The sequence below is a fragment of the Coregonus clupeaformis genome, chromosome 29 (genome assembly GCF_020615455.1).
Source record: "Coregonus clupeaformis isolate EN_2021a chromosome 29, ASM2061545v1, whole genome shotgun sequence".
NCBI classification, from domain to species: Eukaryota; Metazoa; Chordata; class Actinopteri; order Salmoniformes; family Salmonidae; genus Coregonus; species Coregonus clupeaformis.
Window position 1 is genome coordinate 52,228,643 of NC_059220.1, and position 135,608 is coordinate 52,364,250.

General features: G+C 42.4%; 1 protein-coding gene, 2 non-coding genes and 1 pseudogene across 5 annotated transcripts; all 4 read left to right on the forward strand.

The window, feature by feature from the left end:
- The first annotated feature begins 10,014 nt into the window (after window positions 1–10,014).
- eprs1 (glutamyl-prolyl-tRNA synthetase 1) lies at window positions 10,015–96,192 on the forward strand. 3 transcript variants are annotated; one of them, XM_041855651.2, is made up of 35 exons: window positions 10,016–10,186; window positions 11,885–11,969; window positions 12,759–12,858; window positions 13,923–14,082; window positions 14,593–14,738; window positions 14,963–15,063; window positions 15,149–15,275; window positions 17,167–17,359; window positions 20,357–20,528; window positions 34,877–35,110; window positions 35,371–35,455; window positions 37,941–38,000; window positions 46,337–46,357; window positions 57,568–57,678; window positions 63,946–64,082; window positions 64,451–64,658; window positions 64,952–65,064; window positions 69,119–69,230; window positions 69,624–69,986; window positions 81,154–81,378; window positions 81,595–81,819; window positions 82,037–82,264; window positions 82,563–82,816; window positions 84,768–84,819; window positions 89,047–89,256; window positions 89,600–89,672; window positions 90,023–90,102; window positions 90,356–90,457; window positions 92,097–92,252; window positions 93,138–93,335; window positions 93,503–93,676; window positions 94,215–94,375; window positions 94,570–94,648; window positions 94,767–94,831; window positions 95,344–96,192. In XM_041855651.2, the coding sequence occupies exons 1-35, from the start codon at window positions 10,144–10,146 to the stop codon at window positions 95,492–95,494; spliced, it is 5,004 nt and encodes a 1,667-aa protein (XP_041711585.2). In that variant the 5' UTR covers window positions 10,016–10,143; the 3' UTR covers window positions 95,495–96,192. The 3 variants fall into 3 exon arrangements, with proteins under 3 accessions (XP_041711588.2, XP_041711585.2, XP_041711587.2); XM_041855654.2 differs by lacking the exon at window positions 81,154–81,378 and having other exon boundaries at window positions 10,015–10,186; XM_041855653.2 differs by lacking the exon at window positions 46,337–46,357.
- LOC121545238 lies at window positions 91,837–91,953 on the forward strand (annotated as a pseudogene).
- LOC121545236 lies at window positions 92,643–92,780 on the forward strand. Its single transcript, XR_005996232.1, has one exon. It is a non-coding gene; the product is annotated as a small nucleolar RNA SNORA5 (small nucleolar RNA).
- LOC121545237 lies at window positions 93,893–94,028 on the forward strand. Its single transcript, XR_005996233.1, has one exon. It is a non-coding gene; the product is annotated as a small nucleolar RNA SNORA5 (small nucleolar RNA).
- Window positions 96,193–135,608: the final 39,416 nt, after the last annotated feature.

The following is a 135,608-nucleotide window of genomic DNA, read 5'->3' on the forward strand; positions in this document are numbered from 1 at the left end:
CCATCCGGTGCCTGGACATCCTGTGCAAGTGTGATAACATCCTGTGCCAGTGTGATCTGAGCGCAGGCGTCCAGTTGTAGAGACTACAGCAGATCGAGCCTGTGGACAGACAGGTCAGTAAATCGTCAAATGTGATACAATATTATGTACAACAATTAATTTGAAGATATCTGCAATGTATGTTTGTCATGTTTGAGTATGGTTATCATGACTTAAGATTGAGTGTTGACGGAAAACTTGTCACATTGTCCAAGGTGGGTTTGTGTTATGATAAACAATGCATTTTCTGTCCAGATAAAGGTGGTGATACAGCATTGAAAAAGACCCACCACCGACCAAATGTTTCTTTGTTTTCCAGTCCAACAGGAGTGCATCCCTCAGGTCATCTGGTGCCTGGACATCCTGTGCCAGTGTGATCCGGTTGTGGAGACTACAGCACATCGAGCCTGTGGACGGACAGGTAAATAACTCAGCACATATGATACAAAATTGTGTAAAACATTGAATTTGTAGATACATCGAAACTTTGACTTTATGTCCCCTTTTCCCAATGTTTAGACATGAGGCATGACATGAGGAACATGAGGAACGCCACCCACAGCAAGGAGATCTGCTGGAAGTGATGTAATCTCTCTCTCTCACTCTGGGGCTAAGATAATTTAAACATCACAGATATAAATTCCCACTGTGCCCATGATAAAATGCAATGTAAATTGCATTGTACTATTGAATGAAACTGAGGAGATGCACTCAGACCAGCCTTTGTGATTGAATTTACTTTAACTACATTATTTTAGTTGGCTGCTTTGAGCAAAACTTGAATGCAATGTAACCTGTTCTATGAGCCTATTGTTTGTGTATGATCTTTATTCATTGTTCACTTGTTTTTCAATAATACCAGGTACAGGCAGGGATCACTGGGGCCTTCAGGAAGTAAGACACAGTGGGTACAAAATAATTTGAACATCACAGATATAAATTCCCACTGTGCCCATGATAAAGTAAGGATGGTCTTCACAGGGGCTGTAAGACCCTCCTTGATATAGAAATCCTTCGACTTCACTGCCTCTTCAATGATAAGGTCCCTTGAACCATAGGGACACTTGACCTCCACCACTGCTGTGGTGCCCACCAGACCATCAGGTGAGGCACCCAGACCCCGTGACCCAAAGCCCTGATTCCTGCACATCCATCCCTGTAGCCATTTTGAATGCCTTGATGCCCTCCTCTTCATTATCTGTGACCCACTTTACAGACAACACCCCATCCAATGACTGTGATCTGAGGACCTTTTTAGCAGCAACGGAGTAATGCGCTTGGCCCTAACCACTGCTCCAAAATTGCTGGCCGTCAACCTCCCTCTCCTCATGTGTGCCAGTTGGGGTTGGTGCACTGCCCAATTGATCCACCAACAGCGCCATGCCAGCCAGGATGTTTCATGCCCCAGGTGCTCTTGTTTTTTAACAATGTCGGGTACAGACAAGGATGACAGGAAGGGTAGCAGTTGTTCTGGCTCACGTTCAAGGAGCCATGCCATTCCACGGAACCTGCTCCAGACACAAGATCCTTCTCTGTGGGCTCTCGGGACAGAGGGTTGTAGTCTTCAACCAGGTACAGGTCATCCACTAACTGCACCTGGTTGGGCATGGCTGGCTTCCTCCACTCGCATTCCACATCCGTACGGCTGATATTGTGAACTACCAAAATAGGCTGCATGGCTTCACTTTTGAGATCCACTGAGGCATTTGCATGTGGTAAAAAGAATCCCCTGGTCACCTATAGAGACCTGCCAAGAGGAAGGATGTTAAGTGCCACAAGGCGTTCAATGCATGACTTTGAACACCTTGAAATCCATTCGCTGTAAGAAATATGCTATATAAATAAAGTTTGATTTGACTTATGACATTACAGCTGTAGAATATTTAATAAACTGTAATTTTCATGAGGACAAGTGCAGTTTTTCCATAAACTTTTTCATTGATAACTTGGGATTTTATCACTTGACATATCAATCATATAGTGGGAAGGATCCTATAAATCAAGACTGTGAATGCATGTACCACTCCGAATAAATAGATACTCTGCCTTTGAAGATTTGTCTCTGGTCATGCAACTACAATACAGGCTGGATGTCTAAACAAAGTCAATTCTGGATGTCAATAGATTTTGTTTCATTCTCATCAATGACAACATTCTAGAACTGAGTTATCACTCATCGAAGTCTGGTATCCGGGGTAATATGGTCAATGGTTATATAATGATTAAGTGGCTCTTTCCTTGTAGAATGTTGACAGCTGTAAATAACACATTGTATTTCTAAGATACTCAAACTTAACTTAATAGCTACACTCACCGACACAGGATAAACTTTCTCCCTCATGCTGGCCCTGACCAAACCAGTAAGTTGACCCTCACTATAGCTGCACTTCTCCACATGACCAGACTTATAGTGGTCTTCTCCCCTTTTAATGGTAATGTACTCATCCTTGAGGTCTGAAATAGACACCAACGTCGACATACTGTACAAACAATTACCTAGGCTAAGTAATACAAAATAAAAAAGGTATCTACTGCTCTGCTAACTAGCTAGCTAAAGTGTAGTCAGTGACTAGCTAAGACAGAGAAAGTAAATCGAAGCGAATATATTGATAAAACTTCCCTTGCCCGAGAGAGAATTACACGGTTATCAAAACGTCACACCAAGGTAAGTCTACACCAAACACACACTTAATTTTAAGTGTTTCTAAAATTCACGATGTGAAAAATGAATGGCGGAAAAACGATTGGAACCATTTCTGTGTTTTTATGGGTATTATGACGCATCCACTGTGGCGTACAATATGACGATACTAGTGCTTATTTCAAAGAGTGCTCCATAAGCCAAGCATCAGTGGGCAGAGCTAGGCATGTTGCACTGGGACACGTTTTAATATGGTGAAAAACCTCTAAATTTACAATGGACCCGCCGTGGTTCTGTGTAGCCTAGTTATGATAATATATTTGAGACCAGTGTATTGCAGTTAATTTAGTCTTTGACTTAATAAGTAAAATATATTTGAGTAGTAAACAGGGAAACAACAACGAGTCCCAGACAGTTTCGCAATAGAACATACCAGAAGGGGGCATCGTTTACTAGGCTACCTAAATTATTGGGATCATATGGTTATCACCAGTGTTTGGAATACATTGAGCTCGTTGACAAAACAGACCATGGGACGGATGCCTTTTCCCACGGAACTAAAATATTATATTGGAGACAGGGTTATATCAGTGAATGTAATCTATTAGTTTACTGTTATAGTATTTCAAAATAGAGGCCATATAACAGCCAGGGAAACAAATTGTTCTCACTTTATGATAGAACATTCTGATTTTTCTGCCTGACTGTGGCACTCTTTACCTGAAATGTTAAGATTTTCTTGTGATCACAACAAAACTACTTATTTTGCTCAAATAGAGATATAATTAAATTGTGTTTTCTTTGAAAAGATGGGCCTGGCTAAGAATAGAACATTCCGTTTTCTGCCTGAGTCCCAAAGGGCACCCTAATGGATCCAGAGCTCTATATGTTAATTATGGATTTTACTACTGCTTACTACTTACTACTGCAACAACTTGTGTCAATTATTTGCGCTTGTATAGAATACCCTTTTTTTAAATCTTTTTTTTTTACTAATGACTCAAAGGTGTGTGACCATTAACATTGGCTGCATATCCATGATCCTTCTCCCAAAGTGTAGACTTGCACATTTGTCTCATCTCAGGGATTTAACAATGGTGTAAAGTAGCTCAAGCCAATGCTTACACCTATCCAATGCTTGGATATCCATGAGGAGAGGGATGGACAATTGGTATGCAGCCATTGATTTCAAGTGGCTTCATCAACAGATGGAATGTGACCCAAATGGCACCGTATTCCCTATACATAGTGCACACATTTTGACCAGGGACAATAGTGTCTGTTAAAAAGTAGTGCATTATACAGGGAAAAGTTATCGGGAATATGGTGCCCCATAACTGATAACTGACTAAATCAAATGCTTTAAATATTGAAAAAAATCTGGCTACAGACAAAAACAACATAACACAATTTGAAGTCATATGGGGCAGAGTCTTCCAAGCACTAGAAACAACATTAGGTGTGGATAAGGTGGGAACATGTGGGTCTGAGCAAATGTGATGTCATTAATGTTTGTGGAAATGTATGTAAATGTTAAGTTGTCTATTGCTTTTGTCTATGTATGTTTTTGTTTATTGTTTAAAAAAATTGTTAAAAAAGAAAAAAGGAGTAACTGATAACTGACTAAATACCTCAGCCTTAGGAAACCATTGGGCAAAGAAGTCACACCAGTTTGCACAAATCTTTATTTGACTTGCTGTAATACAGAGATACAGACCGTATAAAAGCATACATTCACTGAAAATGAAACCATAGTCTTCCTTTATTCCCCATTTCAATAAGGAAAGAGCAATATCAGTATTAATGGCAAGCAGGCTCAGACAATATCCATAATGACTATAGAGAAAGTACTAAAACTTCAAGACCCTATGGTCAAATGGGTTTTCATAAAGACGTCATGGTAAGTAATGGAATCCAAGTTTCTGTGTGTGTGAGGAGTCAGTGACTTGAGGGAGAGAAAGAGGACAGGTGGGGATGGGCCAGGCACATCCAGGTGTCAGGCCAGGGTGTCCTCAGTCACGGTCCAAGAGCCTCAGGTCCTCCGGAACGGGAGACAGAGAAAGATGAAGGTTAGTGAGAGCTTCTCTAAGACCATAGTACACCACATTCACTGGGTGTAGAGAATAATCAATAGTGTTGCTGTGGACACTGGATAATCTGACTAACACACACACACACACACACCTGTTTGACCTCACTGTAATATTGTTACTTTTCTGAGTGAATTCAGATAGTGTTCAATGTCCTGTGTTTGTGTTAACCATGGCAGTCAACATGTTAAAATAAAGAGATGTGCAGAAAGATAATCCAGCCAGATCACCTGTGATACAAGTCAGTATTTGACATCATCCATGTCTGAGGACGTCGGGAGATGACATGGAAACCGGCCACTAGGGCCAACAGTGAGTGCTGTTAAGTTCAAGTAGGTTTTGGTTTTACGATGGGGATGGCATATGGGCATAAGCATCTACCTCAGGTTTCAAATTCAAATCCAGCGTTAGAATGTTGTTTTTGAGATTTTTCTTTTAAGCCTATCCCAAACTTTAACCCTTACCTAAACCATTCATTAATGCCTAACCTTAAGATTTCAGAGTTAATGCCTAAACTTAAGCCTAACCTTTAAAATTCTGAGTTAATGCCTAAACTTAACCTTAAACACTCAACTTCGAAATTGGATGTTTGAGAAACATGGATGAAAGTCTAATTCTGAATCGAGACTGTGAGAGCTAGTTGGAGCAATCAGCCTCTGTGTCTGTGGATCCTCTCCCCTAAATGTATTTTTCATGTCAGCCAGGCCCATCTTTTCAAGGAAACACAATTTATTTCAATCTCTAGTTGAGTAAAATAAGGAGTCTATTGCTTCAGTCCTAGTTTTGTTTTCACTTCTTGTTACCTTTGAAATAACCAACAACCATGGAAAACCACAAGGAGAATAAGGTGAGGAAACAGTCCATGTCAGCCAGGCCCATATTTTTAAAGAAACACCATTTATTTCAATGTCTAGTTGAGTAAAATCAGTACACTGAACAAAAATATAAATGCAACATATAAGGAAATCAGTCATTTTAAATGAATTCATTAGGCCGTAATCTATGGATTTCACATGACTGGGAATACATATATGCATCTGTTGGTCACAGATACCTTTAAAAAAAAGGTAGAGGCATGGATCAGAAAACCAGTCAGTATCTGGTGTGACCACAATTTGTCGCATGCAGCGTCACATCTCCTTCGCATAGAGTTGATCAGGCTGTTGATTGTGGCCTGTGGAATGTTGTCCCACTCCTCTTCAATGGCTGTGCGAAGTTGCTGAATATTGGCGGGAACTGGAACACGCTGTCATACACGTCAATCCAGAGCATCCCAAATATGCTCTATGGGTGACATGTCTGGTGAGTATGCAGGCCATGGAAGAACTGGGACATTTTCAGCTTCCACGAATTGTGTACAGATCCTTGCAACATGGGGTTGTGCATTATCACGCTGAAACATGATGTGATGGCAACGGATGAATGGCACGACAATGGGCCTCAGGATCTCGTCATGGTAAACAACATTCGGAGAGTACGACCCTGCCTTACACAGGAAGCGGCACAGGTCCTAATCCAGGCACTTGTCATCTCCCGTCTGGATTACTGCAACTCGCTGTTGGCTGGGCTCCCTGCCTGTGCCATTAAACCCCTACAACTCATCCAGAATGCCGCAGCCCGTCTGGTGTTCAACCTTCCCAAGTTATCTCACGTCACCCCGCTCCTCCGCACACTCCACTGGCTTCCAGTTGAAGCTTGCATCTGCTACAAGACCATGGTGCTTTCCTACGGAGCTGTGAGGGGAATGGCACCTCCGTACCTTCAGGCTCTGATCAGTCCCTACACCCAAACGAGGGCATTGCGTTCATCCACCTCTGGCCTGCTGGCCCCCCTACCTCTGTGGAAGCACAGTTCCCGCTCAGCCCAGTCAAAACTGTTCGCTGCTCTGGCACCCCAATGGTGGAACAAGCTCCCTCACGACGCCAGGACAGCGGAGTCACTCACCACCTTCCGGAGACACTTGAAACCCCACCTCTTTAAGGAATACCTGGGATAGGATAAAGTAATCCTTCTACCCCCCCCTTAGCCCCCCCCCCAAAAAAAAAAACATATTGTAAAGTGGTTATCCCACTGGCTATAAGGTGAATGCACCAATTTGTAAGTCGCTCTGGATAAGAGCGTCTGCTAAATGACGTAAATGTAAATGGTATCTCTGTGCATTGATATTGCCATCGATAAAATGCAGTTTGTTCGTAGCTTATGCCTGCCCATACCATAACCCCACCACCACCATGGGGCACTCTGTTCACAACGTTGTCATCAGAAAACTGCTCGCCCACAGGATGCCATAAACGCTGTCTGCCATCTGCCCGGTATAGTTATAACTGGGATTCATCCGTGAAGAGCACACTTCTCCAGCGTGCCAGTGGCTATCGAAGCCCACTGAAGTCGGTTACGACGCCAAACTGCAGTCAGGTCAAGACCCTGGTGAGGAGGACAAGCACACAGTTGAGCTTCCACAAGACAGTTTTTGACAGTTTGTGCAGAAATTCTTCGGTTGTGCGAACCCACAGTTTCATCAGCTGTCCGGGTGGTTGGTCTCAGACGATCCCGCATGTGAAGAAGCCGGATGTGGAGGTCCTGGGCTGGCGTGGTTACACATGGTCTGCGGTTGTGAGGCCAGTTGGATGTACTGTGTAATGATCATGCTGTTTAATCAGCTTATTGATATGCCACACCTGTCAGGTGAATGGATTATCTTGGCAAAGGAGAAATGCTCACTAACAGGGATGTAAGCACATTTGTGCTAAACATTTGAGAGAAATACGCTTTTTGTGCGTGTGGAACATTTCTGGGATCTTTTATTTCAGCTCATAAAACATGGGACCAACACATTACATGTTGAGTTCATAGTTGTGTTCAGTATAGTTTTGTTCTTACACAAGATAATACAGAAAATTGCGGTAAACATTGCCACACAGGCAGAAAACGGAATGTTCTATTCTCTTGCCAGGCCCATCTTTTCAAAGAAAACACAATATAATCTATCTTTATTTGAGCAAAATAAGTTGTTTTGTTGTGATCACAAGAAAATCCTAACTATTCAGATAAAGAGCACCACAATCAGGCAGAAAAATCTGAACATTCTATCATGAAGTGAGAACCAGATGATCCCAATAATTTGGGTAGCCTAGTAAACGATGCCCCCTTCTGGTATGTTCTATTGCGAAACTGTCTGGGACTCCTTGTTTCCCTGTTTACTACTGAAATATATTTTACTTATTAAGTCAAAGAGGTAATTAACTGCAATACACTGGTCTCAAATATATTAGCATAACTAGGCTACACAGTAGTTGACTCAAAGAGAGAGAAAGACAATAGTTGTACGGTTTGAACAAATGAATTTCTTCAAAAATGAAGGAGAAGCAAGTGTATGAGAGAGAGAGAGAGAGAGAGAGAGAGAGAGAGAGAGAGAGAGAGAGAGAGAGAGAGAGAGAGAGAGAGAGAGATATTTCATCGTATTTTTTCAATTTCACTTAATCAGCTAGCGACTGCACCTGGCTAGTTTAGTCTACAAAAACACCCGCCTCAAACAGAGAGGGTTGCTATGTTAGCTAGCTGGCTATGGCTATCCAACACTGGAACTCTTCTAAGTCAATGTAAGCTTCTGATTTTATTAATTTATTGCCACCGGGGCCTGCTGGTGTAACTGCTAAACTGCTTGCTGTGCACTATACTGCATGATTGTAGTGGGTTTAGTAACACGGTAGTTCTAGTAGCGATGTTGACTATGACGTTAGCTAATATGGTGACAACAATGTTGGTTGTGTGTAGCGGTTAGCGATTATGGTAGGAAGGTTTGGTTTGGAAAGGTTTTTTCGCCTGGTCACAGACAACTTGTGTTGTGCAATAATATCCACAAGCGAAGGGAAAAGGTGACAGGAAGAGAGCGAGTAGATGCAAGAAGAAATTATACAACGAGCAAAGTGATCATGTTGTTTGTATGTGGCTGCTATGAAAGTGAACTGTGTTTAGGGGGTGATCAGGAGTGTATTCATTCCGCCAATTCGGTTGAAAAACGTTGCTTAAACAGAACGAAACTGGGCTAAACATACATTTACGTCATTTAGCAGACGCTCTTATCCAGAGCGACTTACAGTTAGTGAATAGATCTTTTTTTTATACTGGCCCCCCGTGGGAATCAAACCCACAACCCTGGCGTTGCAAACGCCATGCTCTATCAACTGAGCTACATCCCTGCCGGCCATTCCCTCCCCTACCCTGGACGACTTGTGCGCCGCCCATGAGTCTCCCGGTCGCGGCCGGCTGCGACAGAGCCTGGATTCGAACCAGGATCTCTAGTGGCACAGTTAACACTGCGATGCAGTGCCTTAGACCACTGCGCCACTCAGGAGACCTAAATGTATCCAATAGAAACTCTCGTTTGCAACTGTTGGACTAATGATTACACCCTAGATCAGCTAGATGCAGGCAAGAGTGTGCAAGGCAGTTTGAATATGTCACCGTCTGTCACCGACTCACCTTGATTACTCACATTTTTCTCTTGACCTGTGCACCTACAGTATGTTGTAAACTTGCATTTGTAGGCTAGGTTGTAGCAACCTCATGATGGGTATAGGGAAAATGTTAGTATTATGTAGTAGTCTAAATCTATCGATGTTACATTGAACTGGGTGAATGGAATATGAATGACAGCCATCCAATATGCTGTTATAGAAATAAGGCAATGCTCATAAAAAAAGTAATCGTCCTCCCTCATCTTAAACGGCACCGACCGCCACTGAGAGAGTATAGCCGGCTGCATAGATTCCCTTTGGACAGTAAGATGCTTTCAATGGTATGCTATTCCCGTGTGTTTTGTCAATAATTAGGCCTATTTGAGCAATAAATATAAATATGAATCATCACGCTTTATCACTAGCCTTGTTTTCTTTGATGAAAATACGAAGATAAATAAAATGTGCGTAAAAATCTGGATATTCTTGTTGCTTGAAATGATACTGTCACAGATTCTGTTTGTTACTGTTTTATTGTATGCAAATTAAATATGACATGTCATTTGAATATCTTTACAAACTGATATGAGCTTTACCCAGTTATTGGCTTTACCACACAATTCATGTTTTTGCTATTCATTCACTAATAAAATAAATGTGGTGATTTATTTATTCTGCTTCCAATTTTCTTTCTCAGTTTTCTTTCATTCCTAGGTCATGAAATAGCCATGATTTAAGGTAGTGGAACGTTTCTTCTCTATACCAATTTCAAGGGGATTCCTAAAGCCGTTGCATATAATCAAAGAAGCTAGCTGCTGCGTGGCTTTTGCTTGAAGAGAGTGCTGTTCGCGAGCAGACTTTGGGAAGGTTTTGGAACTCTGCGATAACTTTCACGATCAGAAAGGGAGGAGAAAGCATGGCTTTAAACCTTACCATCAACAGCAGAAACCCTCCTTTAGGTATGCGTGGTAGTATTGTTTTCTAGCTAAAGCTAAAACAGATGGATAAGAATATGTGGCTAAAAGGAAGCTAACTTGCTAGCTTACGTTTGCATGTGCCGTCAGTTTATTACAGAAGGCTAGCTAGCCTGGTTTCTGTCGTCGTGGCACAAAGAAGCTATCGCCAAGATGAATAAAATATCTATTTAATGTAGCTAATAGATCATAGCTAGTTAGTTACTTATTTTAAGTTCTCATTGCATGATGTAACGATATTTGTTGTAAATGTCAGCGGAATAAACCACAACAATACAGCTGATTATGTAGCTACCTAGACGGGAAGTAGTAGCTAGCTATCTGGCTAATTATAACGTTTGCTAAATTTATCTTGCAAGGTCACATAGCTACCTACCTGGTTGCATCATCTCTTTAGTCATTTCCACTCATGATTCAAATATGATTCTGTATTTTTCTATTGAGAGTTGTTATCATGGCTTTGCAATCAATGTGCAATGTATACCCCTGACCTCAACAACAGCACCATCCTGTGTGTCAGTCCGGTGTAACTGGCTGATGCAAGCGACATGAAAGAGACTAAAGGCAGCAGCGCTACGCTCCGAACCTTCTGTCTGCATAGAGTATAAATTAGCATTAAGCTAGTTAGACTGTCTTTAAACTGGTTCATGCATTCGAATAATTATGTTCTATAGCACTAAGAAGTTGCATGCGTGTACAATGTCTTCAGAAAGTAGTCATACCCCTTCACGTATTTCAGATTTTGTTGTTACAGCCTGTATTCAAAATGGATTAAATATTTGTATTCTCAACCATCTACACACAATACCCCATAATGACAAAGTGAAAACATGTAATTAGACATTTTAGCAAATGTATTAAAAATGAAATACTGAAATCTCATTTACATAATTATTCACACCCCTGAGTCAATACTTTGTAAAAGTACCTTTGGCAGCGATTACAGCCTTGAGTCTTTCTGGGTAAGTCTCTTAAAAGCTCTGCACACATGGATTGTGCAACATCTGCCCATTATTCTTTTCAAAATGGTTGTTGATCATTGCTAGATTACAATTTTCAGGTCTTGCCATATATTTTCAAAAGGATTTAAGTAAATACTAACTCGGCCACTCAGGAATATTCACTGTCTTCTTGGTGAGCAACATTATGGGGCATTGTGTGTACGCCAGTGACAAATCTCAATTTATTCATTTTAAATTCAGGCAGTAACACAAATGTAGAAAAAGTCAAGGCTGTGTGAATACTTTCTGAAGGCACTGTATTTATAATTGGCCTGTTGATATAACATTATTTACAGCTCACAGCTTTTGAGGACACAAAAATAACCGCTCAAGGGCACAATGCTCAAGGGATTTTCACCTATTCGGCTCAGGGATTTGAACCAGAAACCCTTCTCCCAACACTCTTAACCGCTAGGTTACCTGCCACCCACCCTACATTAATATGGCATTAGGGCTAGTTGCTTTAAATATATTTGAAAGTCGAGAGACATTTGTCAATGTTGACTTTGGGTGTCATGTCTTATGTACAACAACGTGAGAACATAAATTTGTGTGTGTTTAGTCTCTGGAGTGTTACACATACACACAACCTTTCTATTTAGGGCTCTCTGTCAAGGAATGCATTGCATGCTGTGACAGGTGTGGTCATTCAATGCCAATTACATTGATTTCTCTCCTGCAGGGGCGCTGTTGACAGCAGAGCATGTGAAGGGCAGCGTGAACGTGTCTGTGGAGGAGGGCAAAGACAACAAGCTCTGCATCTCACAGTGAGTACACAACAACAGCCACAACATCTAGAAATGGCTGTTTCTTAATGTTATCGTGATTATTTTTGGGGGGGAAATAGTTCCCGAAGCTGCTGTGCATGTGTGGATCACGTTCTGTGCATGTTTGTTTACTTCTATTTTACGCACACATTTCTGTGGTCTCCTTCCCTTCACATTTCTCACTGTCAATCAGGAATGATAATTCTTCAAGTTTTACCGGTGAAACGTCCATTCAGTTTCATGGGGATTTGCATTTAGTTCTTCTTGAGCTATGCAGTGTTTCAAAGTAGCCTACAGTGTTGTTTTGAATGATGTACAGTGAGCAAATTTTAAAGCAGACGGTGTTAACAAACTGTGGCATAGCCTACCTGTGTATTTTGCCTAGTGGCATGTCCTGTTGAGTTATGGCCACATGAGAGAGAAACGCGGTGGTGTTTTTCTCTTACAGTAACGCTATGCTGTTATATTTGGTTTTGTTATGTAGAATACTATCATTATGTGGTCTTGCAGACATTGATTTGGCTTTGACCTAACTTTATTAAACAAGCACCATTCGCCAGAGTAGGCTGTTCTGAGTGGAGCAGAGACTGCGTAAAGTAGAGAAAAAACACATGCGCAGAACGTGATCCGCACAAGCTTCAGGATCTTTTAGTTTAGGGAAAAAAAGTTCAGAGAATTGTTCAGTCTGCAGCCACTCTGTATACGTTTTTTTTATAAGGCTCTGACTTTGCAACAATCAAACGTATTATCTGGCTGACAGTGGTGTTTCTCCCCCTCTCGCTCCCTTAGGTCAGTGCAGTTCAGCGATTTGAACTCCATCACGCGCTATCTTGCCCGCGTGGCTCCCAGTCTGGGTCTGTACGGCTCCAACATGCTGGAACAAACTGAGGTGAGACTAGCACTGACCCCAAAACTTGGGCATACCCAAAATTTACCCAGCATTATTAGCTTGAGCTCGCAGTTTATGGCTACTGAACGGAAAACCTGGAGGGCAGAAGTAGTCCGGAGGCTGCATTCAATTCACTCAGCCATTCAACTGCTATTTAATCAATCTAAGGGACATAACACTCCAAAATCACAATTTGTCAGCTGTTTTCAGTCCTCAAATTGCACACAGTCGCATGGTACACAGTCCGAAATGCCATGGATATAGTTAAAGTGCATTCGGAAAGTATTCAGACCCTTTCCCCACATTTTGTTACGTTACAGCCATATTCTAAAATTGATTAAATTAAAAAAAATCCTCATCAATCTACACACAATACCCCATAATGACAAAGCAAAAACAGGTTTTTAGAAATCTTTGCAAATCTATTAAAAATAACAACAGAAATACCTTATTTACATAAGTATTCAGACCCTTTGCTATGAGACTTGAAATTGAGCTCAGGTGTATCCTGTTTCCATTTGACATCCTTGAGATTTTTCTACAACTTCATTGGAGTCCACCTGTGGTAAATTAAGTTAATTAGACATTATTTGGAAATGCACACACCTGTTTATATAAGGTCCCACAGTTGAGAGTGCATGTCAGAGCAAAAACCAAGCCATGAGGTCGAAGGAATTGTCCGTAGAGCTCCGAGACAGGATTGTGTCGAGGTACAGATCTGGGGAAGGGTACCAAAAAATGTCTGCAGCATTGAAGGTCCCTAAGAACACAGTGGCCTCCATCATTCTTAAATGGAAGACGTTTGGAACCGCCAAGACTCTAACTAAAAAAATCTAAAAACCGGCTTTTGCTTTGTCATTATGGGGTATGATGAGGGATAAAAACAATTTAATCAATTTTAGAAAAAGGCTGTAACGTAACAAAATGTAGAAAAAGTCAAGGGGTCTGAATACTTTCCAAATGCACTGTACATTATTTTCAGTCACAATGCAACTATATCTATGCCCTCCCCCATTCTTCTTCTGTCCTTCACTGCTTGTGTGCCTCCCTATTTTTCTTCCCAGGTGGACCACTGGCTGGAGTTCAGTGCACAACGCGTGTGTGGCCAGTCTGGCTTTGCCGCCGCGGCCCTGGGGGAACTGGACAAGGCCCTGGAGCTGCGCACCTTTCTCGTGGGCCACAGCTTGACTCTGGCCGACATCTGTGTGTGGGCCGTGCTCAAAGGTCAGTGTTTCCCCCACCATATCTTAGGCCAGGGGAACTCGACTCTTACCCTACGAGGTCCGGAGCCTGCTGGTTTTCTGTTCTACCTAATAATTAATTGCACACACCTGGTGTCCCAAGTCTAACCCTGATTTAGAGGGGAACAATGAAGTGGAGCTGGCTTCGAGGTCCAGAATTGAGTTTGAGGGTCTTAGGTAGTTTAGGCCTCCCCACCTAGCTTTGTTGGGCTTCTGTTGGTTTCAATTTAATGTGTTGGCGTTTACTGCCCTGTATGCTACTTTGTATGCCTTTGCTTGTATGCCCCGTCATTCAAATCAATCTTGGGGAAAACTTGGCTCTTGTCATGTTCAGCTGATAGTCTTTTAATACTAAACATGAAGATGGATGGGGTAGATGGAGCCATGTTGCCTAGGCTTCTAGTCATGTAACTCAGGTTCAAACCGAGTCCCTCACACATTCTACTGCCCATCAGGACATCTCTCTCTCCATCTCTCTCGTGTGTGTGAACAGGTAGCAGTGAGTGGCAGTCAATGCAGACGCAAGCTGGGGCCTTGTCCCATGTGGCTCGCTGGTTCTCCTTCCTGGGCTCCCAGGTGCCCTTCACTGCCGTGGGCAACAAGTACGCCAACAGCAAGGCCCCCCCACGTAATTCCAATGTAAGTAACACAACTGCCAATGGTCAACTCGCTGAATGTCTCCTCCTTCCATTGAAAATGAAAGATTTCTGGTTGTTTTGTGGCCCAAGTAGTGAGCAATGTGAATACACTGTTAAGAGCAGAGTCCTAATTTGAGATCTTCACACTTAACACAAATGTTCACTTAAATCAAGCATTCCAATATCCCCCTGACTGTATCCTCCTCTCTGTGTCCCTGTTCTCAGTCTGAGGAGAAGGAGAAGAAGCAGGACGTGGGGAAGTTTGTGGAGCTTCCAGGAGCCGAGATGGGCAAGGTGGTGGTCCGCTTCCCCCCTGAGGCCAGCGGGTAAGGGGCAACTTCCCACAACAACAGTGATGTGTTCATTAGGAAAAACATACAGAAAACTTTTGTACATGTCTCTTTTTCTTAGGTACCTGCACATTGGCCATGCCAAGGCTGCCCTACTCAACCAGCACTACCAGGTGACCTTCAAGGGCAAGCTCATCATGCGCTTTGACGACACCAACCCTGAGAAGGAGAAGGAGGACTTTGAGAAGGTATCCCCCCACCCCAATCTTCTGAATTCATGTATAAACAATCCTGTGTGAAAACCGAGAATAGGCTACATTAAAGACAATAAGACATTTTAGGAGAGAGAATGCATTTACAGTGGGGAGAACAAGTATTTGATACACTGCCGATTTTGCAGGTTTTCCTACTTACAAAGCATGTAGAGGTCTGTCATTTTTATCATAGGTACACTTCAACTGTGAGAGACGGAATCTAAAACAAAAATCCAGAAAATCACATTGTATGATTTTTAAGTAATTCATTTGCATTTTATTGCATGACATAAGTATTTGATACATCAGAAAAGCAGAACTTAATATTTGGTACAGAAACCTTTGTTTGCAATTACAGAGATCATACGTTTCCTGTAGGTCTTGACCAGGTTTGCACACACTGCAGCAGGGATTTTGGCCCACTCCTCCATACAGACCTTCTCCAGATCCTTCAGGTTTCGGGGCTGTCGCTGGGCAATACGGACTTTCAGCTCCTGCCAAAGATTTTCTATTGGGTTCAGGTCTGGAGACTGGCTAGGCCACTCCAGGACCTTGAGATGCTTCTTACGGAGCCACTCCTTAGTTGCCCTGGCTGTGTGTTTCGGGTCGTTGTCATGCTGGAAGACCCAGCCACGACCCATCTTCAATGCTCTTACTGAGGGAAGGAGGTTATTGGCCAAGATCTCGCGATACATGGCCCCATCCATCCTCCCCTCAATACGGTGCAGTCGTCCTGTCCCCTTTGCAGAACAGATCCCCAAAGAATGATGTTTCCACCTCCATGCTTCACGGTTGGGATGGTGTTCTTGGGGTTGTACTCATCCTCCTTCTTCCTCCAAACACGGCGAGTGGAGTTTAGACCAAAAAGCTATATTTTTGTCTCAACAGACCACATGGCCTTCTCCCATTCCTCCTCTGGATCATCCAGATGGTCATTGGCAAACTTCAGACAGGCCTGGACATGCGCTGGCTTGAGCAGGGGGACCTTGCGTGCGCTGCAGGATTTTAATCCATGACGGCGTAGTGTGTTACTAATGGTTTTCTTTGAGACTGTGGTCCCAGCTCTCTTCAGGTCATTGACCAGGTCTTGCCGTGTAGTTTTGGGCTGATCCCTCACCTTCCTCATGATCATTGATGCCCCACGAGGTGAGATCTTGCGTGGAGCCCCAGACCGAGGGTGATTGACCGTCATCTTGAACTTCTTCCATTTTCTAATAATTGCGCCTACAGTTGTTGCCTTTTCACCAAGCTGCTTGCCTATTGTCCTGTAGCCCATCCCAGCCTTGTGCAGGTCTACAATTTTATCCCTGATGTCATTACACAGCTCTCTGGTCTTGGCCATTGTGGAGAGGTTGGAGTCTGTTTGATTGAGTGTGTGGACAGGTGTCTTTTATACAGGTAACGAGTTCAAACAGGTGCAGTTAATACAGGTAATGAGTGGAGAACAGGAGGGCTACTTAAAGAAAAACTAACAGGTCTGTGAGAGACCCGGAATTCTTACTGGTTGGTAAGTGATCAAATACTTATGTCATGCAATAAAATGCAAATGAATTACTTAAAAATCATACAATGTGATTTTCTGGATTTTTGTTTTAGATTCCGTCTCTCACAGTTTAAGTGTACCTATGATAAAAATGACAGACCTCTACATGCTTTGTAAGTAGGAAAACCTGCAAAATCGGCAGTGTATCAAATACTTGTTCTCCCCACTGTATGTATTACTATTGCCTGGAGGCATTATGTAAAAGCTGAATTACTTGATACTTGTAAAAAAGGGAAATGATCGAATATCTGACCTACTAAAACAACCACAAGTATAAAGTGGTAAGGATGAAACCACTGAAAAGGGATCTAGCCTAATCATTTTCCTTTGTGTCTGTCTCAGGTGATCCTGGAGGACGTGGCCATGCTGCAGATCAAGCCAGACCAGTTCACCTACACCAGCGACCACTTTCCCCGCATCCAGGGCATGGCGGAGCAGCTGCTGAGGGATGGCAAGGCCTACATCGACGACACACCCCCAGAGCAGATGAAGGCAGAAAGGGAGCAGCGCACAGAGTCACGCCACCGCAGCAACTGTAAGGGCAATATGAGTGGTGTAATAGCTGACTACCAACTTGACCCCTTGTCCGTAGCCACTGCGTTAGATCTGAAACTGATTTTCTCTGAAATTTCAGAGGCAGTGGCGGTCGGTGCCGTTTAAGATGAGGGAGGACGATTATTTTTTTCCATGAGCATGGCCTTATTTCTATTACAGCATATTGGATGACTGTCATTCATATTCCATTCACCCAGCTCAATGTAACATCGATAGGTTTAGGCTTCTACATGATACTTGAATTTGCCCTATACTCATCATGAGGTGGCTACAACCTAGCCTATGAATGAAAGTTTACAACGTAGGTGCACACATGTCGAGATAAATATTTGAGGTGCCAGACAGTGACACATGGACAGACAGCAACACATTCAATACCGCCTTGCAACTAGCTCGTCTAGGGTGTAATCATTAGTCCAACAGATGCAAATTTGTTTTATTGGACAAATTCTGGTATGTTTATCCCCGTTTTGTTCCGTTTGCTTCCGTTTAAGAAATATTTTTTCAACAGAATCTGTGGCATGAATACAAACAACCCTGATCACACATTAACACAGTTCACTTTCATAGCAGCCACATTGCATTCCTTCTCGCATCTACGTGCTCTCCTCCTCTCACCTTTTCCCTTCGCTTGTGGACTTCAATGCACAACACATCAGCTGTATGTGACCAGGCTTAAAAAACTTTCCAAGCCAAACCATATCATAACTGCTACACACAGCCTAGATCATTGTCACCATATTAGCTAAAGTAACGTCATAGTCAACATAGCTAATAGAACTAACGCTTTAGGAAACCTGCTACAATCATTGTATAGTCAGTAAGCAGTTTAGCAGTCACACCGGTGAAAGTGAAAAAAATACTAAATATATATCTCTGCTTCTCCTTCATTTTTGAAGAAATGTATTTAACTGTTCAACTATTGTCTTTCTCTGAGTCAACTACTCACCACATTTTATGCACTGCAGTGCTAGCTAGCTGTAGCTTATGCTTTAAGTACTAGATTAATTATCTGATTCTTTGATTGGGTGGACAACATGTCAGTTCATGCTGCAAGAGCTCTGATGGGTTGGAGGACATTCTCTAGAAGTTGTCATAATTACTGTGTAAGTCTATGGAAGGGGGTGTGAACAATGAGCCTCGTAGGATTTGTATTGAAGTCAATGTACCCAGAGGAGGATTGAAGTTAGCTGTCCTCCAGCTACACCATGGTGCTGCCCTACAGAGTGCTGTTACAGAGTGCTGTTGAGACCTTCATTGAAATACAATATATTTAGCATAGTTTTATCTAAAAAGGATAACTTTTTACAAGTTTCACTTTTTTTATTTTTATGAAATTCACTGAGGAGGATAGTCCTCCCCTTCCTCCTCTGAGGAGCCTCCACTGTTCAGAGGGTATGTGGAAGTTTTTACCACGTGACTTGCTCCATCATTTAGTCGCATTGACCCCAACATACATTTTGAGCTCTGTACGTTTTTGAAAAGAGATTCTAAGCTAGCTCAGTAGAGCTAGTTATAACGGAGGTGTCCCTGATCAGATGTTACATTTTAGTCATTAAGCAGCCGCTCTTAAGCGTAAATCATAGTCCACAGACGCTGAGACGCGATAGTCCGGTTTCCCATTATGACATAGCTACGGGGCTCTGAGACCACCATCCCCACAATTACCAACCAACGCCCTCCGGTACTCGTCCTCTATTAATTTGAATGTTGACAGTTGGAGAAATAGCTTGAGCTGCACTCAGAATTCGAAAAGTATGAAAGCCAACGGTCCAATATTCTACAACACTGCTGGGTGTACACGTTTTGTATTATTATAAACCCTTTCCAGAGAGACTTACAGGAGCAATTAGGGTTAAGTGCCTTGCTCAATGGCACATCGGCAGATTTTTCACCTAGTCGGCTCGGGGATTCTAACTAACGACCTTTCGTTTACTAGCCCAATGCTTTTAACTGCTAGGCTGCCTGCCACTCAAAAGATGTTCAGAGAAAATCTCCCCTGAAGTTTGTCAGTTTTCAGCACAGCGCTGTTTGCATTCTGCACGTTGCAATGCAAGTCCTACTTTAGAAGACGTCTATTATTTGGCATAACTTGTAGCTTGCTTACTGTTAAATGAGCAGCCTAACGGGATAATGTGCTAGCTAGCTAGTTGATACGTCTACGAGTTGGTGTGTGTCCTAGTAAGCTAAACCGCTATAGTGCCTTCAGAAAGTATTCATACCCCTTTACTTATTCCACATTTTGTGTCACCATCCTAAATTCAAAATGGATAAAATTTTGACAAAGTAAAAACATGTTTTTAGAATTGTTAGCAAATGTATTGAATATGAAATACAGATCTCATTTACATAAGTATTCACACCCCTGAGACAATACTTTGTAGAAGCACCTTTGGCGGCGATTACAGCTTTGAGTAGTCTTGGGTATGTCTGTCTAAATGGTATAGTTTCTGCTCTGACGTCCAATGTCAACTGTGGGACCTTTATCACAGGAGGCTGCTGAGGGGAGGACAGCTCATATTAATGGCTGGGATAGAGTGAATGGAATGGTATCAAACACATGCAAACCATGTATTTGAGTTCGATACCATTCCATTAATTGGCTAGCTTGTCAGTTGACTCTTAGCTAGCAAGTACTTATTTTGAAAGTTGGATTTCATCAGCAGAGGCTTTAAAATTGTACACGTTGATATTCAAATGAATTGGGTTGGTTAGAAAATGTGGTGTTCTAGTGAATTCTGTTTAAATCCAAAAACAGACCATAACAATATTTTTGACTGTGCTAATAATGCTAATTAGCTTGCAAGACAAGCGACTGATGTTGATAGAGAACCTCGCATATTGCTTGAACTTGTCTAGGGTCAATTTGGAATTCAGTAAATAATGACTGTGATATTCAAAACCGCTCGCAGTCTTCACTCCTCTTTCTCTCTTTCTCCCACCCCTCTCCCCCTCCATTTCTCCACCCCTCCCCCAGCGGTGGAGCAGAACCTAAAGATGTGGGAGGAGATGAAGATGGGCACGGAGTACGGCCAGACCTGCTGCATGCGGGCCAAGATTGACATGGCCTCCAACAACGGCTGCATGCGCGACCCCACCTTCTACCGCTGCAAGAACACCCCCCACCCCCGCACTGGCACCACGTACAGGTAGGGGGACACGGCATGCTACCGAAAAATTTAGCAATTTATTAAATGAATCCTCTTTTTACATTTTTCTGATATTTTATTTAACCTTTATATAAGCAGGGAGTCATGCTGAGACCATGGTTTATTTTGCAGATGGACCCTGCATGAACACATCAATAAACACCAATTACACTATACATATCTACAGTGCATTCAGAAAGTATTCAGAGCCCTTGACCTTTTCCTTATTTTGTTACATTACAGCCTTATTCTGAAACGGATAAAAAAAAAAATATCCTCATCATTCTACACAATACCCCATAATGACAAAGTGAAAACAGGTTTTAATAAATTTGTGAAAATGTATTTAAAAAAACAAACAGATACCTTATTTACATAAGTATTCAGACCCTTTGCTATGAGACTTCGAAATTGAGCTCAAGTGCATCCTGTTTCCATTGATCATCAGTGAGATGTTTTCTACAACTTGATTGGAGTCCACCTGTAGTAAATTCAATTGATTGGACATGATTTGGAAAGGCACACACCTGTCTACATAAGGTCCCACAGTTGACAGTGCATGTCAGAGCAAAAACCAAGCCATAAGGTCGAAGGAATTGTCCGTAGAGCTCTGAGACAGGATTGTGTAGAGGCACAGATCTGGGGAATGGTACCAAAAAATGTCTTCAGAATTAAAGGTCCCCAAGAACACAGTGGCCTCCATCATTCTTAAATGGAAGAAGTTTGGAGCCATCAAGATTCTTCCTAGAGCTGGCCGCCCGGCCAAACTGAGCAATCGGGGGTGTAGGTCCTTGGTCAGGGAGGTGACCAAGAACCCGATGGTCACTCTGACAGAGCTCCATAGTCCCTCTGTGGAGATGGGATAACCTTACAGAAGGACAACCATCTCTGCAGCACTCCACCAGTCAGGCCTTTATGGAAGAGTGGCCAGACAGAAGCCACTCCTCAGTAAAAGGCACATGACATCCCGCTTGGAGTTTGCCAAAAGGCACCTAAAGGACTCAGACCATGCGAAACAAGATTCTCTGGTCTGATGAACCCAAGATTGAACTCTTTGGCCTGAATGCCAAGTGTCACGTCTGGAGGAAACCTGGCACATTGTGATATATACGTTTTTTTTTTTTTTTTAATTTGGAAAAATGTCAACCTCTTTTTTTGCTTTGTCGTTATGGGTTATTGTGTGTAGATTGATGAGGGGGGAAAACTATTTAATCCATTGTAGAATAAGGCTGTAATGTAACAAAATGTGGAAAAAGTCAAGGGATCTGAATACTTTAATTACACAATACATGAAAAGCAAACACAAAAAGCAAAACACAATCATACGAAACAAACACATTCTTCAGTAAAAAGGCCTTCTAACATCCACATGAATGGCCCTAGAGCAGGGTTTCCGTTTGCTGGTAATTGCCGGCTTTTGGCCTGTTAATTTTAAAGGCCTAAAAATACAATTGTTGCTGGCCAAATGTTCCAACATCTAGTGGAAAGCCTTCCCAGAAGAGTGGAGGCTGTTATAGCAGCGAAGGGGGGACCGACTCAATATTAATGCCCATGATTTTGGAATTAGATGTTCGACAAGCAGGTGTCCACATACTGTCGGCCATGTGTACCTTGCTTGAATATCCGACCATGGAAACGTGGATATAATTATTTTATAAAGATTCCATAGGCGGTGGGTGAGTTTAAAGTTTGGGGAAGCATACAATTTATCCTACCAGTTATGATTTTCATATGCAGTTTTTTGTGGAACAGTTTAATTTCAATAATAACGTTTTCATTTCTCAAAATCATTGTCACGTGGTTAATCATAAATATCTTAATTAAAATGATACAAATATACAAGTTTCAATTCAACTAATTCTAGAGCACCAGCCTCTGCCATACGGACACATTGATACACCGTTAAATAGCCTAAATGAACGCATGGAACTCAGTGGCCAATGCAGCTGTTTTCCTTGTCAACTAAGTACAAATACGTAAAGCAGACAAATAAAAACAGTAGAAAACAATACTGATAAAATTATAGTTCTTTCAATCACATTTATCTCTCTACTCAGCCTGTCTGCCTCCCTTTCTATCTCTCTTGACTTGAGCTATTACTAGTGGAGTGCTACATTGTATCAAATCAATCAACTGAATCCAGCCTGAACCTGTCTCTAGCAAACTTACTACAGTGGGGAAAAAAAGTATTTAGTCAGCCACCAATTGTGCAAGTTCTCCCACTTAAAAAGATGAGAGAGGCCTGTAATTTTCATCATAGGTACACGTCAACTATGACAGACAAATTGAGAAAAAAAAATCCAGAAATTCACATTGTAGGATTTTTAATGAATTTATTTGCAAATTATGGTGGAAAATAAGTATTTGGTCACCTACAAACAAGAAAGATTTCTGGCTCTCACAGACCTGTAACTTCTTCTTTAAGAGGCTCCTCTGTCCTCCACTCGTTACCTGTATTAATGGCACCTGTTTGAACTTGTTATCAGTATAAAAGACACCTGTCCACAACCTCAAACAGTCACACTCCAAACTCCACTATGGCCAAGACCAAAGAGCTGTCAAAGGACACCAGAAACAAAATTGTAGACCTGCACCAGTCTGGGAAGACTGAATCTGCAATAGGTAAGCAGCTTGGTTTGAAGAAATCAACTGTGGGAGCAATTATTAGGAAATGGAAGACACACAAGACCACTGATAATCTCCCTCGATCTGAGGCTCCACGCAAGTTCTCACCCCGTGGGGTCAAAATGATCACAAGAACGGTGTGCAAAAATCCCAGAACCACACGGGGGGACCTAGTGAATGACCTGCAGAGAGCTGGGACCAAAGTAACAAAGTCTACCATCAGTAACACACTACGCCGCCAGGGACTCAAATCCTGCAGTGTCCCCCTGCTTAAGCCAGTACATGTCCAGGCCCGTCTGAAGTTTGCTAGAGTGCGTTTGGATGATCCAGAAGAGGATTGGGAGAATGTTATATGGTCAGATGAAACCAAAATATAAGTTTTTGGTAAAAACTCAACTCGTCGTGTTTGGAGGACAAAGAATGCTGAGTTGCATCCAAAGAACACCATACCTACTGTGAAGCATGGGGGTGGAAACATCATGCTTTGGGGCTGTTTTTCTGCAAAGGGACCAGGACGACTGATCCGTGTAAAGGAAAGAATGAATGGGGCCATGTATCGTGAGATTTTGAGTGAAAACCTCCTTCCATCAGCAAGGGCATTGAAGATGAAACGTGGCTGGGTCTTTCAGCATGACAATGATCCCAAACACACCGCCCGGGCAACGAAGGAGTGGCTTCGTAAGAAGCATTTCAAGGTCCTGGAGTGGCCTAGCCAGTCTCCAGATCTCAACCCCATAGAAAACCTTTGGAGGGAGTTGAAAGTCCGTGTTGCCCAGCGACAGTCCCAAAACATCACTGCTCTAGAGGAGATCTGCATGGAGGAATGGGCCAAAATACCAGCAACAGTGTGTGAAAACCTTGTGAAGACTTACAGAAAACGTTTGACCTGTGTCATTGCCAACAAAGGGTATATAACAAAGTATTGAGAAACTTTTGTTTATGACCAAATACTTATTTTCCACCATCATTTGCAAATAAATTCATAAAAAATCCTACAATGTGATTTTCTGGATTTTTTCTTCTCATTTTGTCTGTCGTAGTTGACGTGTACCTATGATGAAAATTACAGGCCTCTCTCATCTTTTTAAGTGGGAGAACTTGCACAATTGGTGGATGACTAAATACTTTTTTTCCCCACTGTACATTCTATCAACTAGCCTATTCGAGTTTCCCACGCCAGTGAGCTCGGGACAGACAGCTGTTTTTGCGCAAGGGAAAGGTATGTTGATGTTTGATATTTTGGGATCATCAGATGTTTTGCTCTTTCACACCAAGGCTGGTTTATTTCGAGGGGGAGATTGTTGGAAAGATTTTTCAAATAAGCCTAATAGTTCCGCACAGAAGGCCATCATTCACAATGGATGTACAAAAAACTGACTGTTGACTTACTGTGTGAGGTGAAGAAAAAATTACAGAGAAGCTCTGCTTATTAGTGGTGGATGTGGTGAGTTAAGACAATCAGAAATCAATCATCCCCAAATGGGCACTTTCCTACATTTGCGCGCAGCAATCCAGGTAGGCTAGGCTACTTCTATGCGTGCTCCCTTAACATTAACAAGACAGAAACCATACGCATGCTCACCCCAAACAAAAGACAATAAAAAAATTAACAACTCATAAATAATGGTTATGGAAAAAAAGCTAAACTTGTTTCTCACAAGTGTAGCAGGTTGTGAACTTTGCAAACAACATTTCCACTCCCAGAATGGGAACGTAAATAACTGACTGTAGGCCTAATTACTAATACATTAACAGAAATTAATGTGACCAAATGACGGGGATTAACGGTACATTTACTACTGGTGACATATTTAATGGGGAATTGATCAAAATAAACAATCGAAGGGCAAACAATTCACACAATGAAACAATGAATGTGCAACAATTTGCGGGAGACAGCGGAGTGCATTCTGGAGAGAGATGCCCATAGGCTATCTTCGCCACACACCACTCCCCTTCTTGTCTCAACATTTAAAATTATACCCAAGACACATCTTCACACATTTTAGATGCTTTTTATTGACAGGCGCAACTCAATAATCAGCTAGGCCTTTTGCCAAGCGTGCTGCTTATAAGACTTATGCCATTTCTCTCCTGTTCTATTGGTTTTCATATCCACTTTATTTCGTTGTCCAGAAGCCAAAGGCATAATACTAGTCATATTATCAACCCATCCTAGTTGTTGCATCTTTAGATTCACCCTTTAAGTTTGAGATTTTAATCTCTGCAATATACCGCACGCATCAAGTGTGCTGTTTAGAATGGTGTTTTCCCGCGAGTATCATTTTGGCAAATGTTTGAAAATCACTTTTTATTGGCTGCTTCATTACAGGAGTTGCATGTTCTGTTAAGAGTACATTACCATAATCTAATCTAAATGTGATTTATGTCATTCTGAGCACAGTGGTAGATGCCCTAATGGTTACGCACCCAATGCATATGGGTCTGGTAAATGTCTCAAATGGCCGGTAAATTCAAATCTTCTCGGTCACGTTGTCCGGCGACACATTTTCAGAACAGAAACTCTTTCCTAGAGGCACCAACTTTAAGGACTTTTGGAGATCATTCCACATGAGGCGCAAAAAAAAAGATTGAAGGGATCTCCAGGGTTATCCGACCCTGAGTCCGGGTCTGTTGACTTATACGCCTGAAGGTTAACAATGAGGTAAGGTATGGCGGAGGTTTATGCAAGAAGGCTTTATAGACACAAAGAGCACAATGCATCAAGACTTTCAGGGCCAGTCTACCAGCCTCTTCTGCTATTTAACGAAAGACAGGACCTGTTCCAGTAGAATAAGCCTTTTTTTGTTCATAACTAACTCATCAACATGCTTTTTGAAAGACAGCTTTTCATAAATTCACATGCCCAGATATTTATAAGCGTGGACACGATCAATGAGGGCACCATCCAAAGTACGTATGGATAAATAATCGGCTACATTTCTACGTGATTTGGAAAATAACACATACTTAGTTTTACCTGTATTAAGTACCAAATTCGTTCAACAAGGGCTTTCTGCAAAGCAAAAAAGGCAGATTGTAGCTCAGAGAGAGCCTTGTCAGCAGATAATAGCATACACAAGTGTCATCTGCATACAGGTGTATGTAAAAGAAAATCTGTGCAGATAGACCAATATTGTTTACACTACCGTTCAAAAGTTTGGGGTCACTTAAATGTCTTTGTTTTTGAAATGCTATTTTTTTGGTCCATTTTAAAATAACATCAAATTGATCAGAAATACAGTGTAGACATTGTTAATGTTGTAAATGGCTATTGTAGCTGGAAACGGCAGATTTTTAATGGAATATCTACATAGGCGTACAGAGGCCCATTATCAGCAACCATCAGTCCTGTGTTCCAATGGCACGTTGTTTGCTAATCCAAGTGTATCATTTTAAAAGGCTAATTGATCATTAGAAAACATTTTTGCAATTGTTAGCACAGCTGAAAACTGTTGTGCTGATTTAAAGAAGCTTTCTTGAGACTAGTTGAGTATCTGGAGCATCAGCAATTGTGGGTTCGATTACAGGCTCAAAATGGCCAGAAACAAAACCTTCTTCTGAAACTCGTCAGTCTATTCTTGTTCTGAGAAATGAAGGCTATTCTATGCAAGAAATTGCCAAGAAACTGAAGATCTCGTACAACGCTGTGTACTACTCCCTTCACAGAACAGCGCAAACTGGCTCTAACCAGAATAGAAAGAGGAGTGGGAGGCCCCGGTGTGCAAGAGGACAAATACATTAGTGTGTAGTTTGAGAGATAATAGTACCCGCAAAACACCAGTCTCAACTTCAACAGTGAAGAGGCGACTCCGGGATGCTTACCTTCTAGGCAGAGTTGCAAAGAAAAAGCCATATCTCAGACTGGCCAATGAAAAGAAAAGATTAAGATGGGCAAAAGAAAATAGACACTGGACAGAGGAAGATTGGAAAAAAGTGTTATGGACAGACGAATCGAAGTTTGAGGTGTTCGGATCACAAAGAAGAACATTTGTGAGACGCAGACCAAATAAAAATATGCTGGAGGAGTGCTTGATGCCATCTGTCAAGTATGGTGGAGGCAATGTGATGGTCTGTGGGTCCTTTGGTGGTGGTAAAGTGGGAGATTTGTACAGGGTAAAAGGGATCTTGAAGAAGGAAGGCTATCACTCCATTTTGCAACGCCATGCCATACCCTGTGGACGGCGCTTGATTGGAGCTAATTTCCTCCTACAGCAGGACAATGACGCAAAGCATAGCTCCAAACTATGCAATAACTATTTAGAGAAGAAGCAGTCAGTGGGTATTCTGTCTATAATGGAGTGGCCAGCACAGTCACCAAATCTCAACCCTATTGAGCTGTTTTGGGAGCAGCTTGACCTTAAGAAGTGCCCATCAAGCCAGTCCAACTTGTGGGAGGTGCTTCAGGAAGCATGGGGTGAAATGTCTTCAGATTACCTCAACAAAATTGACAACTAGAATGCCAAAGGTCTGCAAGGCTGTAATTGCTGCAAATGGAGGATTCTTTGACGAAAGCAACGTTTAAAGGACACTTATTATTTCTATAAAAAAATCATTATTTCTAACCTTGTCAATGACTACATTTCCTATGCATATTGCTATATTTCCTATTCAAACTCATTTCATGTATGTTTTCATGGAAAACAAAAGGAATTGTCTAAGTGACCCCAAACTTTTGAACGTTAGTGTATATAGACAGTACAAACTACAGGACCTAAAATCGACCCATGTGGGACACCCTTAGTAATATCAAGGAAACCTGATTTAACACCATCAGAAGAAATGCATTGTGTCCTGTCTGACAGGTAGTTTTCAAACCAAATGCAGGCTTCCTAACGGCTGCCTGTCTACGAATTAATAATGAATGGTCAACAGTGGCGAAAGCCTTCAACAGGTCTATAAAAAGGGTAGTACAATGCTGCCGTTAGTCCATGCAATTTACAATGTCATCTGTAAGCTGAGTGTTGATTTAAAGATTCAAAAATGTTCGCTAGGCAAGACAGTTTTGAGATTGGGAGATAATAATTAATGTCAGAGGGGTCACAACCTTGGTGGTGGGGACGGAGCACATGGGCAGCCGTCCAGATCCTAGGAATAGCACCCAAGATAATTTTCAGGTAAAAGATGTGTCAATGATTCCACAATTAGGGGAGCAGAAAGCTGCAGCAAGAAAGGATTAAGCAAATCAGCCCCTGAGGATTTTTGTTTTAGCAGGGCGTCTAGCACATAAGTAGAGTTGTTAAAATGAAAACAAAGATTCACTAGAAGTTGATTGATCTTCCATCATGCTAACTAGAGGCTGGGAGAGGGAAGAGCAATCGATTGACTGACCAGGTTCAATTAAACCACAATTTATTTCAAATAAAAGGCCTGCAGAAACTACATGTTGATTTAACCCTTTCCTGCTCAGTGTAATGTTTCGCTTTTTACTGGACCATGACCTCGGTGTGCATAAATTTGAATGATTTGCTGGTGTCAAACCTTATATGAAAACATGATACGTACTTAGAAACAGCTCTTTCAAATGATATGACTCACAATAGCACCACATCAAATTGTCATCAGTCAAGAAAAAACACCTGTGAAAATGTGTATCTTATACTGCCATTTACAAAACGTTCTAATGATGATAGAGAGAAACTTGGAGCATATTGAGGCTTCCTTATTTTGTAAGGATTGATAATCTGAAATCAGAATAGAAATACCTTTTACTCTAAATTGGTTAGACGTTTCAGTGACGATGGTATTTTTCTCTTTTGATGGAATGTTCTGTGATCAGACACTATCTGGATATTAAACAAATATCTGCACCAAAACAATTTAAATATAGCATTTCGTCTCACATTATGATAAGACAAACAAGTGATATCATATTAATAAAACAATAACTTTATTTAAAGAATAATCTTAGGTGAATACATTCTTATACAAACCTGAAAACGAAGACATTTGAAATCGCTATCATAACCGTAACATTATACAATATTAATTAAATGTCAAAGATTTTACTAAGCCACAGTATATATACAGTGCATTCGGAAAGTATTCAGGCCTTATTCTAAAATTGATGAAATTGTTTTTATCCCTCGTCAAGCTACACACAATACCCAATAATGACAAAGCAAAAACTGTTTTTTAGAATTTTTAGCAAATAAATTAAAAACATTTACATAAGTATTCAGACCCTTTACTCAGTACTTTATTAAAGCACCTTTGGCAGCGAGTACAGCCTCAAGTCTTCTTGGGTATGACGCTACAAGCTTGGCACACCTGTATTTGGGGAGTTTCTCCCATTCTTCTCTGAAGATCCGCTCAAGCTCTGTCAGGTTGGACGGGGATTGTCGCTGCACAGCTATTTTCAGGTCTCTCCAGAGATGTTCAATCGGGTTCTGTCTGGGCCACTCAAAGACATTCAGAGACTTGTCCCGAAGCCACTCCTGCATTGTCTTGGCTGTGTGATTAGGGTTGTTGTCCTGTTGGAAGGTGAACCTTCACCCCAGTCTGAGGTCCTGAAGACTCTGGAGCAGGTTTTCATCAAGGATCTCTCTGTACTTTGCGCCGTTCATCTTTCCTTCGATCCTGACTAGTCTCCCAGTCCCTGCTGCTGAAAAACATCCCCACAGCATGATGCTGCTGCCACCACCATGCTTCACCGTAGGGATGGTGCCAGGTTTCCTCCAGACGTGACGCTTGGCATTCAGGCCAAAGAGTTCAATCTTGGTTTCATCAGACCAGAGAATCTTGTTTCTCATGGTCTAACAGTCCATTAGGTGGCTTTTGGCAAACTCCAAGCGGGCTGTCATGTGCCTTTTTAATGAGGAGTGGCTTCCGTCTGGCCACTCTACCATAAAGGCCTGATTGGTGGAGTGCCTCAGATGGTTGTCCTTCTGGAAGTTTCTCCCATCTCCACAGAGGCACTCTGGAGCTCTGTCAGAGTGACCATTGGGTTCTTGGTCACCACCCTGACCAAGGCCCTTCTCCACGATTGCTTAGTTTGGCTGGGCGGCCAGCTCTAGGAAGAGTCTTGGTGGTTCCAAACTTCTTCCATTTAAGCATGATGGAGGCCACTGTGTTCTTGGGGACCTTCAATGCTGCAGACATTTGTTGGTATCCTTCCCCAGATCTGTGCCTCGACACAATCCTGTCTCGGAGCTCTACGGACAATTCCTTTAACCTCATGGCTTGGTTTTTGCTCTGACATGCACAGTCAACTGAGGAACCTTATATAGACAGGTGTGTGCCTTTCCAAATCTTGTCCAATAATTGAATTTACCGCAGGTGGACTCCAATCAAGTTGTAGAGGCATCTCAAGGATGATCAATGGAAACAGGATGCACCTGCTATATGGACACTTAATCGCTATGGTGCTTTTTAATGGTAGATTTACAAACATACACTGTTCAAATACTAAAGTGAACACTAAAATAACACATCCTAGATCTGAATGAATGAAATAATCTTATTAAATACTTTTTTCTTTACATAGTTGAATGTGCTGACAACAAAATCACACACAAATTATCAATGGAAATCAAATGTATCAACCCATGGCGGTCTGGATTTGGAGTCACCCTCAAAATTAAAGTGGAAAACCACACTACAGGCTGATCCAACTTTGATGTAATGTCCTTAAAACAAGTCAAAATGAGGCTCAGTAGTGTGTGTGGCCTCCACGTGCCTGTATGACCTCCCTACAACGCCTGGGCATGCTCCTGATGAGGTGGCGGATGGTCTCCTGAGGGATCTCCTCCCAGACCTGGACTAAAGCATCCGCGTTGGTGGATGGAGCGAGACATGATGTCCCAGATGTGCTCAATTGGATTCAGGTCTGGGGAACGGGCGGGCCAGTCCATAGCATCAATGCCTTCCTCTTGCAGGAACTGCTGACACACTCCAGCCACATGAGGTCTAGCATTGTCTTACATTAGGAGGAACCCAGGGCCAACCGCACCAGCATATGGTCTCACAAGGGGTCTGAGGATCTCATTTCGGTACCTAATGGCATTCAGGCTACCTCTGGCGAGCACATGGAGGGCTGTGCGGCCCCCCCAAAGAAATGCCACCCCACACCACACCACACCACACCATGAGATGACCCACCGCCAAACCGGTCATGCTGGAGGATGTTGCAGGCAGCAGAACGTTCTCCACGGCGTCTCCAGACTCTGTCACGTCTGTCACATGTGCTCAGTGTGAACCTGCTTTCATCTGTGAAGAGCACAGGGCGCCAGTGGCGAATTTGCCAATCTTGGTGTTCTCTGGCAAATGCCAAACGTCCTGCACGGTGTTGGGCTGTAAGCACAACCCCCACCTGTGGACGTCGGGCCCTCATACCACCCTCATGGAGTCTGTTTATGACCGTTTGAGCAGACACATGCACATTTATGGCCTGCTGGAGGTCATTTTGCAGGGCTCTGGCAGTGCTCCTCCTGCTCCTCCTTGCACAAAGGCAGAGGTAGCAGTCCTGCTGCTGGGTTGTTGCCCTCCTACGGCCTCCTCCACGTCTCCTGATGTACTGGCCTGTCTCCTGGTAGCGCCTCCATGCTCTGGACACTACGCTGACAGACACAGCAAACCTTCTTGCCACAGCTCGCATTGATGTGCATCCTGGATGAGCTGCACTACCTGAGCCACTTGTGTGGGTTGTAGACTCCGTCTCATGCTACCACTAGAGTGAAAGCACCGCCAGCATTCAAAAGTGACCAAAACATCAGCCAGGAAGCATAGGAACTGAGAAATGGTCTGTGGTCACCACCTGCAAAACCAGTCCTTTATTGGGGGATGTCTTGCTAATTGCCTATAATGTCCACCTGTTGTCTATTCCATTTGCACAACAGCATGTGAAATTTATTGTCAATCAGTGTTGCTTCCTAAGTGGACAGTTTGATTTCACAGAAGTGTGATTGACTTGGAGTTACATTGTGTTGTTTAAGTGTTCCCTTTAAAAAAATTTGAGCAGTGTATTTTCATAATTGGGTGACACATTTACCTTTAGCTATACAGAATATCTCACCACCATCTCCTCCTCTCTGTCCTTTATTCCTTTCTCCAGCGCTCAGAGAGAGGGGCTGTCAACAGTTTAGTGAAATATGTTTTGTTTGCGAAAACAGCTACCCAGATTTAACTTTGGTTTCCAAATTAAGCACTGGGTAGCTGCAGAAACAGGGTTGGAGATCCCAGGGCATACAGAGTTTGGGTGCAATGTCACCTGTTGCGCAACGAGAGCATGCTCCTCAAACAGTGGTTGATGCGTGGAGTGGAATAAGCATTCTTATATTTATTTCTCAGCTGCTCATATTCAGCACATGGTCTGCTATACAACTGAAGTAGCCTAACAGGCATCATTGGAAAAACGTCCTGGCGGGTAAGCGTGCGGCCTCCATTTGCTATTCGAGTGCATACAGATGACATGTTGTTTTTCCCCTGCCCCATTTCCGGACCATTGATAATGGGCCATTCTAAATCAAAACTAATTTCACATGTTAGTAAAGATTAAAATGAGAATAGTCTGATGGGTGAACATATGATCACTTGATGAGAGAACAGCTGGTGCAGCCTGAGGCAAGGAACAGAGCGCAAGCTTCTTTTGAGACTTTCTCAAATCATCAATAGCCTATAGTCGCATCATGCAGCCCATATCTTTTTTGATTTCTAAGACATTCCAAGATTTGTATCATTCACAACTGTTTCAAAATAACTCAATCTAGTGTATCGGACCTGTTTCAAATAATCACTTTTACGCTCAATTTAGCCACTTCATATGCACACTCGCTCCGGAATGGGAAAAATATCATTTTTATTTTGTTCAGCCAAGTTCAATTTAATTATTCTTAGTATAAAATCTGACATGTATAATAGATGTTTTTGCGATCTAAAACTCGTATTCCTATTAACTTCCAGTGTACAGTCGTGGTCAAAAGTCTTTGCATATACTCCAGAATGTTATGAAGAGTGATCAGATGAATTGCAATTAATTGCAAAGTCCCTCTTTGCCATGAAAATGACCTTAATCCCCCCCAAAAAACATTTCCGCTGCATTTCCGCCCTGCCACAAAAGGACCAGCTGACATCGTATCAGTGATTCTCTCGTTAACACAGGTGAGAGTGTTGATGAGGACAAGGATGGAGATCACTCTGTCATGCTGATTGAGTTAGAATAACAGACTGGAAGCTTTAAAAGGAGGGTGGTGCTTGAAATCATTGTTCTTCCTCTGTTAACCATGGTTACCTGCAAGGAAACACGTGCCGTCATCATTGCTTTGCACAAAAAGGGCTTCACAGGCAAGGATATTGCTGCTAGTAAGATTGCACCTAAATCAACCATTTATCGGATCATCAAGAACTTCAAGGAGAGAGGTTAAATTGTTGTGAAGGCTTCAGGGCGCCCAAGAAAGTCCAGCAAGCGCCAGAACCGTCTCCTAAAGTTGATTCAGCTGCGGTATCGGGGCACCACCAGTGCAGAGCTTGCTCAGGAATGGCAGCAGGCAGGTGTGAGTGCATTTGCACATACAGTAAGGCAAAGACTTTTGGAGGATGGCCTAGTGTCAAGAAGGGCAGCAAAGAAGCCAATTCTCTCCAGGAAAAACATCAGGGACAGACTGATATTCTGCAAAAGGTACAGGGATTGGACTGCTGAGGACTGGGGTAAAGTCATTTTCTCTGATGAATCCCCTTTCCGATTGTTTGGGGCATCCGGAAAAAAGCTTGTCCGGAGAAGACAAGGTGAGCGCTACCATCAGTCCTGTGTCATGCCAACAGTAAAGCATCCTGAGACCATTCATGTCTGGGGTTGCTTCTCAGCCAAGGGAGTGGGCTCACTCACAATTTTGCCTATGAACACAGCCATGAATAAAGAATGGTACCAACACATCTTCCGAGAGCAACTTCTCCCAACCATTCAAGAACAGTTTGGTGACGACCAATGCCTTTTCCAGCATGATGGAGCACCTTGCCATAAGGCAAAAGTGATCGAAATGTTGGATCCATGTCCAGGAAACTCCCCAGACCTTAATCCCATTGAGAGCTGGTGGTCAATCAAAAACCCACAAATTCTGACAAACTCCAAGCATTGATTATGCAAGACTGGGCTGCCATCAGTCAGGATGTGGCCCAGAAGTTAATTGACAGCATGCCAGAGTGGATTGCAGAGGTCTTGAAAAAGAAGGGTCAACACTGCAAATATTTACTCTTTGCATAAACTTAATGTAATTGTCAATAAAAGCCTTTGACACTTATGGAATGCTTGTAATTATACTTCAGTATACCATAGTAACATCTGTCAAAATTATCAAAAAACACTGAAGCAGCGAACTTTGTGAAGACCAATACTTGTGTCATTCTCAAAACTTTTGACCACGACTGTAGTGATAGCAGCTTTATCGCAATACCGGCCGAATTTCTGCCTGCTTGAATGACTATAGCTCAGCTTAACATGACCCTGGGAATCATTAGAACATTGCTCAGAGATGCACAAAAAGAATATAACATTCAAAATGGTGTCTCTTTCCTTTAACAGAGTTGCTACACTGGGTGTGTAACGGTCGCGTACCAAAAGCCTCCCATCGTTGCTCACACGGCCAGTGCAGCAGATTACATTTAGTACAATGGGAGTGTATCCCTCGCGACTCATGCCCGGCAAATATTGCATGTCCTGTGTAGCAGCTCACTTAGGCACAAAACAGGCTTCACACATTTACATAACATTTACCCCTCCCCTCCTCCAGGGTGTACCCCACGTACGACTTCGCCTGCCCCATCGTGGACAGCGTGGAGGGCGTGACCCACGCACTGCGCACCACGGAGTACCACGACCGCGACGACCAGTTCTACTGGGTGATCGAGGCACTGGGCCTGCGCAAGCCCTACATCTGGGAGTACGCCCGGCTCAACCTCAACAACACAGTGCTTTCCAAACGCAAGCTCACCTGGTTTGTCGACCAGGGTTACGTCGACGGCTGGTGAGTCAACCTAATACCCTTTCCACTCGACAGGGTTATGTTTTTAGTAGGGCTCACCGTAGCAACATTTTGGCAATCCATAAATGAGTATCTGTGTTTTTAGTTGACAAGTACAGGTAGTACCACTCTGTTTTCCCTGCTTAACGGCTGGAGTAAATGGTCACTTTTTTGATTTTTGAGACCTGTTAGTAAAATAAAGTAATCTTAATTATTAATTGAAGGCCCAGATCCAAATCTAATGTTGTTTTCCTCTGCCTCAGGGATGACCCCCGCTTCCCCACTGTCAGAGGTGTCCTGCGCAGAGGAATGACTGTCGAGGGCCTCAAGCAGTTCATTGCTGCCCAGGTGTGTGTGTGTGTCTGTCTCATGGTCTAACAAACACCGCTGTAGTTCGGCCACCTTCCACTGCAGATGCGGAATGCCGACTTAGGCGGATGCAGTGGATTGAGACGCAGCCCATGCAAAAAAACATAACTCTAGCTAAACTGACAGATTTTGATGGGGATTTTTTTATTCTTTTACTTCGATTGAATAACAGGTGCATCAATAGACTCAAAAGGCCCAGTGCAGTAAAATGTGATTTTCCTGTGTTTTCTATACATTATCAGTCAAAGGTTTGGACACACCTACTCATTCAAGGGTTTTTCTTTATTTTTGCTATTTTTTACATTGTAGAATAATAGTGAAGACATCAAAACTATGAAATAACACATATGGAATCATGTAGTAACCCAAAAAGTGTTAAACAAATCAATCTATTTTATATTCAAATAGCCACCCATTGCCTTGATGACAGCTTTGCACACTCTTGGCATTCTCTCAACCAGCTTCACCTGGAATGCTTTTCCAACAGTCTTGAAGGAGTTCCCACATATGCTGAGCTCTTGTTGGCTGCTTTTCCTTCACTCTGCGGTCCGACTCATCCCAAACCATCTCAATTGGGTTGAGGTCGGGGTATTGTGGAGGCCAGGTCATCTGATGCAGCACTCCATCACTCTCCTTCTTGGTAAAATAGCCCTTACACAGCCTTTTGGTGTGTTGGGTCATTGTCCTGTTGAAAAAAAAATGATAGTCTCACTAAGCCCAAACCAGATGGGATGGCGTATCGCTGCAGAATGCTGTTGTAGCCATGCTGGTTAAGTGTGCCTTGAATTCTAAATAAATCACAGACAGTGTCACCAGCAAAGCGCCCCAACACCATAACACAACCTCCTCCATGCTTTACGGTGGGAACTGCACATGCGGAGATAATCCGTTCACCCACACCGCGTCTCACAAAGAAACAGCGGTTTGAACCAAAAATCTCCAATTTGGACTCCAGACCAAAGGACAAATTTCCACCGGTCTAATATCCATTGCTCGTGTTTCTTGGCCCAAGCAAGTCTCTTCTTCTTATTGGTGTCCTTTAGTAGTGGTTTGTTTGCAACAATTTTACCATGAAGACCTGATTCACAGTTCTCCCCTGAACAGTTGATGTTGAGATGTGTCTGTTACTTGATCTCTGTGAAGCATTTATTTGGGCTGCAATTTCTGAGGCTGGTAACTCTGACCTCTGCAGCAGAGGTAACTCTGGGTCTTACATTCCTGTGGCGGTCCTCATGAGAGCCAGTTTCATCATAGCGCTTTATGGTTTTTGCAACTGCACTTGAAGAACCTTTCAAAGTTCTTGAAATGTTCCATATTGACTGACCTTCATGTCTTAAAGTAATGATGGAATGTTGTTTCTCTTTGCTTATTTGAGCTGTTTTTGCCATAATATGGACTTTGTATTTTACCAAATAGGGCTATATTCTGTATACCCCCCTACCTTGTCACTACACAACTGATTGGCTCAAACGCATTAAGAAGGAAAGAAATTCCACAAATTAACATTTAAGAAGGCACACCTGTTAATTAAAATAATAAATAAATAAATAGGTCATTTAGCAGACGCTCTTATCCAGAGCGACTTACATGAGCAATTAGGGTTAAGTGCCTTGCTCAAGGGCACATCGACAGATTTTTCACCTAGTCGGCTTGGGGATTAGAACCAGCGACCTTTCGGTTACTGGTACAACGCTCTTAACCACTAAGCTACCTGCCGCCCAAATGCATTCCAGGTGACTACCTCATGAAGCTGGTTTAGAGAATGCCAAGTGTGTGCAAGCTGTCATCAAGGCAAAGGGTGGCTATTTGAAGGATCTCAAAAATCAAAAAAATAAATGATTTGTTTAACAGTTTTTTTGGTTACTACATGATTCCATATGTGTTATTTCATAGTTTTGATGTCTTCACTATTATTCTACAGTGTAGAAAATAGTAAAAGTAAAGAAAAACCCTTGAATGAGTAGGCGTGTCCTAACTTTTGACTGGTAGTGTATATTTCCACACTGAGGTTGGAGTAATACTGTGAAATTGTGAAAATGTTGATAATGCCCTTCTAGTGTAAGAGCTGGTTGAAAAGACTGCCTGAAGTTTCAGCCTGAATTGGTGGAATGGAGTTTTGGCCTGCCTGGTAAATTACTTAATAGACCAATAAGAAACAGTTCCAAACTTCTCTACCAATAACAGCTACTTTTCAGTTTACCCATCCCCATTCAGACCACTCCCAGAAATCCTTGCTTGAGAAATTGCTATCTGCTAAGAAGCTATTTTTTATTTTATTTTTTTGACCACTTCAATTGAACACAATCACAGTAATGTACTTAATTGTTACCCAGATAGGATTTGATATTGAGATAAAAACGGCTGCATTGGACCTTGTAATGAACTACTGTTTTTAGTCTGTTCCGCCTTTTATTTTGTTGTTGTTTCCATCTTTGAAACCATCTGTTCTTTCACACTCACCCAGGGTGGATCCAGGTCCGTTGTCAACATGGAATGGGACAAGATCTGGGCCTTTAACAAGAAGGTATGCATGCATGAATACCGATCTTCCCCTTTCTCTACACACCGATTTGGACTAGTTTTGATTGAACCCTGCCCCTTTGAAACCCACTGTATTTGAAGCTGGTCAGATCCAGTCTAAGAATCAGCAAATGAAAATCAGTGGTAGATTTTACGAGACTGGTATTGTATGGTTTAGCCATATTTAAACGCTATTATTAAAGGTTTGGTTGCCTAAATTGGTTGGAGCAGAAATAAATGCACTGAATCCCAAAGGAAGCTTATTACATGCATGCAAGCACACACATACACTTCGTTCCTCTAATAGCTTGCATGGCTGCTTTCCTATTGTCGTGTGCTCTTCTTTCCCCCCGTTCCTTTCCCCCTTTTCCTCCCCTCATCCCCTGCTTTCCACCAGACCTGGGATAACCATAGTTTTAGCTATGCTTTGTGGAAAGTACAAAAAAATCAGGGGGAACAAATAATTACTTTGGAGATGACTACAACTATTTGAATACAGAGCCCCAATAATGACAACTTTTTTTTAAACTATTGGAATACAGATCTCAGAAAGTGACTGCTTTTCCATACTATTTGAATACAGATCTCAGAAAGCACCTACTTTTTACAAATATTTTAATAAAAGTGACTACTTTTCTGAAACTATTGGATTGGCTGCCTTCAACTAATGGCAGGGCTGTATCTGGAACTTTATGTTGAAGATGGAAATATAATGAATAAAGCACACGCAAATCTCTGCTATTTCAATCTCTCTGACAGTCATATATGATCTACACAATACATTTCTATTTGAACATTTTGTAAATGTCCATTATCCTGAATGTCCATAGGTGTACATAATCAAGTTAAATCAATTATATTTTATGCCGATACGTATGAATACGTTGTGACACTCATCTACTTTGACTCTTTCAAAATGCCACTGAAAAGCTTGAAAGCTTCAATTAATTATATGATACATTTGGTAATGTAGTGTATGTGGGCACCTGCTCATCGAACATCTCATTCCAAAATCATGCTTTGTGCACAGGGGCATTGTCATGCTGAAACAGGAAAGGGCCTTCCCCAAACCACCATTATTCCTCCTCCACCATACTTTACAGTTGGCACTATGCATTGGGGCAGGTAGCGTTCTCCTGGCATCCGCCAAAGCCAGATTCGTCCGTCAGACTGCCAGATGGTGAAGCGTGATTCATTGCTCCAGAGAACGTGTTTCCACTGCTCCAGAGTCCAATGGCGGTGAGCTTTACACCACTCCAGCCGACGTTTGGCATTGCGCATGGTGATCTTAGGCTTGTGTGCGGCGGCTCGGCCATGGGAAACCCATTTCATGAAGCTCCTGACGAACAGTTCTTGTGCTGATGTTGCTTCCAGAGGCAGTTTGGAACTCGGTAGTTAGTGTTGACACAGAGGACAGACTGGTTTTACGCGTTACGTGCTTCAGAACTCGGCGGTCCTGTTCTGTGAGCTTGTGTGGCCTACCACTTCGCGGCTGAGCCGTTGTCGCTGCTAGATGTTTCCACTTCACAATAACAGCACTTACAGTTGACCGGGCAGCTCTATTAGGGCAGAAATTTGACTAACTGACTTGTTGGAAAGGTGGCATCCTATTACGGTGCCACGTTGAAAGTCACTGAGCTCTTCAGTAAGGCTATAATACTGCCAATGTTTGTCTATGGAGATTGCATGGCTGTGTGCTTGATTTTATTCACCTGTAAGCTACGGGTGTGGCTGAAATAGCCAAATCCTCTCATTTGAAGGGGTTTCCACATACTTTTGTAGATATCGTGTACCTGAAAATACTGCAGTGTTCTTTATTCAAACACACACTATACCATCTATAAAGGGATAGTTTACTCAGAATCAGTGGTGGAAAAAGAACCCAATAGTTGTACTTGAGTAAAAGTAAAGATACCTTAATAGGAAATGACTCTAATAAAAGTCCCCCAGTAAAATACTACTTGAGTAAAAGTCTAAAAGTGTTTGGTTTTAAATATACTTAAGTAACAAAAGTACATTTCATTGCAGTGTCAAAAGTACAAGTATAAATCATTTCACATTCCTTATATTAAGCAAAGCAGACTGCAACATGTTCTTTTTTTAAGGATAGCCAGGGGCACACTCCAACACTGACATAATCTACAAACAAAGTATTTGTGTTTAGTGAGTCTGTCAGATCAGAAGAGGTAGGGATGACCAAATCCCCGTCTTATCTTGGCTCACTGGTCACCATAGCAACACCCACCCGTAGTCTGCGCTCCAGCAGGTATCTCACTGGTCATCCCCAAAGCCAACACCTCCTTTGGCCGCCATTCCTTCCAGTTCTCTGCTGCCAATGACTGGAACGAACTGCAAAAATCTCTGAAGCTGGAGACACTTATCTCCCTCACTAAATTTAAGCATCAGTTGTCAGAGCAGCTTACCAATCACTGCACCTGTACACAGCCATTCTGAAATTAGCCCACCCAACTACCTCATCGCCATATTGTTATTTATTTTGCTAATTTGCACCCCAGTATCTCTATTTGCACATCAACTTTTGCACATCTATCATTCCAGTGTTAATTAAGAAATTGTAACTATTTTTGCACTATGGCCTATTTATTTATTGCCTTACCTCCATAACTTACTACATTCGCACACACTGTATATATATTTTCTGTTGTATTTTTGACTTTATGTTTTGTTTACCCCATATGTAACTGTGTGTTGTTGTTTTTATCGCACTGCTTTGCTTTATCTTGGCCAGGTCGCAGTTGTAAATGATAACTTGTTCTCAACTGGCTTACCTGGTTAAATAAAGGTGAAAATGTTTCTCTTGAAGTGTGTGAACCATTTTGGACCATTTTGGACCATTTTCCTGTCCTGCTAAGCATTCGAAATGTAATGAGTACTTTTGGGTGTCAGGGATAATTTTTTTAGGAATGTAGTCAAGTAAAAGTAGTCATAAATAGTAAAGTACAGATACCCAAACAACTGCGTAAGTAGTACTTTAAAGTATGTTTTACTTAAGTACTTTACACCACTGCTCAGAATACAAGCTAACATGGTTTTCAACCTACCTTGGCTTTAGTTGATTCAAGAAGGCAGTTATGGGATATTTAGTTTCCTTTCGACACTTAATATCCATATTGTGGGTACAGTGCCTTGCAAAAGTATTCATCCCCCATTGCGTTTTTCCTATTTTGATGCATTTCAACCTGTAATTTCAATTGATTTTTATTTGGATTTCATGTAATGGACATACACAAAATAGTCAATTGGTGATGTGAAATGAAAAAACTAACTTGTTTCATAAAATTACACAAAATAATTAATGCAAAAGCGGTGCGTGCATATGTATTCACCCCCTTTGCTATGAAGTCCCTAAATAAGATCTGGTGCAACCAATTACCTTCAGAAGTCACATAATTAGTTAGATTGCACACAGGTGGACTTTAAGTGTCACATGATCTGTCACATGACCTCAGTGTATATATACACCTGTTCTGAAAGGCACCAGAGTCTGCAACACAACTAAGCAAGGGGCACCACCAAGCAAGCGGCACCATGAAGACCAAGGAGCTCTCCAAGCAGGTCAGGGACAAAGTTGTGGAGAAGTACAGATCAGGGTTGGGTTGTAAAAAAATAATCTGAAACTTTGAACATCCCACGGAGCATCATTAAATCCATTATTAAAAAAATTGAAAGAATATGGCACCTCAACAAACCTGCCAAGAGAGGGCCGCCCACCAAAACTCACGGACATGGCAAGGAGGGCATTAATCAGAGGCAATAAAGAGACCAAAGAGAACCCTGAAGGAGCTGCAAAGCTCCACAGCGGAGATTGGAGTATCTGTCCATAGGACCACTTTAAGCCGTACACTCCACAGAGCTGGGCTTTACGGAGGAGTGGCCAGAAAAAAGCCATTGCTTAAAGAAAAAAATAAGCAAACACGTTAAAAGGCATGTCGGAGACTCTCCAAACATATGGAAGAAGGTACTCTAGTCAAATGAGACTAAAATTGAGCTTTTTGGCCATCAAGGAACCGCCATGTCTGGCTCAAACCCAACACCTCTCATCACCCCGAGAACACCATCCCCACAGTGAAGCATGGTGGTGGCAGCATCATGCTGTGGGGATGGTTTTCATGGGCAGGGACTGGGGAACTGGTCAGAATTGAATGAATGATTGATGGCGTTTAATACAGTGAATTTCTTGAGTGAAACCTGTTTCAGTCTTCCAGAGATTTGAGACTGGGACGGTGGTTCACCTTCCAGCAGGAAAATGACCCTAAGCATACTGCTAAAGCAACACTTGAGAGGTTTAAGGGGAAACATTTAAATGTCTTGGAATGGTCTAACCAAAGCCCAGACCTCAATCCAATTGAGCATCTGTGGTATGACTTAAAGATTGCTGTACACCAGCGGAACCAATCCAACTTGAAGGAGCTGGAGCAGTTTTGTCTTGAAGAATGGGTAAAGATCCCAGTGGCTAGATGTGCCAAGCTTATAGAGACATACCCCAAGAGACTTGCAGCTGTAATTGCTGCAATTCGTGGCTCTACAAAGTATTGACTTTGGAGGGGGGGGGGGGTGAATAGTGAGGGGGGAAAAAGTATTTGATCCCCTGCTGATTTTGTACGTTTGCCCACTGACAAAGAAATGATCAGTCTATAATTTTAATGGTAGGTTTATTTGAACAGAGACACAGAATAACAACAAAAAACTCTTAAAGGGAGTGCTCCTAATCTCAGTTTGTTACCTGTATAAAAGTCACCTTTCCACAGAAGCAATCAATCAGATTCCAAACTCTCCACCATGGCCTAGACCAAAGAGCTCTCCAAGGATGTCAGGGACAAGATTGTAGACCTACACAAGGCTGGAATGGGCTACAAAACATCGCCAAGCAGCTTGGTGAGAAGGTGACAACAGTTGGTGCGATTATTCTCCCTCGGCCTGGGGCTCCATGCAAGATCTCACCTCGTGGAGTTGCAATGATCATGAGAACGGTGAAGTATCAGCCCAGAACTACACGGGAGGATCTTGTCAATGATCTCAAGGCAGCTGGGACCATAGTCACCAAGAAAACAATTGGTAACACACTACGCCGTGAAGGACTGAAATCCTGCAGTGCCTGCAAGGTCCCCCTGCTCAAGAAAGCACATATACAGGGTCGTCTGAAGTTAGCCAATGAACATCTGAATAATTCAGAGGAGAACTGGGTGAAAGTGTTGTGGTCAGATGAGACCAAAATCGAGCTCTTTGGCATCAACTCAACTCGCCGTGTTTGGAGGAGGAGGAATGCTGCCTATGACCCCAAGAACACCTTCCCCACCGTCAAACATGGTGGTCGAAACATTATGCTTTGGGGGTGTTTTTCTGCTAAGGGGACAGGACAACTTCACCGCATCAAAGGGACGATGGACCATGTACCGTCAAATTTTGGGTGAGAACCTCCTTCCCTCAGCCAGGGCATTGAAAATGGGTCGTGGATGGGTATTCCAGCATGACAATGACCCAAAACACATGGCCAAGGCAACAAAGGAGTGGCTCAAGAAGAAGCACATTAAGGTCCTGGAGTGGCCTAGCCAGTCTCCAGACCTTAATCCTATAGAAGATCTGTGGAGGGAGCTGAAGGTTTGAGTTGCCAAACGTCAGGAGACTTGTCCCGAAGCCACTCCAGCGTAGTCTTGGCTGTGTGCTTAGGGTCGTTGTCCTGTTGGAAGGTGAACCTTCGCCCCAGTCTGAGGTCCTGCTCTGGAGCATGTTTTTATCAAGGAACTCTCTGTACTTTGCTCCGTTCAGCTTTCCCTCGATCCTGACTAGTCTCCCAGTCCCTGCCGCTGACAAACATCCCCACAGCATGATGCTGCCACCACCATGCGTAACCGTAGGGATGGTGCCAGGTTTACTCCAGATGTGACGCTTGGCATTCAGGCCATAGACTTAAATCTTGGTTTCATCAGACCACAGAATCTTGTTTCTCATAGTCTGAGAGTCCTTTCCGTTCCTTTTGGCAAACTCCAAGCGGGCTGTCATGTGCCTTTTACTGAGGAGTTGCTTCCGTCTGGCCACTCTACCTTAAATGCCTGATTGTTGGAGTGCTGCAGAGATGGTTGTCCTTCTAGAACGTTCTCCCATCTCCATAGAGGAACTCTGGAGCTCTGTCAGTTTGACCGTCGGGTTCTTGGTCTCCTTCTTGACCAAGGCCCTTATCCCCTGATTGCAAGTTCTGACTCCCCTGATTGCCTGGTTGCAAGTTCTAGGCAGAGTCTTGGTGGTTCCTAGCATCTTCCTTTTAAGAATGATGGAGGCCGCTGTGTTCTTCGGGACCTTCAATGTTGCAGAATTTTTTGGGTACCCTTCCCAAGATCTGTGCCTCGACACAATCCTGTCTCGGAGGTCTACGGACAATTCCTTCGACCTCATGGCCTGGTTTTTGCTCTGACATGCACTGTCAACTGTGGGACCTTATATAGACTGGTGTGTGCCTTTCCAAATTATGTCCAATCAATTGAATTTACCACAGGTGGACTCCAATCAAGTTGTAGAAACATCTCAATGATTATCAATGGAAACAGGATGCACCGGAGCTCAATTTCAAGTCTCATTGCAAAGGGTCTGAATACTTATGTAAATAAGGTATTTCTGTTGAAATATGTATTTAAAAAAAATTGCTAAAATTTCTATAAAATAAACCGGTTTTGCTTTGTCATTATGGGGTTTTGTGTTTAGATTGATGATAAACATACATTTAATCAATTTTAGAATAAGGCTGTAAAGTTACAAAATTTGGAAAAAGGAAAGGGATGTGAATATTTTCCAAATGCACTGTATAATAACTGGTTATGTCCATTAACATTGATGTTTCATGGACCCAGATTAAGCCTTTTCTTGACTAAAAATAATGATCAATGGGGGGAACCTCCACTGAACCAGTTTTTTATTCCACGAATAGGCTTAATCTGGGCTCAGGAAACGGATCCTATTAAATTCATCAGCCTCTGTGTTTGAATGGTGTGATCATGAAACACTTTTCTTTCAAAATAAACAGCAATACATACTTTATACATAGTGATTTAATCGCAAATGCCAGAACCAGAAGGATTTCCCCTAATATATGCCACACGTTCTTATGTGCCCCATCTTCTCACTTCTCTGTGGAGGCATAATAATTTTACAATGCCTTAAATCCAAGTACTGTGTGGTGAAAGACACTTTCATTGATAAATCAATTTATTTAACTTCTCCATGCCATATCCATAATAAAACAAATCTGAGTCTTGAACTTCCATAGCAACCATGTACCCCTAACTTATACACTGCTGGTTAAGTGTGCCTTGAATTCTAAATTAATCACAGACCGTGTCACCAGCAAAGCACCCCCACACCATAACACCACCTCCTCCATGCTTTACGGTGGGAACTACACATGTAGAGATCATCCATTCACCCACATCAAATTTGGACTCGACCAAAGGACAGATTTCCACCGGTCTAATGTCCATTGCTCGTGTTTCTTGCAATTTCAACCTCTGCATTCCAATGTCTATCCTCTCATGCAGTAACTGCCTCTCCTAAGCTTGCGCCCCTACCATAGAGAGAGTGTAGAATTAGGACTCATCTTTGTATCTGGCATCTGTGACAGCACAGGCAGCGCCATTGAGGCTATCCCCATTTTAAAGTAGTTAATTTCCTTTTGTGTTTGAAAAAAAATGTTTTAAGCTAATAATGGTTTACTGCCACCTGGAGTACTGGAGTCCTGAACCAAATCATGTGATTCATTTATTGTGGCCACTAGATGGCGGTGATATAGCTTATAAACATTTACAAACCATAGGCAACCCAATTTGATCATTGGCTGATCGCTCCCAACCTATAGGAATCTCCATCCAGCTGACTACTTTAAAATGGTGGAGGCCCTCAATGGCAATGTCCATGCTAAAACAGGTTATATCCATCAAGAGTCCTCTATCTATCTCTATGGACCCTACGCATCTGGCGGGAAGATGTCATTAAAAAGTGCTGCCATGGTAAGCACTGCAAGGTGATGTCAAGGGCCTGTTTAGTGCACAATGCACAAACCACAAATATGTCTATCTCTATTGTACAAACACCCCATACTTTGAAAACCAGAAATTATTATAGGTTGCTATGTATGTCATAGCCAGGGAAAACATTTGTTTCCCCTCTAAGCCTGTGGTATCTGCGATGGGGAGGGTGTGTGTGGTGGGGGAGGGCGGATTTACATAGATGTACCCCTACCCCATCCTGTCTGAACTTTGTCTTGCCCTCGCTGAACCTCCGCTCTCTCGTGTATTTGACATTGAACTGCATCTCACTCTTTCTGTTTCCAAGCTGCCAATAAGCTGTATCAAGGTACTCCTCTTCCTCCTCTACTCCCTCGCTTCCTCCCGCCATCCCTTCATCTATGTGCTTTCTAGTGCTTCATGGTATACCAGAACCTCTGTACTTTTTCGATGCTAGAGCATGAAAAACTGTTTGGTACTAGAATTTGTAACTTTCGGTACGTCTATCAAATGTGTCTCATGTTGTGTACTGATTGAGAGAGGATCAGGTCTGTCTATCAGCGCAGCTGATGTCCCCTTATAGCACGAACGCACCGTGCATATCTCTTGCCTGTTCCACTTACTCATTGCTAGAGCTAGCGCTCTAGCCTTTCTTGACAAGGAACCACTGCACTGGGATTCTGGGCTGCATCACGTTAGCTCCAGACTCATTCTGCACAGAAGTTAACACGCTTGAATAATGCAACACGGCATGTAGAACTGTTATTTACTGTTCGCAAAACAATGTCCATAAATTTTGAACACTTTATTTACAATTCAAGAAGATACAGGTAGCTTCCATCTTAAGGGGCTAACTTTCCTTGTTAGCTTACAGTTAAAGCTAAAATCAATTCACTACCCTAATACTTTGTTTGTGACAATGCAAAATATGCAGATTTTCACCTTCAGTCACTTAATAGTCTCCCTCACGCAGAGATACTGATAAAGTATCCCTGCCTCACATCTCCGTCACCGAACCAACTGACTCCGTGTGCAAAGCTTGTGAATGACATCATTACTGGGTTTGTTTTACACTTTTTTAAAAATATATTTTGATTATTTTTTTTGTTGGTTGGGGGCTACAAGTACATTACACAAACTCATACAATCTCATACTCAGTTTGCATTGTCCTGTTGGCTGCCACTCAAAAAAAAAAAGTACATATAAAAAAAAAAAAAAAGTACATAAATGTAAAGTATTGATCAGTATGATCATGTTACCGTATCAAACAATAACAATGAACCCTCCCCATACCACCCCTTCCCCGTAGGCCCGAAAGCAAAGAAAGTAAAAAACGATGAACATTACGTATACCGTGCCTTCAGAAAGTATACACACTCCTTGACTTTTTCCATAGTTTGTTGAATTTAAAATGGATTCAATTGATATTTTGTCACTTGCCTACACACAATACCCCACAATGTCAAAGTGGAATTATGTTTTTAGAAATGTTTATAAATTAAATGAAAAGTTGAAATGTCTTGAGTCAATAAGTATTCAACCCTTATGCTATGAAAAGCCTAAAAATGTGCTTAAGTCACATCAGTTGCATGGACTCAAAATAGTGTTTAACATGATTTTTGAATGACTACTTCATCTCTGTACCCCACACATACAATTATATGTAAGGTCCCTCTGTCAAGCAGTGAATTTCAAACACAGATTCAACCACAAAGACCAGGGAGGTTTTCCAATGCCTCGCAAAGAAAGGCACATATTGGTAGATGGGTAAAAAAAAGCAGACATCGAATATCCCTTTGAGCATGGGGAAGTTATTAATTATTCTTTGGATGGTGTATTTTTTTGTTGTTATTCTGTCTCTTACTGTTCAAATAAACCTACCATTAAAATTATAGACTGATTATTTCTTTGTCAGTGGGCAAACGTACAAAATCAGCAGGGGATGAAATACTTTTTTCCCTCACTGTATATACAGTGCTATGAAAAAGTATTTGCCCCCTTTCTAATTTTCTCTACTTTTGCATATTTGTGATACTGAATGTTATCAGATCTTCAACCAAAACCTAATATTAGATAAAGGGAACATAAGTGAACAAATAACACAACAATTACATATTTATTTCATTTATTTCATAAACAAAGTTGTGCAACACCCATTCCCCTGTGTGAAAAAGTAATTGCCCCCTTACACTCAATAACTGGTTGTGCCACCTTTAGCTGCAATGACTCCAACCAAATGCTTCCTGTAGTTGTTGATCAGTCTCTCACGTCGCTGTGGAGGAATTTTGGCCCACTCTTCCATGCAGAACTGCTTTAACTCAGTGACGTGTGGGTTTTCAAGCATGAACTGCTCGTTTCAACTCCTGCCACAACATCTCAATTGGGATTAGGTCTGGACTTTGACTAGGCCATTCCAAAACTTCCAATTTGTTGCTTTTTAGCAATTTTCATGTAGACTTGATTGTGTGTTTTGGATCATTGTCTTGCTGCATGAACCAGCTGCGCTTCAGCTTCAGCTCACAGACGGATGGTCTAACATCTCCTGTAGAATTCTCTGATACAGAGCAGAATTCATGGTTCCTTCTATTAAGGCAAGTCGTCCAGGTCCTGAGGCAGCAAACCATCACACCACCACCACCATGCTTGACCTTTGGTATGATGTTCTTACTGTGGAATGCAGTGTTTGGTTTTCGCCAGGCATAATGGGACCCATCTCGTCCAAAAAGTTGACTCAAGTTTGCCAAAAAGCACCTGGATGATCATCAATACTCTTGGAAGAACGTTCTATGGACAGATGATTCAAAAGTATAACTTTATGGACGACATGGTTCCAGTAATGCTTGGCAAAAACCAAACTCTGCATTCCACAGTAAGAACATCATACCAAAGGTCAAGCATGGTGGTGTGCAATAGTGTTTAATAATGTTAAACACTATTGCACACAGTGAGTCCATGCAATTTATTATGTGAATTGTAAAGCAAAACTTTACCCCTGAAGTTATTTAAGCTTGCCATAACAAAGGGGTTGAATACTTACTCAAGACATTTCAGCTTTTCATTTGTAATTAATTTGTAAATATTTTGAAAAACATAATTCCACTTCGACATTACAGTGGCTTGCGAAAGTATTCAGCCCCCCTTCACATTTTTTCTATTTTGTTGCCTTACAACCTGGAATTAAAATTGATTTTTTGGGGGTTTGTATAATTTGATTTACACAACATGCCTACCACTTTGAAGATGAAACAGTTTTTTTGTTGTGAAACAAACAAGAAATAAGACAAAAAAACTGAACTTGAGCGTGCATAACTATTCACCCCCCAAAAGTTAATACTTTGTAGAGCCACCTTTTGCAGCAGTTGCAGCTGCAAGTCTCTTGGGGTATGTCTCTATAAGCTTGGCACATCTAGCCACTGGGATTTTTGCCCATTCTTCAAGGCAACACTGCTCCAGCTCCTTCAAAATTGGATGGGTTCCGCTGGTGTAGAGCAATCTTTAAGTCATACCACAGATTCTCAATTGGATTGAGGTCTGGGCTTTGACTAGGCCATTCCAAGACATTTAAATGTTTCCCCTTAAACCTCTCGACTGTTGCTTTAGCACTATGGTTAGGGTCATTGTCCTGCTGGAAGGTGAACCTCCGGCCCAGTCTCAAATCTCTGGAAGACTGAAACAGGTTTCCCTCAAGAATTACCCTGTATATAGCGCCATCCATCATTTCTTCAATTCTGACCAGTTTCCCAGTCCCTGCCCATGAAAACCATCCCCACAGCATGATGCTGCCACCACCATGCTTCACTGTGGGGATGGTGTTCTCGGGGTGATGAGAGGTGTTGGGTTTGAGCCAGACATAGCGTTTTCCTTGATGGCCAAAAAGCTAAATTTTTGTCTCATCTGACCAGAGTACCTTCTTCCATATGTTTGGGGAGTCTCCCATATGCCTTTTGGCGAACACCAAACGTGTTTTGCTTATTTTTTTTCTTTAAGCAATGGCTTTTTTCTAGCCACGCTTCCGTAAAGCCCAGCTCTGTGGAGTGTACGGCTTAAAGTGGTCCTATGGACAGATACTCCAATCTCCACTGAGGAGCTTTGTAGCTCTTTCAGGGTTATCTTTGGTCTCTTTGTTGCCTCTCTGATTAATGCCCTCCTTGCCTTGTCCATGCGTTTAGGTGGTCGGCCCTCTCTTGGCAGGTTTGTTGTGGTGGATTTATTGGTGCTCCGTGGGATGCTCAAAGTTTCTGATATTTTTTTTATAACCCAACCCTGATCTGTACTTATCCACAACTTTTTCCTGACCTGTTTGGAGAGCTCCTTGGTCTTCATGGTGCTGCTTCCTTGGTGGTGCCCCTTGCTTAGTGGTGTTGCAGACTCTGGGGCCTTTCACAACAGGTGTACAGTGGGGGAAAAAGTATTTAGTCAGCCACCAATTGTGCAAGTTCTCCCACTTAAAAAGATGAGAGGCCTGTAATTTTCATCATAGGCAACTATGACAGACAAAATGAGGAAAAAAAATCCAGAAAATCACATTGTATGAATTTATTTGCAAATTATGGTGGAAAATAAGTATTTGGTCAATAACAAAAGTTTCTCAATACTTTGTTATATACCCTTTGTTGGCAATGACACAGGTCAAACGTTTTCTGTAAGTCTTCAAGGTTTTCACACATACTTGCTGGTATTTTGGCCCATTCCTCCATGCAGATCTCCTCTAGAGCAGTGATGTTTTAGGGCTGTCGCTGGGCAACACGGACTTTCAACTCCCTCCAAAGATTTTCTATGGGGTTGAGACTGGCTAGGCCACTCCAGGACCTTGAAATGCTTCTTACGAAGCCACTCCTTCGTTGCCCGGGCAGTGTGTTTGGGATCATTGTCATGCTGAAAGACCCAGCCACGTTTCATCTTCAATGCCCTTGCTGATGGAAGGAGGTTTTCACTCAAAATCTCACGATACATGGCCCCATTCATTCTTTCCTTTACACGGATCAGTCGTCCTGGTCCCTTTGCAGAAAAACAGCCCCAAAGCATGATGTTTCCACCCCCATGCTTCACAGTAGGTATGGTGTTCTTTGGATGCAACTCAGCATTCTTTGTCCACAAAACACAACGAGGTGAGTTTTTACCAAAAAGTTCTATTTTGGTTTCATCTGACCATATGACATTCTCCCAATCCTCTTCTGGATCATCCAAATGCACTCTAGCAAACTTCAGACGGGCCTGGACATGTACTGGCTTAATAGGGGGACACGTCTGGCACTGCAGGATTTGAGTCCCTGGCGGCGTAGTGTGTTACTGATGGTAGGCTTTGTTACTTTGGTCCCAGCTCTCTGCAGGTCATTCACTAGGTCCCCCCGTGTGGTTCTGGGATTTATGCTCACCGTTCTTGTGATCATTTTGACCCCACGGGGTGAGATCTTGCATGGAGCCCCAAATCGAGGGAGATTATCAGTGGTCTTGTATGTCTTCCATTTCCTAATAATTGCTCCCACAGTTGATTTCTTCAAACCAAGCTGCTTACCTATTGCAGATTCAGTCTTCCCAGCCTGGTGCAGGTCTACAATTTTGTTTCTGGTGTCCTTTGACAGCTCTTTGGTCTTGGCCATAGTGGAGTTTGGAGTGTGACTGTTTGAGGTTGTGGACAGGTGTCTTTTATACTGATAACAAGTTCAAACAGGTGCCATTAATACAGGTAATGAGTGGAGGACAGAGGAGCCTCTTAAAGAAGAAGTTAGAGGTCTGTGAGAGCCAGAAATCTTGCTTGTTTGTAGGTGACCAAATACTTATTTTCCACCATAATTTGCAAATAAATTCATTAAAAATCCTTCAACAATTCTCAATTTGTCTGTCATAGTTGACGTGTACCTATGATGAAAATTACAGGCCTCTCATCTTTTTAAGTGGGAGAACTTGCACAATTGGTGGCTGACTAAATAAATTTTTTCCCCCACTGTATATTTACTGAGATCTTGTGACACTTAGATTGCACACAGGTGGACTTTATTTAACCAATTATGTGTCTCCTGAAGGTAATTGGTTGCACCAGATCTTATTTAGGGGCTTCATAGCAAAGGGGGTGAATACATATGCACGCACCACTTTTCCGATATTTTTCTTTTAGAATTTTTTGGAACAAGTTAATTTCTTAATTTCACTTCACCAATTTGGACTATTTTGTGTATGTCCATTACATGAAATCCAAATAAAAATCAATTTAAATTACAGGTTGTAATGCAACAAAATAGGAAAAACGCCAAGGGGGATGAATACTTTTGCAAGGCACTCTATGTGGTATTGTGTGTAGGCCGGTGACATATCTCCATTTAATCCATTTTAAATTCAGGCTATATCACAACATTTCAAAAGTCCAGGGGGTGTGAACACTTTCTGAAGGCGCTGTATATATATTTTGTTTATATGTATGTGTTGGGCTTTATCAATTTTTGTCATTTTTTATGTTGTGCTTTAGCTGAGATAATTTTTTTAGAGTCAAGTGTTTTTGTCTAGGCCTTAATTGTTCCGTATAACAAATCCCGCTATGCCCTCAGGCGAACCATCACACAGGCAAAGCGTCAATACAGGACTAAGATTGAATCCTACTACACCGGCTCTGACAGTTGTCTGATGTGGCAGGGCTTGCAAACTATTACTTCTACAAAGGGAAACCCAGCCGCAAGCTGCCCACTTGTCACATGCATGAGAGTACCAGCTGTTCCGGACGAAAGACCTTTAAACAGGTCAACATTCACAAGGCTGCGGGGCCAGACGGATTACCAGGACGTGTACTCAGAGTATGCGCGGACCAACTAGCAAGTGTCTTCACTGACATTTTCAACCTCTCCCTGACCTAGTCGGTAATACCTACATGTTTCAAGCAGACCTCCATAGTTCCTGTGCCCAATAAAGCGAAGGTAACCTGCTTAATTGACTACCGCCCCTTAGCACTCACGTCAGTAGCCGTGAAGTGGTTTGAAGGGCTGGTCATGCCTCACATCAACACCATCATCCCGGAAAACCTAGACCCACTCCAATTCGCATACCGCCCCAACAGATCCACAGATGACGTTACAACCTGGACAAAAGGAACAACTATGTGAGAATGCTGTTCATTGACTACAGTTCAGCGTTCAACACCATAGTGCCCACAAAGCTCATCACTAAGCTAAGGACCCTGGGACTAAACACCTCCCTGGATCCTGGACTTCCTGACGGGCCGCCCCCAGGTGGTAACGGTAGGCAACAACACATCTACCACACTGATCCTCAACACGGGGCCCCTCAGCGGTGCGTGCTTAGTCCCTTTCCTGTACTCCCTGTTCACCCTTGACTGCATGGCCAAGCACGACTCCAACACCATCATTAATCTTGCTGACAGCCCTGATCACTGGCAACGATGAGACAGCCTATAGGGAGGAGGTCAGAGACCTGGCAGTGTGGTGCCAGGACAACAACCTCTCCCTCAACGTGAGGAAGACAAAGGAGCTGATCCTGGACTACAGAAAAAGGATGGCCGAACACGCCCCCATTCACATCGACGGGGCTGTAGTGGAGCGGGTCGAGAGTTTCAAGTTCCTTGGTGTCCACATCACCAACAAACTATCATGGTCCAAACACACCAAGACAGTCGTGAAGAGGGCACGACAACTTCTCCCCCTTAGAAGACAGAAGATTTGGCATTGGTCCCCGGATCCTCAAAAAGTTTATACAGCTGCACCATCGAGAGCATCCTGACCGGTTGCATCACCGCCTGGTATGGAAACTGCTCGGCATCTGACCGTAAGGCGCTACAGAGGGTACGGGCCAGTATACCACTGAGCCAAGCTTCCTGCCATCCAGGACCTCTATGCTAGGCAGTGTCAGAGGAAGGCCCAAATAATTGTCAGGCTCCAGTCACCCAAGTCATAGACTGTTCTCTCTGCTACCGCACGGCAAGCGGTACCGGAGCGCCAATTCTATGTCCAAAAGGCTCCTTAACAGCTTCTACCCCCAAGCCATAAGACTTTTTAAATTAATTAATTAATTAAATGGCCACCCAGACTATTCTACACTGCTACTACTCGCTGGTTATAGTCTATGCATATTAACTTTACCCCTACCTACATGTACAAATTACCTCGATTTACCTGTACTCCCGCACATTGACTCGGTATCGGTTCCCCCTGTAAATAGCCTCGTTATTTTATTGTGTTATTATTAATTTATTTAAATAAATACATGTTAGTATAATTTTGTTCTTAATTTTTACTTTTAGTTTATTTAGTAAATATTTTCTGAACTTTATTTTCTTAACTGTATTGTTGGTTAAGGGCTTGTAAGTAAGCATTTCACGGTAAGGTCTACACCTGTTGTATTCGCATGTGTCAAAAACAGTTTGATTTGACTAGCACTCTTGACATGATCGCCTCCCTCACAACTAGATACTGAAGAAAATTATCCCTGCCTCACACCTCATTCTACACCGAACCAACTGACTCCCTGTGCAAAGCTCGTGAAAAACGTAATTACTGGTTAAAAAGAGAGCTCGTACTTTTATAAAAGAAGAGATTGATACTTTTATGCAAATGTTTTTCAGTACACTAAAAAAAGTTCAAAATGTAAGGGAAACAGATTGTCATCTGTAGCGCTAATGAAATCAGCCAAAACAAGCTCAATAACTTAATATACAATGCATTCGGAAAGTGTTCACACCCTTTCCCTTTTTCCACGTTTTGTTACATTACAGCCTTATTCTACAATGGATTACAAAAAAAATCCCAATCTACACACAATACCCCATAATGACTAAGTAAAAACAGGTTTTTAGAAATGTTGGCAAATGTATTACAAATAAAAAACAGAAGTACCCTTATTTACATAAGTATTCAGACCCTTTGCTATGAGACTCGAAATTGTCCACCTGTAGTAAATTAATTGGACATGATTTGGAAAGGCACACACCTGTCTATATAAGGTCCCACTGTTGACAGTGCATGTCAGAGCAAAAACCAAGCCATGAGGTTGAAGGAATTGTCCGTAGAGCTCCGAGACGACAGGATTTTGTCGAGGCACAGATCTGAGGAATGGTACCCAAAAAATTCTGCAGCTTTGAAGGTCCCCAAGAACACAGTGGCCTCCATCATTCTTAATTTGAAATAGTTTGGAACCACCAAGACTCTTCCTAGAGCTGGCCGCCCGGCCAAACTGAGGAATTGGGGTAGAAGGGAGGTGACCCTTGGTCACTCTGACTGAGCTCTAGAGTTCCTCTGTGGAGGTGGGAGAACCTTCCAGAAGGACAACCATCTCTGCAGCACTCCACCAATCAGGCCTTTTGGTAAAGTGGCCAGACGGAAGCCATTCCTCAGTAAAAGGCACATGACAGCCCGCTTGGAGTTTGCCAAAAGGCACCTAAAGGACTCTCAGACCATGAGAATCAAGATTCTCTGGTCTGATGAAACCAAGATTGAAATTTTTGGCCTGAATGCCAAGCGTCACATCTGGAGGAAACCTGGCACCATCCCTACGGTGACGTATGGTTGTGGCAGCATCATGCTGTGGGATGTTTTTCAGCAGCAGGGATTGGGAGACTAGTCAGGATCAAGGGGAAGATGAACGGAGAAAAGTACAGAGAGATCCTTGACCAGAGCGCTCAGGTCCTAAGACTGGGACAAAGGTTCACCTTCCAACAGGACAATGACCCTAAGCACACAGCCAAGACAACACAGGAGTGGCTTCGGGACAAGTTTCTGAAATGTCCTTGAGTGGCCCAGCCCGGACTTGAACCTAATCGAACATCTCTGGAGAGACCTGAAAATAGCTGTGCAGCGACGCTCCCCATCCAACCTGACAGAGCTTGAGAGGATATGCATAGAAGAATGGGAGAAACTCTCCAAATACAGATGTGCCAAGCTTGTAGCGTCATACCCAAGAAGACGCGAGGCTGTAATCGCTGCCAAAGTACTGAGTAAAGGGTCTGAATACTTATGTAAATGTGATATTTCTGTTTTTTATTTCTAATAAATTAGCAAACATTTCTAAAAACCTGTTTTTGCTTTGTCATTATAGGGTATTGTGTTTAGATTGAATAAGGCTGTAACGTAACAAAATGTGGAAAAAGTCAAGTGGTCTGAATACTTTCCGAATGCACTGTATGCACACACTCCTATTGAATATGCATTCACCTGTATTGTGGTCCTATGCTACGTCTTGATTTATAATAATATGCCATTTAGCAGACATTTTTATCCAAAGCGACTTACAGTCATGTGTGCATACATTTTTACGTATGGGTGGTCCCGGGGATCGAATCCACTACCCTGGCGTTAGAAGCGCCATGCTCTACCAATTGAGCTACAGAGGACCCAGTTTATCAGTAGATTTACCTTCAAATAAATGATAACCATTATGTTATGCAGTTAGATTGGTAAAAACAAAGTCAAATTGAGTGTGTAATTGATTAATTAATGCATTCATGGCTCTCTGAAAAATTGACATAAAAAATGTCAAATGTAATGATATTTAACTCAAAAGATGCCCAACAATTGAACTGCACTAGCTGAGTTTCTGTCTGGATGAAGTGCTGTTCTGTGACTATTTTTTTTTTTGCTGTGGTATCGTTTTGGAATCTAGTATCATGATGATATCGAGTATTGTGATACTAAACCTGGTATTGGTATCGAAGTCAAAGTTCTGGTATCATGACAACACTAGTGCTTTCCGTCCTTTCTCTCCCACGTCTCCTCCAATCTACGTCTTCATCAATTCTGAAACATTATTTTTGCACAAATCTCACTCAGAGCTAATTTGTAGTTCAGTCATGAAGTCTGACTTCCATTCAATTCTGAGGAGAACATTCCTCCAAAAGTTACCTTCCCCCCCCCATCCTGCTCTCCTAGACACTCATCCGATTGCTTATGTGTTTTCTTAGTAGTCTTTGAATTGTGAAGTTGTTATTCACCCTATATTTGCAGCCATTTTTTAGTGAGACTACTAGTATCTATAAGCTCAGATAAGCAAAACCTTTGGTGGCATAGGCATATCTGTATATATCATGAAAGAAGGGCATTCTAAGGGTCTGTTTTGACGAGGCTACAGGATGTGAAAAATTCAAGGGACTTGGGTGCTCTTTTCCCTCTTGTCTGTGTTGGCAATGCATACTGAAAACTGGCTTCTCATACTACTCTCCCTCTGCTTTCTATCCTTCTTTTCTCTCTCATGTCATCCCTGCCTACATCTCCCCTTCTTTTCTTCCATTCAATGCTGTGAATGGGTGACTGTTTGTTAGCTCGCTCAGGAAAATGCTGTTTTCACACTATTGTGCCAAACCGTACTGTGCTGGATTGGGTATTTTCCTTTCACGTTGTCATTTTCAGCACAGTTCCAAGAACTATGGTGGATGTATAACCAGGCCAGCACAGTACGCCTCTGCTAGGCTCAGCTGGGTAGTGTGAAATAGGCTGAACATGCTCCGGTCCAATTGAAATGTCCTGTCTCTTTTACTCTTTAGTCAGGAAATGGAATGATAATTTCTGTCTCTACACAGGACACTATTGCAATAATGAACCTCTTCCATGTCTGTGTGTCTGTAGGTTATCGACCCAGTGGCGCCCAGATACACAGCCCTGTCAGGATCCTACTCCGTCCCTGTCGTCATCCCCGAAGCACCAGAGGAGATGAAGAAGGCCGTCAAACACCCCAAGGTAAATAAATTGGTCATTTAGCAGACGCTCTTATCCAGAGCGACTTACAGGAGCAATTAGGGTTAAGTGCCTTGCTCAAGGGCACATCGACAGATTTTTCACCTAGTCGGCTCTGGGATTAGAACTAGCGACCTTTCGGTTACTGGCACAACGCTCTTAACCACTAAGCTACCTGCCGCCCCTAGGTACATTGTGTTGGCAAGGTACATTGATGTCTATTATTTGCACTCTTGTCTCTGGAATGGCAAGCTATTCCCTACGATGTGCACTCCTATACTACCAAAGCCTGGCCAAAAGTAGAGCATGATATAGCGATTAGGGTAACATATTGGACACACCCTGACTAGATAGAAGTATTGCACTCTTATCTAGTGTTCAGCAGCCAAAGCATGATGTGTATATTACTCTGACAATGCTAAAATGGATAGTTCCCCCCACAAGTAAAGTTGAGGATATGTGATGAGTAGTAAATAATCAACCAACTAAATCTTGCCCAAATGAATAGCCTAACCGAGGGGTTTTCAAACTGCAGTCCACAATTGTATTTGTGACTCGTTTCAGGAAACGAAGTGTATGTCACGCATCTCTACCTAACAGGAGAGCCATTTGAACATAAACTTTTTTGACAGAAATGCCTTCTGGTACATGTCAACTTTCATGTGCCTTAATAACAAACTTGTATACCATCTGTAAATACAATTGTTAAATTACGAGCCTAATTGGTTTAGCCACAGAAAAAGACAGCATCTGAGTGGCGCAGCAATCTAAGGCACTGCATCAGTGCTAGAGGCGTCACTACAGACCCTGGTTCGATTCCAGGCTTTATCACAATCATGCCGTGATTGGGAGTTCCATAGGGCGCCGCACAATTGGCCCAGCGTCGTCCGGGTTTGGCCGGGGTAGGCCGTCAATTAATGTAGGAGAATATAATACGCACGTTTGCTCAACAGTCCCGTATATGGGACACCAATCCCGTAGAGGTTAACTGACTTGCCTAGTTAAATAAAGGTTAAAAAAAATAACCTTCACGCTAGCCATGATTGGCTAAGATAATGAATGGGCTGGACATGCCAAGAGATTAGTTCGGATTGGTCTGCCATGTAGCACGCTTCTGTCTATTTGAGCTGGTCAGTATGTGTAGGTAATCCTTTCGAAATCTGCTTTTTTAAAAATATATCACATAGTAGAACTGCATATGGACCGAGTTTTGACATCAGTGGAGTTAGAGTATGATAGCCCTGTCTCCGGATTACATCTTCAAACTAAGGGCAACCATGGCATCCGTGACAGAGAGGGAGAAGCATCCATCCATGTAGACAGGTAAGATAGTCTAGCTAGCTACATTTTCAGATAATACACGTTTCTATTTTTGTCAGTCGTTTTCATTTCAAGTTAAAGTGTACTGTTAGCTAACTAGCTAACGTTAGCTGGCTGGCTCGCTAGCTAACGGTACGTGTATGATCTGTGTAGTAATATTATTCGTGTCTCAGAGCCATTTGCTTTGCTAGTTACAGCCTAATGTTAGCTAGCTAACATTGAACCTGGTTGGTTAGCTACCAGCAGGTTCATGCAGAGTAGTAACGTCATGAGTTGGGATTATGGTTCATTGTTTAGCTAGCTAGCTACATGTCTTAACAGAAGACTGTATGCAAGTAACCATTTCAATAGATTGTTAATGATGTCACTGCGACAACTGTTGATAGACGAAGCTGGTAAATTCGCTCTGGCTATCTACTCCGATTTCAGAGCACTCTCGTCTGAGTGTGCCAGAGCGCAGAATAACTGACGAATTTACAAACGCTCAACACCCGTTGAATATGGCCGGTGTCAGTAAACGTTGGCAAAAAAGCATAATTAAATTGTTGCCAGCAGCACAATTGCAGTCACTAACACTCTGGATAACATAAAAACAGCATAACCACCTCTGCAAGCACGCGTAAAATGGTCAGAGTGAGCTGTTCTCTCATTTGTGTCTGGAAGTAGCTAGCCAATGTTAGCCAGTTAGCTTGGGTGCTTGACTGCTGCTGTTAGGACAGAACGCTCGGATCAACCCTCGGCCAGAGAGTCCAGTGTGCGCTCTGAACGCTCTGAGAGTGAAACGCTCTAAATTTACGGACGGACAATCCTGACAACGCTCTGAGAATACAAACGCCCAGAACACACACTGGCACTCCAGATTAATTTACGAACACACCCGTAGTATAAATCAGCCTTTAGTCTTGAAATCTTTGGTAGTTTAGTACATAGCCGCACATGTGAATCCTTAAAGAGATGGGTGGGGCTAAGGCTTAAAAGGGTGTGAATGATGCTGAATGGGTGTAGACAAAGAAGAGCTCTCAAGTAGGTACCAAAACATTAATGGGCCATTTTCTCAAAAGTGAGGTTACAAGTTTATCAACTTTAAAGCAGAATTACTTTCCAATTGTTCCTCAACTGTAGTGTATGATATACCGTTTTCTATTCTCTACTTTTATCCAATGTAAAAAACACAATTTCAAATTTTCCTACATAAGATAGAATCAAGCTGGTCGGTCACATTTTTATTTTTTTTATGTGTAGAATAATTATTTTATAAAAATTGTTAGCTACAACAGTATACCATCGTGAATACAATTTTTATGTCTCTGTGTCCTATATGAAGAAAGTTGGATGTCGTTTCATGAGCTAATGATAACCAGCACAACAACTGGAAGTCTACGGGAACAGTTAGCATGCAAGCTGGTCCTGTTCAACTGACTCTGGGGAGTTAGATAAATGGCTTCATTGCTAAAATCTCAAACTATCCCTTTAATATGAGGAAATTAGTCATTGTCGCTAATTAGTTTTTTTCTGTATAGAAAATTCTTAGGCAGGCCGTCTAAGTGGACATTTTCGGGATGGAAAAACTGTCAATTTAAATGAACAAAACCAGATAGGAAGCATGCAGAACATATATTGAACTATATACAGTGCATTCAGAAAGTTTTCAGACCCCTTGACTTGTTCCAAATTTTGTTACGTTACAGCCTTATTCTAAAATTGATTTAAAAAATCCTCATCAATCTACACACAATACCCCATAATGACCAAGCAAAAACACGTTTTTAGAATTCTTTGCAAATGTATATTAAAAAAACTATAACATTTACATAAGTATTCAGACCCTTTACTCAGTACTTTGTTGAAGCACCTTTGGCAGTGATTACAGCCTCGAGTCTTCTTGGGTATGACGCTACAAACTTTTGGCACACAGGAAAACGCTCATCCAGAGGCAGCGCTGCTATTGGCCAGGGACTTTAATGCAGGGAAACTTAAATCCGTTCTACCTCATTTCTACCAGCATGTTAAATGTGCAACCAGGGGGAAAAAAAACTCTAGACCACCTTTTCGCCCCACACAGATACGCGTACAAAGCTCTTCCTCGCCCTCCATTTGGCAAATCTGACCATAACTCTATCCTCCTGATTCCTGCTTATAAGCTAAAACTGAAGCAGGAAGCACCAGTGACTCGATTTACTAAGGAAGTAGTCAGATTACGCAGATGCTAAGCTACAGGACTGTTTTGCTAGCACAGACTGGAATATGTTCCGGGGTTCTTCCGATAGCATTGAGTAGTACACCACATCAGTCACTGGCTTCATCAATAAGTGCATCGATGACGTCATCCCCACAGTGACCGTACGTACATACCACAACCAGAAGCCATGAATTACAGACAACATCCGCACTGATCTAAAGGGCAGAGCTGCCACTTTCAAGGAGCGGGACTCTAACCCGGACGCTTATAAGAAATCCCGCTATGCCCTCCGACGAACCATCAAACAAGCAAAGAGTCAATACAGGACTAAGATTGAATCGTACTACAACGGCTCCGACGCTCGTCGGATGTGGCATGGCTAGAAAACTATTACATACTACAAAGGGAAGCACAGCCGCGAGCTGCCCAGTGACACAAGCCTACTAGACGAGCTAAATCACTTCTATGCTCGATTCGAGGCAAGCAACCCCGAAGCATGCATGAGAGCATCAGCTGTTCCTGACGGGCCGCCCCCAGGTGTTAAGGGTAGGGAACAACACATCTCACGCTGATCCTCAACACGGGGGCCCCTCAGGGGTGCGTGCTCAGTCCCCTCCTGTTCACCCATGACGGCATGGCCAGGCACAACTCCAACACCATCATTAAGTTTGCCGACGACACATCAGTGGTAGGCCTGATCACCGATAACGATGAGACAGCCTATAGGGAGGTGGTCAGAGACATTGCCGTGTGGTGCTAGGATAACAACCTCTCCCTCAACATGATCAAGACAAAGGAGATGATTGTGGACTACAGGAAAAAAAAGAGGACTGAGCACGCCCCCATTCTCATCGACGGGGCTGTAGTGAAACAGGTTGACAGCTTCAAGTTCCTTGGTGTCCACATCACCAACAAACTATCATGGTCCAAACACACCAAGACAGTCGTGAAGAGTGCACGACAAAGCCTATTCCCCCTCAGGAGACTGAAAAGATTTGGCATGGGTCCTCAGAAGTTATACAGCTGCACCATCAAGAGCATCCTGACTGGTTGCATCACCGCCTGGTATGGCAACTGCTCGGCCTCAGACCGCAAGGCACTACAGAGGGTAGTGCATATGGCCCAGTACATCACTGGGGCCAAGCTTCCTGCCATCCAGGACCTCTATACCAGGCGGTGTCAGAGGAAGGCCCTAAAAATGGTCAAAGACTCCAGCCACCATAGTCATAGACTGTTCTCTCTACTACCACAGACTGTTCTCTGAACTAGTGTAGCCCACAGCCATATGACATAGCCAGATCAGGGCCTAACATAAGGACAACTCATACCTTCATATCATGTTTCTTTAGACCTGTCTAAAGTAAATAATGGACTTATTGTGATGGTGTATGCTATATTGCATGGATTTATTAGCCTTTAGATGTTCCAAAGGTCTGCATCAGTGGATTGTAACACTCACATCTGAGTTCCAAACTGCCTCTGGAAGTAACGTCAGCACAAGAACTGTTGGTTGGGAGCTTCATGAAATGGGTTTCCATTGCCGAGCAGCCGCACACAAGCCTAAGATCACCATGCACAGTGCAAAGCGTTGGCTGGAGTGGTGTAAAGCTCGCCGACATTGGACTCTGGAGCAGTGGAAACGCGTTCTCTGGAGTGATGAATCACGCTTCGCCATCTGGCAGTCTGACGGACAAATAAGGATTTGGCGGATGCCAGGAGAACGCTACCTGCCCCAATGCATAGTGCCAACTGTAAAGTTTGGTGGAGGAGAAATAATGGTCTGGGGCTCTTTTTCATGTTTCCGGCTAGGCCCCTTACTTCCAGTGAAGGGAAATCTTAACCCTATAGCATACAATTACATTTTAGACGATTTTGTGCTTCCAACTTTGTGGTAACAGTTTAGGGAAGGCCCTTTCCTTTTTCAGCATGACAAGGCCCCCGTGCCCAAAGCTAGGTCCGTACAGAAATTGTTAGTTGAGATCGGTGTGTAAGAACTTGACTGGCCTGCACAGGGCTTGACCTCAACCCCATCGAACACCTTTGGGATGAATTGGAACGCCGACTGCGAGTCTGGCCTAATCGCCCAACATCACTGCCCGACCTCACTAATGCTCTTGTGGCTGAATGGAAGCAAGTCCCTGCAGCAATGTTCCAACATCTAGTGGAAAACCTTCCCAGAAGAGTGGAGGCTGTTAAAGCAGCAAAGGGGGGACTTTGAAATGAGATGTTCGACGAGCAGATGTCCGCATACCTTTGGTCATTTAGTGTGTGTATATAATAGCATCTTTTGAAATAAATCGAGACAGTCAGGGAGAATTGCAAATTCCAAAAACCGTCCATTCATGCCCAGTGATTTTGTTATGTTTGAGTAGAGGAGCACCGCATTAGCCATGGCAAAATGCATAGAATTTCAGGAAATTAGTTTCAAAACTGCACAATGTTCTTTATGCTGCCAAGATACCTTTTCTAGCTAATAGTCTGTTAGAATTTACACTTCCTCTTCAATGAACTGAGTCCAAATAATGAAAGCGTCTACCAAATGTATTCATTTTAAAATGTTGATTACTTCTACTTGATAATAAGACAACATATATGTTTGCTAACATATATATGATGGGGGTTGCCGATTTGCCTCGGCGGCAGTCCCTGGGCAACAAAAGTTTGAAAACCCCTGGCCTAACCAATAAACCGCCAAACCATACAAATATAGTCAATCCAACATAACACCAGCAACTAAACCTGGCAAATTTGTATTTTTTTAACCCTCCCAGAACACAGAGGTGGGTATGAAGGCGGTGTGGTACGGACCCAGGGTGCTGGTGGAGGGGGCGGATGCAGAGACCTTCACAGAGGGAGAGACGGTCACCTTCATCAACTGGGGCAACATCATCATCACCAAGATCCACAAGTAAGATTAATTGATTTTCGGACCTGCAACTTTTTACAGAAAGTTAATCAGGAGGGCTTGCCTAGGCAAGTGTTTATCACGTGTTCACCCAGTCCCAGAAAGCTACATTATCAGAGCAGCAGTGAAATACCAGATTGAACTAATCAAGATCAGTTGATAAGTTGTACTGTGGCTCTCCAGAAGCTGGGATCACAACTAGGATTACTAGCATAGATGTCATAGATACACCATGTAGCTGATCCCTCTCTCTCTGTGTAACTGATGTATTCCATTTAAAAAGTGAAATGTTACCAAATGTAGAATGAAGTAAATCCATCTCTCAATTCCCTATTATCCCCTCCACCTCTCTTTATCTCTGTGTGATCCAGAGATGCCAGCGGTAAGGTCACCTCCCTGGAGGGCAAGCTGAACCTGGAGAACAAGGATTTCAAGAAGACCACCAAGATCACGTGGCTGGCCGAGACCCCCCGCGCCCCCCTGCTGCCCACAGTCTGTGTCAACTACCAGCACCTCATCACCAAGCCCGTCATGGGCAAGGAGGATGACTTCAAGGAGTACATTAACAAACAGAGCAAGGTGAGTGTGGATTGGTCAAGGGTGGGTGTGGGGATGGGTCAAGCCTGGGGGTGTGTATGTGGGAGGGGGGTTGGTTGTCTATGTGGTATGTATGAGGGAGTGTGTGTGTGTTTTGTGTGCAAAGCTGTTACAAGAAGGGCTTATGTAGTTAGTAAAGCACATCATTATGACTAGAGCAGCTATCATTGACCAGTATGAAGAATCACTTGTAATCACTTGCGAAGACTGAACGGGGTTCCCTATTTCTCTTTCTTTTCCTCACATTCCTCTCTCCCATCCTTTCTTTTTCTTAGCTGGAGGAGAAGATGCTGGGAGACCCATGTCTGAAGGACCTGAAGAAGGGTGACATCATCCAGCTGCAGAGGCGGGGCTTCTACATCTGTGACCAGCCCTATGAGCCAATCAGGTTTGTCCTATCTTCTCTTCAAGGTCTTCATTAACTTTTGACTAGTTTTGGGAGGGATGCATGGGTGGGTGAATGGTGAGTTGGGTAGATTGATGGATGGATGGATGGTTGGATGCAGACCTGGGTTCAAATGCTCTTCGAAATCTTTCAAATACTTTGAGCATTTTCTTAATGCTGCCTGGACTCCCAGATCGGCAGGGTTTGATGTTTGGGGTAGGGTGTCAGGTGACTCGACAAACAATGGACGGTAGGCGAGAATAATACATTAAAAAAACAACAGTGATCAAATCAATTTTCACTAAATGTCAATATTGTGGTCTTAAAATGCATAATTAATCATTTGAAAACATGAATGTGGAAGTTGTTAACCATGTCTAAATCCCAATACTGTACGTTATGATATTTACACAATATGAGCCCAAATGTAAAGCAAGTGCCGTGCTAAGAACGTTACATTCTGTGGGACAGCCTTTTTTAGGAAACCTGTGAAATCGGTGTGTTCATATTTGAAATTGGTATTCCTCACTCTACCAGAGTAAGATCGATGTGACATTGTATTGCCAACAAGTATGGGGAAGTCCTGAGGGTGTTTTACAGTCATCAGACGTCCTTGGACTGAAATATAAGGTACAAAGTTTTAAGAGACATGAAAAAAACATAGCAGGTTACAAAGTAGAGCTTCGTAGCTGCATTTTGGTGTGTGGCTTGTCAGGGATTGGTCCAAATTCACATGTCGTCACCCGTTTTCAAGATGAGATGCTAGCTAGCTGTGCGAGGGAGTGTTTGTTGGCTTGACGCTGTTTGCTGAGTTAACACTCTGGGCAAGAGGCAGCACTGCTCTGCAGTGGCTGTATTGTGCCAGCGGCAAATTTTGTGATTGATGGTTTTATTATTTCAAGTGTAAACTTCCAGAATTCAGTAGCTACAGCCCTACAATCGATAAAAACATAGCTAAATACCAGTGAATTGAAAATGTGTCCCATCTACTTGCTGTGCAGGTGGCAAGCAGGCAACTCAATCTAGTCTCGACCTAGGCTAATTATTTGATGGAAATTGTGCATTTTATCCTCATCAACACCAAACATAACATTACAATGTAACCCAACTCAGGTGTAGGCCTACCTTAGAAGTAATCTATGTTATTAGACGACTAGTGTAGCCTTCTGTGTTACGGTTCAGACTTAGTGAGAAGTGTGTGTCTGTGTTAGGCTGTATGGGTACGGAATACAACATTACTGTGATATACAGTGTATTCAGAAAGTATTCGGACCCTTTTACTTTTTCCACATTTTGTTACGTTACAGCCTTATTCTAAAATTGATTAAATATTTTTCCTCCTCAGTCTACACACAATACCCCATAATGACAAAGCGAAAACAGCTTTTTTAGACATTTTTGGAAATGTATTCAAAAGATAAAATACGTACCTTATTTACTTAAGTATTCAGACCCTTTGCTATGAGACTTGAAATTGAGCTCAGGTACATCCGGTTTACACTGATCATCCTTGAGATGTTTCTAGAACTTGATTGGAGTCCACCTGAGGTAAATTCAATTGATTGGACATGATTTGGAAAGGCACAGACCTGTCTATATAAGGTCCCACGGTTGACAGTGCATTTCAGAGCAAAAACCAAGCCATGAGGTCGAAGGAATTATCCATAGAGCTCAGAGACAGGATTGTGTCAAGGCACAGGTCCCCAATAACACAGTGGCCTCCATCGTTCTTAAATGGAAGAAGTTTAGAACCACCAAGACTCTTCCTAGAGTTGGCCGCCCAGCCAAACTGAGCAATCGGGGGAGAAGGGCCTTGGTCAGGGAGGTGACCAAGAACCCAATGGTCACTCTGAAGGAGCTCCAGAGTTCCTCTGTGGTGATGGGAGAATCTTCCAGAAGGACAACCATCTCTGCAGCACTCCACCAATTAGGCATTTATGGTAGAGTGGCCAGATGGAAGCCACTCCTCAGTAAAAGGCACATGACAGCCCACTTGGAGTTTGCCAAAAGGCAAAGGCACCTAAAGACTCTCAGACCATGAGAAACAAGATTCTCTGGTCTGATGAAACCAAGATTGAACTCCTTGGCCTGAATGCTGAGCGTCACGTCTGGAGGAAACCTGGCACCATCCCTATGGTGACGCATGGTGGTGGCAGCATCATGCTGTGGAGATGTTTTTCAGCGGCAGTGACTGGGAGACTAGTCAGGATCGAGGGAAAGATGAACGGAGCAAATTACAGGGAGATCCTTGATGAAAACCTGCTCCAGAGCTCTCAGGACCTTAGACTGGAGCGAAGGTTCACCTTCCAACAGGACAACGACCCTAAGCACACAGCCAAGACAATGCAGGAGTGGCTTTGGGACAAGTCTCAATGTCTTTGAGTGGCCCAGCCAGAGCCCTGACTTGAACCCGATCGAACATCTCTGGAGAGACCTGAAAATAGCTGTGCGGCGATGCTTCCCATCCAACCTGACAGAGCTTGAGCGGATCTTCAGAGAAGGATGGGAGAAACTCCACAAATACAGGTGTGCCAAGCTTGTAGTGTCATACCCAAGAAGACTTGAGACTGTTATCAGTGCCGAAGGTGCTTCAGCAAAGTACTGAGTAAAGGGTCTGAATACTCATGTAAATGTGATATTTCAGCTTTTTATTTTTAATAGCTTAGCAAAAATGTCTAAACACCTGTTTTTGCTTTGTCACTATGGGGTATTGTGTGTAGATTGAAGGAAAAAAAACAATTTTATCAATTTAAGAATAAGGCTGTAACGTAGCAAAATGTGTAAAAAGTCAAGGGCTCTGAATACTTTCCGAATGCACTATATAGCCTAACTGTTACTAATAGGTAAATAGTTACCCTGCTTTTTGTTCACGATTATGTAATCCCAATTATATGTACTCTGTTATCACCCATGGTATGTGTTCCCGGGTGTCCCCTTAATCCATAGTTTAAACATTCTTCATTGCTAAAGCGTACGGCACTGTACACTTTAGTTATTTTATTTTCTTTATTTTCCAGTACATAACCTGTTACCAATGCTGCTACTGCTCATCATGTTTGTACTGTTACTGTACACTTATGACCATATAAGTCGCCCTTGCTGAACTGAGTACCATATTAATAATGCACCTAGATACTAATATTTGATTTGTGAGAGAGATAGAGAGACTCCCACGTTGGTGTGTGTGTGGTTGCGGGCGGTGCAGTTGCCGTACCAGGTGGTGATACAGCACGACAGGATACTCTCAATTGTGCATCTGTAAGAGTTTGTGAGGGTCTTAGGTGCCAAGCCAAATGTATTCAGCCTCCTGAGGTTGAAGAGGCGCTGTTGCGCCTTGTTCACCACACTGTCTGTGTGGGTGGGCCATTTCAGATTGTCAGTGATGTGTACGCCGAGGAACTTGAGGTCTTTTCACCTTCTCTACTGCAGTCCCGTCGATGTGGATAGGGGCGTGTTCCCTCTTCTGTTTCCTGAAGTCCACGATCAGCTCCTTCGTTTTGTTGAGGGAGAGGTTATTTTCCTGGCACCACTCCGTCATTTGCATTTTAAGTGAACATTTGCATAATCTTGAATTTTATTTTCATACGTTTTACTTTTATTTGAATCAACTCTGTTCTACATCAGCCCTGAAAATGTCATAATATGACAACCATATCTTGAGATATTGGATAAAACATGTTGAAATTAAGAATCCAGACAGGTGACTTGGTGCCATTTTTGACTAAGGATTAACATTGACCAGTCCGCAACCCTTTTGGACCTTTTCCGATCGCTTGAAAATTTAATATCTCAGCAATGGAAAGTCTTATCCTCATGAAATAAAGAACAACAGTTTCATTTTAACCCCTAATACCCTACTATTGGCTCCAAAATGCCAGTCGAGCTCAATCAAGAAAAGCTAAAGTATTTGAAATGATTTAAAACAAGATTTGAACCCAGGTTTGGTTGGAATGCTACATTTTCTAAATAGATATCACAATGACTCTTCGAAATGAAGCCCTGCTACATTGTTCCAGTGTGCTGGTATGAGTAATTTTACCCTGGTGTTGGCCCCCAGTCCCCACAGCTGTAAGGAGACTCCCTGTGTGCTGCTGTACATCCCCGATGGCCACACCAAGGAGATGCCCACCGCCGGCTCCAAGGATAAGAGCAAGGCCGCCACCACCACAGTGAGTATTGTTACTTACCCGTCTACTATAGTTACACTGCATTAGGAAAGGAGAGAGGAACTAACTACAGGCTCATCTCAATAATCTAAAGTTGTTTCCTCTAGTTTTCTTCTCCCCTTCATCTGCACTGGTCCAAAGATATAGGATATAGGATGGCTGATGCTCACCAGACAATTTTCTTTCAACTGTCCTGTTCTTTCAGATTAATGCAGATAGGAGAGGCAGTTAGGAGAATTGTAGACTATTTGACAAGTTCGAATCATTTTAGATTTTTCAGATGCACCCTGTATTCTTATATATTAATGTAGATAATTTGATTATTGTAGTTTTTTTTAAATCGCTTTTCTGATGCCTTCTCTTATATTTTGAACTCCTTGTCTCCTCTCCTCTTAGCCCGCCTCCCCAGCCAAGGGCAAAACCGCCCCGGTCTCTGCCCCAGCCCCCACTGCCGCTTGTGATGCCGGCGCCGTTTTCTCCGGCATCGTGGCTCAAGGCGAGAAGGTGCGCGATCTGAAGACCACCAAGGCCCCTAAGGAGGAGGTGGACAAAGCGGTGAAGGAGCTGCTCTCACTCAAGACCCAGTTCATGCAGCTGACTGGCCAGAACTACAAACCAGGCATGGCCCTGCCCGCCAGCTCCACCCCTCAGAAGGCAGCAGCCCCCGCCCCTTCTTCTGTCTCCGCCTCCTGCCCCTTTGCTTGCGTCACCCAGCAGGGGGAGTTAGTGAGGAAGCTGAAATCCGAGAAGGCTCCCAAGGTTTGAGTCTATTTTTCTCTTGTTTATCATTTGGTGCAATAACATCCCAAAAACCTGACATCAAATGCAATTGTATTGTTGCGGTAACATATTTCCAGATTTGTAGCTCAATTTTTTGTCCCCCACGATGAAATTCGGTGACTATGGATCTGTGTATGTCCGTTATCACGTGTGACTAATGTACATACTATCTCAGACACCACTGGCCCGATATTGACGAAACTTGGGTGAATGATGCATCTTGCCATAGAGATCCAGAATGTACAGAATTACACTGATTGAATAGGGAGCGTCGCTGCGCAGCTATTTTTAGGTCTCTCCAGAGTCCGGGCTCTGGCTGGGCCACTCAAGGACATTCAGAGACTTGTCCCGAAGCCACTCCTGCGTTGTCTTGGCTGTGTGCTTAGGGTCGTTGCCCTGTTAGAAGGTGAACCTTCGACCCAGTCTGAGGTCCTGAGCGCTCCTGAGCAGGTTTTCATCAAGGATCTCTCTGTGCTTTGCTTTGTTTGTCTTCGTTCGCAAAAAAAAAGAGAAACAAACACCACTATGCTTTATTGGGAAGACCACCAAGGCAATAGCGATATCCAATATTTTCCTAGCCAAAAAACCCGATACCGATATTTAAAATTTTTGTGGCCTTTTTAAGCATTCTAGTACAGTTAAATAGTTGAAACAAAGTGTCATATGTTCATTTGTTCAGTTAGGAACAGATTTTTTTATAACTTGTAAATGAGAAAAATTACTAATCCATTAATGTATTTTATTGCACAACAGATATTCATGACACAAATATTTTAGCTGCCCCGCGTTACAATGATGGTTCATTTGTTGGTGGCTCTTCTTACTGTCCAACTTTGACTGTATGGAGAAACTTAAAAATGCTTTGAAAGAAATATTCTTTTAAACTAAAATGCTGTTAATCATTTTTGCTTTAACTGCTTGAAAAAATTACTGTCTCTAGGCTATGTCATAAACTGCTATAAATGGCACAACATTTCAAATGTGCTCAACTGACCTGACTAGTAAAATGCGAGCGAATGTACATCTCATCTTTCATTTAGGAACTTAAAAAAATAAACAAAATTGCTTTGTTTTAAATTAAATGAAAATCTTGACCTATACCAGCCATGAATAAACAACAGAAAAGCCATTGGGCTTAGAGTCAATTTTGTTCCAGTGACTCTAGATGGCTGGGTTACAATAGGACTGCCCATTTACAATTTTAACATTTGGGGGAGGTTTTTCTTCACAAAGAGGACCTGCTCGGCTTTGTCACGAGAGTCTGTTCTTTTTTCGTCTACAATGTGTGAAGCTGCACTGAAAAGGCGCTCACTGTCCATACTAGTACAGGGAGCACCAAGATACTTGCACACAGCTTTAGCTAGGATGGGGAAACGGTGCTTGTTACTTCTCCAGTATCCAAGTGCATCTTCATTCCTGGGAATAGTAGGTTCTGTCAGGTATGCTAGTCACTGTGTCCGTTTCCATCTTGTCCAGCTGTGTCTGTAACATTTCACGTAAACCCTGTTTCTTGTGTGCATCGAAGTAGCGGTCCTTGTACCTAGCATCGAGCATGGTGGCAACACAGTAAAAGAGGCTCAGAGAGAATGCCACCGAATCGCTTGTTCACAGCCTCTAGTAGAGTACTTTTGCAAGTTTTAACCCCACGGTCTGTGTCGGCAGTTTTGTTGAGCAGGCGTTTCAATGCCATGACAGATGGTATCACGTCTGCTGCAGACGCAGTTGGTGAGCTTATTTCTCGAGTCAGTTGTTCGAATGGAGCTAGGAGTGTGTTCATGTTTTCAATGAGTGTCCACTTGTTTGTACTGATTGTTGCAGCTAACTCATAGTCGGCTGCGTACACGCCAAGCACTCGTTTTTGTTCCAGCAGGCACTCCAAGCTGCTCCTGTATTGCTTGCAGGCGGCTGTATGCTTGCTGTGAGTGTTTAAAATGACCCACTATCTTCCTACCTGTTGCCACTGTGTCAGATATAATGCGTTGGGCCAAAACACCTTCGTTCACAGCCAGTTGCAGCGTGTGTGCCATGCATGGCAAACTGGCGACTCCGCATTCTTCCAAAGCCTTTGTCATGTTACGTGCATTATCACGTAGCACAGCCTGTACTTTGTTCTTGGGGATTTTCCAAGTTTCAAACATGTTCTCAAATACCATTGAAATGGCAGCAGCGGTATGAGAACCAGCACATTCTTGAGCATGCAATACGGCTTTCCTCAGTACGAAATCCTCGTCGACCCACTGTGCTGTCAGACTCTGCATGCTCATGGGGCTGACATCGCTGCTCCAAATGTCAGTCGTGAAGCTAATAACAGTGACGCCCATAGCAAGTAGTTCATGGATGTGCATTTCAACAACACTGTAACTCCGGTAGGGCAAAGTCTGAAAAATAGCGCCTACTTGGTAGTGTGTACTGGGCTCAAGGTCCTCAACCAGTCGGCGAAAGCCAACATCATCCACGACAGAGAACGGTTGATTGTCAAGGGCAATGAATTCCATTAGTAATGTATTTCGCCTTTGACTTACTCTTTCAAATGACTGCTCGACTTGAACTTGTTTAGTTGTTGGAAGTGTGCGCTTAGTTTTTTTCTGCTTTTGTTCTAAGTAGTTGCTGAACGTCTGGGGGTGATGCACTTTCAAATGAGTAATTACGTTTGTGGTGTTGAAAGATTTCACTTTCTCCCTTCCTCGGGAAATAATAGCAGCACAAACGTTGAATATGGCCTTTTTGTTATCTTCCTTTGAAACGTAAAAAAATATCCACACAGCAGACATTGTGGGCTAGGTTAGGAATGCTGTGTTTCACGCTGTACTTTTCATGGCGTCATTACGTCATCTACCTACGTTATACAGGTATGCACGTCAGCTTTGACATCAGTTTTGCACGTCGGCGTTAAACTATACATAGAGCCAATGCCGATGTTGGCATTTTTAGCTAATATCGGCCGATTCTGACATGCTTACCGATATATCGTGCATCCCTAATGCTTTATAATATGGAAAGGTGGTACTCAGTAATGTGTTGTATTGGATTTGCCCCAAATATAATGCTTTGTATTGTTACGTTCCCACAAGAAACTCAATATGTCGCTCACAATAAAGGGAATTTAAAAAGAAAATCACTGACAACCAAAACAAAACAGAAAGGGGCTCATAAGGGGTTCTGAAAGGCACCCATGTGGGTGCACAATGAAAGTTGGCAAAGCCACTAGTAAGGGGTTCTAAAACACACCCACCATGGATGCCCACTAGGTTTGCCTCCGAATAGACAAACTAAATGAAAAACCCACAACTTAGGATAGGGTGTAAAAAGAATATGGAGCAAAACAAACAGAGGAAACCCCAAAAATCTGTATTTTTTCTAACTCAAAAGGTTGAGCTCGAAATGGCATCTCAGCTGATGTGAAGTGTAGCTCTCCCAACATCTCTCAAGCTCGACTGGTGCACTGTGCCAGCCACTCTTAAATATCACCTGGGCTTGCACAGGTGAAACACCTTCCGACTAACTAAATGGACAAGCCAGCAAAGGTGTAAACATACTTACTAACGAGGTGACACCAATCGGTGCGCCCTACGTGCTAACGTGCTACCTCGAAATAAAAATAGAAAAACCAAAACCTGTAACAGTTTTCAGGACAAAAAAAAGTAGTACTTTAGTGCCTTGTTGCAAACAGGATGCATTATTCTGTACAGGGTTCCTTCTTTTCACTCTATCAATTAGGATAGTATTGTGGAGGGACTACAATTTATTTTATTTTTTATTTCATTTATGAACAAATTCTTTTTTACATTGACGGCCTACACCGGCCAAACCCGGACGACGCTGGGCCAATTGTGCGCCGCCCTATGGGACTCCCAATCACGGCCGGTTGTGATACAGCCTGGAATCGAACCAGGGGGTCTGTAGTGACGCCTCAAGCACTGAGATGCAGTGCCTTAGACCGCTGCGCCACTTGGGAGCCCAATGTTGTTGATCCATTCTTAATTTTCTCATATCACAGCCATGAGTTGACACTTGCAGGGCGAGGGAAGAATGAATTGATTTTAAATGGACCGCCCTTGCCCGGATATTTGTCTCTCGTTCGTCCCACGGTTGTGTTTTCAGTAATCATGGGACCACCGGTAGCTGTTGTTTGTGCTTTATATGTGCTACAGTCAATAGTGATTGCGTTTCATATCTTGGCTAGAAGACAACACATCCACAGACATCGAATGCTAGCCATCGGACGATATCAGGTAAATGGAAAATTACAATGTATAAGTGTGATGTCAGTGAAAGTTGTGTGCGCTAGCTAACATTTCCAAAAGCTAGCCAAACAAAAACATCATTACTTTTAAGATCCGTGTATGTGCCGTCATGTGCATTAGTTGCACAATTTCTAACTTATTTACATTTGTTTTTACTTACACTTGAGTTCTCCGTACTGATGTTGGTTTTAAGTTTTGGCTGCCTTTTCTTAGCGAATGTACAGTCATCGCGAATTGAATCATGGTGCGTTTCAGGCCCCAGAGTGAACAGAATTGTACGCTCGCAAACTCGATCACAAACTTGGGCTGAGGGGTTTACGTTGCCAACTTCCCTTGCTTGGCTAATCGTTTGGACCGATGGCAAAGATGACCGCGGGGATTCCCCCAAGGGCATAAGGCGAGGGTAAGTGGAGGAGGGTGTGTCTTTTATGGTTTGAAACGCAGCCAAAGTTGAATTCATTCAGCCAGCCACCCCTTGTGGTGGTTTAGCATAAACACTTTTGCATACTTCTTATCCACTGCCATAGATAGACACATCTTTAAGTTGTACCGAAGAAGTTAAACAGTTTTGTATTTACTGTCATATTTATAGAGGATGTAGTTGCTTTTTGGTGGATATGCAAACCACCAATGTTTTTTAAATAATGTAAATGTAAAAAAAAAAAAAGAAATCAAGGGCGCTAGAAAACCACAGCAGGAAATGTAATTTGAGAATAATCAGATTGGATCATGTAATCGAAGCTGGTAAACCGACAGCCTATGTAAACTTGCTATGTAAACTTTTCTACAAATGTTTTGGTCAAGAGAAGCATGGTCCCATGAACAGGCGCATAAGCCTAACAGCAACAAACAGCACAGGTATGACAGAATATTAATTTTATGATCTGCCACAGACTTTGCAACTTATAATTGATTTGCTTCTACCAAGACTAACTCTGTCAATGCCTTACTTACGTGTGGAACACAAAATAGATCTATAGCCTTTTCCCCACCCTCAGTTATAGACCAAATAATACAGATACAAACAGAACCAAGTGAGACATTATTTCACTTTTTTTTTTTTTTCATATGTGACAGCGCACAGCTGCTTCTTTGACTCCTGAGTTATTAATTTGTATCCACCCCCTGTCTGTCCGTGGCCGGGTGTTCCATTCACATAGTTTTTTCTCATTTTCTTTTGACCCGCCTAGACGGGACCCACTAATGACCAAATCATGATCTGTTTAATGGTTTATAGTATGTCCATAATGACATTATTTGGTTTCACGTGTATTTATTTTTATTTCATCATTTAATGGTTTTGTTTTATCCTCCTTTTCTAGTCCAGTAGAATTGATTTGATATTTAGATTATGGGACAAAAAGAGGGCCCTGTGGATGGGCTATTTGTTCTTGTCATGCGACAGCCCTGCAACTGGATGCAGAGCTGTTGGCGTCTACCAGAAAGGGATGGTGTAGATATTACGATTATAATACAACTGCAATATAATCATAAGTATTCCCTTTTTAGTGGGAGGGGATGGGGAGGTTTATAGTTGCGACCTGGGAAGGGCTCTTGGGAAATTTAGTTTTTTTTACATATTCTATGCTGATTGACTACTCATCTATTGACTTTAAAATGGGATTGTGATCACTATTAAATTTGCAACAAAGTATTTTCCCAATCTTTAAAAGGATAATCCACCCCCAGAAATAAAAATCCTTAAACTCCTGTCAATTTGGTGAAATCCTATGACCTGTGTAAAATAGAAATTCCCAGACGATTTAACTTCTAAGTGGTCCGCCTGTGAAAATCAGGAAATCGTGTAGGAACGCGTCATGGCTATATAATTCTCGTCACTGGAGATATGGGATTACACAATCACATTTCATAATGCTTTTAAAACAATTACCTCCACTCTAGCTCGCCAAATCAGCCAATAGATGGTATGGCCATACTTGTCTAGAACACATTCATCCATTTATATCGTTTATAGCTCAGTGGCAGAGACAAACTGCAAAATGAATTCTGTGAGGTAGACCCGTAAATTGATAGTGCGGTTTTAGGCGATTTTACAGCTAGCTAGCTACTTCACATGCTGATATTGACTTTGGTAGTATTGTGTGTAGCTATGTTTTCTAGCTAGCTAGCCAGCCAGCCCAGGGAGAGAGAGAACATTGCATTGTGGGTTTTGTAGTAGACTTGAGCTGCAACAGATTTCCCAAAATTATTACGACACAATGAAACATTTGTTTACAAAAAATATTGTTTTCACGTGTTATTTAACAGTGTTTAACACTTAATAATAGGAATTAGTGGTTTGGGGTGGATTATCCCTTTAATGGTTAAGTCATCTGTGCTTTCTTTGAATTTACAGGGTATAAATGAAAATAATAAACGTACTAGTTGTTTTGATATTATGAACAGGAAAGCAGTAGACATTGCCATGCTCCGGGAAACTAATATAATGAAGGATGATATAAGAAACTGAAAACAACAACTTTAAGATAGCTGTCTTCTGCTAATTATAAAACAAAGGGGGTAATTATTGTGTTTTGCTATAATCTCAAGTTTCATATACATTCACCAAGGGAATGATCAAGAAGGAAGGATTGCCTATGTGAAAGGTATTTCTTCTGGCATTTTTAAAAACATTTTTTCTGCATATATTCCCCCAACACATACAATCATTAGTTTTTTGTTTCTTTATCCCAAATACTTGCTGAAATATCGGATTTTCATGTGGTCTTGGGTGGCGACTTAAAATAGGGAGTGCATACATTTTTTTACTGGTTTCCCGTGGGAATCGAACCCACAACCCTGGCGTTGCAAGCGCCATGCTCTACCAACTGAGCCACACGGGACCAAATATATTTAGTGCATAATCCACAGCTGAAATATACTTTTTTTTTATTCCGCTAGCCACCAATCCTTTTCAAGGATGGATTACACACTACTTTCATCACAGTTGGTGCATCTACTTCAGAAGGTGGAAATGTACATATGTCTGTCTGATCCTCATGCAGATTATCTATAACCAATGCTCCAAATCGAGTCACAAGGTGGAGATTTAATCTCACTCTTAAAAATGTGAATTTCTGTAATCAATTCAGGTCTGATTTACAGTGCCTTCAGAAAGTATTCATACCTCTTGACTTAGTCCACATTTTGTTGTTACACCCTGAATTCAGAATGGATTACATAGATTTTTCCCCACACACACTACCCCATAATAACAAAGTGAAAACGTGTTTTTAGACATTTATGCAAATGTAATGAAATGCAGAAATGTCTCATTTACATATGTATTCACACCTCTGAGTCAATACTTTGTAGAAGCACCTTTGGCAGCGATTACATCTGTGAGTCTTTCTGGCTAAGTCTCTTAAGAGCTTTACACACCTGGATTGTGCAACATATTATTATTTTCAAAATTCTTCGACCTCTGTCAAATAGGTTATTGATCATTGCTAGACAACCATTTTCAGGTCTTGCCATCGATATTTAAATAGATTTAAGTCCTGTAACTCGGCCACTCGAACGTTCACTGTCTTCTTGGTAAGAAACTCCAGTGTAGATTTGGCCTCGTGTTTAAGTTATTGTCCTGCTGAAAGGAAGCCTGTGTCTTTGAAGTGACTGGGTCTATTGATACACTATCCAAAGTGTAAATAATAACTTCACCATGCTCAAAGGGATATTCAATGTGTAGTTTTTGTTTTTACCCATCAATAGGTGCCCTTTGTGAGGCATTGGAAAACCTCCCTGGTCTTTGTGGTTGAAATTCACTGCTCGACTGAGGGACCTTACAGATAATTGTATGTGTGGGATACAGAGATGAGGGAGTCATTCAAAAATCATAATATTATGAATGCTAGTATTCTATGAACTACTCTAATTGCAGTATATGTGCCTGTTAACCAATGAGCCAACAAGAAAATAAAAAGTATATTTAAAAAATCATGTTAAACACTATTATTGCACACAGTGAGTCCATGCAACTTATTATGTGACTTAAGTTTTACTCCTGAAGTTATTTAGGCTTGCCATAACAAAGGGGCTGAATACTTATTGACTCAAGACATTTCAGCTTTTAATTTTTAATTAATTTTTAATTATTTTGAATAACAACGCCACTTTGACATTACGGGGTATTGTGTGTCGACCAGTGACCATAAAGCGCAATGTAATAAATTTAAAAAAACAACTAAATGTGGAAAAGGTCAAGGGGTGTGAATACTTTCTGAAGGCACTGTAGCTTCCTCTTAGCTAGTAAATTACTCAATAATGATAGTCTTGCTGACATTGTTTCCATTGTCTGACGATGGTGTTCTCTTGCATGACCCACCGTCAAACAATTTACAATTAAACATTTCTATGAAAAATTATACAGTTCAATATACCTCAGACGGCATGAGCCCCTTTTTTAAGGGCAGTCTCTTGATGCACCTATAATGCTCAATGAACTACACGATGCATTGAAAGACATGGACCCGAGGTAAATCCCCTGGATGGGATGGCATCCCACTGGAATTCTAGTTAACCTTTCGGTGTGAACTTGTCCTGATATTATTAGAAATGGTACAAACATCTATTCAAATGGAATTTAAAACAAATGTGTTATACTGCAATTATCTCTGTTACATAAAGGTAAAGACCCGACTCGCTGTCAAGTCATAGGCCTTTCTCCCTCATCAACAGTATAATTAATTGTACGCAAAGGTTCTAGCCAAACGCCTTCAAACCATTTTACCAAAACTAGTTCATCCTGTCAAACATAGATTGGCGTCAGGCAATCTGAGATGTATCCTACATATAATACACATTACACATGATATACCATCCCCCTGTGTAATCCTGTCAATTGATGCGAAGGGCTTTGGCCGTCTCGAATGGTCCTACTGTACCTCTGGTATACTATGGAATGTATGGGATTTGGCAAAATGTTTATGACTATGTTAAAAACACTGAATAGTAACCCCTCTGCGATGGTCTTAACTGGTAACCAGTGCTCCTGACAGTTCGCCATCAAACGGGGAACTTGTCAAGGCTGTCCAGCTTCCAGTCTCCTATTTGCTCTATAACTGGGGCCTATAGCTAAAAAAAATACATCAATCACAAGATATAGGGCAATTAGCAGTGAAGAACACCGTCCATCAAGTCTCATTTATATGCAGATGACATACTCTTTATTGTATCTTGACAATGTACCACAATTCTTCCCTAATGTACTAAGTATATTCAGACAATTCAGCAGTATATCAAGATCAACCTCACTAAACAAAGCCATATCCAATCTCAATATAGAATCAGAGATACCAACTGTGACCCATTAGGGTACTGGGAAAAGATTCAAAGTCTCTAATTGTATATGGAGAGAAACGTCCCAGGATTAAAATGACTACACTCCAGCAACCCAAAGGTCTTGGGGGTCTAACTTCAAGTTATATGCTTTGTCTCTAGTGCTCCATCCACTTAAGAAATGGTTTGATCAAGATACATGTCTCCCTTGGTTGGAAATGGAGGAAAATATGTCATCACCATTTACATTGAAAGATGTACTATCTCTGCTTTATCTCCTAAATTATGCCGTACTCAGTATGGACCAATCATCGCCCACTCAATACAGATCTGGCAACAAATCGAAAAGATGGGTAACTGGGAAGTGTAATGGCATACCCAAACACCAATATTTAGAAATAATGCCCCACCTTTGGGAGGGAAACCTATTATTTTTCAACAATGGTCTGAACAAGGAATCCATTAACTCTGACGTAAGGAATGATGAAAGTTTACTATCTTTTCATGACCTAAAAAATATATGTAATTGATAATTGGTTCGTCTTTCTGTTTTTATTTGCAGTTTAGAACCACTATTCGCACTTATGGAGTCCCAAACACTCCCACTCCACCCACTTACGGAGTTGTTAGGTAGCCAGAACACAAGTGGAGGCTTTGTATCCAATCTATATAAAAAAACTACTAGAAGCCTTCCATAAACCAATGGGATTAGTAATGGTATTGAACACAGATCTTAGACTACCAACAAAATACAGATAGGAAAAGAGTCTGGAATAATATCCCTTTGTCCTCCTGAAATTTGAATCATCAACTAATACACTACAAATGAATTCACAGATTTTATTTGACTCCACGGACACATTGCCATTTTAAACTTGCTCCTTCTGCAAATTGTCTGGTGTGTTCTCAAATAAATAGTGAAACCGATATGCACATGATGTTTGGTGTTTTGTCAGTATTTTTTTGTTTTTCAATTCTTTATCTATGTACTTTTTGAATATTATTGCCTGCCTGTGATCTGAACCCCTCTCAGGAAGAAAAAAACAACATAATAAAAAGTTGGCCACAAAAAAAATTAAATCATTGAGAGTATCTGTTAATCCTTTTGGAGAAAAAAACACACACCTCTTTTCTGCCACATCTCCAACAGAGAGGAATAAGCTAATAAAAATATTTGGCCCCAAAATATATTTTGACATGATTCCTCTCGTCCCTCCTGTGGCTAGCGGTCCTTTTTAGTGGTATTTTTAACGATGTATCACAACGTTTTATGGGTACTTAGTCACGATAGGACAAAGGTTGACATCGCCCAACCCTATTGTGAGCTATCAAGTTTTGATTTCCAACGAGAGAGAAAACGTCTTCTTTTTTTCTTCTCATTAATCCACGCAATTTAAGTTTAAATAATTGGCCTGGGGGGCTGCATCATTTGTGGGGGACGACATGTTTACTGTTGGCTTGTTTTTAATTGATTACATTAGATTTAGAATCCTGAGGTGAAATAGCCTCCACAATTTGTATTTCCTCCAAGTAGAACATTTGAATGTATTTCTTTGTTTTGAGGTTTTTCTGCCGAAAAGATATGATAAATTCATTTTTTAAACTCCCTCTCGTTTTCTCTCCAGGACCAGGTTGATGCTGCAGTCAAGCAGCTGCTGGCTTTCAAAGCTGAGTTCAAACAGATCACAGGACAGGAGTACAAGCCAGGGATTATCCCTCCTGACACTGCTCCAGCCAAGAATGCCCACACTGCCTCATCCCCCTCCTCCTCCTCACCCTCAGGCCTATACGAACGTGTGACCAAACAGGGAGAATCTGTTAGGAACCTTAAATCTAAGAAAGCACCCAAGGTAAGGAAGAGAAGTGTTCAGTAACGCTTTACTTTAACCCTGCAGGTATTGGACATTATTATGAGGTTATAATGGATTGTAAGACTTGTCATCAGCATGTATGACACTATTATTTATGTATTATCTCTGTATTTGCTATATACATTTTTCCCATAGTTCTTTCATCCCTGATTTCTCCTGCCTAACCTCTGTATTTGATCAATCACTCCACAAAAGGACCAGGTTGATGCTGCCGTGAAGGAGCTCTTGGCCTTGAAGGCAGAATACAAACAGGCGACAGGTCACGACTACAAGCCAGGAGCTGCCCCAGCCCCTGCTCCTGCCCTAGCCCCAGTCCAGAGCAACCCAGCCCCCACAGCCACTTCTGGCTCAGGCATCTATGAACGTGTGACTCAGCAGGGTGACCTGGTGAGGAAGCTGAAGACCGAGAAGGCCCCCAAGGTGAGACCAACAGGAAGGGATGATAGGTTGGCATTCATTAGGCACAAGTTGGATGAAATGCGTCATAAAAGATTGAATGGACATCATGCCTGCTCTATTACAACATTTCTATCTACAATATTCTTTATTTTATAATATTAACAGCTTTATTCATTCATTTTCGGTAGTTGAAAAGAAAGTGACATCAACCCTTTTGTCTTTGTCCCCTCCCTCTCAGGACCAGGTGGACGCCGCTGTCAATCAGCTGCTGTCATTCAAAGCCGAGTACAAGCAGGCGACTGGCCAGGACTACAAACCAGGCGTGGCCCCAGCCGTCAGCCCTGCCCCTGTCCAGGCTAGCCCCGCCCCCCAGGCCCAGTCTGGCTCCTCCCAACAGGCACTCTTCACACAGGTTGTCCAAAAGGGGGAGCTAGTGAGGAAGCTGAAATCAGAGAATGCTCCTAAGGTAAGTGGGATTTCATTTCACTTTGTAAACTATGACCAAAAATGCTGAAAAAATGTTGGCGAGAACAAGCTATTCAGATGAGGAATACTGGAGTTTTGGTGCAGGTACCTAGTGTAGCTAGCTAGTTAACATTGGCAACTTTAGCTACTTGTGCAAACATATTTATTATATAAATATTTGCTAAAAATTATTAATCAGATTTAAATCTTAATATTGTGATTTAGGGATAGCCCTAAATGCTAGTAGAGTGATGAAATGCCACAGGCAGACTAAATAACACAATATAAAATGCCACCAGGACCAGGTGGACTGTGCCGTGAAGCAGCTGCTGGCCCTGAAGACTCAGTACAAGGCCCTCACCGGAGAGGACTACAAACCTGTGGCTGCCACCGGAGCCTCGAGCAGAGAGGACAAGAACCGCAAGGACCGAGAGAACAAATCTGAGAAACAGGGAGGAGGAGGGAAGAAGCAGCCAAAGGGAGAAAAGAGCAAGGAGGCCTCGATGGGAGGCACAGGGGGAGGAGGAGAGGGTGGTCCCAAGAAACAGACACGGTGAGAGGGGTGGATAGAGGGGAGGGCACAGGGATGGATGGATGAATAGAAATCATTGGTACTTTAATGGAGTGGAGATTTGAAGATAGCGGGATGGATGGCAGAAATGAAGGGAGATGGAGAGATAGTGTTTTTGAACATAGGGGGTACTGCTGAATGGATGTGGTCCTGTATGGCTCAGTTGGTAGAGCTTGGCTTTTGCAATGTTAGTGTAGTGGGTTCGATTCTTGCTGAGGTCACCAATACGAAAATGTATGGCAGCAGACATATTATGATATTCTTATCTGAGTGGTTTGACCTGCTGCGCAATAAGCTCAACACATTGCTCCTAGAGTGTTATCGCACACAGTGGCATACCGTCAGGGCCTTCAAAGCATTCAGAGGAGGCCTAATAATATTAAAATGAAAACTTGTGAAAATTAATTGTGTTCCGTGTGGTGATGTCTCTGATGGGGAAGGGAAAAATGAAAAGTGTAATAGCTATTCAATCAGGATCTTGGGAGAAATCTTCCCACAATCCACCCAGCAGGGCCTTCAGAAACTAGATTGAAGGCTTCTGTCATTCAATTGTACTAAGGCAGAATTTTGGATTGACAGCATGATTAGCCAAGCCGATTTGTATTATTTTAATTTTTTTAATTTCCACGGCTTCCGTGCCCTCTAGCTAACAGGCTTTGACAAACGTCACCACTGTATTAAATCAGCCAGGAGTTGTTGCTGAATTTTAGCAGTTTTCTGTTTAGCTAGCTGAAATAAAGGTGGACTATTGTAGAACGCTTCTCTTGGATTTAAAAGCGAAGAACGGAACATCTTATGATTGACCATTTAGCTGGACCGGAGGATACATTTGTGGTGAGTGTTCTCTCTGTTCCATATAGATGAGTTCGATTAATCGATTAGTCGATCGAGGGTAATTGAACATTTGGTAATCGAAAACAACCAATTTAAGTGATTTTCTATTGCTGGACACTGGACAGAGAGATGACTCTAATTCAAAATATGCGTGGCCTCTCCCCCCGCAATAGACAAGTAAACGTATATCTAGTATTCATGCACACATCGGACTATATTTTGCGAAGAAAACTCAAATGTATTAGTTTAAAACTAACGTTGATTAATCCCCCCTAGCAAACATAAACTAATCGATTCTGGAAAAACTTCCGTTGAACTCATCCCTAGTGTTCTGTATTTTTTATTTTTTTCAGCTTTATTGCTGTGTTATCTCTTTGAAATTGTGTGAGTTAAGTTAGCTAGCTAGCTAACAGTTTGTGGATTTCAACCTTGTTGTCAGCACAATTATGAAAAGTTAAAAACGTATTACAAAGTGTATCGATAGTTTGTTTTATACTAATTAAGTGCTGTAATTGCGTGTTTGACTTAATCCAAATGAGCTGGGTGTGTATTGCATTTTTAAAGACTGATCTCATGCATGTAATGGTGGTTTGAGATGGCTGGCTGTGGCCAGATGAGATTGTTGGGCTGTGCGTGTGAACGTGTGACATTTTTCGACTAGACTCGAGCTGGCCAATATGGAGCTGTGCCAGAGAGAATTTTGGCTGTGTATTTGTGCTGTGGTTTTTGTCATGAATTACATAGGCTATTTGGCATGATGATTTTCTTGGGAGCCATGCTTCTGAAGGCCGAGGCCCAATAGGCACAGTCTGCTACTGATCACACAACGTAAGCCAAATGCAAAAAAGCACAGATCAGAAATAATAGCGTAAACTCACTACAGTCTGCACTGTGATTTAATTGGAACGTTTTCTTTAATACGTTATAAGGAGCTGATTATTTAATTAAGTTAAGTAAGCTGAACAATGCATGCAAGGTTGCCGTGTTTGGAATTTGCATTGGATAATATGCCTCCCATCGATTTCATTTAGCAAATTTCTCACTGCCATTTGCTCATGCAACATGTCACCCTAATGATGTATGTATTTTCCTAATTCAGACTGGGGCTGGAGGCTAAGAAGGAGGAGAACCTAGCTGATTGGTACTCTCAGGTGAGTGTGTATATGTATACTGTACATACAGTGCCTTCAGAAAGTATTCACACCCCTTAGCCTTTTCCACATTTTGTTGTTACAAAGTGTTATTAAAATGGATTTAATTGTCATTTTCTGTCAATGATCTACACAGAATACTCTGTCAAAGTGGAAGAAAAATTCTAACATTTGTAAAAATTCATATTTATGTGAAAAATAAAACACTAATATCTTCATTAGATAAGTATTCAACCCCCTGAGTCAATACATGTTAGACTCACCATTGGCAGTGATTACACCTGTGTGTCTTTCTGGGTAAGTCTCTTAAGAGCTTTCCACACCTGGATTGTGCAACATTTGCCCATTTATTGTTAAAAAAAAAATTCAGGTCTTGCCATAGATTTTCAGACAAAACTATAACTCGGCCACTCAGGAACATTCACTGTCTTCTTGGTAAGCCACTCCACTTTAGATTTGGCCTTGTGTTTTAGGTTGTTGTCCTGCTGAAAGGTGAATTCATCTCCCAGCAGACTGAACCAGGTTTTCTCTAGGATCTTTCCTGTGTTTAGCGCCATTCCATTTCTTTTTTATCCTGATAAACTCCCCAGTTAACGATTACAAGCATACCCTTAACATGATGAAGCCACCACTGTGCTTGAAAATATGGAGAGTAGTACTCAATAATGTGTTTTATTGGATTTCCCCAAACATAACACTTTGTATTGAGGACAAAAAGTTAATTGCTTTGCCACATTTTTTGCGGTATTACTTTAGTGCCTTGTTACAAAAAGGATTCATGTTTTGGAATATGTTTATTCTGTACAGGCTTCCTTCTTTTCACTCTGTCATTTAGGTTAGTATTGTGGAGTAACTACAATGTTGATCCATCCTTAGTTTTCTCCTATCACAGCCATTAAACTCTGTAACTGTTTTGAAGTCTCCATTGGCCTCATGGTGAAATCCCTGAGCGGTTTCCTTCCTCTCCGGCAACTGAGTTAGGAAGGACGTCTATATCTTTATAGTGACTGGGTGTATTGATACACCATCCAAAGTGTAATGAATAACTTCACCATGCTCAAAGGTATATTCAATGTCTTTTTTTATGTTCTTTTTTTTACCCATCTACCAATACAGTGCATTCGGAAAGAATTCAGACCACTTGAATTTTTCCACATTTTGTTATGCTACAGCCTTATTCTAAAATGGATCAAATTGTTTTTTTACCCTCATCAATCTACACACAATACCCCATAATGACAAAGCAAAAATGGGTTTTTAGAAATGTTTGTACATTTATTAAAAGTAAAAAACTTAAATATGACATTTACATACAGTACCAGTCAAAAGTTTGGACACACCTACTCATTCCAGGATTTGTCTTTATTTTTACTATTTTCTACATTGTAGAATAAAAGTGAAGACATCAAAACTATGAAATAACACATATGGAATCATGTAACCAAACAAGTGTTAAACAAATTGAAATATATTTTATATTTGAGATTCTTCAAATATCCACCCTTTGCCTTGATGACAGCTTTGCACACTCTTGGCATTCTCTCAACCAGCTTCACCTGGAATGCTTTTCCAACAGTCTTGAAGGAGTTCCCACATATGCTGAGCACTTGTTGGCTGCTTTTCCTTAACTCTGCGCTCCGACTCATCCCAAACCATCTCAATTGGGTTGAGGTCGGGTGATTTGTGGAGGCCAGGTCATCTGATGCAGCACTCCATCACTCTCCTTCTTGGTAAAATAGCCCTTAAACAGCCTGGAGCTGTGTTGGGTCATTGTCCTGTTAAAAAACAAATGATAGTCCCACTAAGCCCAAACGAGATGGTATAGCGTATCGCTGCAGAATGCTGTGGTAGCCATGCTGGTTAAGTGTGCCTTGAATTCTAAATAAATCACAGACAGTGTCACCAGCAAAGGACCCCCACACCATAACACCACCTCCTCCATGCTTTATGGTGGGAAATACACATGTGGAGATCATCCGTTCACCCACACCGCGTCACACAAAGCCACGGCGGTTGGAACTAAAATGTTCCAATTTGGACTCCAGACCAAAGGACACATTTCCACCGGTCTAATGTCCATTGCTCGTGTTTCTTGGCCCAAGCAAGTCTCTTCTCCTTATTGGCGTCCTTCAGTAGTGGTTTATTTGCAGCAATTGGACCATGAAGGCCAGTCTCCTCTGAACTGTTGAGATGTGTCTGTTACTTGAACTCTGAAGTATTTATTTAGGCTGCAATTTCTGAGGCTGGTATCCTCTGCAGCAGAGGTAACTCTGGGTCTTCCATTCCTGTGGCGGTCCTCATGAGAGCCAGTTTCATCATAGCGCTTGATGGTTTTTGCGACTGCAGTTGAAGAAACTTTAAAAGTTCTTGACATTTTCTGTATTGACCTTCATGTCTTAAAGTGATGATGGACTGTTGTTTCTCTTTGCTTATTTGAGCTGTTCTTGCCATAATATGGATTTGGTCTTTTACCAAATAGGGCTATCTTCTGTATACCCCTCCTACCTTGTCACAACAAAACTGATTGGCTCAAACACATTATGAAGGAACACCTGTTAATTGAAATATATTCCAGGTGACTACCTCATGAAGCTGGTTAAGAGAATGCCAAGAGTGTGCAAAGCTGTCATCAAGGCAAAGGGTGGCTATTTGAAGAATCTCCAATATAATATATATTTTGATTTGTTTAACACTTTTTTGGTTACTACATGATTCCATATGTTTTATTTAATAGTTTTGATGTCTTCACTATTATTCAACAATGTAAAAATAAAGAAAAACCCTTGGAATGAGTAGGTGTGTCCGAACTTTTGACTGGTAGTGTAAGTATTCAGACCCTTTACTCAGTACTTTGTTGAAGCACCTTTGGCAGCAATTACAGCATTGAGTCTTCTTGGGTATGACGCTACAAGCTTGGCACACCTGTATCTGGGGAGTTTCTCCCATTCTTCTTTGCAGATTCTCTGAAGCTCTGTCAGGTTGAATGGGGAGCGTCGCTGCACAGCTATTTTCAGGTCTCTCCAGAGATGTTAGATCAGGTTCAAGTCTGGGCTCTGGCTAGGCCACTCAAGGACATTCTGAGACTTGTCCTGAAGCCACTCTTGCTTTGTCTTGGCTGTGTGCTTAAGGTCGTTGTCCTGTTGGAAGGTGAACCTTCGCCCCAGTATGAGGTCCTTAGCGCTCTGGAGCAGGTTTTCATCAAGGATCTCTCTGTACTTTGCTCTGTTAATCTTTCCCTCGGTCCTGACTAGTCTCCCAGTCCCTGCCGCTAAAAGACATCCCCACAGCATGACGCTGCCACCAACATGCTTCACCGTAGGGATGGTGCCAGGTTTCCTCCAGACTTGACGCTTGGCATTCAATCCAAAGAGTTCAATCTTTGGATTGAGAATCTTGTTTCCAATGGTCTGAGAGTCCTTTAGGTACCTTTTGGCAAACTCCAAGTGGGCTGTCATGTGCCTTTTACTGAGGAATGGCTTCCTTTTGGCCACTTTACCAAAAGGCCTGATTGGTGGAGTGCTGCAGAGATGGTTGTCATTCTGGAAGGTTCTCCCATCTCCACCGAGGAACTCTGGAGCTCTGTCAGAGGGACCATTGGGTTCTTGGTCACCTTCCTGACCAAGGCCCTTCTCCCCCGATTGCTCAGTTTGGCCAGGCGGCCAGCTCTAGGAACAGTCTTGGTGGTTCCAAGGCCACTGTGTTCTTGGGGAGCTGCAATGTTGCAGACATTTTTGGTACCCTTCCACAGATCTGTGCCTCGACACAATCCTGTCTCGAAGCTCTATGGACAATTCCTTCGACCTCATGGCTTGGTTTTTGCTCTGACATGCACGGTCTTGAATCTGTGTTTGAAATTCACTGCTCGACTAAGGGTTAATTGTATGTGTGAACTTATTTAGCCTTGGCATAGCAAAGGGGTTGAATACTTATTGACATTTCAGCTTTTCATTTTTTCTTAATTTGTAAACATTTCTAAAAACATAATTCCACTTTGATGTTATGGTGTGACAGAAAATCTACATTTTACCAATTTAAAATTGACTGTAACACAAGAACATTTGGGGAAAAAGTCAAGTGGTGTGAATACTTTCTGAAGGCACTGTATATGAAAGTGGTTAATGCCCCTGTTTTTTGTTTGTTTACCAGTCAATGTTTCCCTTCACGTCCTCACATGCCCTGCCCCCCTTACCCTCAACTCTGCCCTCCGCCTTCCCTCCTCCCCTCCAGGTGATCACCAAGGCAGAGATGATTGAGTACTATGACGTGAGCGGCTGCTACGTGCTTCGGCCCTGGTCCTACTCCATCTGGGAGTCCATCAAGGAGTTCTTTGACCGTGAGATCAAGAAGCTGGGTGTGGAGAACTGCTACTTCCCCATGTTCGTCTCGCAGGCAGCCCTGGAGAAAGAGAAGTCCCACATAGCTGATTTTGCCCCAGAGGTGTGTGTGTCTGTGTGTTGGGGGGAGGTGGGTGATGGGTGTTCCTGACATCTTGTGGTGAGATGTGGTATCTGTGCGTATCTACCCGGTCCTCACTTCTCCAGTGAATTGTGTGTGCCTGTTTTGGTATCAGTGTATGTGTGTGTTCCTGATGCCATTTAGTGGTGATATGTGGTATCAGTGTGTGTCTAGCCCTATTGGAAATCCTGGTCCTCGCTTCTCCAGTGATTTGTGTGTGTGTGTGAGACCACCATTTGTCTTTTTGACATGCTAGAGAAGATCTCCTTTTAAAATGATTTGACACATTTATAGTTAACTGTGTTTGTGTGTTTTCTGGCCTCAGGTCGCCTGGGTGACACGGTCAGGGAACACTGAGCTTGCCGAGCCCATCGCTGTCCGACCCACTAGTGAAACTGGTAAGAGACACACACACACACACCTGCCCGCCTTCTGTCAGACCGTAAGGTTAAACTTGATGCATTGAATATATACAGATGCTTTTCACTAGGTCTCAAAAGCTTTATTGTATGGATGTAAATCATGACATAAGTGCTATATTTTCATCCAAGACGCTCACCACTTCTATGCTGTCTCTCTTCCATACATTTATACATTTACTAATTCACACACTGACCCGTAGGGTTGAGCGGTATCCAGATTTTCATACTGTTTCTGTACCATTCTGGGGTAAACGGTAATCATGAATGTGCACACAAGGGGCGCCCCACTGACCCGTGTATTCTTCCTCTTTTTTTTTTTTTTACAGTGATGTACCCTGCCTACGCCAAATGGGTCCAGTCCCACAGAGACCTACCCATCAAACTCAACCAGTGGTGCAACGTTGTGGTCAGTGTCCACTCCACTAATGATAATTGTCATATTCACCGTCATCGTTGGGGTCAATTCCAGAAGTAAAAAAATCAAAATGGAAGAGCCCAAACGTACTTAAAATGGAAGATGCCTAACCATGTCCAGTGTTTCCACTGTCTTTTGGCAGAACCCTTAAGGATAACTTAACAGAACGTATTCCGATTTTTACATTTTTTTACTGTTTCTCTCGTTTTCTCATTGTTTCTCGCTTTCTCCCTCTCTCCCTCAGAGGTGGGAGTTCAAGCACCCCCAGCCCTTCCTAAGGACCAGAGAGTTCCTGTGGCAGGAGGGGCACACGGCTTTCGCCACCAAAGAGGAGGCCACGGAAGAGGTAAAAAGGCCAATTTATTTTTAACTCTCCATCAGACTAGTTCTTACATTTCTCTCTTGAATGTTGAGTTTGGACTTGTCAGGTCTGGGGAGTGCATTCAAACAATGCTTAAAGTCAGACTCGGTAAGTCTCATTTACGTCATTTGTATTTATGAAATATCACTGCCGGAGCGACAAAACATACCCATGCAAGATGTCATAATGTGCTCTATTTGAGAGTTTTCAAGCGGCCGCTGGGCCAGCCACCCTTTAATCAGTCAGTATCAGACAGCTGGTGTTCTTGTTTGCTTGTAGCCTACAAGCATGTAGGCTACTCTACATTTTACTGCTTATACATCTTTATAATACAGTAATTACAATTTACATAGAAAAGTTCAACAAAATGGCTGCCTACTCCAGTGCAACAGTAGTTCCTTTATCTGCTTGATCTCTTGCGGTGCAAACACTTGACTTGAAATGAAGACCATCCGCAACTATAGGGTTGAATTACAAAATTAATTTGCCGTCAAAAGGTTGCAATAGTAAACTAAACATCCAATAGGAAAACAATTAGCCAGCTAGCAACTCCAGCAAGTGCATGAATGTTTATTTGGCTGTAGGCTAATCACCCACCTATTTGCAAGCAATGCATGTGTGGATCTAACATTATCTGTTTGCTAGCTAGCTAAAGTAGCGCGCTAGTTTGCTTCACCTACCAGGAGTAGACAGCGCTGGCTTTCGTGCTGAGGAGTCTAAAATATGGCTCAACTAGCAAGAAAATATTGTCATTCCCTTGCTGAATAAAAATCGCCCACAATTCCAGTTTTCATTTAGAAGCTCAAGCTAGCAACTTTGTTACAACAGACAGTGTTTTCAAAATCTGCAATGCTGCGCATCATCAGCTGTTACGCACAGACAGATTGACAGCCAGGAGCCAATATTATGAACCGTTACGACATGCATTTGTCAGCTAAATTACACTTTTATTCTGTATCACTCAACTCCTAATTGATAATGAGTCTCTTTTGTAATTATAGGGATATACCTAGATATGTGTATTGTTGATGTGTTGAATGTTGCTGTAGTCGTGGATGGATCAGAGGAAAAGAGAGAACGTGCGTGAGAGAAATGATCAATAGGCCTATGCGTCATAATTACCTGGATAAATCTGACCTGATTTGTAAACAATGTTGCTGCACTTATAATTCATAAAACTGTCATTTTAATCACATTGAAGTGACCCAAATGGCAAATTCATCTTTAGTCTATATATATATTTAGAGATGTATAAAACCAGAAAAACATTTTGACATTTTATTTGGGACTTAATGAGTCTGGCTTTAACGTTTTGTTTTTTTCTGTGTAAGTTGAATTAGGCACAGCTTAGGTATTTGAACGTTTACAGTCTTAAATTCAGTGTTTCCTCTACACTGGACTGGACTGGCAAAAATGGCTGCCACAGTGAACCTGTAGTTCATGGGCCCTGCATCTCTTTTCCATGGATTCTACATACAATTAGGCCTAATACGATACAATAACTTTGTCAGGTAGTTAGTACCTCCCAGTTTCAGAACATTATTCTCCCTAAACATACCTTTTAAACATCCCCCCTAGTATTTTAATAAATACTGACTCTTTTTCTCCGTTTGCATGTGTCCAGGTGTTACAGATCCTAGAATTGTACGCACGGGTATACGAGGAGCTGATGGCCATCCCTGTGGTAAAGGGCAGAAAGACAGAGAAGGAGAAGTTTGCAGGAGGAGACTACACTACCACTGTGGAGGCCTTCATCTCTGCTAGTGGCAGAGCCATCCAGGTACACTTATAGGATGCCGCCACATTTGGATTTTGTTCCCAAGAATTCCGGATTGAGACAGTAATTCTTTAATGGGAGTAGGTGTAAGCAATATGTAGGAAGGTCTCATAAAATTGCTGGAGCCTTCATCATAAGTGCTTATATCCATCACGTTCATTCAGACATGAATTTAATTTTTTTCTTTCTTTTTTTTGTCATTTACCAGACGCTCTTATCCAGAGCGACTTACATGAGCAATTAGGGTTAAGTGCCTTGCTCAAGGGCACATCGACAGATTTTTCACCTAGTCAACTCGGGGATTAGAACCAGCGACCTTTCGGTTACTGGCACAACGCTCTTAACCACTAAGCTACCTATCTGAATGAAGCGCATCTCTCAATTATTTGAGTCTGCAGCCTTGTCAAATTCAGTGCTTCCTCTATAATGGACTGCACTGGCCAAAATGGCTGCCACAGTGAACCTGTAGTTCATGGGCCTCACATCCCTTTTTTCATGGATGCTGGGGATACATTTGTACTACGGACAATTAGGGCCTAATGGTTGATTTCTGATTTGTCCTATCCCTTTGTAAGCAATATATAGGAAGGTCTGACTTTGGTTTGGTTTCCCCTAAAATGGTTAATTCGAACCCAAGGGGAAGAGGCCTACTAGCAGACTAGGGGAAACCAAACCAAAGTCAGAAGCTACTAATGCAGTTTTCTAAATCACAATGGAACACACTATCAGCAAATCAACCTCTTAGGCACACTTTTAATGATGCTTAAGTAAATGTTTCCTCTTCCTCTCAGGGTGCTACCACCTTTCTATCATCAATTCATCAAATTGTGAAAATATTCATCATAAAATAAATGTAAGAAACAAGCTAAATGGTTCTCTTTCTCTCAGGGTGCGACATCCCACCACCTGGGCCAAAACTTCTCCCGGATGTTTAACATCGAGTTCGAGGACCCCAGGAAACCGGGCGAGAAGCAGCTGGCCTACCAGAACTCATGGGGCATCACCACCCGCACCATCGGCGTGCTCACCATGGTACACGGGGACAACATGGGCCTGGTGCTGCCCCCGAGAGTCGCCTGTCTCCAGGTATGTTTTGATTTACATTTTGATTTTACCTTTATTTTACCAGGAAAGTCAGTTAATAACAAAGTCTGAATTACAAATGACTGCCTGGCAAAAGGTAAAGAATTTCACCTTTATTGGCCCTAGTCAAATTGTATAACTCTGCATGTTCTCCTGCTCTTCTCTCCCAGGTGATCATCATCCCGTGTGGTATCACGGCCTCCCTGCCTGAGGCTGAGAAGGAGGCTATCCTGGCCCAGTGCTCCAAGTACCTGGCCCGGCTGCAGAGGGGAGAGATCCGGGTTAAGGCCGACCTCCGAGACAATTACTCCCCCGGCTGGAAGTTCAACCACTGGGAACTCAAGGTAAAACCACCACTCCTGGTCTTGTGTGGCTCAGTTTGTAAGAACTGGCTCTACAACGCCAGGGTCGTGGGTTCGATTCTCACTGGAGTCATACACTAAACATTTTGCACTCACTGTACTGTTTGCCTCTTTGGATAAAAGTATATCTTAAATGGCGTATAATATTATTGTTATTGTATTACTCCCCAGAACCCTTTCTAGGGCCATTAGAAAGTTTGCAGCCCTGTCTCATTCAGTGCTTCCTCTACAATGGACCGCACTGTCCAAAATGGCTGCCACAGTGAACTATAGTTCATGGGTCTCATGTAACTTTTCCATGGATGCTGGGGATAAATTTGTAGTACTGACAATTAGTTGATTTCAGAGATAAACTTCTCGTCAGTCCAATAATAAGTGTTTAATCGAAAGGAAACGTCTGCATCTCTATCCTCTCCCTCATTCTAATTCCATCTCTCTCTCCTTCTCTTTCTCTCTTGCTCTCCATCTTTCTCGCTCTCCACCTCACCCCTCCTTCCCTCCCTCCATCCCTCTCTCTCAGGGTGTACCCATTCGCCTTGAGGTTGGTCCTAAGGACCTGAAGCAGGGTCAGTGTGTGGCCGTGAGGAGAGACACGGGGGAGAAGATCACCCTGCCCGAGGCTGACACCGAGAAGAGGCTTACACGGCTACTGGAGGACATCCAGACCAACCTCTTCAAGAGGTATGCGTATGCTGATCCACACACACACACACACACACACCTACTGTAGGAAATCAAGGCCAACCTCTAGGTAACACACACAATCCCTCTCATTCGCGCTCTCTCTCTGAGCGACTGCACAGGTGCTAACGTGCACACACACACACGTGTGACCTGTCAAATAGTGTGACTAATATGCCTCCTCTTTGTCACAGGGCATCGGACGACCTGAACAAACACATGGTGGTAGCAGACTCTATGGAACAGTTCCAAAAAGACCTGGACCAGGGCAGGGTGCGTTACATTGGAATTTGTTTCTGTTAGATTCCCAATCTTCATCAGATGAATTGTTTCCATATCTGGCTGGCTTAAGTAATATAAACAGACTGACAAATATATTTGATAACCACAGATTGTCCAGATCCCTTTCTGTGGAGGCATCGAGTGTGAGGACTGGATCAAGAAGACCACTGCCAAGTAAGTCTCACTCAAGTATCACTCAATGACAGGGATGCATGCTAACATACAATGAGTATACCAACCCCCCCTCCCAGCGATGCTGGCCCATGTTGACTCCAATGCTTCCCACGGTTGTCAAGTTGGCTGGATGTCCTTTGGGTGGTGGGTAATTCTTGATACACACAGGAAACTGTTGAGTGTAAAAAAAACAGCAGCGTTGTAGTTCTTGACACAAACCGGTTCGCCTTGCACCTACTACCATACCCCATTCAAAGGCACTTAAATATTTTGTCTTGCCCATTCACCCTCTAAATGGCACATATACACAATCAATGTCTAAAGGCTTAAAAATCTGGATTCACCTTGTTCTTGATGTTTCGTACACTCAGTGTACATTCTTATGATTAGTCATGCAGTGCTTATAATCACATCAAAATGCATTATCTGCTCTAAGTGAAGTGTTACCAAATGTATAATGAAGTTCATAAAATCGGTCACCTCCACCTCGCTCTCTCTCTCTGCCTCTCCAGGGACCAGGATCTGGAGCCCGGTGCCCCCTCCATGGGTGCCAAGAGCCTGTGTATCCCCTTCAAGCCCCTCAAGCCCCTGCAGCCGGGTCAGATGTGTGTCAGCGGCAAGGAGGCCGCCCAGTATTACACCCTGTTTGGCCGCAGCTACTAAATACACAAATGAAGGGTGGATCTCAATAGTCTTAAGTGGCTTCCTCTCCTCGAACTGGGATATGAGAAAGAAGCAGACAGGTGAAAGAAAATACTTGTGAACAAAGATTTGTTTTCACCTATCCTGTGATTTTCGAATAAGCAGAGATGGAGGAGAAGAAACAAGGAGAGGAAGTCAATTTAGACTATTGAGATTTACCCAGAGTGAACACTTTGTAGTGTCTTCCTTTAGACCCTAACCTTGCAATGGTGGCCCAGCTCCTCAAGAGTGACAAGACACTCTCCATAGTCAGCTATTTTCTCCCACTACACCCAAATGTAACAAAAAAGCCCTTTTCTTTTTATACCACATGACACAATCTTTATATGTTTGTCCCTTTCTTCCTCCCACCCTGACTTATCTCAGGACCTTTTACAGGTAGAAAGATGACCTGGTACTCAGGCAAGACGTTTCAGTATCTACCCACTAACTGAACTGATATCGTCGCTATTGGGGGTGGATTATAGGTGGGTGGTGAGGGTTGACTCCTGGAGGTTGTAGCCACTAGCCACATTTGTCCTGAGTACGAACTCATAGGAATACTGCTTACAACATGGAATAATGAACTGTCACATACATGTAATTACCTATACTGTACTCTTGAGTTCCTCCAACGCAATTCTAGAACTTGTCTATAATAAAGGGATTCTCAACTTCCACTGTATAGGCATTATCATTTGTCGTGGAAATTCTAATCAATAATGAGGAGAGGCAAGGTCAATCACCAATCAGAATATTACTTTATTCAAAACTTATTAAAAAGGCAGCAGGTTACACCACCCACACACGTGAATGGAGTGAGTGCTCTGCAATAATGAGGCTGGCCGAGAGCTCTGACCTACAAAGAATACAAAGATATTTTATAGCAAAGATACACCCTATCAGTCTACATGACAAACAGCAGATGTGTGGAATGAGTCAAAAGGTGAGACTTGATATATGAGAAAGTAGTATCCCCCAGCCAGATAGCATGTGCTGTGAAGACTGTTCTTATTGTATGGAAATCAGAGTTTGGCCCCCAAGACAAGGTTCCTCTCATCATTATCCATACCTGAGCCATCTCTCCATGGTACCTTACATTACACAAACACCAACTAATTTTATGGAATGCATGCTGTAGGTTTTATCACCAAACCATGCATAAATCAATTGTCAGCTCCAGATATCCTTATCTCGAGTAAAACCCATGTCCTTGACCACACACCTAGACTAGCTGCAGGGAGCTTTTGTTTTGTTCAGGTGCAGACAGGACAGAAATATCTGTTTTATGCAGGTGTGGAAAAGTGAAACTGTCCACTTTTAAGAGTTTTTATTCACATGACAAATTAATCAGTGATTCCTGAAATTCTGAAGTCAGTCAATCAAGTTTTATTTTGCTATTGTAGGCTACAGTAATTTTTACCTCAATATAATTGTGTACTGTAACAACATACACAATAATGTTCCAAATATATGATTTACTGGCAAAGCTATTAGAATAAACCGCATCAATATTTGCAGCCATATGATAATAGTCTATCCAGGAGCTGATCCGTCGTCAGTATTGTGTATTCATTCTAATGTTAAGGTGAAGAATTTGAAGAGAAAGCTGAACCGGGAGCAGCACTGCCTTCCTTTCAGTCCTGTCCGTATCGACATGTTTCAACAATGCACTCAAATCGAAATGAGCCGCAAAGGACACATGAACATAGACGGTTGTATTAATGGCTGTATGCTCCTTGCTCAATGGATATATAACCTTCGAAATTTCATTTTTTCCCCCATGCAGAACCTTCGAGAACTTTATTTTTTGCCACGCCTGGAGGTCGTCACTTGTCATAAAGCACCTATCGGAAAGCTCCATGTTTTCTTGTCTCATATTGTGAATGATATTAGAGTGAAGACGCACTTGTCTACGGAGCACTATTCTATTCTCTACAGATCAAAGCACATTTCCCTATGGAATAATGGTATTCTATTTTACTAAATTAATAAGATAAATATTTATGAACAGAACATTTCTAGGTTCAAGGTAGTCTTCATTATTCCATAGGGAAATGTGTTTCGCAGGCAGGCTGAAAATTAGAAAACATAAACACACTGTAAAAACTATAATTAAAAGACTGGGCCGGTTTCCAGGACACACATTAAGCCTAATCCTGGGCTAAAATTCTTGGTCAAGGACTAGGCTTAATCTGTCTGGGAAACATGAAGCCAAATGTGTTTATCTTCACAATATAAAGCTTTATTGGTGCCACAAGTACTCAGTGGTGTAAAGTACTTAAGTAAAATTACTTTAAAATACTACTAAAGTAGTTTTTTGGGATGTCTTTACTTTACTATTGATATTTTTGACAACTTTTACTGTATGTAAAGGTTAGACTTCTTAGTAACAAGTACACTCAGAAAAAAAGGTGCGATCTAGAATCTAAAATGGTTCTTTGGCTTTCCCCATAGGAGAACCCTTTTTGGTTCCAGGTAGAACCCTTTTGAGTTCTAGGTAGAACCCTTTACACATAGGGTTCAACATAGAACCCAAAATAGTTCTACGTGAAACCAAAAGGGTTCTATTTGGAACCAAAAAGGGTTCTCCTATGGGAACAGCCGAAGAACCCTTTTGAAACCCTTTTTTCTAAGAGTGTAGGCTATTATTACTAAAGCATAATTTCAGGTGAACAAAAGCAAGTCAATACCAGAGGTGGCCAACCTCGCTCCACTAATCCCTGATATACTTGGTGAGCAGACTTCTATTTCAGCCCAGCAATAGCACACTTGATTATCAACTAATTGGGTTTGATAAGTTGGATCAGGTCTTAGTGCTGGTCTGGAACAGGAGCCTGCCACCCAGCAGGGTTGGCCTGCTCCAGTTGTAATAGGTTTTTTACATTGTGTGACTTTTTAAACTGTATTTTTGTTTACAACATTTACATACAGTGGGGAGAACAAGTATTTGATACACTGCCGATTTTGCAGGTTTTCCTACTTACAAAGCATGTAGAGGTCTGTAATTTTTATCATAGGGACACTTCAACTATGAGAGACAAAAATCCAGAAAATCACATTGCATTTTATTGCATGACATAAGTATTTGATCACCTACCAACCAGTAAGAATTCTGGCTCTCACAGACCTGTTAGTTTTTCTTTAAGAAGCCCTCCTGTTCTCCACTCATTACCTGTATTAACTGCACCTGTTTGAACTCGTTACCTGTATAAAAGACACCTGTCCACACACTCAATCAAACAGACTCCAACCTCTCCACAATGGCCAAGACCAGAGAGCTGTGTAAGGACATCAGGGATAAAATTGTAGACCTGCACAAAGCTGGGATGGGCTACAGGACAATAGGCAAGCAGCTTGGTGAGAAGGCAACAACTGTTGGCGCAATTATTAGAAAATGGAAGAAGTTCAAGATGACGGTCAATGACCCTCGGTCTGGGGCTCCATGCAAGATCTCACCTCGTGGGGCATCAATGATCATGAGGAAGGTGAGGGATCAGCCCAGAACTACACGGCAGGACCTGGTCAATGACCTGAAGAGAGCTGGGACCACAGTCTCAAAGAAAACCATTAGTAACACACTACGCCGTCATGGATTAAAATCCTGCAGCGCACGCAAGGTCCCCCTGCTCAAGCCAGCACATGTCCAGGCCCGTCTGAAGTTTGCCAATGACCATCTGGATGATCCAGAGGAGGAATGGGAGAAGGTCATGTGGTCTGATGAGACAAAAATAGAGCTTTTTGGTCTAAACTCCACTCGCCGTGTTTGGAGGAAGAAGGATGAATACAACCCCAAGAACACCATCCCAACCGTGAAGCATGGAGGTGGAAACATCATTCTTTGGGGATGCTTTTCTGCAAAGGGGACAGGATACTGCACCGTATTGAGGGGAGGATGGATGGGGCCATGTATAGCGAGATCTTGGCCAACAACCTCCTTCCCTCAGTAAGAGCATTGAAGATGGGTTGTGGCTGGGTCTTCCAGCATGACAACGACCCGAAACACACAGACAGGGCAACTAAGGAGTGGCTCCGTAAGAAGCATCTCAAGGTCCTGGAGTGGCCTAGCCAGTCTCCAGACCTGAACCCAATAGAAAATCTTTGGAGGGAGCTGAAAGTCCATATTGCCCAGCGACAGCCCCGAAACCTGAAGGATCTGGAGAAGGTCTGTATGGAGGAGTGGGCCAAAATCCCTGCTGCAGTGTGTGCAAACCTGGTCAAGAACTACAGGAAACGTATGATCTCTAATTGCAAACAAAGGTTTCTGTACCAAATGTTAAGTTCTGCTTTTCTGATGTATCAAATACTTATGTCATGCAATAAAATTCAAATTAAATTACTTAAAAATCATACAATGTGATTTTCTGGATTTTTGTTTTAGATGCCGTCTCTCACAGTTGAAGTGTACCTATGATAAAAAATTACAGACCTCTACATGCTTTGTAAGTATGAAAACCTACAAAATCGGCAGTGTATCAAATACTTGTTCTCCCCACTGTATACAGTGAGGGGAAAAAAGGATTTGATCCCCTACTGATTTTGTACGTTAGCCCACTGACAAAGAAATTATCAGTCTATAATTTTAATGTTAGGTTTATTTGAACAGTGAGAGACAGAATAACAACAAAAAAATCCTGAAAAAAACGAATGTCAAAAATGTTACAAATTGATTTGCATTTTAATGAGGGAAATAAGTATTTGACCCCCTCTCAATCAGAAAGATTTCAGTTCCCTACCCTGTTGTAACAAGGCAATTTTCATGTTGTAGTGAGTTAGCATAGCTACGATCGGATGGGGCCTTCCCTTCGCTCTGCCACCGAAACGGTGAGCCCTTTGAAAATCAATTGTATCCACCTGTTCGTCCATCATCTTGAGATTACGTTTCATGAACATTTTGACTTTTTCCTCCGTTGACTGATAGTTTTCATTTTCATCCTCCTTTATTCCCATTATGACTATATTATTCTTCATACTTCTGCACTTTAGATACAGTAATTCTGCTTTCATTGTTTATTATCATACTGTAGCCTCTCTGTAGTGTCTTTTAGGGAGTCCACGGTAGTTTTCAATATCTTAATTTCCACTAGTATTTCTTCCATCATTTAATTACTGTAATGCATTCCTGTTTTTGAGGCCTCAAACTCCCCCAGTCCTGGTACTTGGAGAAGTTCATGATGTTAGTAATGAATGCAGTCTCTGCAGGTTGTCTCTGAAGGCTTGGGCTTTCTCTTTGTGGTTTCTAAGAGTTTGCCATTTTGGAGTAGAACTGGAGTTATATTGCCAATTTGGTTGCTGTTTAGTTTTTTTGGTCACACTTTATTTGGATAGTCCGGTTTGTAGATGCTTTACAGATTGTCATATTATCATATTATTGATAAGCAAATGCTTGCTAAGGTAAGGGTTAGGTTTAGAATAAGGGTTAAGGTAAGGGTTAGGGCTAGGGTAAGGCTTAAGTTTAGGGTTAAAATAAGGGTTAGGGCTATGGTTAGGAGATAGTTCACGTTACTGATAGTATGTAGATAGTCCATCTGTAGATGCTTTCTAGACTATCAAAATAAAGTGTAAAAAAAATGAATTAACATTTCCCATGATCAGGGTGGGCTTTCGCAGAGGTGGTAGTTCCAGGAGGTCAGTAGATTGATGTAAGTAAAAGTGTGGTATGTTGGTCAATGTTTATTTTAGCTGCCACATGTTCGTTGTTGTTCTTGTCTGCTTCTTTGAGGTTGAAGGTGGTGTCATTGTAGTTTATGTCCTCTCTCACTAGAAGAGCCACTCCTGCACGGTTGCACCCTGGCCGCTCTTCTCTGATGATGTTAAAACATGGCACCTGGAGCCTGGTAAAGGACAGTTCCAAATTTACTGGGGTGGGGGGCAGTGGCCCAAAATAGGGGAGGGTTGTTTAACAATTTTTTTTGCTTTGGGGAGGGTTGTGTGTTTTTTTTATTGGGAACGGGAGGGTAGTGTGTTTTTTCCTTGGTTTACATTCGCTCTTTTGCAGATTTTAGTATATAATTTCTTCCATCCTAGCCAAATTTCCTCATCTGCTTGCCTGCATGCGCACCTGACCCAGTCTGTAATACCTACATGTTTCAAGTAAACCACCATAGTCCCTGTGCCTAAGAACGCCAAGGTAACCTGCCTAAATGACAAGCCCAGCTAGCACAGAACGTTCCTGTAACGTTCCATAAAGGTTCTCCTTTGGTTCTTAGAAAAATAACTTTCACAGAATTTTCTGGGAACAACTAAGGAGAACCTTTAGGGAACGTTGCTATTTTGGTCAGGTAGAAACACATTGTTCTGAGAATATTCAAATAACCTCATAAAATAACGTTCTTTTTTGGTGAATTCCCCTGTAGTTCCCGTTTGGTTGTGGGGGAAAAAATGCTGAAAGAGGAGATAAAGTGTGTGCGGAGGTGAGTGCACATCATTTTGTAAATAGCTAAAAAAAAAACGTTTTGAGCTCTCATTTACAATTTATTTCCAAGACAAACGTTTACACCTTGGTCACCATAGTAACTGTTGGCAGTTGGGGAAATGACTGCCAGGCAGTTTAGCTTGTTTCAAGTATGGCTAATATGACTATTTTACAGTTAAGGAGTCAGAAAAACATGCTAACTACAACATGTGTTTATATGAACATGATAGGGGGTAGCATAGCTATTTTTGAACGTGTTGTGTATGCATCCTTATGAGAAACGTTTAAGGAACATTAAGACAAAGGAGCTTATTGTGGACTACAGGAAACGGTGGGCCGAACACGGCCCCATTCACATCGACGGGGCTGTAGTAGAGCAGTTCGAGAGCTTGAAGTTAATCGGTGTCCACATCACTAAGGACCTATCATGGTCCAAACACAACAGAGTCGTGAAGAGGGCATGACAATGCCTCTTCCCCCTCAGGAGGCTGAAAAGATTTGGCATGGGCCCTCAGATCCTCAAAAGGTTATACAGATGTGTCACCGCTTGGTATGGCAACTGCTCAGCATCTGACCACAGGGCGCTACAGAGGGTAGTGCGTGCGGCCCAGTACATCACCTAAAAATTGTCAAAGACTCCAGCCACCCAAGTCATAGACTGTCCTCTCTGCTACCACATGGCAAGTGGTACTGGCGCGCCAAGTCTTTGACCAAAAGGCACCTGAACAGTTTCTACCCCCAAGCCATAAGACTGCTGAACAGTTAATAAAATGGCTACCCGGACTATTTACATTGACCTACTTTATTATTTATTTATCTTAATTGTTTTGCACTGACTCCCTTACACTGGCTCTATGCACACTCACTGGACTCTACCCACACACTCACACGTACTACACTGACACTCCAACACACATGCACACACACACACACGAAACACACTTTACATACGCTGCTGCTACTCTGTTTATTATACTGTATATCCTGACTGCCTAGTTACTTTACCCATACCCATGTACATACTGTATTACCTCAACTACCTCGTACCCCTGCACATTGACTCGGTACTGGTACTCCTTGTATATAGCCTCGCTATTGCTTTTATTGTGTTACAATTATTTATTTATTTTTGCACATATTTCTCTTACTTTTTAAACTCTGCACTGTTGGGAATGGGCTCGTAAGTAACCATTTCATGTGACCAATACAATTTGATTTGATAATTCTCCCAAGTCGTCTTCTAATAATGTGGCCACGTATACTCACAGCAGGCCCAGTTACTTAGGAAAGCTTAACAGTGCTCTGCCCCCTCTCCAATCCGAGCGGCTATTCCTCGCACACCTAGAACCTAACGCTTCAATATAGCCTAAAGATTTCCCTTTTATATGTGGCATAAACACAACCAGTTATCTGATGGGCTACTTCAAAAGTCTCTTGTAGGCATGTGCATGTTCGTCCAAAATATAATTCCAGTATCCTCAAAATGGCTTGACATTAACCAGGTTTCCATCCAACCATTTTATGCGAGTAAAGTACGGATTAAATGTCAGAAAATGTCACGACATTAGGGGAAAGTATGCAGTTTATTAGACTATATGAAATAAGTTATGATGAAATTTACAGGGTGGTGAAAATGCAAGGTGATGAGCTCGATGCTACTTTCAATAAATATTGAGGGTCTTGTTCTGGTGACATGATGATCGATGCATGGCTGCTGTTTGACAAATAAAAATGATCTTGCACTTTTGTCCATAATAATCTAATCATGTACTGTAGGCTATAGCCGCACTGTATCTGCGAGCTGTTGGCTAGAGGGCACGTGCCAATACCAGAGTGGGAACATTCGTTATACCTACGCAATATTTTCAGGTGACAAAACCATCAGGACGCTTAGAGGTGAAAATACAATGGAAACCAATTTAACTTGCTTTTTTTTTTTTTTTTTTTTTTTGCACTACTTATTTACACACACTTTTATCCACAACAAGTTAATTTGATGGAAACACAACTCCGATGGGAAAATGTGCATATTATTTGTATGTAGATTTTTGAATATTTGCATAAAAATCTATCGTCAATTGGATGGAAACCTAGCTATAGCCACCCAAAAGACCCTGGCAAGTGCACTAGTCTAGTGTCACTTTGATTATACCTGCACATCATGGTTCACCAGCAGCCCCAAACATCTAATGAATAAGCTACAGACCAGCCAAAACAAGCTTGATTGCTCACCAGTCGTACAGGGCCCATAAAGCTGCCAGGAGGGCAGCACAGGGGAGAGGGTAGAGGTAGTTAGATTTTGCTAACGGATAGACCGAGGGGCTCGGTGTTCTACCCCAGAGGAGACAGCAATCCCTGGAGCCCAGAAGACGGTAACCCGGAAGAGGTCTACTGGTCTCTTTTCTTTTTCTTTATTGTTATAAATAAACACCCTTGAAACTGAGGTATCACACTTGTGTCTGATCTGTGTAAACGTCTAGATCAAACCCCCTGGTCTGCCACAAGTGGTGGCAAATGCGGGCAATCTGAGAACGTGGTCAGACCAGGATTGACGTTTACGCAGTATCAGCATAGACGAGGAAGAACAGCGTCTACAGAATGTCCGCCTGCTTGAGGAAGTCAGGAAGCTGCGAGGAGAAACGCAGACCGAATCGCATCCCAATCAGTTTTTAATTAAGCTAACGGTGGACAAGGACATCGAGACCTACCTCTGCACATTCGAACGGACAGTACTCCGGGAAGGATGGCCCAAGGCGCAAAGTGGGCGAGTCTGCTGGCCTTGTTCCTGTCCGGAGATGCCCAAAAGGCGTGTTATGACCTCAACACCGAACAGGCCGCTAAATACGACTGTCTCAAGAGGGAGGTACTCAGCCACTATGGGTACAGCCTGGCCCGTCGGGCCCAGCTGGTCCACGACTGGAGGTTCGTGGTCGAAGCTTCCCCCCTAGCCCAGATGAGCAACTTACTGCACATCACCAGTAGCCACCCTCCCCCGTTTTCGACAAAGCGGTATTCGACCGGGCAGGTCAACATTGTGACGCCACAAGGGAGATGCCAGATGGTGGTGGGTGCCGTACCTGAGTTGCCGGTACCCCTCCTCGTGGGATGAGATTGTCCGCTGTTCGCCGCACTGTGGAGGCACGAGCTGGGAAAAAGAGTACGAGCCGGAGACTGACGATAGCAGGGACGGACCGTCGCCTGCGCGGCCCGGAAGCAAGCGGTTGCCAACCCCGTGTCTACGGACCTGGAGTAAGGGTCCGATGGGGCGCCGGAACCAACCTCACCTGGTGAACAACCGGAGGAGGAGCCCATGTTTCTCCTCCTCGATTTCGAGGGACCTGCCGAGACACCTGCCCTGAGCCCCATGAGGGCTGGCTACAACAAAACGGACGTAGCACACGCTAGCCGTGGCCTCTTGCTCACTGGCGCTTCACCACCGGACCTTGTGATAACTCAGCTATACAGCTGATATCTGCTGGACTGTTCCTTTTTACGGTACTACATCCTGTTTATGTTTAGCCTCAGCCCAAACATGGTTAGTTTATTGTTGTTTCGGTTATTTCTAATTGTACTATATCACTGTAGACCCCCAGCCTAGCTGAACCTGCCTTGGTTAGCCCCTTTGTCCCTCCACCCATACACTCACAGACCGACTCAATTTATGCCTCTAGAGATACTATCTCTTTCAGTGTTACCCAACGCTTAGGTTTGCCTCCACTTTACTCATGTCCTTCCATATCCTTGTCTGTTCATAATGCCCTGAATCTTTTCTATAACACCCGGAAATCTGCCCCCTTTATTCTATGTACCCAACGCACTAGAAGACCAGTTCTTAAAGCCTTTAGCCGTATCCTTATTCTAGTCCTCCTCTGTTCCTCTGGTGATGTAGAGGCTAACCCAGGCCCTGTAGCCCCCAGTATCACTCCTACTCCCCAGGAGCTATCATTTGTTGACTTCTGTAATCGCAAAAGTCTTGGTTTCTTGCACATAAATATCAGAAGTCTACTTCCTAAGTTTGAGTTATTCACTGTGTTAGCACACTCTGCCAACCCTGATGTTCTAGCAGTGTCTGAATCCTGGCTCAGGAAGGCCACCAAAAATTCTGAAATTTCCATCCCCAACTACAACATTTTCCGTCTAGATAGAACTGCCAAAGGGGGTGGAGTTGCAATCTACTGTAGAGATAGCCTGCAGAGCTCTATCATACTATCCAGGTCTGTGCCCAAACAGTTTGAGCTCCTACTTCTAAAAATCCACCTTTCCAGAAATAAGTCTCTCACTGTTGCCGCTTGCTACAGACCCCCTCAGCCCCCCAGCTGTGCCCTGGACACCATATGTGAATTGATTGCCCCCATTTATCCTCTGAGTTTGTACTGCTTGGTGACCTAAATTGGGATATGCTTAATACCCCAGCCATCCTACAATCCAAGCTAGATGCCCTCAACCTCACGCAAATCATCAACGAACCTACCAGGTACAACCCTAAATCCTTAAACATGGGTACCCTCATAGATATCATCCTGACTAATATACCCTCTAAATACACCTCAGCTGTCTTCAACCAGGATCTCAGCGATCACTGCCTTATTGCCTGCGTCCGTAACGGGTCCGCGGTCAAACGACCACCCCTCATCACTGTCAAACGCTCCCTAAAACACTTTAGCGAGAGGCCTTCCTAATTGACCTGGCCCAGGTATCCTGGATGGATATAGATCTCATTCCGTCAGTAGAGGATGCCTGGTTGTTCCTTAAAAGTAATTTCCTCTCAATCTTAAATAAACATGCCCCATTCAAAAAATACAGAACTAAGAACCGATATAGCCCCTGGTTCTCCTCAGACTTGACTGCCCTTGACCAGCACAAAAACATCCTGTGGCGTACAGCATTAGCATCAAATAGCCCCCGCGATATGCAACTTTTCAGGGAAGTTAGGAACCAATATACACAAGCAGTCAGGAAAGCAAAGGCTAACTTTTTCAAACAGAAATTTGCATCCTGTAGCACTAACTCCAAAAAGTTTTGGGACACTGTAAAGTCCATGGAGAATAAGAGCACTTCCTCCCAGCTGCCCACTGCACTGAGGCTAGGAAACACTATCACCACCGATAAATCTACAATAATCGAGAATTTCAACAAGCATTTTGCTACAGCTGGCCATGCTTTCCATCTGGCTACCACTAACCCGGCCACCAACTCTGCACCCTCTGCTGCAACTTGCCCATGCCCCCCCCGCTTCTCCTTCACACAAATTCAGACAGTTGATGTTTTGAAAGCGCTGCAAAATCTGGACCCCTACAAATCAGCTGGGCTAGACAATCTGGACCCTTTCTTCCTAAAACTAGCCGCCGAAATTGTCGCAACCCCCTATTACTAGTCTGTTCAACCTCTCTTTCATAACGTCTGAGATCCCCAGAGATTGGAAAGCTGCCGCGGTCATCCCCCTCTTCAAAGGGGGTGACACTCTAGATCCAAACTGCTACAGACCTATATCCATCCTGCCCTGCCTTTCGAAAGTATTCGAAAGCCAAGTTAACAAACAGATCATCGACCATTTCGAATACCACCGTACCTTCTCCGCTATGCAATCCGGTTTCCGAGCTGGTCACGGGTGCACTTCAGCCACGCTCAAGGTCCTAAACGATATTATAACCGCGATTGATAATAGACAGTACTGTGCAGCCGTCTTCATCGACCTGGCCAAGGCTTTCGACTCTGTCAACCACCGCATTCTTATTGGCAGACTAAATAGCCTTGGTTTCTCAAATGACTGCCTCGCCTGGTTCACCAACTACTTCTCAGATAGAGTTCAGTGTGTCAAATCGGAGGGCCTGTTGTCTGGACCTATGGCAGTCTCTATGGGGGTGCCACAGGGTTCAATTCTTGGGCCGACACTTTTCTCCGTGTATATCAATGATGTCGCTCTTGCTGCTGGTGACTCTCAGATCCACCTCTACGCAGACGACACCATTTTGTATACATCTGGCCCTTCATTGGACACTGTGTTAACAAACCTCCAAACGAGCTTCAATGCCATACAACAATCCTTCAGTAGCCTTCAACTGCTCTTAAACACTAGTAAAACTAAATGCATGCTTTTCAATCGAACGCTGCTAGCACCCGCCCACCCGACTAGAATCACCACTCTCGACGGGTCTGACCTAGAGTATGTGGACAACTACAAATATCTAGGTGTCTGGTTAGACTGTAAACTCAACTTCCAGACTCACATAAAGAATCTCCAATCCAAAGTTAAATCTAGAATCGGCTTCCTATTTCGCAACAAAGCCTCCTTCACTCATGCTGCCAAACATGCCCTCGTAAAACTGACTATCCTACCGATCCTTGACTTCGGCGATGTCATTTACAAAATAGCCTCCAACACTCTACTCAGCAAATTGGATGTAGTCTATCACAGTGCCATCCGTTTTGTCTCCAAAGCCCCATACACTACCCACCACTGTGACCTGTACGCTCTTGTTGGCTGGTCCTCACTACATGTTCGTCGTCAAACCCACTGGCTCCAGGCCATCTATAAATCACTGCTAGGCAAATCCCCGCCCTATCTTAGCTCATTGGTCACCATAGCAGCACCCACCCGTAGTCTGCGCTCCAGCAGGTATATCTCACTGGTCATTCCCAAAGCCAACACCTCCTTTGGCCGCCATTCCTTCCAGTTCTCTGCTGCCAATGACTGGAACGAATTGCAAAAATCTCTGAAGCTGGAGACTCTTATCTCCCCCAATAACTTTAAGCATCAGTTGTCAGAGCACCTTACCGATCACTGCACCTGTACACAGCCCATCTGAAATTAGCCCACCCAACTACCTCATCCCTATATTGTTATTTAATTTGCTCTTTTGCACCCCAGTATCTCTATTTGCACATAATCTCTTGCACATCTAGCATTCCAGTGTTAATACTATTGTAATTATTCTGCACTATAGCCCATTTATTGCCTTACCTCCATAACTTGCTACATTTGCACACACTGTATATATATTTTCTGTTGTATTTTCTGACTTTATGTTTTTTTCTTTACCCCATATGTAACTCTGTGTTGTTTTTATTGCACTACTTTGCTTTATCTTGGCCAGGTCGCAGTTGTAAATGAGAACCTGTTCTCAACTGGCTTACCTGGTTAAATAAAGGTGAAATAAAAAAAAAAAAAAAAAAAAACAGTTCGGGACCGCTCAGTGGGATCTGAACTTGAAAGCCATAGTGGGTCCCCTGGTAAAAACGGTCAGAGGACACCGGCACATCCTGGTAATAGTAGATTATGCCACTCGATGTCCCGAGGCCATTCCCCTACGGGCGGGAGTCTCCAAGGGAATCGCCCGGGAGCTGTTCCACCTCTTCAGCCGGCTGGGCATCCCAAACGAGATCCTGACCAACCAAGGTACCGAGTTCATGTTCCGACTGATGAAAGATTTGTGTGCTCTCCTACAGATAAAGCAGATCCGGACTGCTGTCTTTCACCCGCAGACGGATGGTCTCGTTGAACGGTTCAATAAGATGCTCAAACAAATGCTGCGGAAGGTAATCGAGTAGGACGGGAAGAACTGGGACCAGCTACTACCCCACCTAATGTTCTTGATCTGAGAAGTGCCCCAGTCCTCCACTGGGTTTTCCCCTTTTGAACTCCTCTACGGGAGGAGACCATGTGGCCTACTGGATCTCGCCAAGGAGGTGTGGGAAGCCCAGCCGACCCCCTTACGCAGTGTGATGGAACATGTAGAGACGATGAGGGAGCGGATGACAGCCATATGGTCACTTGGTAATGGAACATATGGAGAAGTCCCAGCGCACCAAAGCCAATATCTACAATCGGGGGACCCAGCCCTGAGAGTTCCAGGTGGGTGATAAGGTGCTAGCTTTAATCCCCATCGCAAAAAGTAAGTTCCTGGTAACATGGCACGGGCCTCATCATGTTGGTGCCCAAACCGGACGATAGTCTGTGTTTCTGCAATGACTTCCTGGGGGTGAACGACATCAGTGTGTTCAATGCCTACCCCATGCCGAGGGTAGATAAGCTCATCGACCGGTTGGGAAAGGCCCGGTACATCAGCACCCTGGACCTGACCAAGGGATATTGGCAGGTACCCTTGGCAGCCTCCTCCCCGTAAAAGACAGCATTCTCGACATCGGATGGCCTATACCAATACTGGGTCCTCCCGTTTGGTCTCCATAGAGCCCCGCCCACATTCCAGCACCTGATGCACCGAGTCCTCTGACCCCACCAACAGTACGCAGCCGCCTATTTGGATGACATCATCATCCACAGCCAAGGTTGGGAAGAGCACCTGATGCGCCTCCAGGCGGTACTGGACACGCTCAGGCAAGCCGGGTTGACAGCAAATCCCAAGAAATGCAAGCTGGTGTTCGAGGAGGTGGAGTACCTGGGGTATCTGATCGGACAGGGGAATGTCAAGCCCCAGGAGAGGAAGGTCCAGGCAGTTCGTGACTGGCCCGTTCCCCGCACAAAGACACAGGTCAAGTCCTTCCTGGGGCTGGCGGGGATACTAAGCTGGTTTATCCCCAACTTTGCGGTTATAGCCTCCCCCTTACTGATCTGACCAGGGCCCGCCTACCGAAAACAGTGAAGTGGTCGGATGAGGCCAAAGCAGCGTTCAGGCGCCTGAAGGAAGCCCTGTGCTCCCATCCAATTCTCGTGACGCCCGATTTCCAGGTGCTGGTGCAGACGGATGCCTGCGACATGGGACTAGGGGCTGTGTGGCGTACCGCGGACAAGCCACTGGGGGAGACTCGTCAAGGCCTGGTGACAACGTCTACATCACGTGGCGGTGGCTCTCTCTGCTGGACGTGCCAGGTCTCGACGGGTCCTCCAGCCAGGACTAATTGGGGCTGATTGAGACTGGTGAGTAATCAAAGGGCTGATTGTCATGCTCACGGTCTGCTAGAACCGAGGGGCTCAGTGTTCTATCCCAGAGACAGCATTCCACGGAACCCAGAAGAAGACGGTAACCCGGAAGAGGTCTCCTCTGGAAGAGACTCTTTTTCTTTATTGTTTTAAATAAACACCCTTGAAACTGAGGTATCACACTTGTGTCTGATCTGTGTAAACGTCTAGATCAAACCCACTGGTCTGCCACAATATATATACACCTGTGGAAAAAATTAAGAGACCACTGCAAATGTTTCTTAAATCAGCATCTCTACATGTATGACAGCCATTCCATTCCAGGGTCTGTTGAATTCCAACACAGGCACTACTGAATTAGGTGCTGATTAGGTGATCACATGAACCAAATCTTATTTAATGAGGAAAATTATAAAAACCACTACTGTGGTCATCACTATCCTCTTGCAATTGGACCAGCTGGATGGCAAAAACAGTGCTAATAGTACCTCAAAAGTAATATTAATCAAAAAATAACTATTGACCATGCCAAAAGAGTTGAAAAGGAAAGTTTTGAGTGAGGGAAAGAAGGGTTCAATTCTGGCTTTACTGGCAGAGGGATACAGTGAGCGTCAGGTTGCTTCCATCCTTAAAATGTCAAAGACGGCAGTTCATAAGAACAAGGTCAAGCAGCAGACATTGGGGACAACAAAGCTACAGACCGGCAGAGGGCGAAAACGACTCTCTACTGACCGGGATGACCGCCAACTCATTCGAATGTCACTCAACAACCGTAGGATGACATCAAGTGACCTACAAACGGAAGCTGGGGTGAAGTGCATGGCGAGGACGGTTAGAAACAGGCTCCTAGGGGCAGGGCTGAAGTCGTGCAAAGCTAGAAAAAAGCCCTTCATCAATGAGAAGCAAAAAAGAGCCAGGCTGAGGTTTGCAAATGACCATTAGGATTGGGCCGTAGAGGACTGGAGTAAGGTAATCTTCTCTGATGAGTCCAATTTTCAACTTTGCCCAACACCTGGTCGTCTAATGGTTAGACGGAGACCTGGAGAGGCCTACAAGCCACAGTGTCTTGCACCCAATGTGCAATTTGGTGGAGGATCGGTGATGATCTGGGGGTGCTTCAGCAAGGCTGGAATCGGGCAGATTTGTCTTTGTGAAGGACGCATGAATCAAGCCACGTACAAGGTTGTCAAGGTTCTTCCTTGACAACCTTGTATTAGGTTATTCCACCCAATATTGATTTCTGAACTCTTCCTAAGTTAAAACATTAGTATTGTGTTGTTTAAAAATGAACATGAACTTATTTTCTTTGCATTATTCGAGGTCTGACAACACTGCATCTGTTTTGTTATTTTGACCAGTTGTTATTTTCTGCAAATAAATGCTCTAAATGACAATATTTTTATTTGGAATTTGGGAGAAATGTTGTCAGTAGTTTATAGAATAAAACAAAAATGTTATTTTTACCCAAACACATACCTATAAATAGTAAAACCAGAGAAACTGATAATTTTGCAGTGGTCTCTTCATTTTTCACCAGCTGTATATATTAGATGCATGCCAGCAAAGCCACTACACAACACAACAGTAAACAATACATTAATTGGACTATAACTGTGCCCACAAACTGTTAGGGCCTACATAAAGCTGTCCCAACAGCAGAGTCCCAACACATGGCCATTAGCGGAGCCTTGTCTGACGGCGAAACAGTTCATTCAGCCTCATTTACTGCCTTTAAAAAAAGATAGCTGATATGGCTGACCTGCTTAAACAAATGTGGTTTCTACTGACAATTGAGATGTACAAACTATGGCATAAGGAAACGACGAGCGGATAAGAGGCAATTCGTAAATTCGATTAAGACATTAATGAGCGAGGTAGGACGGACGTAGTCAATATAACTATTTGTTCAGCACTTTTGAAATGTACATAGACAGAATTCAGAACATGGGCCGTTCTTACAATATTCTCCCTGTACACCAAGTCAGAACCGTAGGATAAATAAAGGGGGCATATAAGCAGACAATGAAAGCTCGTACACTATTCGATGATGATATGTCTCTAAAACAGGCTTTAGGCTACATGTGCACCACCAAGTCAGAACAGTAGGCTAAATTATGAGGGGAAACAGGACCAAATTATTAGGGTGAGGCAAATGGGCTACTAACAGCTTACTACACAACATACACATTGTATTACTTTCTTAACTACAGTATACATATCTCCCTGGCATAATAAATCATTTATGCAGCAGCATACAATACATTTTTGGACTCACCTTGTTGTGCTGTGCTCACTTGAACAGGAAGGTGGCGTGGCGGTCCTTCGTGGACAAATTTCACATCAAACTTTGTCATCAAAGTCTGTCATTCTCTGGATTTATGGTGCTTTTATGATAACTGGGAACCCAGAAAAAAACAAGGTTGAATCATGACATTAGTGATCTTCAAGTTGGAGCTCTAGAAAGAGGCCCGACTTCCCGACTTGGAATTCCGAGTTGGATGACCGTTCAAAACCTATTTTCCCAGTCAGAGCTAGTTTTTTTCTGAGTTGCCAGTTTTCTTGAACTCACTGAAGTATAAGATCTCCCAGTTCCGAGTTGTTTTGAAAGCGGCTGAAGTCATGCTGGATTGACAGCATGGCCAATATTGAATGTTTATCCTTTTAAGCTTGGAAAATAGCCTCTTAAACCCAGACTTGGACCACACATCCACTCGACTGAATAGCAGGCTAGTGATTGCTTTGCAATGCTTGCAGTTAGCCACTGATTACTTCCACACAACGCATTGTTGAATTTGCGATTTCCAACTTGTTGTGTAATGTTTATATCCAATGGCCGATGAGCACCGATAGGATTTATCTATAATTTATCTTCATATGACAAGGATTGAAAATGATTTGGCAGTAGATTGGCAACTTCATTCATGATGATGACTGCTAGCTTGCTATCTAAGATTTTGAAAGTATGATGTTGACGTTATCAGTCCAATCAAAGCTACTATAGATATAACGTGATTTGACGTCATTTATCTGTGGCCAACGACCTTGAGCCTTCTTGGATGGGCACTTCTAATGTAACTCTATGGAAGCACCCAAGGGGCTTGGATTTTCCAGCTCTCCCCATAGATTTTGCGGCGACGTAGTGTCCCCATGAGTGACAGAACACTTAGCCAATCACGGCACAGCTAGAGAACATTACCAACCCCTATGCTCCGTATTTTCTGCTGGCTGCCCCACCACCACAGAAAGCACTGAGCTAGGCTGAAACACCTGCATTTTGGAGCTGCCTTACTCAAGAAAGCAAAAAAGAGACCATGTTTGTATGCGGCTTTATTAACTCAATGATATATATATTTTTACATTGTTTGCAAACTTATTAATGCCGAAATAACATGCAAAAAAAAATGAATGCCCTGAATGAAGGGTCGCCTATTTCATTCATCCAACTATTTTTCATTTGTTAGAGATTTTACATTTAAGTAATTTAGCAGATGCTCTTATCCAAAGCGATTTACAAATTGGTGCATTCAACTTAGGATAGCCAGTGGGACAACCACTCCTATTTTTATTAAATTTTTCTGTTTATAATTGTATTTCATTTTATTCTCTTTTTTGTTTTTTTTAAATATTTTCTTTAATGGGGGGATGGGGGAGGTGGGGTAGAATGATTACTGTTATACTATTCCAGGTATTCCTTAAAGAGATGTCCACCAGCATAATACCAGAGCCTCTAATATTCACTGTTTTAAATACTGTATCTGGTAAGAACACATTTGTATATACCGGCGCTGTTGAGTGGAACAAACTACCACAGCAACTCAAAGCCATACCAACCATAACCACTTTTAAAGATAATGTAAAAAGCTGGCTGTGTTAATAGTATAACCTTTTTTTGTCTGTATCTCTGTAATGTGTCTGTATCTACTGTACGTAACTGTATATGTATTTGTGTAAATAATAGGGACCACAATGGAAAAAATAAGTGACAAATAAAATCAATTAATCCAAACTGTGCAGACATCTGTTACAAAACACCAAAAAGTTGAATGACATTTGGAGATTGTCAAGGCAAGCCTTCAATACTGGGTAGGCCTACAAGGTAGGGAGGGATGTATTTTCCGTTTGTTGAGGTTGACATAGTCTATTTACTGTGGTGTTGAAAACGCAAATCATGATGTTGAAGCGCCCGAAGTCGGTATGCTTTGTTTATTGGTTGTATGGTGCGTTAGCACAGAAACCTGTTGATGGAAAATGTGTTGCATATATTTTATATAATAAAGAAGCTGATCATTGTCTGCAGCCGGCTCTGATCAGACTGTAGGCCTAATCAAACAGGCAGGGAGAGTGAGCTCGTCCGTGGTGATCGGCAAACCCTCAAGCTTTTGGCCCTTAGCCCTGCGTGGTATTGACTGTGCCACAAAACCATGCTGAAATGGTAAAGTCGATATCCACGTATTTAAACACAGGGTCACCACCGTTATTATTTGTGGTCGTAAACATTATTTTGAGTTAATTATTTTGAAGGCGAGGCTCATGTGAGTTAATTATTTGACAGCAATAGGGGAGGGTCAGGTGAAGAAAAAAAAAGAATGTTTGGGAGGGAGGTGCATTTTTTTTGTACACCTTGAGTTGGACCAGCCAAATCTGAACCAAACATAGAAAGCACTGTTTGGGCCAAATCAAGGCTAGTCGGACCAAAATATTACGTCTATGGGCATTGAAAACAAGGCCTGGATTCAAGACGATCAACACACGAATGGAGATTGTCTGCAAGATCCCATAATGATAGTATTCTACATAACAAAACCGAATATAATAGCATAGTACTACTGTAAGACAAAAAACACAAGTTATAATATTAACCCTAATCATTCTCATGCTTTGTTCATCAACATTATATAAAGTAACATTATGTTCCTTCATCTCTCATTGAACAAAATCATATCCATCCCCTTTGAAAATAAAGTTCCCTATTTTGTGTATTTAACAGTATTTATCTATTAAGACATTATCAATGGTGAGTGTAAAGGTAATTACTCTTAAGTTCATCAATACAGTAGTTAATTCAATCAATAGTTAATTTTCTGCATCATCACTGCGAGATAGTTAGTTATATTATCAAGCGATGAAGAGTAAGTGAATGGAGATATGAATGGAGATATGGCGCATTCATGACAAGTCGGAAACTCCGGACCTAGGAGTTAAAATTAACTTAAGTTATTTGCGTAGAGCTTCCTATTAGTTTATTCTGATATTTTCCCTGTACAGCATGCCCATTTCTTTACAGACAGCAGAACTAGCCAACTGAGTTATTTAGAGTGCACTTCGCACTCTTTGATTGACTTGAGACTTATACAATAATAATGTTGTTCTAACTGGCTTTGTCCCTTTAGTATTGAAATAGGAGATACAGTTGAAGTCAGAAATTTACATACACCTTAAACAAATACATTTAAACTCAGTTTTTCACAATTCCCGACATTTAATCCTAGTAACAATTCCCTGTCTTAGGCCAGTTAGGATCACCACTTTATTTTAAGAATGTGAAATGTCAGAATAAAAGTAGAGAGAATGATTTATTTCAGATTGTATTTCTTTCATCACATTCCCAGTGGGTCAGAAGTTTACATACACTCAATTAGTATTGGGTAGCATTGCCTTTAAATTGTTTAACTTGGGTCAGAAGTTTTGGGTAGCCTTCCACAAGCTTCCCACAATAAGTTGGGTGAATTTTGGCCCATTCTTCCTGACAGTGCTGGTGTAACTGAGTCAGGTTTGTAGGCCTCCTTGCTCGCACACGCTTTTTCAGTTCTGCCCACAAATGTTCTATAGGATTGAGGTCAGGGCTTTGTGATGGCCACTCCAATACCTTGACTTTGTTGTCCTTAAGCCATTTTGCCACAACTTTGGAAGTATGCTTGGGGTCATTGTCCATTTGGAAGAGCCATTTGCGACCAAGCTTTAACTTCCTGACTGATGTCTTGAGATGTTGCTTCAATATATCCACATAATTTTCCTTCCTCATGATGCCATCTATTTTGTGAAGTGCACCAGTCCCTCCTGCAGCAAAGCACCCCCACAGAATTATGTTGCCACCCCCATGCTTCACAGTTGGGATGGTGTTCTTTGGCTTGCAAGCATCCCCCTTTTTCCTCCAAAGATAATGATGGTCATTACGGCCAAACAGTTCTATTTTTGTTTCATCAGACCAGAGGACATTTCTCCAAAAAGTGCGATCTTTGTCCCCATGTACAGTTGCAAACCGTAGTCTGGGTTTTTTATGTCAGGTGGCTTCTTCCTTGCTGAGCGGCCTTTCAGGTCATGTCGATATAGGACTTGTTTTACTGTGGATATAGATACTTTTGTACCCGTTTCCTCCAGCATCTTCACAAGGTGCTTTGCTGTTGTTCTGGGATTGATTTGCACTTTTCGCACTCAAAGTACGTTCATCTCTAGGAGACAGAACGCGTCTCCTTCCTGAGCGGTGTAACTGCTGCGTGGTCCCATGGTGTTTATACTTGCATACTACTATTTGTACAGATGAACGTGGTACCTTCAGGCGTTTGGAAATTGCTCCCAAGGATGAACCAGACTTGTGGAGGTCTATAATTATTTTTCTGAGCTCTTGGCTGATTTATTTTGATTTTCCCATGATGTCAAGCAACGAGGCACTGAGTTTGAAGGTAGCCCTTGAAATATATCCACAGGTACACCTCCAATTGACTCAAATGATGTCAATTAACCTATCAGAAGCTTCTAAAGCCATGACATCATTTTCTGGAATTTTCCAAGCTGTTTAAAGGCACAGTCAACTTAGTGTATGTAGACTTCTGACCCACTGGAATTGTGATACAATGAATTATAAGGGAAATAATCTGTCTGTAAACAATTGTTGGAAAAATTACTTGTGTCATGCACAAAGTAGATGTCCTAACCGACTTGCCAAAACTATAGTTTGTTAACAAGAAATGTGTGGAGTGGTTGAAAAACAAGTTTTAATGACTCCAACCTAAGTGCATGTAAACTTCCAACTTCAACTGTACATTCCTTACGTTCCTTCTCCTTTTTCTCAAATCTCTTAGAGTAGAAGGTGTAAGGGAAGGGACCTAGGATCTTCTCCTCCAAGGTGTTTTGAAAAGGAAGCGATGAGAAAAAAAGGACAAGATTAATTGAGGAAAGACAATTAAGAAAGAGCCCTAAACTACTCTTAAGTCCAAATCCTAACCAGCCTGAGGAAGAGGAGGGAGTGATGGAGGCCTGAGGAAGGGAGGGCTGAGGAAGAGGTGTGAGCTAATCAAGTCTAATTGCTTCGTTCCTGTTAATAATGACACATTTCCACGAAGGTTCACACGTTGATTGCACATTAACATGCAGATTCACATGCAAAATACCGGCATGTTCAGAAACGCGAAACGCTTGACAGGTGATTTATTGGTAAGAATAATTTGCAGATGACACTCATATCACTGCGATGTTGACCAATTAAGAGGTGAATTGAGTTTACACAAAAATGAACTGTAGACCTGACATTTCCTCAACTATTCACATATTTCTAGATCTAAAAAAAAAGAATTAATTTAGTTATTGTCAGTTTCTACGGTAACACACATCTGGCTATTTTAGAAGCTCAGTGAAGACAGGCAAAGATGAGAAATAATCAGTGGGCAGGTTTCTGGGAAATTCCAAGATATACTCTAGTGAATAAAATGTATCTGTGTCTGGGAAACCAGCCCAGTTTGTTTACTTCATGAAAGTGAAGATTCATAATTAAAACAGTACAATCACTCATGTTTCACTTAATTATTTCTACACCACCAAACTTGCTCTCCATCTGATCCATGAAGGTAAATCACAGAAGGTACTCGGTCGCATTCAGTGACCACTAAATTATTAAACCATTTTCAAAAGAAAAGCATTCTTATTGGACAAGCTAAAGTACTAACTCTGTTTCAAAACGATATCTTCCATTTCGTACCCACTGAACACTAGCCAGGTAAACCTTGATTCAAACTAGACTAGAGAATGATTGTGATTCTGTCCTTTCAGATGAGTGGGATAGACCAGAGCAATTCTCCACAAGAGGGTGCACTAGGATAAGCAGTGGTGGCTGATGTGAACTGCTCCCTGTTATTTTTTAAGCGAGTGCTTTTTAGTAAGCGCTGGTTGTAGCCTGAAGCCTTGTCCAGAATCCCAAGAGCACCCCAGCGCTTTCTAGGCAGTAGTAACTTCATGGTCTGAAAGAATTGGATAGGTATAAGCAATATATATGTTAGTCTCTCCACCTTGCCCTCTGATTGACTAGTGGAATGGCTTACCTCTATCCAATCCTCACAGATCTAAACAAGTGTGGAGGGGTTATTTCTGGCTCATACATTAGCTAAATGTAACCATAGGATGTCATAAGGCCAGTGATACTGGTGCAAAACACATCTGATAGTAACATACCTGCTATATTAACACTGTAGTGAATTCAGAGGGTAAACCGACCGGGACTTGAATCTGGGTTCTGAAGCAAGCACACTAACCACATCCCCAATAAAGTTGACTCCCTTACGGCAGCTAAGGGAAAAATAAAGAATTGCTATGATACCTTTCTCAGAGAGTTGCACATTTTCACTCTGTATTGTTACATCTATTGTATCTATAGCGTACTTTTTGCAGTTAAGGGATCATTTACAACAAAACAACCATAATCAGGGTGGCAGGTGGCCCAGAGATTAGATAAGCGGAAACATAGTCAGAGGGTTTCTGGTTCAAATCCCGAGATGAGCGATCAAAAAGTGCCCTTGAGCAAGGCACTTAACCCAGGCAACCTGGACAATGCGGCTGCCTTTCTGTGTGTGTGTCTGGAAGCGGTTGAAAAGGCAGAAGATAAACTTCAATTTCTTACAAATGGAAAATAAAGTACAGTGGGGAAAAAAAGTATTTAGTCAGCATCCAATTGCGCAAGTTCTCCCACTTAAAAAGATGAGAGAGGCCTGTAATTTTCATCATAGGTACATGTCAACTATGACAGACAAATTGAGAAAAAAAATCCAGAAAATCACATTGTAGGATTTTTAATGAATTTATTTGCAAATTATGGTGGAAAATAAGTATTTGGTCACCTACAAACAACCAAGATTTCTGGCTCTCACAGACCTGTAACTTCTTCTTTAAGAGGCTCCTCTGTCGTCCACTCATTACCTGTATTAATGGCACCTGTTTGAACTTGTTATCAGTATAAAAGACACCTGTCCACAACCTCAAACAGTCACACTCCAAACTCCACTATGGCCAAGACCAAAGAGCTGTCAAAGGACACCAGAAACAAAATTGTAGACCTGTACCAGGCTGGGAAGACTGAATCTGCAATAGGTAAGCAGCTTGGTTTGAAGAAATCAACTGTGGGAGCAATTATTAGGAAATGGAAGACATACAAGACCACTGATAATCTCCCTCGATCTGGGGCTCCACGCAAGATCTCACCCCGTGGGGTCAAAATGATCACAAGAACGGTGAGCAAAAATCCCAGAACCACACGGGGGGGACCTAGTGAATGACCTGCAGAGAGCTGGGACCAAAGTAACAAAGCCTACCATCAGTAACACACTACGCCGCCAGGAACTCAAATCCTGCAGTGCCAGACGTGTCCCCCTGCTTAAGCCAGTACATGTCCAGGCCCGTCTGAAGTTTTCTAGAGTGCATTTGGATGATCCAGAAGAGGATTGGGAGAATGTCATATGGTCAGATGAAACCAAAATAGAACTTTTTGGTAAAAACTCAACTCGTCGTGTTTGGAGGACAAAGAATGCTGAGTTGCATCCATAGAACACCATACCTACTGTGAAGCATGGGGGTGGAAACATCATGCTTTGGGGCTGTTTTTCTGCAAAGGGACCAGGACGACTGATCCGTGTAAAGGAAAGAATGAATGGGGCCATGTATCGTGAGATTTTGAGTGAAAACCTCCTTCCATCAGCAAGGGCATTGAAGATGAAATGTGGCTGGGTCTTTCAGCATGACAATGATCCCAAACACACCGCCCGGGTAACGAAGGAGTGGCTTTGTAAGAAGCATTTCAAGGTCCTGGAGTGGCCTAGCCAGTCTCCAGATCTCAACCCCATAGAAAATCTTTGGAGGGGAGTTGAAAGTCCGTGTTGCCCAGCGACAGCCCCAAAACATCACTGCTCTAGAGGAGATCTGCATGGAGGAATGGGCCAAAATACCAGCAACAGTGTGTGAAAACCTTGTGAAGACTTACAGAAAACGTTTGACCTGTGTCATTGCCAACAAAGGGTATATAACAAAGTATTGAGAAACTTTTGTTATTGACCAAATACTTATTTTCCACCATAATTTGCAAATAAATTCATGAAAAATCCTACAATGTGATTTTCTGGAGAAAAAAAATCTCATTTTGTCTGTCATAGTTGACGTGTACCTATGATGAAAATTACAGGCCTCTCTCATCTTTTTAAGTGGGAGAACTTGCACAATTAGTGGTTGACTAAATACTTTTTTCCCCCACTGTATTTGTTTTATTCTAACTAATACTACTGCTAGAAAGTTGTAATGCTGAATGTTTAAATATACCTTCAGCTTAAGGAACAAATATATTAATCAGGGAGCTGAAACAGGATTGCTCTTAACTGCATGTCTTTATTTATGACCCATACAGACCTGAGACTGATACCGTTGCCATGAATTCCTGTGTGTACGGTGTATATTAAACTATTACCCCATCACTCCTTATCACCCTCTCCATTGACAACTACTTTAAATTACATACGTATAATTAGCTTGGTGAGATATGATTGACTTTATCCTTCCACTCAGAGGACAGTCATATGAATCATTATTGCCCCACTCTCTTCATTATATTGTGTTGAACAACCTAGCTGTATTTTAATGTGGTTTGACTTGACTTGCATCATCTACATTCACTCACCAACGACCATTTGACAAATGACCTACGGACTCTCCCCGACCGTGACTCCGGATTGACATCAAACTCATTCCATAATCTCCCTGTTTTCTCTCTTCCTCCTTCACAACTCCTCTCTTTCTCTCTATCCTCATCTCCTTTTTCAGGAGATTTGTCTTTCTCTGTATTGTCTTTGATCTCCCTTCCCCTCCTTCCCGCCATTCTTGCTCAGTTTCGGCGATTCGGGCCCCCTTGCAAACTCCAATTAAGCACACACTCTAGGGATCAGTGGTGGGTGCCAATGTGCCGTCACTAGTATATTTTGTGTATTTTTAGAACATTTTGGTTTATTTATTGTAGTAATTTTTTTAGGGGGTAGATCATCTTTAATATTGCAGATAGATTGTAGCTTCCATCAATGTAATTGTCTGCATCATTTCCAATCACCCACAAAGACAAGGGGGCAGAGGGAACACTTATACAGGTACTGATGAGGGGATATGAACCAGGTGTGTGTAATAAACAAGACAAAATGAATGGAATGATGAGATGAGGAGCGGCAGTGGCTAGAAGGCCGGTGACGACGAACGCCGAAGCCTGCCCGAACAAGGACAGGAGGCAGCCTCGGAGGTGGTCCTCTGTAGCTCAGCTGGTAGAGCACGGCGCTTGTAACGACAAGGTAGTGGGTTCGATCCCCAGGACTACCCATACACAAAAAATGTATGCACGCATGACTGTAAGTCGCTTTGGATAAAAGCGTCTGCTAAATGGCATATTATTATTATATATATTTTTTTGTATATATATATATATAAAGCACCAGTCAAAAGTATGGACACACCTACTCATTCAAGGGTTTTTCTTTATTTTTTACTATTTTCTAATAGTATAGACATCAAAACTATGAAATAACACATATGGAATCATGTAGTAACCAAAAAAGTGTTAAACAAATCAAAATATATTTTAGATTTGAGATTCTTCAAAGTAGCCACCCTTTGCCTTGATGACAGCTTTGCACACTCTTGGAATTCTCTCAACCAGCTTCATGAGGAATGCTTTTCTAACAGTCATGAAGGAGTTCCCACATATGCTGAGCACTTGTTGGCTGCTTTTCCTTCACTCTGCGGTCCAACTCATCCCAAACCATCTCAATTGAGTTGAGGTTGGGTGATTGTGGAGGCCAGGTCATCTGATGCAGCACTCCATCACTCTCCTTCTTGGTCAAATAGCCCTTACACAGCCTGGAGGTGTGTTTTGGGTCATTGTCCTGTTTAAAAACAAATGATAGTCCCACTAAGCGCAAACCAGATGGGATTGCGTATCGCTGCAAAATGCTGTGGTAGCCATTCTGGTTAAGTGTGCCTTAAATTCTAAATAAATGGCTGTCTGACAAATGTTGACGTAAAACATGTCAAATGCAATGGTATTGAACTCAAAAGATGCCCAATGATTGAACAGAGCAGTAAATGAGTTCATCTGTCTAGATCAAGTGGCACTGTGTAATGAGGAGTAAGTGGCACTGTGTAATGAGGAGCAACCAGACGCTGCACTTGACACATTTAAGAAATTGCTTATTCCAGTTACTAATAAGCATGCAAAGGCTTGGACTAAGTCCACATGACAAGATGGCGTACTGAACGCACAGCGGTGCGAATCACCTCAAGATAAAAACGTAATATTCAATTTCAGTAAGTTAGACTAAATATTAGCACTTCATTTACAGTTGAAGTCAAAGGTTTACAGACACCTTAGCCAAATACATTTAAACTCAGTTTTTCACAATTCCTGACATTTAATCCTAGTACAAATTCCCTGTCTTAGGTCAGTTAGGATAACCACTTTATTTTAAGAATGTGAAATGTCAGAATAATAGTAGAGAGAATTATTTATTTCAGATTTTATTTCTTTCATCACATTCCCAGCGGGTCAGAAGTTTACATACACTCAATTAGTATTTGGTAGCATTGCCTTTAAATTGTTTAACTTGGGTCAAACGTTTCGGGTAGCCTTCCACAATAAGTTGGGTGAATTTTGTCCCATTCCTCCTGACAGAGCTGGTGTAACTGAGTCAGGTTTCTAGGCCTCCTAGAAAAAAAAAAAAAGCACACGCTTTTTCAGTTCTGCTCACACATTTTCTATAGGATTGAGGTCAGGGCTTTGTGATGGCCACTCCAATACCTTGACTTTGTTGTCTTTAAGCCATTTTGCCACAACTTTGGAATCCTTCCAAACAAACATAACGATGGTCATTATGGTCAAACAGTTCTATTTTTGTTCCATCAGACCAGAGGACATTTCTCCAAAAAGTACGATCTTTGTCCCCATGTGCAGTTGCAAACCGTAGTCTGGCTTTTTATGCCGATTTTGGAGCAGTGGCTTCTTCCTTGCTGAGCGGCCTTTCAGGTTATGTCGATATAGGACTCGTTTTACTGTGGATATAGATACTTTTGTACCTGTTTCCTCCAGCATCTTCACAAGGTCCTTTGCTGTTGATCTGGGATTGATTTGCACTTTTCACACCAAAGTATGTTCATCTCTAGGAGACAGAACATGTCTCCTTCCTGAGCGGTACGACGGCTGCGTGGTCTCATGGTGTTTATACTTGCGTACTATTGTTTGTACAGATGAATGTGGTACCTTCAGGCGTTTGGAAATTGCTCAAAGGATTAACCAGACTTGTGGAGGTCTACGATTTCTGACAAGGTCTGAGGTCTTGGCTGATTTCTTTAGATTTTCCCATGATGTCAAGCAAAGAGGCACTGAGTTTGAAGGTAGCCCTTGAAATACATCCACAGGTACACCTCCAATTGACTCCAATGATGTCAATTAACCTATCAGAAGCTTCTAAAGCCATGACATCATTTTCTGGAATTTTCCAAGCTGTTTAAAGGCACAGTCAACTAAGTGTATGTAAACTTCTGACCCACTGGAATTGTGATACAGTGAATTATAAGTGAAATAATCTGTATGTAAACAACTGTTGGGAAAATGACTTGTGTCATGCACAAAGTAGATGTCCTAACCGACTTGCCAAAACTATAGTTTGTTATCAAGAAATTTGTGGAGTGGTTGAAAAACAAGTTTTAATGACTCCAACCTAAGTGTATGTTAACTTCCGACTTCAACTGTACTCGTGGGTAATAACATTCAATCTGGATAATAACACAAAACAAATCATAAGGCTAGAGAAATGTATCGACAAATATTACAACAACATGACGGAGGATAAACGAGGAGAATCAATCTCCAAGTGAAAACGTGACTCCTCGACTGATACAGATTATTTATGCTTTTCACCACTGGGACTGGTCAGTGTGGAAAGCGATCTGTTGAAGTCGATAAATGACAAACTGGGCATACTAGAGTTGGTCAGTAATGATGTAAAAGAGTTGAAGGCGAGTCTTGAAATGAGTGATGAAAAACTGCGATAATAAAGAAAGATACAAAAAAACTAAAAGGGACAGTCACCAAGATAGAAACGGACGTTAAGGAACTTAAAAAGGAGAACAACTTTCTTGGAGAAGCCTTACTAGACATACAAACTAGATCGATGAGAGAAAATCTAGTACTAAGGGTATCCAAGAAAAAGAAGGAGAGGTTACCGAAAAAATTGTGAAGGACTTCTCTTTTACAGCGCTTCAAATCCCACTCGAGGCTGTCGATAAAATCCAACTTGAACGTGTACACCGTTTCGGAAAAAGGGGACAGAGATATGAGCATCCAATCGTTGCCAAAATGTGCTTTCTTTAAGGATAAAGTCATGGTTAAAAGTCTAGGTAAAAGACTTGCTGGCTCAAAAATAGGCATGAATGATCAGTTCCTGAGGGAGATTGCAGAACGGCGCCAAGTTCTGTACCCAATCTTCAAGAAAAATAGATTAAAAGGTAAGCGTGTTGCTCTCGTTGTCGATAAACTGTATATTGACAACAAAATGTTCCGCGACACAAAGACTACTCCATGGCTATTCTGAAAGTTCTAATAGAGGAGTCGAATAATGGAACACCCAATACTAGCCATGGTAGGGATTGTAATAGTAAAGCACATTTATAGTATTTACAGTATTTTATAAAGGGATAAGATGGTATTACAAGAAAAGATAACAAGCAAAATAATACATCCTCAAATACAACTAATTAGAACACAAGTACTCAATCAACATAGTGGAGATAAAAACATAGCAAACAGAAGACATAGAAGGCACAGTATGTGGGTATGTGTGGATGTATTGTGATGGAAGGTGTGGTGTGCGTTTTTGTGTTTGGAAAAGTGTGGCGTTAAGTGAGTGAGAAAGGAAATGGTTGCATATCCCAGAACCAACGTGTGTCTGTGAGCAGGGGTTGTGAGAGAGAGCTTTCAATTTTGTGCAGATGAGGGATATACATTTTAAAATAAAGTATACATCTAATCTATTTTATTTATTGTTCTATCATGGTGGAACGATCCCCAACCCTATATCCTAGACACCCACCTGAGCGACCCATACACCAAAGAGAAGTTCCCATCTGTTTTATGGACCTGCTGTGAGTATGCAGCCTAAACAGAGAAATAAATGCGGTCAGAGACCTACTTGAGCAGCACCGCCCCCTCAAGATTCTGAGCCTGCCTGGCAGGCTTGGTCCTACAAAGCCAGAGCCCCCTGATGGGAGAGCATAATATACAAGGAAATTCTCAAAGCTGCTAATGAGAACCTTGACGACCTTGTGCCTAGCCGGTGGGGATTCCGGTGGGGTACCCCCACTCAGGTAGTGGCAGTGCTGGCAACACTGACTGCAGTAACCCATGGGGAGGGGGTCACACTCTGACAATCAGAGAGGGGGCATTTTATTGTGGCCCTGGTGGCACAAAATAATCAAAGGTCTGACTGCACGGAGATGCTTGGGAAAAATGGTTACAACGGGGGACCAGAGTGTTTGTGTCTCAGGGGAAGAGGGTGGATCTGATCTCCATCACCTAGGACTTGACATAGATTAATCAAATCTCACATTGTTGTCAATTTTTGCTAAATCTTGCATGCTTTCTCAAACAGCTGTAACATTCGTAAATCAGGTCCTTTCTTGAGTTGGGCTCTGGGATGTAACAACCGTTGAGCATCTGAGCTTATGGTTGATTGTGGAGGAAAGGGGTTGAGTGTGTTAGAGTATGTTTGTGTGTGTGTGTGTTTATCCCACATCTGTCGCAAGGGGGTAAGGATGTTAGGGAGAATATAGGATGAACCACAATAATTGTTTGCTAAAATAATAATTGCTTGACAATAATATGCCATTTAGGAGACGCTTTTATCCAAAGCGACTTACAGTCATGTGTGCATACATTTTTACGTTTGGGTGGTCCCGGGGATCGAACCCACTACCCTGGCGTTACAAGAGCCATGCTCTACCAATTGAGCTACAGAGGACCACAAAAATGAAATGTAATACAATGGCAATCCGGGTTATAGGTAACAATCCTACGCATGAACTGCCGACATTATTACGCATATGAATTGATAATGATGGAAATTAAGATATGCAAGATATTTGAATAGATATATATATATTTAAATAGCTATATATATATATATATATATATATATATATATACAGTGGGGGAAAAAAGTATTTAGTCAGCAACCAATTGTGCAAGTTCTCCCACTTAAAAAGATGAGAGAGGCCTGTAATTTTCATCATAGGTACACGTCAACTATGACAGACAAAATGAGAAATAAAAATCCAGAAAATCACATTGTAGGATTTTTAATGAATTTATTTGCAAATTATGGTGGAAAATAAGTATTTGGTCAATAACAAAAGTTTCTCAATACTTTGTTATATACCCTTTGTTGGCAATGACACAGGTCAAACGTTTTCTGTAAGTCTTCACAAGGTTTTCACACACTGTTGCTGGTATTTTGGCCCATTCCTCCATGCAGATCTCCTCTAGAGCAGTGATGTTTTGGGGCTGTTGCTGGGCAACACAGACTGTCAACTCCCTCCAAAGATTTTCTATGGGGTTGAGATCTGGAGACTGGCTAGGCCACTCCAGGACCTTGAAATGCTTCTTATGAAGCCACTCCTTCGTTGCCCGGGCGGTGTGTTTGGGATCATTGTCATGCTGAAAGACCCAGCCACGTTTCATCTTCAATGCCCTTGCTGATGGAAGGAGGTTTTCACTCAAAATCTCATGATACATGGCCCCATTCATTCTTTCCTTTACACGGATCAGTCGTCCTGGTCCCTTTGCAGAAAAACAGCCCCAAAGCATGATGTTTCCACCCCTATGCTTCACAGTAGGTATGGTGTTCTTTGGATGCAACTCAGCATTCTTTGTCCTCCAAACACGACGAGTTGAGTTTTTACCAAAAAGTTATATTTTGGTTTCATCTGACCATATGACATTCTCCCAATCCTCTTCTGGATCATCCAAATGCATTCTAGCAAACTTCAGACGGGCCTGGACATGTACTGGCTTAAGCAGGGGGACACGTCTGGCACTGCAGGATTTGAGTCCCTGGCGGCGTAGTGTGTTACTGATGGTAGGCTTTGTTACTTTGGTCCCAGCTCTCTGCAGGTCATTCACTAGGTCCCCCCGTGTGGTTCTGGGATTTTTGCTCACCGTTCTTGTGATCATTTTGACCCCACGGGGTGAGATCTTGCGTGGAGCCCCAGATCGAGGGAGATTATCAGTGGTCTTGTATGTCTTCCATTTCCTAATAATTGCTCCCACAGTTGATTTCTTCAAACCAAGCTATTGCAGATGCAGTCTTCCCAGCCTGGTGCAGGTCTACAATTTTGTTTCTGGTGTCCTTTGACAACTCTTTGGTCTTGGCCATAGTGGAGTTTGGAGTGTGACTGTTTGAGGTTGTGGACAGGTGTCTTTTATACTGATAACAAGTTCAAACAGGTGCCATTAATACAGGTAACGAGTGGAGGACAGAGGAGCCTCTTAAAGAAGAAGTTACAGGTCTGTGAGAGCCAGAAATCTTGCTTGTTTGTAGGTGACCAAATACTTATTTTCCACCATAATTTGCAAATAAATTCATTAAAAATCCTACAATGTGATTTTCTGGAAAAAATAATCTCAATTTGTCTGTCATAGTTGACGTGTACCTATGATGAAAATTACAGGCCTCTCTCATCTTTTTAAGTGGGAGAACTTGCACAATTGGTGGCTGACTAAATACTTTTTTTCCCCACTGTACTTGGCGGAGACTCAATCAAGCTAGTGTCTTGACTTCTTTCTTATGTCATTTTCGTTGGCACCAAAAGTTTAAAAAGTGTTGATAGGGGACAGAATGCGGTCGGACCATCATATAATTGGCATATACTGTGCATTAGTCTTACTGAATTTACACGTGGGCGAGGATATAGGAAATTTAATTAAAGCCTATTGGATGATAACTTGTTTTTAACTAGGACAGAGAAATTTATAACAGATTTTTTCCGACATAACATAGGTACAGCAAATCCCCTTATTGTATGGTACACTTTTAAATGTGCCTTTAGAGGCCATGCAATTCAGTACTCATCTCGAAAACAAAAGCAATTTAGGTCAAAAGAGTCCATCCTAACAAAGGAAATAGAAGGTCTAACAGAACAGATAGATAGGGTCCCCTGTAGCTCAGTTGGTAGAGCATGGCGCTTGCAACGCCAGGGTTGTTGGTTCGTTTCCCACTGGGGGCCAGTATGAAAAATTTATGCACTCTCTAACTGTAAGTCGCTCTGGATAAGAGCGTCTGCTAAATGGCTAAAATGTAAATAGCAATAAAAACTGTAACATAGAGGCTCAGAATAAATTAGAGGAAAAACAAAAATAAATTGAGAAACTAATTCAAGAAAGATCAAGTGTAATGTTATATAAAAATAAAGCAAATGCACCAAATTCTTTTTTAATCTTCAACATAGAAATACTACCAAAAATAATTTAATGAAACTGGTTACAAATGACGGAGTCACCCATGATTCACCAAATTATACTTTGAAAGTACTTTAAGCATATGTTTAATCCCATAGAAAATCTGTGGAGGGAGCTGAAGGTTCGAGTTGCCAAACGTCAGGCTCGAAACCTTAATGACTTGGAGAAGATCTGCAAAGGGGAGTGGGACAAAATCCCTCCTGAGATGTGTGCAAACCTGGTGGCCAACTACAAGAAACGTCTGACCTCTGTGATTGCCAACAAGGGTTTTGCCACCAAGTACTAAGTCATGTTTTGCAGAGGGGTTAAATACTTATTTCCCTCATTAAAATGCAAATCAATTTATAACATTTTTGACATGCGTTTTTCTGGATTTTTTTGTTGTTATTCTGTCTCTCACTGTTCAATTAAACCTACCATTAAAATTATAGACTGATCATTTCTTTGTCAGTGGGCAAACGTACAAAATCAGCAGGGGATCAAATACTTTCTTCCCTCACTAATACATATGGCCATCGAAATGTTAGCTATTAAAATCAGATCCAACAATAATATCAAGGGATTAGAATCATTAGATCATTTGTTTTGGTATTGTCTATTTGTAGCTTGTTTTTGGTCACAGGTACAGGAATGGCTGAAGGATTGCAATATTTACCTGGCGCTAACCCTGCAGATAGCACTACTGGGTGATCTGAATTGTCATAGTCAATCGATCAATAATACAATAATACTTTTAGCAAAAATGTTTATTTTCAATTTACAATCTGTAGAAACAATGAGAATAGAAGGCTTCAGAACTTTTGTGAAACATCACAGTACAGTTGAAAAATATATGGCAAATAGAAATCCAATATGGATGGTGTTAAGAGATAGATGGGAGATGTTGAATGGAGCTGAAGGATGGGACTAATAACAACTAACAACAACTAATAACAACAAGATAACTAATGTAATGCATACTGTGTCCATAATAAGTATATAGGTTATAGGTTGAGAGCTTTTGTGAAAGAGCAAAGTTAGAAAGGTATGGCATATAGAAGCAAACCAGATGGACATCATGAAAATGATCGGAGAGGTTGAGGGTAGAGGAAGTTCAGGAGCAGAAACAAACAAAATATAATTATTGTAAAATTGACTGTGTCCATAAAATGTATATAGTATGTATAAGCTGGAAGTAGAGGCCTAAACTGATCTACCCACCCCCCCAAAAAAATAAAAATAAATAGCATGAACCCATTAAAAAAATTACTGTAAAAACTGTTAAATCCCCGGGGATTGGTGAGGAATTGAAAAATGGTATGTTTGAGAGGGATGAGGCAAAAGGAATGGCAAATAAGTCTGGCTGCACAACCGATTGGCAAACATACTGCAAATTGAGAAATCATGTGACTAAACTGAATAAAAAGAAGAAGAAACTACACTATGAAACAAAGATAAATGACATAAAGAATGATAGTAAAAAGCTTTGGAGCACCTTAAATGATATTTTAGGCAATAATATGCTCTTGTCCTTCTAGACCTGTCTGCTGCCTTTGATACTGTGAACCATCAGATCCTCCTCTCCACCCTCTCCGAGCTGGGCATCTCCGGCGCGGCTCACTCCTGGATTGCGTCCTACCTGACCGGTCGCTCCTACCAAGTGGCGTGGCGAGAAGCTGTCTCCGCACCACGTGCTCTCACCACTGGTGTCCCCCAGGGCTCAGTTCTAGGCCCTCTCCTTTTCTCCCTATACACCAAGTCACTTGGCTCTGTCATATCCTCACATGGCCTCTCCTATCATTGCTACGCTGACGATACACAACTAATCTTCTCCTTTCCCCCTTCTGATAACCAGGTGGCGAATCGCATCTCTGCATGTCTGGCAGACATATCAGTATGGATGACGGATCACCACCTCAAGCTGAACCCTGGCAAGACGGAGCTGCTCTTCCTCCCGGGGAAGGACTGCCCGTTCCATGATCTCGCCATCACGGTTGACAACTCCGTTGTGTCCTCCTCCCAGAGTGCGAAGAGCCTTAGCGTGACCCTGGACAACACCCTGTCGTTCTCCGCTAACATCAAGGCGGTGACCCGATCCTGCAGGTTCATGCTCTACAACATTCGGAGAGTACGACCCTGCCTTACACAGGAAGCGGCACAGGTCCTAATCCATGCACTTGTCATCTCCCGTCTGGATTACTGCAACTCGCTGTTGGCTGGGCTCCCTGCCTGTGCCATTAAACCCCTACAACTCATCCAGAATGCCGCAGCCCGTCTGGTGTTCAACCTTCCCAAGTTCTCTCACGTCACCCCCCTCCTCCGCACACTCCACTGGCTTCCAGTTGAAGCTCGCATCCGTTACAAGACCATGGTGCTTGCCTATGGAGCAGTGAGGGGAACGGCACCTCCGTACCTTCAGGCTCTGATCAGTCCCTACACCCAAACGAGGGCATTGCGTTCATCCACCTCTGGCCTGCTGGCTCCCCTTCCTCTGCGGAAGCATAGTTCCCGCTCAGCCCAGTCAAAACTGTTCGCTGCTCTGGCACCCCAATGGTGGAACAAGCTCCCTCACGACGCCAGGACAGCGGAGTCACTCACCACCTTCCGGAGACATTTGAAACCCCACCTCTTTAAGGAATACCTGGGATAGGATAAAGTAATCCTTCTACCCCCCCCCAAAAAAAAATAAAAATAATAATAATAATTGGAAAGTGGTTATCCCACTGGCTATAGGGTGAATGCACCAATTTGTAAGTCGCTCTGGATAAGAGCGTCTGCTAAATGACTAAAATGTAAAATGTAAATGTAAAAGGCAAAAAGGCAAACTCAGCTCCATCATTCATTGAATCAGATGGCTCATTCGTCACAAAACCCACTGATATTGCCAATTACTTGAATTATTTTTGTTATTGGCAAGATTAGCAAACTTAGGCATGACATGCCAGCAACAAATGCGGAAACTACACATCCAATTATAACTGATCAAATTATGAAAGACAAGCATTGTAATTTTTTATGCCGTAAAGTGAGTGTGGAAGAAGTGAAAACATTATTGTTGTCTATTAACAATGACAAGCCACCGGGGTCTGACAACTTGGATGGAAAATTACTGAGGATAATAGCAGACGATATTGCTACCCCTATTTACCATATCTTCTATCTAAGCCTACTAGAAAGTGTCTTCTACCCAAGAATAATAAAGCCCCCTTTACTGGCTCAAATAACCGACCAATCAGCCTGTTACCAATCTTAGTAAACTTTTGGAAAAAACTGTTTGACCAGATACAATTCTATTTTACTGTAAACAAATTGACAACAGACTTTCAGCGCGCTTATAGGGAAGGACATTCAACAAGCATGGCACTTACACAAATGATGATTGGCTGAGAGAAATTGATGATAAAAATATTGTGGGAACTGTTTTGTTAGACTTCAGTTCAGCTTTTGACATTATCGATCATAGACTGCTGATGGAAATACATATGTGTTATGGCTTTACACCCCCTGCTATATTGTAGATAAAGAGTTACCTTTCTAACAGAACACAGAGGGTGTTCTTTAATGGAAGCCTTTCCAACATAATCCAGGTAGAATCAGGAATTCCCCAGGGCAGCTGTGTAGGCCCCTTACTTTTTTAAATCTTTACTAATGACATGCCACTGGCCTTGAGTAAAATCAGTGTGTCTATGCATGTGGATGACTCAACACTATACACGTCAGCTACTACAGCAAGTGAAATCATTGCAACACTTAAAAAATAACTGCAGTTAGTTTCGGAATATGAGGCAAGGAATAAGTTAGTCCTAAATATTTCAAAAACTAAAAGCATTGTATTTGTGACAAATCATTCACTAAATGCTAAACCTCAACTAAATCTTGTAATAAATAATGTGGAAATTGAGTTGAGGTGACTAAACTGCTTGGAGTAACCCTGGATTGTAAACTGTCATGGTCAAAACATGTTGATACAACAGTAGCTAAGATGGGGAGAAGTCTGTCCATAATAAAGCGCTACTCTGCCTTTTTAACAACACTATCAACAAGGCAGGTCCTAAAGGTTCTAGTTTTGTCGCACCTGGACTACTGTTCAGTCGTGTGGTCAGGTAACACAAAAAGGGATCTCGGAAAATCACAATTTGCTCAGAACAGGGCAGCATGGCTGGCCCTTAAATGTACACGGAGAGCTAACATTAATAATATGCATGTAAATCTCTCATGACTCAAAGTGGAGGAGAGATTGACTTCAACCTTACTTGTTTTAGTAAGAAGTGTTGACAGGCTGAATGCACCGAGGTATCTGTTTAATCTACTAGCACACAGCTCGGACACCCATGCATACCCCACAAGACTCTCTCAAAGAGTGCAGTGTATAAAGTCAGAACATCTGCTGTCTCAGCCACTGCCTGTCAACAAAGAGTACCCCAAGGCTCGATCCTAGGCCCCACGCTCTTCTCAATTTACTTCAACAACATAGCTCAAGCAGTAGGAAGCTCTCTCATCCATTTATATGCAGATGATACAGTCGTATACTCAGCTGGCCCATCCCCGGATTTTGTGTTAAACGCTCTACAACAAAGCTTTCTTAGTGTCCAACAAGCTTTCTCTGCCCTCAGCTTTCTCTGCCCTGTTTTGAACACCTCGAAAACAAAGGTCATGTGGTTTGGTAAGAAGAATGCCCCTCTCCCCACCGGTGTGATTACTACCTCTGAGGGTTTAGAGCTCGAGGTAGTCACCTCATACAAGTACACTGTCCTTCTCTCAGCACATATCAAAACTGCAGGGTAAGGTTAAATCTATACTTGGTTTCCTCTATCGTAATCGCTCCTCTTTCACCCCAGCTGCCAAACTAACCCTGATTCAGATGACCATCCTACCCATGCTAGATTCCGGTAACGTAATTTATAGATCGGCAGGTAAGGGTGCTCTCGAGCAGCTAGATGTTCTTTATAGGACACATAACTGCACTCTATTCTCCTCTGTAAACTGGTCATCTCTGTATACCTGTCGCAAGACCCACTGGTTGATACTTATTTATAAAACCCTCATAGGCCTCACTCCCCCCTATCTGAGATACCTACTGCAGCCCTCATCCTCCACATACAACACCCGTTCTGCCAGTCACATTCTGTTAAAGGTCCCCAAAGCACACACATCCATGGGTCGCTCCTCTTTTCAGTTTGCTGCCAAAAACACTCAAACTGGACAGTTTTATCTCCATCTCTTCTTTCAAAGACTCAATCATGGACACTCTTACTGACAGTTGCGGCTGCTTCGCGTGATGTATTGTTGTCTCTACCTTCTTGCCTTTGCGCTGTTGTATGTGCCCAATAATGTTTCTATCATGTTTTGTGCTGCTACCATGTTGTGCTGCTGCTGCCATGTTGTGTTGCTACCATGGTGTCATGTTGCTACCATGCTGTGTTGTCATGTGTTGCTGCCATGCTATGTTGTTGTCTTAGGTCTCTCTTTATGTAGTGTTGTGGTGTCGTGATATGTGTTTTGTCTTATATATATATATTTTTTAATCCCAGCCCTCGTACCCGCAGGAGGAGTTTTGCCTTTTAGTAGGCCGTCATTGCAAATAAGAATTTGTTCTTAACTGACTTGCCTAGATAAATAAAAAACATGCACCAAAGGTCTCTTGTCAAGAACAGACTATGGGAGGCGCACACTACTACATAGAGCGATGACTACATGGAACTCTATTCCACATCAGGTAACTGATGCAAGCAGTAGAATCAGATTAAAAAAACGGATAAAAATACACCTTATGGAACAGCGGGAACTGTGAAGAGACACACACAGGCACAGACACACATACACATGATAAGACGTGCACTCTACACACATGTACACATGGATGTTGTCTTGTAAATATGTGGTAGTGGAGTAGTGGCCTGAGGGAACACACTAAATGTATTGGGTAAAGTGTTATGAAAAGTAATGTCATGTAATATTTTAAACTGTATATTACTGGCTTAATGTTGCTGGACCCCAGGAAGAGTAGCTGCTGCCTTGGCAACAGCTA

What these genes read in the sequence shown, in the direction of transcription:
- eprs1 (XM_041855651.2), top strand. Translation starts at nt 10,144, where the DNA reads ATGGCTTTAAACCTTACCATCAACAGCAGAAACCCTCCTTTAG. An exon ending in TGCCAATAAGCTGTATCAAG is followed by an intron (nt 46,358 to 57,567) that starts GTACTCCTCTTC and finishes GTGTGTCTGTAG; the next exon opens with GTTATCGACCCAGTGGCGCC. An exon ending in TAGCTGATTTTGCCCCAGAG is followed by an intron (nt 89,257 to 89,599) that starts GTGTGTGTGTCT and finishes TTCTGGCCTCAG; the next exon opens with GTCGCCTGGGTGACACGGTC.